The following is a 112,271-nucleotide window of genomic DNA, read 5'->3' as shown; positions in this document are numbered from 1 at the left end:
TTTATCCAATAACACTGAATAGATATTAAAGAACATTCAGCTTTGAGAGGCACTGGGAGGGGAGAAGGCAAGTAAAAGCAGTTTGTGGCTTCAAATCCAAGACCAGAGACTTGAGCACAAAATGCAGGCTAATACCTGGGTGCAGCACTGAGGGAGAATATCACTGTTGAAGATACCGTCTTTCAGGTGGGATGTTAAAATTGACACCCCATTTTCCCTCTCAGGTGCAAGTAATACATCCTATGGCATTACTTCAAGGAAGAGCAGAGGAGATTTCTCTGGTGTCTTGACCTACTGTCCAAGTGTCCTGCTGCAGAGGGAACAGACTGATAGCATCATACAACTGGAAATTCTAGGCTGATTTTTGAAAAGACCAAGATTTAGGAGTTGCAGTTCATGCTAATTATCTCTAACCTTCATGTGTTCATAACCAATTATTTAAAATAATCGACAAACTTTAAGATTTATTATCCCTCAACCAACACCATTCTAAAACATTATCTGGTCTGTTATCATCTCACTGTTTTGCTGTGCATAAATTGGCTAGTGCATTTCCTACATAACAACAGTGACTATACTTCAAAATTATTTAATTTCCTCAAGAACAGTTTGAGTTTCCTGAGATTATGAGAGGAATGATATGAAGGCAAGTTTTAATCACATCAATTGCCAAGAACAACAGAAATCCTTGTGATCACTTTATAAGAATTGTGCTTTTTTGATGACTTCCTCTGAAAATGAGATCGGGGATCAGTGTTTCAGATCCACATACCTCACAAGCTGATTTCACCTACTTCAATATTTCTGTTTGGAATATCAAAGCCTCAAACTTTATACTGACAGGAACAAACTTGGGATCCAACTTGAGGTCAGGTGCAGTGTAGCTAGCTAGTAGCAGGATTGCCCTTCCAAAGCCTTTGGAGACGGATAAAGAGAGACAAATCACCACAACAGCAAGGAATGACCACACACCAAACATACAATGATATTAACATAGATACAGAAAGAGAACATTTTGTGCCTTGAGCCTGGTCTGTCGTTCAAGGAGGTCTCAACAAATCTAAAGAAAAAGTGAGGACTGCAGATGCTGGAGATCAGAGCTGAAAATGTGTTGCTGGAAAAGTGCAGCAGGTCAGGCAGCATCCAAGGAACAGGAGAATCGACGTTTCGGGCATGAACCCTTCTTCAGCCCTTCCTGAAGAAGGGCTCATGCCCGAAACGTCGATTCTCCTGCTCCTTGGATGCTGCCTGACCTGCTGCACTTTTCCAGCAACACATTTTCAGCTCAACGAATCTAAGTCCAGATTCCACATACTCTCATATCTATTGTAATTTGTGGAAAACAGTTCCAGACTTCCACTACCCTTTGCACGTAGAAATCTTCCCAAACATGAAATGGGCTTTGCTGTGTTTGAAGATTCTAACGGAAGACCTTATGATCGGACTTATAATTTTAACATTGCACTTCCAATGCAATCACCCTTCCACGTACATTCTGTCTCTAAATAATAAGTCAAGAATAAAATATGAAACAAAATCCATTTGAGTCTTTGGACTATCATGGCAATTGCCAGTAACTAAATTATATCTTAAACCTTACAGTGAAACTTCAATGATTTTAATCTCCATGTCTATGATCTAATGAACATAGTGCCCATTTTAGCGATCCTTTAAAGCATACATAACAACCAAATGTAAGTGTGAGTGGTCGGGAGAAAACATGTATTTTGCAAATATAGGTTGATGACATGAAGAAACAGATATATTTTCATTATGGATTCTTCTATACAAATCAGCAAAGGAATGTTCCAGAAAATAACTGTGGACATGCAAAGGAGTAAGACCTCAATCAGATCTAGCTCAGTGACATTCATTACATTGCATTATATTAATGACAAAATAGTGTTTTAAAACAACTGATTCTATTGGCAAGAAGAGTTAGTAACCAGATTATACAGATTTAAGATAATTGGCAAAAGATCGATGGAGGAGATGAGAAATTTATTTCATGTGGTAAGCTGTCCTGGTCTGGAATGCGCTGACTGAAATGACGGCGGCAGAGGATTCTATCACTTTTTTTTAAAGAGAATTAAACAAATACCTGACGAGGATAACTTCACAAGACAACAGTGAATGATAGATTAGTATCTTCAAATGATGCAATGGTTTTAGTTTTCCCTTTATGATTAAGATGCAAAGGAAGATTTTGCATTTATGTAGCACCCTTCAGAATGGGTTTCACAGTCACTTTCATGTAATGTCAGAACCTGGCAGCCAACTTGGATGCAGCAAGTCCGCACAAACAGGAACATGGCAATGAGCAAAGATGATTGCTTTCTTGTGAAGTCAATCAAAGAATAAATATTAGTCAGGACACAGGGATAACTCCTCTTTGCTCTTCTTTGAAATAATGTCATGAAATGGTATTTACGCACCCAAGCAAACCAATGGGGCCTGTTTATCATATCATCCAAAGCTAGGACCTCTGACAGAGCAGTATTCTCTCAGTCTACTGTTGAACTTGATTTCGTACTCATGCCCTGGAGAGGGACTTGAACTTGAGATGTTATGACTCTGAGGCAAGAGTCGTGGATGACATTTGATTCCACAACTCACAGATGAAAGGACAACAAGATATGACAGTTTCCTGCCCGGGAGGCAGCTTCAAAATCGTACCATCACAGAATACTTCGACTTGAGTTGTAAAAGCACGTGCTTAAAGAGGAAGAGAAGACTGACAAAAACTAGCTGTTGAACATGCTGTCTCGTGTCAGGGAGACAAATGCTTGTCCAGTCCTGCTGGAGTTGATTCAAAGTTCTTGTGGCCCCTTGTTTAATATTTTAGGGTAATAGTCAGTCTGAGGCTACTTCAGGAATAAACATTTTGACTGTATGACTGGAGTTTTCATTTCAATTGATACAGTAAAATGAAACTGTAATAACAATGTAATGTCACTAAGGGTACTGAACACAGCCAGGAAACTTATTTAGTGTGATAGCAACAACTGCTAAATGACACCAAATCAAAATATTTGCAGATCACATTCAGTTCCAAATGGTAAAGTTAAGTTTGTGATTGATTTCAACAGGCATGTCCATCCTAACCTGCCCTGCCTTCCTGTACCATCAGCAAAGAGAATTGATTCTTTGTTACCCACTTGGACGTTTGTTGAACATCACAGCACACCCATTTCTCATTCAACTTCTTTATAACTAGTAAAGGGGTCCTGGAGAGCTGGCAGCCATTTAATGTCAAGGGGTCGGCTCACTACAGTTGTTTCATGAGCCTTGGGCTAGCGAGGGAGGAGTTAAGTTCAAACACAATTTCTGCTCCCGATCACTGTTCAGGGATCCTTCTTTGGAAATGGATAATATACATGGCTGTGCTATACTCCAAGCTCAGAGAGACTATCATGATGGAGGAACAGCAGAGGACCAAAGTCAACCACTCGAATGGAACCCAATAAAATAAACATGTCTAAGGGGTGAAAGAAAACAACTGGAAGAAATGAAGGAGCAGGAAAAGTAAGCTTTACACTCAACAGTCTCTTATATCTGAATTTTAGATCAAGATTACACTGAAGGCACTCCATTCCTTACCTGACACTTGCCACATATTCTGTCTGACATTAACACCAGTCCAAACAGAACAAAAGACTGACTGCCTTGCAATGTTTTGTTGCTGAAAGTTCAAAAATTCTATCACCAATGATATGATATATTCTACAATAATTTGTCAGGTTCTTAGCAGGCAATCCTTTAGATTAATAACCCAGCTCCTGAGAAAAGAAGTTGACACCCCCTCTAAAATAATCTCCAGTGCCTTGATTGGCGACGCAAAGGCATAGTTCACCCTTCCTGTTAAAAAAAAAGGTGTCAGTATACTTGCAAAAATATCAATTGCGGTATCAGGAAAAATTGTCAAAATAAAAAGAAAATCAAAATTCACTGCGATATGCTTTCACCCTTCCTGTTAAAAAAAGTGTCAGTATACTTGCAAAAATATCAATTGCGGTATCAGGAAAACTTGTCAAAATAAAAAAAATCAAAATTCACTACGATATGCTGTGTCTTTTACATGTCATTCTAAGAACAGAGTCAAAGAAAACAAAAATTAAACTTTGCCCTTAATCTTACATATTCTGACGAAGCTCACTTAAAGGGCTCTTTCTGACATTGTCATTGGTACAGAACTGTTGTGGTTTTCCAGCTGTAATTTTTTCATCCAAGTCTGAACTTTTCTTTCTCTGTGGAAGATTTTTGCAGCCCAAAGTCAGGGGTGTAATGTTGGCCCATGGAAGAGCTTTGAAAGATGGTCTGCTGATAGTCACATATCACTAGCCTCAACCATAACTTCCTTGGCCTCAGCTCCACAGCCCAAGGGAAACCTGGTTCTGTGGAAGATGTCCGGAATGGCAGAATTACAAAATGGAGAGAGGGTGGATGAGTTACAGCAATCTTTTCCACCAGAAGCTGACTGACTCCATTTTAAATGAAAAGAGAAAATATTGGAGAAACTCAGCAGGTCCAGCAACATCTGTGGAAAGAGGAACAGAATTAATGTTTCAATCCAACGTGTGAGTATTAACGAAGATCTGAGCTATTCCGTGGAAACGTGAACTCTGTTCCACGCACTCTGTTTCACCTTCTACAGATGTTGCCAGACCTGGGAGTTCCTTCAGCATTTCTGCATTTATTTAAAATTTCCAGCATCTGCAGTATTTTGCTTCAATGTGATTCTAATTTTAAACCGCAGACAACAAAACTACCAATCCAAAGGTCATGGAATCCATTTTAGTTTACTCCTTTTTTGTATTAGGACTGTTTTCTTTCATTTTCAGGATATGGGGGTTTCTGGCAAAGCTAGATTTATTGCTCATTCCTCAGCTACCTTTGAGAAGACGAAAGTGAGCCACCCATTTTGGAACGGCCGGATTGAGGGGGACATTCACAGTGCTGACAACACAGAATGCTAAGAAGAGATTGATAGATTGATTGCTAAGAAGAGATTGATTGTAAACCATAGAAATGAATAAGGATATATTATGATCAGAGCAGAGAGATGAATGTGAGGGGGAGCAGTGGCTGCAAGTCAGGTTACATTTATTACAACAACACTATGACTAATTCAAACCTTGGCAACAAAATGGCATGAATTGGATTGGCATGTTTCAACTTTTTGCAAAGATCTGTCAAAGGCAAGTTCCCATTAAGAAAGCTGGTAAGTTCAGTTTGGAGTGTTGGTCTAAAGACAAAATTCTTCAGGTTTCATTTTCTGACTCCTTGCTCTCTGGTCCACCACAAGCTCCTTGTCAGTATATAAACTGCTGTACCTTAGCACTTGCTCAGATTTTAATACATTCTCTTCTTAAATCAGTGATCAACAAAATGGGCGAATTTAGCAGCTGATCTGCTGGAGATGAGAAGTTTACGATTCCTTAAGCATGTTAATCCGAGCACAGATTTTGAGTGCTGGGCCAAGTTTGATGTTCATGGCACTCATTAGGTGGTCCTCCTTCAGCAAGAGCAGAGCCTGGCCATCAATCTCCTGGGATCGAAATTCATCGGCAATATCCTTGCAACCTGCATGTGAAAACCACACAAAAATGGTCAGAGATACATCCAAACAGATTTTCATTTTTAATTAGTATAACAGATACAGGCACACAGTACACCACACAGCCAATCGAATCTACTCCATCATTCAAGTAGGCCATTATTGACCTGGTAATCCTCAACTCCACTTTCCTGCCTATTCTCACAACCCTCGATTCGCGTACTGATTAGAGATCTATCTCAAACCTGCACACAGCTAACAACCCAAGCTTTACGGCGCTTTGCAGTAAAGAATTCTTCAAGGTTATTAATCTCTATCTTAAATAAGCAAACCCTGACTCTGTGAATTTGTCCTAGACTCTCCCACAATAAGCAACAAGTGCTCAGGAAACTGGATATTATCAAAGGAATATAGAAAATATTAAAAGAAACCAGGGTACTCTTTGTGGACTAGCAAAGGGGAGATCTGATGAACATGTTCGAAATTATGAGGGTAAACAGACAAGGAAAAACTTCCCAATGACAGGAAGGTCAGCAACCAGAGAACATAGATTTCGGTAATTGGCAAAAGAACTAAAATGGATGCAGGAAGATTCTTTTATTCCTGCAATGAGTTGTGGTGTTCTGGAATGCTCCACTTGAAAGGACAGCAAAAGCTAATTCAATAAAAAGTTTCAAAAAGGAACTGGACTATTATTTGACAAGCAAAAATTACAGGACCACAGGAAAAATGTAGGCAAGGAATGGAAATAATTGAATAATTAAAAGCCTGCAGGGACACAATGGGCTGAATGGCCTCCTGCTGCCCTCTATAAATAATGGAAAGACAAGCTAAATCAGAAAGTAGTGGCCAGATGAAACTAGGTTTAGACTGCATGGAGAGGTAAGGAAGCCTATACTTTGGAACTAGTCAGAAAAAGCTGCATCACAGGAGGAATCCATGACAAATGCATTATAAATAAACAAAACCTCAGTGAAGTAATTTTTTAAAAGCTTTCTCTTTGGCATAATCCCTCAATCATACTCAAATTAGGACTGCAATACTGTAGCCCAATTTCTGATTTAAACAACCTACAAGTAATAATTCTGCGAGTTGAGAAGGAAATCTGACCACCTAACACCCACATGCTCCACACCCAATGCGTCTCCCAAGCCACCTCCCAAACAAGCTGACAATTAGATAAGTACAGGGACCATGGCGAACAGGGCACACACCTGGTAGAGAGTGTATGAACTCCCATACATGATCAACTGTCCACATCGTTGGGTCAACATGTAGTGTTTCACTGCAGTCTGACACCTCTCTCATCCTCTGTTCTCGCATTTCCCGTTCACGTTCCCGCTCATTCTGCCGGCGGCGTGTCGTCATGGCAACAGCAACCGTTTCTTCAGGAAGTGATGGGTTGGAGGTCGTTGTAGCCTCTTCTACAGGAGTGAAGCTAACAGGCATCTAGGAGGAGTTAATGATTTTATCACTTGCAGTACTTTAGATCTGTGCTACTAAATGATCATTGAAGTTAGTCATTGGGTTTCCTATGGGTACCTGTCCTGTATTCATTATACTGATGTAGGGCAAATCACCAAACCCCAGAAATAAAGTATAGTACCAAGTCCTCATCAGATGGAAAACAGACCATAAAAGATGGAGGAAGACCCAGGGAATGGTTCTCTAACACTTCAGCTAGGGAGCAGAATGCTGCCATCACAAGACATTTTGATTAATAAACTTTGCGCTAACTGTCTGATACATTAACCTCTGATACCAGTGAATTAGTCTCAACTATCACATGTTGTATACCTCTTTCATTTTGGCTGACGCACCATATATAAACTGCTGCTTCATAATAAACTTCATAAATGATCTTAAAACTACTTATGAACAGTCACTGCCTATCTTAGCTGCCTGTGACTCCCAAACACCAATTGTGACACTCTGCTTTAACATTCTATCTAAAGTTGGTACATAACTGATTTTTCTAATAATTTTGCACATCAATTAGCTACTGTTTTTAAATGAAATTTAACTAACCAGATCATTCATCAAGTTATAATCGCACCATTTTCTCTTAGTTTAGCTTGTCTGCATTCTTTGATCATTTTAGCAATTCAAATTGTGCCCCTTATTTTTGCAGATCAAGCGAGCACTGTACATATCTAAATCTTTTCCAATGTCTCTCGGCACCTCAATCAGTCTTATAATCAAAACTGGCTATAATACATCCGATCCCACATTTGCTGGATATTGACATTATCTCTGTGGACAGGCACTTCTTAGATTTTCTTCAACATCTCATCATTCTATTTGTTTGGCAAAATCTGTTGGACATAATTCTTGGCCAATTAGCACACAGAAACTTTAACCTTCCTGAAACAGTACATTCTTCACTGTGCAATCAGTCGACAATCTAGCCTAACATTCAAATTCAGGATCAACTGATTAGGAGCCAAACACTACACCATCTAACATTGCCCCACTGTTGAGGAAATGATCACCCACCTCAGCTAAAGTCCGGAAAGAAAACCATATGATTAACCTTCAAACAAATTGGCTGGATTTGGGATTAAACAAAATGAATAAGCAATCAATTAAAAGATGCTATTTTCCACCCATTCCTCAAGAGACTCTTCACATTCTTCTATCAATACCATTCAGCTGGATGGAACTTTCAAAGACATTGAAGCTACTGCTAAGAAGAGGACACAAAATTGATTAATAGATTGATTTATTTTGTAAACAAAAATAGATATAAGTTTTGTTGACCATTCTAAAATGGGTAATGGTCAATTTTAGCAGGAACTTGAAAATAACTCAATTATTTCCTAATTTTTAAGAGAGAATTTGCTCAGCAGAACACACCCCAACTGGGGTGATCATTATATCCATCCATGGTAAGGTTCACACAACATTATGGCACCATTACCACACATCAGGACACTTTGACTTCAGCTTGTCCAGTTTGGATTCCCACTTTTATTGGATTCAGGACACTAGAGATAAAATTGAATTAACCTGAAAATGTAATGATCATGTCATGCATCTACACATCTTGCATTCATGTCTCTTATACCTGTCTCATAAAGTGATCAGCTGATGCTCCTTCAACAGTGTTTGGTCTCCTTCCTCGTCGATTAAACCCATGGGATTCTGTTTTCTTTGTCCAACGTGTGCTCTTGTCTGATTTAAAAAGCCCCATTCGTTTACTGCAGCCAACATTGTACCTTAGAAATCAGAGGGTAAACATTGTTGAGGAACTTTTTAATTGAGGAGGTCAACGCACTCCCTTAAGGGGATGTGAGAGCAAAGACATTCACCAAGGTTCCTTAAGCAGCACTCTCTAAACCCACAAGCACTACGATTCAGAAGGACAAGGGAAGTAGATACATGGGAACACTATCATCTGCAATTCCCCTCAAAGACGAGTACCATCCTGACTTGGAAACATATTGGCATTGCTTCAGTGTTGCTCAGTCAAAACTTAGAACTAGTTCCCCAACAGCTTTGTGGGTTTACAAACACCAAAAGGCTGAAGCAGTTGAAGAATGCAGTTCAATATCATTTTCTCAAGGGCAACTAGTGAAGGACAATTAATGTTGGCTCAGTCAGTGATACACACTTCCCATGAAGAGATTTTTTAAAACATCTCTGATGGTGTACACAAATCTTTGCAAGTGTCAGGACATGTTGACAAAAATGTTAATAAAATGCTTATGGTATCCACAGTTTTACAAACAAAGGCAATGAGTACAAAAGAAAAGGAAGATGCCAAGGATTGTAGAGGTTGCAGAGGAGATAACTAGAAAGGTATCAGAGATATAGGACTGCAGTGGCATAGAGAGATTACAGAAGCTGGGGATACCAGAAGAGTATTTTCTTTCCATTCATTTTTTTGGCCAACAAATTTGGAATGTCAGGGATCAGGGGTCTTGGCACCTGGTTGGAGAGTTAGCAACAGCTCCAAGTCACCTCTGATGGGGTTGCTCCATAGTAAGTGCTGACTAGAGTCATCGAGTCAGAGATGTACAGCATGGAAACAGACCCCTCAGTCTAACCTGTCCATGCCGACCAGATATCCCAACCCAATCTAGTCCCACCTGTTAGCACCCGGCCCATATCCCTCCAAATCCTTCCTATTCATATACTCATCCAACTGCCTCTTAAATGTTGCAATTATACCAGCCTCCACCACTTCCTCTGTCAGCTCACTCCATACACGTATCACCCTCTGTGTGAAAAAGTTGTCCCTTAGGTCTCTTTTATATCTTTCCCCCTCTCACCCTAAACCTATGTCCTCTAGTTCTGGACTCCCTGACCTCAGGGAAAAGACTTTGTCTATTTATTCTATCCAAGCCCCTCATAATTTTGTAAACCACTATAAGGTCACCCCTCAGCCTCCGACACTCCAAGGAAAACAGCCCCAGCCTGTTCAGCCTCTCCCTGTAGCTCAAATCGTCCAATTCTGGTAACATCCTTGTAAATCTTTTCTGAACCCTTTCAAGTTTCACAATATCTTTTCAATAGGAGGGAGACCAGAATTGCACGCAATATTCCAACAGTGGCCTAACCAATGTCCTGTGCGGCCGCAACATGACCTTCCATCTCCTGCACTCAATACTCTGACCAATAAAAGAAAGCACACCAAACGCCTTCTTCACTATCCTACGTACCTGCGACTCCACTTTCAAGGAGCTATGAACCTGCACGCCAAGGTCTCTTTGTTCAGCAACACTCTCTAGGACGTTACCATTAAGTCCTGCTAAGATTTGTTTTTCCAAAATGCAGCACCTTGCATTTATCTGAGTTAAACTCTATGTGCCACTTCTCAGGCCATTGGCCCATCTGGTCAAGATCGTGTTGTAATCTGAGGTAACCTTCTTCGCTGTCCACTACACCGCCAATTTTGGTGTCATCTGCAAATGTACTCACTGTACCTCTTATGCTCACATCTAAATCATTTATGTAAACGACAAAAAGTAGAGGTAGCAGCACCGATCCTTGTGGCACTCCACTGGTCACAGGCCTCCAGTCTGAAAAACAACCCTCCACAGCCACCAATGTTCTTCTACCTTTGAGCCAGTTCCATACCAAATGGCTAGTTCTCCCTGTATTCCATGAGATCTAATCTTGCCAACCAGTCTCCCATGGGGAATCTTGTCGAACGCCTTACTGAAGTCCATATGGATCACATCTACCGCTCTGCCCTTATCAATCCTCTTTGTTACTTCTTCAAAAAACTCAATCAAGTTTGTGAGACATGATTTCCCACGCACTGCTATGTTGACTATCCCTAATCAGTCCTTGCCTTTCCAAATACATGTACATCCAGTCCCTCAGGATTTCCTCCAACAACTTGCCCAACACCGATGTCAAGCTCAGTGGTCTATAGTTCACTGGCTTGTCCTTACCACCCTTGTTAAACACTGGCACCACGTTAGCCAGCCACCAATCTTCCAGCACCTCACCTGTGACTATCAATGATACAAATATCTCAGCAAGATGCCCAGCAATCACTTCTCTAGCTTCCCACAGAGTTTTAGGTTACACCTGATCAGGTCCTGGGGATTTACCCACCTTTATGCGTTTCAAGACATCCAGCACTTCCTCCTCTGTAATATGGACATTTTGCAAGGTGTCTTAAGCAGTCACTGTTGGGCATTTCTCAGGCTCAAAGAAAACGGGAGAGAAATCTTACTTTCCTGCCCCAAGAACTGCCAGTCATTCAGAGGCTCTCCATTCTCCACCTGTGCCATTGAGAATGGTGGCAGCTGTCTGCAATATACCCGCCAAAGGTACAGGATCAATGAAAGTCATGAGGTCAAAGCTGACTGGAGGCAGCATAAGAGTCACGTGGTGAGATCTGCAGGAGAAGGTGGGAGAGGGAAAAAGGATAAGAAGCCAGGGTATGGGGGTGGCTTTCAATGGGACCTCTCCCTCTCCAAATACCAGGTCCCTCAGACAGGCACTGAATGCCTTCAACCAATGGACTCCCTTGTCAGATGTCCTCAGGCAAATTGGACGACATTCCCTTTTCAGCTCCTGCATGACAAGTACTCTGCCCACTGCTGTAAACTGCTCCCTCCCCCCTCACAATTAGCATACCAACCAGAAAACTGCCCTTGAGCTTCTTGCCCAGACGTAATCCGGCAAGTGTGAAATTTTGGCATGGTGTCCATCCACCCTCCCCTCGCCAATTAAATGGCCCCAACCATCTCCAAACTCAACAATGGAGTGACATTAAGTTCCACCCTGAACTCTGTTTCTCTCTCCATGGATGCTACCTGACCTGCCGAATTCCTCCACATTTTCTGTTTTGATTTAAGAAGGCATTAAGTCGAAAAATTAGGTCTTCAAAGAAGTAAACATAGAGGGTTGCTTTATTGAGGGAATTTGGGGACTTAAGACCCCTATACAGCTGAAGAAATGGCCATCAATGGTGGGGCAAAAAGTGTAGGGGATTAACAAGAGGCAAGACTGAAGGAGCTGAGCAATCTTAGGGGACTGTACAAACAACATTCATCTGCGATATAACTGGTTCTGTACATTTTCCTTAAATAACATACTCTTGCTTCTTATCATTATTAAGTATTTCACGCTCGTTTTTAACAGGGCTTCTTTTTCTAAAGACATTCATATTTTCAAGGAACTCAGTAGTTTGCCACAGACTTGTATCATTTGAATACAATGCTTACATCAATGTTTGAGCCCTTTTGATATGATACATTGCTCCAAGTCTGGGGTTAACAATCATCCCAGACATTTTATTGAAAATACAACCCTCAAAGTCAGCAGCTTGCAAAGACTCAGAAATTCCAAGGCCTATCTTTTACACATATTTCAGATCATAATGTTCAGTTTTGTTCAGTTTGTAATGGTCCTTATGCAGAACAATCCAGTTTGACTTGGCAGAGAATTAATAATGTACACACAAGAACTGTTCTCACTGCTTGACTGTACACTCTGAGCTCAGTTGCCAAATGGAAAGAACGCCATCATCATTTACTTTGAACCCTATCGATTTTCTCCCCAGAGAGCTTCAAACGAAATATTTGGAAAATTTTCAAGGTTTTGTACACATGAGAAGGCTTGGCAGATTTGCCAATCTGATACAGATCACTTTCATCACATCTTCTGGCAATATTTTGGATGACGAACTATTAAACCTGACAGTTCTGGGTCAGCTTGGAGATGTCATGCACAACTTTGGAAACAGTATATCATGCCTGGGAGCAATCAGCAATGCCAAATGAGGAACTATTTTCCTTTGTCCTAGGCAATAAGCTATTTAAGTAACTAGTGAAAGTTTGTTTAATTCCTGCAGTCAGCCTCACAGTTAGATTCTTGCAATATTAAAAGTTGGAATGATACAGAGGCCATTTAGCATGAAAAATAGCAACATCGAGAATGCTCTATTGCTGTACATTCTAGAAAGGAACACAGCTCTTCTAGTACTACACCAAGTCAGAATGACTATACAGTGACTAAGCATATCATCACTTTCAAAACAAAAAGCATTTTTGATAAGTCATGCAATGACATTTTGCTGAGTAACCATTTGTTCTTTATTGCCAAAGTAATGAAGCATAAAGGGAGATAAATGTTCCAACTGTGCAGGGCATAAGTGTGACAGCCTCTGGAGTACTGCACACAGATTTGGTCCTCTTGAAGAACAATGTAATTACACTGGCAGCATTTCAGGAGGTTCACTAGATTAATTCTAGAGATGAAAGGCTCGTCTTGTTTGGGGAGATTGAACAGTATAGGCGTATCATCACTAGAGATGGAAAGAATGACAGGAGATCTAATTAAGATATATGAAATGCTTAAAGTGATTGATAAAGGTGAAGTAGATCTGATGCTCCCCCTTATTAGGCAAGCCAGAATGAGAGGTCTAGTCTATGACTAAGGAGCTGCAGACTAAAACAGAGATGAGGAGGAAATTCTTCTTTGAAAAGATTGTGAATCTGAGGAATTCACTACCGCAGGGTGCAGTGGATGTGAGGATCCTGAATAAATTTAAGGAAATAGACAGTTTTTTAATTAATTAGCGAGTTGAAGGGTTATAGACAGCAAACAGGAAAGTGGAATTGAAGCCAAGATGAGATCAGCTATGATCACAGTAAATGGCTGAACTGGCTCGAGGAACTGAATTGCTCCTGCTTCTTACATAGTTATCTGAAAATCTTCTTTTAACTTCTGGCAAATGAAGCCTCGATACCTGTGGAAATTTGATGAATCAGTCATACAATCTTCTTATTCAATGACATCACTGTTGGGAGCCAGTGCCATATGAACACAGTCCTATTGAACTTATCTGTCATTTTGATAAAGGCAGAGTCCTCATTTGGTCGAGCCTAGGTCAGCCGTGCCTGAGTTTAGTAGTACTCTTGCCACTCTGTCAGCAGGTTGTGAGTACAAGTCTCAGTCCAGAGATTTGAGAACATAATCTAGGCTAACACTTCCCAGTGCAGAGAACGTTGCACCATCAGAGATGACCATTTTCAAATGAGATATTAAACAGAGCTAGTCTTAAAAAATTTCGTAACAAGAAAAATTCTCCTAGGTCCTGACCAATATTTGTCCATCAACCAATGTCATCAAAATAAATTATCCAGTTATTATCATATATCATATAACTGTGGTAGCTTGCTGGGCAAAATTGTCTGTTGTGTTTCCTATTGGCAAGTCAGAGGTTCCATTTGATAGTTATCCAGGAGTTTTTATAAATTATATAATTTCCTGGGTAACTATTAAACTTAACAGAGTTGAAAGCCTCCAGACAGTTCAGAAGTACTCAGTTGACTGCAAAGTGCTTTTGGGCATCCTAATGTAATGAAGGGTGCTTTATAAATGCACACCTTTCTCCAATAGTGCAACTTCACTTCATTGGTATCTCTAGGTTTCTGAGTAACTGTTCTCTCCGTTGAGAATGCTGGTGAGTCATTGGCCCAGACATTCTGATGGTCAGGTAGTCAGGGCACCATGCACTGGTGTCATGCTTAGAGACCATGTGGAAACCCTACTGTAGTTGACTCCATGATCATTGTTCAGGAAATTTAGAAGTCTGACAGGCAAATTCCCTAGGCCTCAAACCCGCTGAAAAAGCCCTTAAAATCAGAAACATTGGAGGCTTTCAACTTCATTAAACTTAATAGTTACCCAGGAAATTGTTTAGGTTTATAAAAACTCCAGGGTAACTATTAATGGAACCCCTGACTTGCTACTGACACCCCTCAATCCCATTAAACCCCTGAAAACTCTCCCCCAATCTGACTTTGTTGGACTCAACACGTAAACTTGCCATCCCAGCCTGATAACATCACCATTCTCACCTCACCAGGTACAACACCACCTCCCCAACCTTGATGTCACCCTGCACCACCCCATACTTAACACACCATACACACCCCACAATCCCAGGTGTCCCTTGACTGGACCCCTCCCCACCTTGCTGGATTTGACATGGCCCAACACACCTCCGCACTGAACAAATATCCAACCCTCAGTCACCTAAATTGACTGCCATCCTGACAATCCAAACCCCCGATACTACCCCATAACCACCTGAAACACCCATTCACTTAGCTGGCACCTTACCTACCTGGTATCCTATGCACCGCACTCAGTTGGCACTTCACCCACCTGGCATTCCAACCCCCTCACTTACCTTACATACTTACCTTTTCACAGTAGCTAGTGTGAAAAGTGGCCGACTGAGTTGTTGGACTTTGAAGTCCTAGAACACAGTGTGCTGACTGCTGTTAAAGGGCAGTGTCACTTATATGAATATCATATTTACTGCTGGGTTCATAGATTCCTGGACAGGCTTGTAACAGGAGAATCCTATCCAAGAATCTCCAAAGCAAAGCTATCTAAAAGTAAGAGGGTAAATTTTAGAACAATAGGGGCCAGAAATATAGTCTCCAACCCTGTTGGCAATATCCAGGCCACTATTGTGCTGGTTTTTGTTATTATAGTTTTTGTACAACATTTTTCAATTAATCCAGGATTGTTTTTCTTGGATCAGAGAAGGTTAAATGTAGATTTAATAGAACATGGATAGTCCTCACAAAATTGTGATTATATCTCTGAAAATCATGACTTTAAGTGAAACGACTTTATTTGATTGAAGGGTTCTCAAAGGAATTAATGTTGAAGGTGGAGTTAGGCTCTGTTGAGCATTTTCATGTTCAGAGAAAACAGAGTCCAAGTTGAAATACTGCACCATACAAGGGCAGCACAGTGCATTCCCAGCTGAAATAACTTGCAAAATAAAATAAATCACTGACTATAACAGAAAAATTGTATAAATAAAACTTAAATAAAGCTCACCAGTCTCTGTAAAGTGGCTGCTGTGTCAAACCCACAGCAATCTTAAAGTTCAATTTTGTCAGTGTCGCTCTTTCTCACTTTGTCTGGCTCATGTTTAACGTAAATGAACATCAAAAGAAAATTGATTCCCTTGACAGGAGAAACAGTAACCAGAGTCCACTGATTTAAGACGATAGGTAAAAGATGCAGCGGGAAGATGAGGACAATTCTTTATGTAATGAAATTGAAGGGAGATTGGAAGCAGTTTCAGCAACAGTTTCCAAAAGAAAATTTGTTATATGTTTTAAAAGGGGAAAAAAGATTCAGAGCTATGGAGTAAAAGCAGAATCTGGTACTCATTGGATAGTTCTTACGAAGAGCTTGCACAGGCAAAATGGATCGAATGCCAGGTTTCTATGGTGCATGCTTACACGAAGTCATCATTTCAGAACTTAACAATGATTCATATCAAGTTGCAGCTGTACAACCTTACAGCTTACAAATAATCTACAGAAGTATATTTATAAAGGTAAGTACATGTTTGAGAATCAGATAGATTTATTTGTAAAAATATAGGGTTGAGACTGCATTTGTTATTTGTGGAGGGTGTTGATGTTGAGTTTGCATTGAGACCAGATGAGGGGGATGTGGTCAGATTTGAGGTTTGGTTGAGACTTGGGATATGGTTGGCTTGGGCTTGAGGATGGGTTTGAGGACGAGGCCGGCGTTGAAGGTTGGGAGGTTCACACAGTGCCAAGCCGAGTACACCAGATAACAATCTGTGCTGTATTGCTGCACTGAATCATAGAATCTCTACTGTGTGGAAACAGGCCCTTGGACAAAAGTTTTATGAAAATGAAGGTGTCTCTGACTTTATGAAAATGGTGCCAGAAATTTGATTCTAAAAGTTTCACCTTTGAACTTGGCATCCACCATTTTCACCAGGAGGACAATGGAAGCTGCTGGAGTCATTTGGACAGGTAGGACACCATTCATAGACATAACAGACCCTTTTGATTAGAGCCAAGAACTCATTCGAGAGAAGTAAACTACCTTTTCCAATTACTAAAGTAAATGTGAGTGTGCATAAAAAGTGAAACTTCCAAATGATCAAGACCAAGTTCCTTAATTCCTTTTTTTTAAAAACCTGCCTACTGCCACTGCTTACAACTGTCTATTGATATAAGCCTGCTGGTTACCATTATAGGATTAACCCTGCACGGCTGATTTCACAATCCAGCATCACGGGGCTTGTATAGTCATGTATAGGTTTGATTGACCCGACCATGAAGTGAGTGAGTGAGTGTGTGTGTGTCTGTAAAGAATTAATACTTGATGGGATTTGAAAGTAATGACAGGGTGTTTATTAATGATTTTTTAAAAATGTCTGCAATGGGCACATTCAACTTCACTTCATTTCCTTTCAGAAGTACTCTTAAGTCTGCCCATTGCTAGTAATAGGTGTGTTCTCATGGATGGTGCAACAGGAATCTGAGTTAAAAAGGCCTGTTGAATGGATAGGTAGGCGCAGGAAACTATAGTGGTTATAAAAGGCCATGGTGGTGGATTGAGAAGCATAAGCTGACATCAAAGCTGGTACAAGGTAGCAAGAGTTGGTATGGATAGAGCAAGAGCAAGAGCACTGTATGGGGAAAGGTGTGAGAGATGAGGACTGGAGGATTGTTTCCGGTTTAATTTCTTTTACAGCTCGGATAAAGTCCTTTCACAAAACCCATTTTTATACCCGCAGTCTCTGCAGCTGACTCACTCAACGCCCATTAACAGCATCAGTACACAGAATAAAATTTCCAAGATCAGTGGTACTTACTACCTGTTGGGATCGTGAGAATTTTCACAATTTCGTGCTTCTAACACGAAAGTGAAAATTAGGCCCTCCAGGTCAGTGCAATCGCAATCACAGCACCAAATGCATCAGATGTGAAAAATATTTATTCTGCGAAGAGCCAATAATGGCAAAACTGGCTGATCTCCAGTACACTCAAGTATGCTGGAATGTAATCCTTTCTTGACAGCTGGCAATAAATTGTGACTGTGAACACTCAAAAGTGGATTATCTCCTAGTTTTGCCATTACCGCCAACCTTGCAAAACTCCGAGAATGCTGTATTGCCTCAACTCTGACTCTCATGCCTTATTTTCCCCATACATTGGCTGGCTGTGCCTTCAGCTGCCTCGGACTTAAGTTCTAGAACTGCCTTCCTGAAACTCTCCACCACTCTATCTCTTGCTCCTATTTGAGCATGCTCCTTAAAATCTACCTCTATGATCAAATTTTTGATCACCTGTCCCAATAGGTCTTGGTTTCAAATTTTGAACAAAGATCTCATGTGAAGAACCTTAGAATATTTTGGCATTTACATAATATTTTGAAAATACAAGTTGTAATTGATGTTATAACATCTGCTTAAGAGAACCCAATGTATTTTGTAACAATGCAAAGCAGCAGACACCACAAGCCTCCCACCAACCACACTCCTCCCCACCCCCTTCCCCACCACAATTCTACGTGTCAGATGCAGTTACTCAATTTATACTGCTGACTCACTTTACTGTTTTTAATCTAGCAGTCAAGAATTATTTACTAGTTAAATTCAGTTAAGAATGCTGGCTCAAGGTCAGAAGATGAGGAAGTCAGATTTATTTTGGACAGAAACTATTCCATCTGGTTCCCATCCTAGCCAAACCACCTTGTCACAAGGGAATAAAAACAGCCAGTAGATTAACCACACAGAAGACATTCAAGTAGAATTGATCACACAAGGAGAGAAGTGACAAAGTCCATACCAGTAATGAGTACTGAAGGCCGTTCTCAGTCATTACATCAACTCTATCGTAATTACAGCCAGGTAATTATAACACAACCAGAGACTGCCTAATGTTTTGATGTGACAGTCCTCTCACAGCTCATTTTAAATAGATTAACAGCTACGTTAATGCATCATGAGAGGCAGTGAGGTCGTGGTTATGTCACTGGGCTAGCAAACCAGAACTCCAGGTTAATGGGGGAGGTAGATTTTAATTCTACCAAGGCAGATGGTGAAATGTGAATTCAATTATAATCTGGAAAGGGATCTGGTGACCATTTAGCTCCTGCTGATTGTCCAAAAACCCATCTAGTTCACTAATGATCTGTGGGGTTGGAAATCTGTTGTCCTTACTTGGTCTGGCCTAAGTATGACAGCAATATAGTTGACCCTTCAATTCCCTCCTAACTAGTAATGCCCACATTCCACAAGTGAATATAAAAAAAAATCCCAGTTATGAATTCTATGTTGAGCACATGGACTGCAGTGATTCAAGAAGCCAGCTCACCATCGCCTTCTTAAGACAAACTAAGGATGGTCAATAAATAAAAACTAAAAGAAGTGTAGATACTGGAAATCAGAAACAAAAACAGAAATTTCTAAAATTTCTCACTCAAATCCCACTCAGCGGATCTGACAGCATCTGTGGAGTGAAATTTGAAATAATGTTTCAAGTCCAGTGATCCTATCTCAGAACTGTGTTCTGGAAAAGATCACTGGACACAAAACATTAACTCTGATTTCTCTCCATAGACGCTGATGGGCAATAAACACTGGCTAGCCAGCAATGCCCACATCCCGCGAATGAAAACAATTCCTGTGAATGAATTAAAAAAGGATGTTGCCTGAACATGTTAAGCAGTTAATGTTGCAAAAAGTACTCAGCTTCCCATTCTAATTACTTTTAAACAAGTAGAGGACATGTGTGGATATATTTTGTGAAAAAGGCTACATATAAAAATATATGTTTACAGTATAAAGCCAAATTAATTGTTTAATCTGCAAAAAACGAAGCCTTTTCAGCAGAATAATGAGCATAGAAAGATGCCAAACATAGAAATATGAGTTTCCTACCTTTTAGCGCATGACATAGAACAGAAACGCTTTGATCTTCTGAATTTGTGAGCATAATCCATTTTCCCACAGAACTCACACTTCAGCATGTCTGGATCACTGCCCTCCATCCCTTCTGAAATTATAATGGAAATGAAAGAATGGAAATGAAAGGAAATGAAAATTAAAATGGAAAAGGAAATTACTGTGAGGTAACTCATAACCAAAAACAGACTGTTCTGTTCAAACTGGCTATTTATTGATCTTGTTCTCCTTCAGGTCCATCTCCCCACTTCTACCTCAACATGTATGCCAGTGGAATAACACAAAGGGGACTCCAACCATGCCATGACATGTAACAACAGAACACTGGCCTATGTCCATGATTTTGTGTCCGGCACATTTCTGATAACAACAGTTCTTGTCAGGTGAGGAAAGACAAAATCCAAAAGAGATTAATTACTCTCTGGACATAATGTACAAATGTTGATAACAATGAGTTTTTCTGACAAATTACTGGGGGCCCTCTTTGGTTCAATCTTATCATCCCACTTTAGTCATAATTTCCTCATTTTTAGATTAGCTCAAGGTCAAGGTTAACTTTTTAAGATGAAGAGAGTTGACTGTCAAAGAACTGATGCAAACCAGTTAAGATGGAATAGAGGTTGGGATGGGACCCATTTCCCACCCCAATCTCCCCAAATACAATTTGATATGGGTGTCTCTTTTGAGTAACTTCTCCCTGTATTGAAAATAATTCTGTGAATTTGAATTGGACATAACAATGCCACTTGCTCTAAGCTGGCCAGCTCTCCATTACGTATGCGGATTGGGCCCTGAAGTTGCCATGCATAAAGATTGTAAAGCAAGGACTAAAAATGGATTTCACAGAACAAGGTAGCAAGCATACCAAGTCATTTGGTCTATCAATCTTGTTCCAGCTCTTTAAAGCTGCTTTTTAAAAGTACAAATGATTTGCTATTTCTTCTTGGTGCTGCATTTTTTTTCCCTTTTCAAATATTTATCCAATTCTCTTTTACAAGTTACAACTGAATCTGCACACACAATCCTTTTTAAGTCAGCTCATTCCAGACCACACCTAGTTTGCGAAAGAGTAAATTATCCCCATCATCTCTCTGGTTCTTGTTCAATTACCTAAAATCTTTTAATCTCTGGTTACGTATTTGGAAACATTTCATTACTTAAAATAAACCCTTCATAACATTGAACAACTCAAATGAATCTCTCTTTCATCTCAATGCTCTGAGAAGAATAATCTGGACTTCTCTCTCATTCTTCATTCTCAAATGGCATTAGAATAAATGGAAACTTGATAACTAATGTGGACACGATGTGCTGAAGGGCCTCTGTCCATGTTGCAAAACATACTGACTCTCATTCTTTCTCAAAGTCTAGAAAATTTCCTTTGCACCCTCTCCAAGGACTTGACATCTTCCCTGAAGTACGCTGGCTACAACTGGACACAACACTCCAGTCAAAACCTGACACTAGTGTTATAAAACGATCCCTCAACCTTTCCAGGAAATATTGGATGCTGTTGAGTATCTACAATGAAGTCCCATGCTGCTCCTGGCTTTTTATGTCACAGTAACAGTTTAACTATCATAGATTTCTAACCAATCATGAGAAAAAAGACATGTTGGGAAACTGAAAGCTGACCCATTGTGGACCCTTAAAGCTATTAAAGGGTCAGAGAGTGAGGAAATAGAATCTTTGTTTCCATTCGTGGGGGAAAAGAAAACTAGAGACCATAAATATAAGATGGTCATTAATGAATACAATAAGGAATCCAGGTGAACATAAGAAATAGCATGCAGGAGTAGACCATTCATATCTTTTGAGTTGATTTACTATAGTCACGTGTATCTCAGTACAATGAAAAGCTTTACTTATGAGCAGTACAAGCAGAACATAGTAAGCCAGGACACACTGATCACAGAGTGCTTAGACAGAGTGAGGCATACAGGTTACACTGCACAGGAGGTGCATGAGGCAGGATCAACATTAACAAGATCAACATTACATGAAATTAGAGAATCCATTTATCAGTCTAGTAATGGCAGGGATGAACCTATTGGTACATGTACTCAAGCTTCTGCCGGAAGAGGTTGTGGGAGAGCACTACCGGGGTTGGAGGAGTCTTTCCGTGGCAGCGGGAAGTGTGACTGGAATAAATGGATGGGAGGTTTTCATTATGGTCTGGGCTGTGCACATGACCTTCTGTAGTTTCTTACAGTCCTGGGCAGGGCAGTTGCCATACTAGGTCATTATGCACCCAGGTAGTAAGCTTTCTATGTGCATTTACAAAAGTTGGTCAGGGTCCCTATGGACTTAAGCTGCTCAAGGAAGACAGGGTATTCTTTGCCAGTCTGTAGATCAGATTGATCTTTAACTCCATTTTCCCATCTTCTCCTCTTCAATCCCTGTGAGACTAAAAATTTATTTCAACTCAACATCTTCAATGATTATATATAAAAAAAACTTCTTTACCTAGAGACTGGAGGGATGTCAAACGTGTTGCTGCTGGGAAGAGTTGAGGCAGATAGTTTAAATGTATTTAAGGGGAAGCGAGATAGATAATGAAGGCAAATGGAATAAGAGATCATCTTGTTGGAATCCAAAGAGAGGATGTGAAGAGGAACATGACTGTGGATCAGCTAGGATGAAGGAGGGTCAATGAACTTGAAATGTTAACTCTGCTTTCTCTGCACAGATGCTGCCAGACCTGCTGAGTTCCTCCAGCAATTTTGGTTTATAATTTAGGTGGAGTGAGTGGTTTATTTCTGTGCTGAAAAATTCACTGTAGTTCTATATAGAGTCATAGAGTTCTACAGCATGGAGGCAGACCCTTCGGCCCAACTGGCCCATGCTGACCAAATGTCTATCCACGCTGACCCCACATAGCCTAAACCTTTCCCATCCATGTATTTATCTAAATGTCTTTTAAATGTTGTTAATGTATGTGACTCCGTGCCGACAACCCTCTGTGTAAAAAAACTGTCCCTCAGGTTCCCTTTATTGCTTCCCCTCTAACCTTAAAGTGATGCCCTTTAGTCCTTGATTCCCCAAACCTGGGAAAAAGACTGAGTGCATTCACTCTTTCCATGCTGCTTATACACTTCTATACGATGCCCCCTCAGTCTCCTATGCTCTAAAGAAAACAGTCCTAGCTTGTCCAACCTGTTCCTATAATTGAGACTCTTGTGATCTGACAACATTCTTGTAAACTTCTTTTGCACTTGTTCCAGTTTAATAACATCCTTCCTATAGCACGGATACCAAAACTGATCAATATATTCCAAGTGTGACCTCACCAATGTTCTGTACAACTGCACTATAACTTCTGAACTTCTATACTCCATGCCCTGAGTATAGAGGTTCAATGTGCCAAAAGCGTGCTTCACTGCCCTGTCAACCTGTGACTCCATTTTTAGAGAACTGTGCACCTGAACTCCAAGATCCCTCTATTCCGCAACACTCCTTAAGACCCTACTATTCACCAAAAAACTTCTAACTTGATTTGACTTTCCAAAATGCAAGCCCTCACACTTATCTATATTAAACTCCATTTGCCATTAGACATCCCACCTAATATCAATATCTACTTTTAAAGTTCTTTAAATGTGACAGAAAATTGAGCAGGATGCATAGAGGTCAGCAAGTTTCATTATCAAGCAATTCGTGTCTTTGGCTTTATCCCCCACATCCTACCAAAATGTTTTACAAACCTTCACCAGTAAGGTCATCCAAATCGCTGTCCAGAGACCCTTCCAGCTGTTTGCCTGAGTTGCTCTGGAGCTCACCTACTGACTGGACAGAGGTGGGGGATGTGGCTGGCCCTTCACAGTGCACCTTCTGTTTGACTGGCTGCTCAGTCAACAGCGAGGAGCGGCTCACCTATCAAAAGGAGGACATTCAAGTCAATTTAACACAGTCACCTCAGCAAAACTGAAACAACATGAAACATTGGCTACTAGATGTGTTAATGAGGTGACCCTTTGTTCTTTTACTTATTAAGTCTGAGGTTCCCTCTCTCACTAGCACCTGAAGGAGGAGCAAGGCTTCAAAAGCTTGCACTTTCAAACATACCTGTTGGACTATAATCTGGTGTCATATAATTTTTGCGGTTATATAGACTGTGCTCAACCCCCTTAAGAGTAGAAGATTCGGGTTAGTAATGGAAATCTGAAACACTCTGTTTTAAAATACACCGAGGCTGAGGGAAGGGGTTGTCAAAGTAAATATCAAAACAGAAACTGATGGAGTTATTATCCACAAGGATGATGTGAGTTTCAAGATCAAGGCAAGCTAATGGAACCAAACAATATAATGACGGCCTGACTGAATGATGGAAGACGCTTGAAAGATCGAATGACTCAGTCTTGTTCCAAAGTGGGAGAAACTAGAATATCAGCCCAGTTTATAGATGATAATAATGGCTTCTTGTCAACTAGCTTAGAACTAATTATTTTTTAAAAATTAGCAGTGACTCAGTACCATGATGTCACTAAAATAAGGAATCATGGAATTTTTCAATACTAATGGAGGCCATTCAACTCTTCTATTTGATGAAGGGCTTATGCCCGAAACGTCGAATTTCCTGTTCCTTGGATGCTGCCTGACCTGCTGCGCTTTAACCAGCAACACATTTTCAGCTCTGATCTCCAGCATCTGCAGACCTCACTTTTTACTCTTCTATTTGAGGCTAGATTTTTGGAAGAGCAATCCATTCACCCTGTTTCTTTCCCATTGCTCTGCAAGCTTTCCTTTCTAATTTAACCTAATGTATGCTTCTAATCTCACCCTATCCAAATACTGAAGGTAAAATTGCCATAGTCTTGTGAGATTATTAGAGACAGACAACTGGTGGTGATTTAACGTTAGGGTCACTACTCCTCAGGCAAAGGGAAAGTTTAAGCAAGGGGCAGCTGAGAAATATCTATTCAGTAAACAGGTTGATAACATGTAGAGTAATTCAGCAATACACGGTTAATCATGAATTAATTTTATCTTTGCTGGGACTGGGGATATTTTCCTTGTGTGGGGAAGTCCAAAACTAGAGGGCATACTTTTAAGGTGAGAGGGGAAAGATTTCAAAAGAACCTGTGGAATAGCTTTTTCATGCAGAAGGTAAGGAACAACCTGCCGGAGGAAGTGGCAGAGACAGGTACAATTACAATGTTTAAAAGGCATCTGGATGGGTATGTGAATCAGAAGGGTTTATAGGGATATAGGCCAAATGCTGGCAAGTGGAACTAGGTCATTTGGGCTGTCTGGTCGGCATGGACGAGTTAGACCAAAGGGTTTGTTTCCATGACTATGACTCTCTGGTTATTTACAGGTGTCCACACATTTTATGTTTTCAGACTTTGAACGATCTATAAAGCTCATAGTATTAATTCAGTGAGACATTACTGTATGTCAATCATTTGTCTTAATTACGATGAGATTAGAATGATAAAATTCTGCTTGGATTGTCACTATGATCAGGGAACAAGTGTTGTAGAAAATAAGGTTATTCAGTCAACAGTAACTAATTGTTGTGACATTGCATTATGTTGAAACCAAAAGAAATTGATGGTTTGCCTTAGCCAAGTTTTCTAACCCTACTATCACATCGCTATTTGCAGGGTCAAGAAGAAAAACTAAGTGTACAATTTGTTCTGTTCTTTAATCATATCATATAAACAATAAATAATAGATGAAAATGGATGTAATTCACCATTTACATAGGCAAGCAGTTTTGCATCATTAGGTTTTGTGACACTAGTCAATACCTTTCATGCCTGGTCCCAGATTCACTCTACACCAATTGCCTACTGGTAATGGTGTTAGGCACCATGAAAGACGCATTATTAGTCAGACTGAATTTACAACAAAACCTGTATTTGCATGACATCTTTCATAAGGTTATGAAGTCTCAAGGTACTTCACAATTGTTGAAGTACAAGATATGTAGTGCAATGGATATATAACTGTGCTGAGTTTTAAATATTCCCAAGTTTTGTTCTTAATCACTTGTATGTTTTAAGTATGACCTCCCATTATAAAGTAGTTGGCAGAAAAACTGGTTGCAGACATTTAGTTCTTGCATAGATCTTGGCTAAGTCAATCTATGAAAAGTCCATTATCCCATTCACGAGAACGTTCAGTCCCCATCTACATGTACCCCACCTACTCCACCTCTCAACCTAGAAGGAACATTCTGAAGCATGCTCACTTCTTCATAAGAACAATGGAACTGATGCTGAGACGCTACCCAGAGACGGAATAAGTGTCTGTGACCAGGAGGAAAATTAATATAGACAAGCTCATTATTTAAAGCAGGTAACAATTTTAAGTCAAGTAATAAAAGGGAGAAATCAATCTAGCAAAAATCAACAACATTGTTTTGGAGGTGTCATATGTATTTTTATTTTCAAATTAGAAAATACACAAACTGTTCATTTTGGTTCTTTGCCACATCACTAGGAATATGTACAGACTATTTTATTCACTTCATGTTATGCATTGGGGCCAAATATCTTGGGTTGAGAATGCATTGATATCCATACATTATATTTATTGAAATGAGAAAATCCACTTCAAAATAATTTGACTTCCTATAGTAGTTTCCAGGAACACATTTATTGTTGAAAACTCCCTGTGTTACAGTGTTGGTAAATCAGTGGCTTGGAGAAATAACTTGAAACCAAATTTCACCATGTTAGGTTGAGAGTTTTAAACTAAGTTGAAGCAACAACAACAGAAATTGCTGGAAAAACTCTGCAAGTGGCAGCATCTGTGGAGAGAAAGCAATTAATCTTTTAGAACTGATGATAGCTGGGAGAAGGTTGGTGAGCTGAAGATGTGTTTGGGATTCTAAATGACAGATGGAAACAGAGCTCAGAGGGAGAGAACAGCAGTTGGGTAGACAAAGGAATGGGTAATGGTCAGTCTAGGAGAATCAAAGACTGCTATTGGGGACCATTAGTGGTTAACAGTGGGTTGGGCGTAGTTAGCAGCTCATGTGATGACAAGGCCTAGTGTGTAGAGCTAGGAGAAGGTTCTCAGGTCCAAAAATTATTTAACTCGATTTTGAGTCTTGAAGGCTGCAGGGTCCCCAAGTGGAAAATGAGATGCTGTTCTTCCAGCTTGCACTAAACTTTACTGCAGCAATCCCGAGAGAGAGAGGAGACATGGGGGTGAATTGAAGTGCCAGGCAAAAGGAAGCTCAGTGTCATTTTTGTTGACAGAATGTGGGTGTCCTGTAAAGTGGCTGCCCAGTCTGTGGTTTGTCCCCAATGTACAGCAAATCACGTTGTCAGCAGCAAATGCAACTGACAGAATTGAGAGAAGTGCAGGTAAATCGCTGCTTTACGTGGAAAGTGTGTCTGGGCTCTTGGATAGTGAGGAGGGAGGAAATAAATTTATGTTATACTTTCTGTGATTGCAAGGGAAGGTGGCATGGGGCTGTGGGTGGCGTTGGGCAAGGAGGAGGAGTGGAACAAGGTGTCCCAGAGGGAATGGTTCCTGTGGGAGGGGAGGAGAATATGTGTCTGCGGTGGCATCTCACTAGAGGTGGCAGAAATGGCAACTAATGATCCTCCAGATGTGGATCCTAGTGGGATGGTACGTGAGGATCACGGAACTCTATTACTGCCGAGGGAGGGAAGAGAAGGTGTGAAGGCTGAAATGCAAGAGGGGTCGGACACAGTTGAGGATCCTGTCAACCACAGTGTGGTGAATCCTTGGCTGAGGAAGAAAGCGGACATTTCAGAAGTCCCTTTGTAGAAGCTGGCATAATCAGAATAGATATAGCAGAGACAGAGTAACCGGGAGAACAGAATGGAATCTTTACATGAAACAGGGTGTTAGGATGTATAATCAAGGTAATTGTGGGAGTCAACAGGTTTGCAGTGGATATTGGTGGCTAACCTATCCCCAAAAATGGGAAGAGATTTCGGGGAAAGGAAGGGAAGATTTAGAAATGGACCAGATGAAGGTGAGTCAAGAGTGTGATGCTGGAAAAGCACAGCAGGTCAGGCAGCATCCAAGGAACAGGAGAATCAACTTTTCGGGCATAAGCCCTTCATCAGGAATAATGGTTTATGGGCCGGGGCGCTGAGAGATAAATTGGATGGGGGTAGGGCTAAGGGGAAGTTAACTGAGAATGCAATATGTAGATGAAGGTGAGGGAGAAGGTGATAGGTCAGAGAAGGGAATGGAGCGGATAGATGGGAAAGGTGATGGGCAGGTCAGGAGGGTGTCGGAGGCTTGAGACTGGGATAATGTAGGGTGAGGAGAAATGAGGAAACTGTTGAAATTCACATTGATCCCATGTGATTGCAGGGGCCCAAGGTGGTCTATGAGGCGTTCTTCCTCCAAGTGTTGGGTGGTAACGGTTTGGTGATGGAGGAGGCCCAGGACCTGCATATTCTTCACGGAATGGGAGGGGGAGTTGAAGTGTTCAGCCACGGGGTGGTGAGGTTGGTTGGTGTGGATGTCCCAGAGATGTTCTCTGAAATGATCCACAAATAGGCATCCTGTCTCCCCGCTGTCGAGGAAACCACATCGAGTGCAATGATTGCAGTTGATGACATTGGTGGAGGTACAGGTAAATTTCTGTCGGATGTGGAAAAGATCCTTTCAGGCCTTGGACAGAGGTGAAGGGGGTGTTGTGGGCGCAGATTTGCACTTCCTGCAGTGATGGGGAAGATGCCAGGAGTGGAGTGTGGGGAGGGGCGGGTGGACCTGACGAGGGAGTCACGGAAGGAATGGTCTCTCCGGAATGCTGATAGGGGTGGGGAGGGAAATATACCTCTGGCGGTGAGGTCCGTTTGTAGGTGGCGGAAGATGATGCGATGTATGCGAGGTTGGTGGGGTGCAATGGGAGGACCAGGCAGTTCCGTCCTTGTTGCATTGGGAGGGGTGGGGTTCAAGGGCAGTGGTGTGTGAAGTGGAGGAGATATGCTGGAGGGTGTTGCAACCAAATGGGAAGAGAAATTACAATCTTGGAAGAAGGACGCCATCCGGATTTTTTCAGGTGGAATTGGTCATCCTAGCAACAGATGCAGTGGAGGCGGAGGAATTGGGAATAAGGGATGGCGTTTTTACAGGAGGTGGGGGGAGGAGGTATAGTCTGGTTAGCTGTGGGAATCAGTAGTAGGTGTCCGTGGTCAGTCAGTCGCCAAAGATGGAGATGGAGAGGTCCAGAAGGGGAGGTAGGTGTCTGAGATGTCTAGGCGAATTTGAGCTCGGGGTGAAAGGTGTTGGTGAAGTTGATGTACTGTTCAACCTCATTGTGGGAGCATGAGGTTGTACAAAGACAAAGAACAAAGAAGATTTACAGCCCAGGAACAGGCCCTTCGGCCCTCCAAGCCAGAGCTGATCCAAATGTACTGTCTAAACCTGTCGGTCAATTCCTAAGCATTTGTATCCCTCTGCTCCCCACCTATCCATGCATCTGTCCAGACGCATCTTAAATGAATTTATCGTGCCTGCCTCTAACACCTCTGCTGGCAACACGTTTCAAATGCCCACCACCCTCTGTGTGAAGTACTTGCTGCGTGTATCCCCTTTAAACTTTCCACCTCTCACCTTGAAAGCAGGACCTCCCATTATTGAATCCTTCACCCTGGGAAAAAGCTTGTCTCTATCCACCCTGTCTATACCTTTCATGATTTTGTAAACCTCAATCAGATTTCCCCCCCTCAATCTCCTTTTCTCTAGTGAAAATAAACCTAACTCAACCTCTCTTCATAGCTAGCACCTTCCATACCAGGCAACATCCTCGTAAACCTTCTCTGCACCCTCTCCAAAGCGTCCACATCCTTTTGGTAATGTGGCGCCCAGAACTGTACATAGTATTCTAAACGCAGCCGAACCAATGTTTTGTACAATTTTAACATGATTTGCCAGCTCTTATACTCAATTCCCCGACCAATGAAGGCAAGCATACTGTATGCCTTCTTGACCACTCTATCCATCTGTGCAGCAACCTTCAGGGTACAATGGACTTGCACTCCCAGACCTCTCTGCCCATCAACTTTTCCCAAGGCTCTACCATTCATTGTTGTGCTGATACAGTCATCGATATAGTGGAGGTAAAATTAGGAACAACTGTGGAAGGTGGACTGTTCCAAATTCCCAACAAAGAGGCAGGCATAGTTGAGTCCCATGTGGGTGTCCATGGCTACCCCTTTGGTTGGAGGAAGTGGGAGGATTGGAAGGAGAAGTTGCTAAAGGTGAGGACCAGTTCAGACAGGCGGATGAGGATGTCGGTGGAAGGGTACTGGTTGGGACAGCGTGCGAGAAAGAAACAGAGGGCTTGGAGGCCTTCGTTGTGGCGGATGGATGCGGATAGGGACTGGATGTCCATGGTAAAGATGAGGCACTGGGGGCCTGGGAAACAAAAATCTTCGAGGAGGTGAAGGGTGTGGGTGGTGGGGAGTTCTTGGGCTAAGGGGGAAAGGACAGTGTCAAGGTAGGCAGAGATGAGTTCAGTAGGACAGGAGCAGGCTGAGACAAAGTCAGCCTTGTGAATCTTCGGTAGGAGGTAGAATCAAGTAGTGCTGGGTTAACAGACAAAGGGTGGAGGCTCTGGATGGAGATCCCCAGAGGTGATGAGGTTGTGGATGGTCTTGGAAATGATGGTTTGGTGATGGGAGGGGAGGTCATGATCAAGGAACAACAGGAGAAGGTGTTTGCGAGTTGGCGCCAGGCCTAAGGTTAAATCACCATCGGTTGTCTGTCTCTAATGAGAGAACACGCTATGGTCTCGTAAGACTATGGCGACTTTACCTTCAATATCTGGATAGGGTGAGATTAGAAGCATACATTAGGATAAATTAGGAAGGAAAGATTGCAGGGCAATGGGAAAGAAACAGGACGAATGGATTGCTCTTCCAAAGACCTAGCCTTGTATTAAAGAGCTAAATGGCCTCTGTTGATTCTCCTGCTCCTTGGATGCTGCCTGACATGCTGTGCTTTTCCAGCACCACACTCTCGACTCTGAGCTCCAGCATCTGCAGTCCTCACTTTCTCCCAGATGAAGGTGAGAGCAGGAAGCAAAATTGATAAACCTTTCCAATTCTATATGAAAAAGCAAAGTAGCACTGACGATATCATTGATATACCAGAGAAAGAGTTGCGGTGGGGTCCAGAATAGGACTGGAACAAGGAATGTTCCACATACCCCACAAAGAAACATGCATAACTGAGGCCCATGCAGGTACCAACGGCCAAACCTTTGACCTGAAGGAAGTGTAAGGAGTTAAATGCAAAGTTATTAGAAGTGAGGACAAGCTTGACCAGGCAGAGGAGGTGGATTGTAGATGGGAACAGTTCATGCCTTTTTCCAGGAACGATTGGAGATCCCTGAAACCATCCTGATGGGGAACGAACGTATGAAGGGAATGCATATCCATGGTGAGAAGGAAGCATCTGGAGCCCATAAACTGTAAATTCTGAAACTGATGTAAAATGGATGTAGGTGAGAAGGGACTGGACAAGGAGAGAAAAAAACATCGAGTCAAGGTAGGGAGAGATGAGTTCCATGGGGCAGGAGCAGACAGAAACAATTAATCTGCCTGGACAGTCCCATTCGTGGTTTTTGGTAAGCAGGTTGTGTGGGATTGAGTGACTATGAGATCGGAGGAAGATCCTCAGATGAAATGAGATTAGTGATTGTTGTGGACAAAACAGCCTTGTGTTCAGTGGTGGAGTCATGGTCCGGGAGAGATAGCAGGAGTGTCTGAGGAGCTGGCACTCAGCCTCCACAATGTAGTGGTCTCTGGCCAATACAAGAAATCAGACTTTGTGGACTTTCTGGGGTGCCCCAGTCCCATCACAGTCAGACAATTATTTTCATTACCTGGACTAGCCATATCAATTTTGCATTCAGACTTCCCAGATGTTGTCTGCTCCGGTACAGTTGTCAAAGAAGTCAACACTGGCCTTATTCTTCCTTCCAATCAACCACATCACACACCACCCCCACCGAAAACGGTAGAGGTTGTAACGTTCTCCAAGACTTTAGTGCTTTGTATTAATGACCTGATTAAGACACTCATGAATCTCAGCTCCGAAGCTCAGTCTGTGTGATGGTCAGAGAGCTTTTGCTGTGTACTTGTCACCACCTTCTCCCACTGCTTCCCTTGAGCTTGAACCTGGCAAGTTAACAAGCAGCCCACCTCGCCCAGCTGAAATGATGTCCCTCAGGCCTGTGCAGGATCATTGTTATCGTGTGAAAGCCTATTATTTTCATTGTGCCCATTTGAAGACAGAAGCCCACATCTCCATAAAGCATGGGCCCTGGTGATTTGCCTCCCCCTCCCCGCTCAGGCCTCATGTTCAGGGGCCTAGGCCCCAAGCTCTGGAATTTCCTCGCTCAATTTCCCTGTCTGTTCACCTCTCTCTAAAGGCACATCCTAAAATCTCTCCTCTCTTTCACCAAGGTGTTCTAGAATCACCTTACACAACTTGGTCTCAAATTTTGTTTGATGATGCTCCTGTGAAGCATGTTGCGGCATTTTGCTAACCTTTAGTCAACACATGATGTTGGAAAAGCACAGCAGGCAGGCAGCATCTGAGGAGCATGAGAATTAGGACTTATGCTTGAAACATCTATTCTCCTGCCCCTCGGATGCTGCCTGACCTGCTGTGCTTTTCCAGCACCACACTCCCGACTCTGATTTCCGGCATCTGCAGTCCTCACTTTCTCCTCCTCAATACAAGATGCACATGATTGCTGTTGCAGGCTCAATCCCCGAGCATAAATCAACACCTTTATGAAGTAAGCGGGGGTGGGAAGGGGGTGTTGGGAGGGGAAAATAGCTAGGGATATTACTAATGATGCACAACAAAACAAGGACTACTCACAGGGAATGGCTCCAGTCCCTCCTGAATAACAAACCCTTCGATGACGTGAGTGAGGATCTGCGGTTTCACAATAGCCTGTGGTGGCTTGTTGTCCATCCCAGGAAGGTTGCTGGAAGAGACTGCGCCATTGGTTTTCAGTTTTGCAGGTGGGACAATAAGAGATGAGGAACTGGAGAATCTCAAGGTGTCTGCAGAGGACCTGATAACAGAAGCACTTGCTGAGGTCACATTGGGGGGCACTGCTCGTTCTGTAAGACAAAGAAATTTTGATGATATAACAAAGTACAATCTCTTTTTAGAAGAAGGGAAACAAATTACATCCATTTGTGTCACTTCTTCCAGAACTTCAGGATATTGCAAAGCTTTACACAGCCAATGACATATTTTTGAAATGTAGAGCACAGCAAAATCTTGCAAAAATGTAATAATGACCAATCTGATTCTAGTGATGTTCACTGAAGGTGATATCTGAATAAACTCTCTTACTTTTCAAATCTTTCCTTAGATTTCCACTTAGCTGCGAGGGCAGATAGGTCTCAGTTTAACATCTGATCTGAGAGACACAACTCCAATACCACAATACGCCTGCATTACTGCATGGGACTGTCAGCTTGGGTGTTCAGGCCTCCAAAGTGGGACATGAACTCAGGACCTACTGACTCAAACGCAAAAGTGTTACTAACCTAAGCCACCTCCAACATTAAGTAAATACAAGAAGAATTATAATGCTTTATTTTGAGCAGAGCAGTTCTCTGTGGTGCATTATCCATAATTGACAGCATTGTCCATTAGCTCTTCCAGAGGCAACATATAAAAATGCATCATCTGGCATTACCTCATTGCCTCCTGTGGGACCAAGCTGTGCGCAATCTGGCTACCCTGTTTCCTACCTCATTGGCTGTACTGCAAAAAAAATTCATGTTTTACTGATGGTAAAGTACTTTGAGACGTTTCATTTAAAAAAAAAATCATGAAATGTAGGCATTGTTGGTGAAGGCAGTATTTAAGACTGATCCCTAATTGTCTTGGAGAAGGTAGTGGTGTGAGCTGCTACAGTGGGAACTGGAAAGACATCCACTGTGACAATAGGAAGGGAAATCCATGTTTCTAATCCAGTGACAGTGAAGGAACAGAGGAAAAGTTCTAAGTCAGGTTTATATATAGCTTTGAGGGGAGCTTGCAGGTGGTGGTGTTCCTATGTATCTACTGCCTTTGTCCCACTGCATGTGAAGAAGACATGGTTTAAGAGGGTTCTGTTTGAAGAAGCTTAATGAGTTACTGCAGTGCATATTGTATTTGGCTCAGACTACGGTTTTTGTGTGATCGTGATAGAGGCAGTGAATGCTGAAGATGGTGAATAGGGTTCTAATCAAATGGATGGCTTTGTCCTGGATGTTGGTGAGCTTCTTAAGTACATTTGAAATTGAATTCGTTCAACGAAGTGGTAAATATTCCATTTCATCTCTTAATTGTGGGTTGTAAATAGCAGAGAGGCTTTGGGGAGTCAGGAAGTGAGTTATTTGTTGCAGAAATCCCAGTGCCATGAAGTAACTTAACTCAGGACACAGATGGAACACAAGCTTTCAGTACGCCAGCCAAAATGTTGTTAAGACCAACAGCCTTTGCTATATCCAGCTCTTTCAACCTTTTCTTGATGTAATGAGGTGTAAATCAAATTGGCTGAAGACCTATGATACTAGGGATCTGAGAAGGCGCGCAAGTCAATCATCCGCTTGGCATTTTTGATTGCTGATGGCTGATGCTTAAGCCTTGCTTTATGAAAAGCTCGACATAAAGATGAGTCATTCCTTCAAGAGTAACAGTTTTCCACTCCCATACATCAACCAGTTAGTGTTAACTCGAATAAAGATTAGAATCAAGATTTTGCCAATGCATTTCATGTGGGTTTTTAAAGTCAATGGTCATAGTAAACTCCCATTTCATGTGTTGCTGCTATGTTTGAGGGAAATTTACCAGTCACTTGTTAGCTTTCTTTTTTAAACCACACTTATTTCTGCCTTCTTAATACCTGACCTTGGCAAATGTCCACAGCTGACAGAGCTTCTCCTTGTGCTGTAGAGATACAGGATTCAGACTCAGAGGGAGGTGGTGAAATTGGTCTGTGTGCAGCATAGCATTCTTCCTGGTCCTCCCTCATCTCCTGGTCTTCCACAGGGTAGACCTGAAAAGACACAATGACAAGGAATTAGAATGCACCATACAACATTGAAGGTTGACCATAAACTTCAGTAAAAATAGAACCAACGTGTTGACCCTAATTCATCCACTTCATCTCCATGCCATCTCCAACACACGCATACACACAAATTCATAACAAAGAGAGCACATGATCCAGATTTCCCAGAAACCGAAAAAATGATGCTTGGCTTGCATGACCTGGACTATGAAGACTGATACAAGATCAATATGCTTGAGGGATGGCATGATGAATTTCCATAGTAAACCATACAGCGTGCTTATTTTACAATAATACTTTATATTATAGTTCATATTAATTCTGTTGAGTGATCACTAAATCTCTTGGGAACTATTTTTGGTTCAACATTAGCAAAGGGAATCAATTTGAATTCAGTGCTCAGAGCACTCCCTCAGTGAAATTCCTGAATGTAGTGGCACCTCAGAAGTATGAAGGGCTTCATAAACTGCCTGAACTTGGCAAAATGCCTGGTCTTCACATTCTCAGCTGCAGATAGTACAAATAGTGTCATCATATTTCAATGCCTAGGAATCTAAATCAATTGTGAAGAACCTCATGAAGGGAAATGGACAGGTATTTCTTTCCATTATACTCTCAGACAATACTGAAGGACAATTTTTGGTTAGCATATGTCTGAACACCACAAGCAAGGGGTCAAGGCTCTGTGATATGACCCAATTCTGGCACCAACACTGGGGCAAGGAACTGTTGAGAAGGAACTACCTAAACATAAACTACATTCAGTTTGTTTGCTGAGGGTCTCACTCACTGAAAACACTCTGCAAGTGTCGCTCCTCAATGAACCATCTTAACTATCAAGGGACGGTACAGTAGCTCAGTGGTTAGCACTGCTGCCTCACAGCACCAGGGTCCCAAGTTTGATTCAAACCTTGTGTGACTGTCTGCGTGGAGTTTGCACATCCTCCCAGTGTGGGTTTCCTCCGGGTGCTCTGGTTTGCTCCCACAATCCAAAGATGTGCAGGTTAGGTGAACTGTCCATGGTAAATTGCCATAATGTTAGGTGCATTAGTCAGGGGTAAATGTAGGGGAACAGGTCTGGGTGAGTTGCTCTTTGGAGGGTCGGTGTGGACTTGTTGGGCCGAAGGGCCTGTTTCCACACTGTAGGGAATCTAATCTAAAACCTTGATATTTTTGCATGCAATTCTGACAGTATGAGTATTAGTGTTGACCTTGAATTTGTTCATCACTAACACTTGGCATCTTTCACTTTGCATTTCATCAATACAACAATATAATTTTTAAGGAAGTACACATGTACAATATTCCTTGTATATACATAGTGGGTATGAATTGTTCAGAGGAATGGAAAATGCTTCTGTAACGTTTCACAATATTTTATGATCTAAAGATTATTGCTCATTCTTTTTTAAATCGTAGAGTGTGAACATTGCTGACTATGCCAGCATTTATTGCCTATTCCGAATTGCCCTTGAGTTGGATTGAGCTGTCTTCTTGAAATGCTGCAGTCCATTTGGTGGAGGTAAACTAACAATGGGCGGCACGGTGGCACAGTGGTTAGCACTGCTGCCTCACAGCACCAGAGACCCGGGTTCAATTCCCGACTCAGGCGACTGACTGTGTGGAGTTTGCACGTTCTCCCCATGTCTGCGTGGGTTTCCTCCGGGTGCTCCGGTTTCCTCCCACAGTCACAAAGGTGTGCGGGTCAGGTGAATTGGCCATGCTAAATTGCCCGTAGTGTTAGGTAAGGGGTAAATGTAAGGGTATGGGTGAGTTGTGCTTCGGCGGGTCGGTGTGGACTTGTTGGGCCGAAGGGCCTGTTTCCACACTGTAAGTCTAATCTAATGCTGCTTGGGAGGGAGTCTCGAGATTTTGGCCACCAACAATGGAGGAATGATGATATTGTTCCAAGTCAAGATTGTGAGTGGTTTGGATGGAAATTTGCAAGTGATTGTGTCCCCATGTAACTGCTGCCTTTGGACTTTTGGTAGTAAAGACCATGAATTTGATGAATGGTGTTAATGGAACCTTTGTGAGTTCATTGTAATGCATCTTGTAAATGATACACACTGCTGCCTCTATGTTTCAGTGAAGGAGGGGCTGATATCTTTTTTAAGATGATAAACAGATTGCCCTCAAATGGCCTGCTTTATCCTGGATGGTATCAAGACGGTGCATCCAGGCAACTGTAGAGATTTACATTACATTCCTGACTTGTATCTTGTAGATAGTGAATTGGCTTTTGGTCTGTCAAGAGCTGAGTTACTCTCCTCAGAATTTCCATCATCTGACCTACTCTTAGGGCCACGGTATGGATAGTCCCATTACATTTCTGGTCAACGCCAACCTTGGGTTGCCAGTAGTGGAGAATTTCAATTATGGTAATACCACAGAATTTCAAGGAGAGATGGTTATATTCTTGCATGTTGGAGATTGCCATTGCCTGGCACTTGAGCAGCACAAATGTTACTTGGCAGTTAACAGCCAAACCTGAATGTTGTCCAGACCTTACTGCAGATTGATACAGGCTGCTTCAGTAGTTGAAAAGTCACCAGTAGTGTTGAACACTGATGATTGTACAATGAACATTCCCACTTCTGACCTTTTGTTGGAGGGAAAGTCATTATCAAGCAACTGAAGATGATTGGAACTACAACTGAGGAACTCCTGCAGTCATGTCCTGGCACTGTGACTGACCTCCAACAACCACAGCTGTTGTTCTTTGTGCTTGGTATGACTTCAACCAATGATGAACAATTCAATTCACATTCAGCCAAAATGTAGTTCTGTGGAACAATACTTCAAGGCCGCCTATCAGAAAGGTTAGAATTGGTGCTTTGTGTGTACCACTATGTTGTTGAAAGCAAATCTGAATAGACACATACTGGGCTGAAATTCAGGTTTATCCAAACAAATGTGAAACTACTGATTCAGAGAATGGATAGGGACTCCCATTAGAAACATGACAGCTCTGAATCAAGATCACAGACTGTGTGGAGTTTGCACGTTCTCCCAGTGTCTGCGTGGGTTTCCTCCGGGTGCTCCGGTTTCCTCCCACAGTCCAAAGATGTACGGCTCAGGTGAATTGGCCATGCTAAATTGCCCGTAGTGTTAGGTAAGGGGTAAATGTAGGGGTATGGGTGGGTTGTGCTTCGGCGGGTCGATGTGGACTTGTTGGGCCGAAGGGCCTGTTTCCACACTGTAAGTAATCTAATCTAATCTAATCTGATATGCACATGAGGGGTTACGGTTAATTTGGAAGGGATCTCGATTGAGATTTTGAAGAATGAAAGTGTCTTTTTTTAAGGTGTTCTTCTTGGTTGGTAAACAGTTTCCATTCCTGCTCACTGGCCAAAGGATGGTCAGATTAGATGCTCTCAAACCTCTGCCATCAATCCACCATTGGTTGCTATGAACGATTTTCATCACCATCCAATTTCTCCCCTTCATGGCTTACATTCAGAATCTTCTGCAATAGTATAGCTGAGATCACAATCTTGCAACACTGGAATTTGGCCATTGCTTACCATGTTCAAGTCCTCTGTGGGTTCAATTACCTGAACTGCAAAAAGCACCCATCAAAGACAGAAATTGCCTTGGGTATGTTATAATACTTTTCCTCTATTCCACTAGTGACCATAAATCCCACTAGCAAACCGCTTATGGGTAAATTATCGCCATCACGTGAGACATAAAATAACTTGTGTTAGATAGGTGAACAAAGACTAATTAAGGTTGAAAGTGAACATTATTTATTGCAATTCATGGACCCATTTATCTCTAAACAATAATTTAATTTTGATGATTGTTGGTTTCTGCAGGGGTAGGGAAAAATGTGCTAGAAGATGTAATCATGACGGTAGAGTGAATAATTCACTGTAAATTATGCTAGGTCCTGTGTGATGCAAACTGATTAACCAGAGATTTTATTTTATTAATTTATGGAATGTGGGCATTGTTGCAAAGCTCAGCGTTTTTTGCCCATCCTTTTTTCTTGGGTAAGTGGTGGTGAGCTGCCATCTTGAAATCCATGTGACGTAGTTACATCTGTTACAGGAAGGCAGTTCCAATATTTTGAACCAGCGACAGTGAAGGAAGTGTGATATAGTTCCAAGTCAGGTTGGCATGTAGCTTGCAGGGAATGTTGCAGGTTTTGCTGTATTCATGTATCTAATGCTCTTGCCCTTCTTGATAGAAAAGGTCAAGGATCTGGAAGATGATATCTAAAGAGTTATTGTGGATCTTATAGATGTTACGCATTGCTACCATTGTGCATCAGTAATGGAGACAGTAAGTGTTGAAGGTGGTTAAAACACTGTTTTTGCATTCAGTGGGTATACTCCAAACCTTACAAAGAACTGGACTTCCTGTGCACCAAACAAAGCAGAACCCCAAACATAAATCATTCTGAAATTCTCACTCAAATCCCAGTGTTTACTGCCATTCAAACACGACTGCCAAAGAATAACTGTGGGATCACAAAGCAATTGACTGGATTGGACAATAAATTTCCTTAAAAGAATGTGAAATGCACAGAATCAGAATAAAGCAGGTTAATACAACAACACACAAATGGTGGTTAATTCTCATAAAACTATTTTTCATGCAAATTATAAAAGATTCAATGAATCCCTACCAGTGGCGCATCCACTGGAGCTGAAGGCTGGACTTGCAGGTTAACAGCAATAGTCTGGGGTGGGGGAAGAGCCTGGAAGGGCATTTGAATCAGAGCCTGGGCAGCAGGGAGTTGTTCCCTTGAATGTAGAACAGTCTGTGGTAGTACTTGAGTAGAGGAAACAATGTCTGATGGTACCGTTAGGTTCTGCACTGATTGCAAGGGCAGTCGCTGGAGGTGGCCTGGGGCTGTTGATGGGACCTCTTGTGAAGGTGATACCAGTGTTGAATGTTGCTGCTGGGATGGTGCAGGTAAGTGCATAGTCACTGGGCTTGATTGTCGCAATGGCCCAATCTGAGCCACCGGTGAGCGATGAGCAGGCAGTAAGTGCGCTGGCTGTGGCTGTTGGTTTGGTGGCACATGACTTGAGGTTTGCTGCTGGCTGGAGCCCAATGGTAGATGCGTGTGAACCAGGCTGTGAGACTGCGTCTGTATTAGTGCCTGTGGCTGGATGATGATCGTTGATGCTGATGGGCTAGGCGGCGACTGAGAAGGTACTGGAGAGACCACAACTGTCTGCTGCTGGCTTTGAGGATGAGAGTGAGCTGAAGGTTGGCTCAGTGGTTGGCTATGGGCCTGGGTTGATATACAGTGTGGCGATTGAGAAGAGGCCTGGATTAGCGATTGACTGTGGGGTTGGACTGGCAGGCAATGCTGAGACTGTGGAGGGTCAGAACCCTGGGCCTGAAGCGCTAGAGGCTGCAGTTGCTGTCTGTGTTGGATCTGCTGCTGGATGATAAGTTGATGGTGTGCTTTCGGCGTTCCTTGGTGAAGTGGAATCTGCTGCTGTTTAATCAGCTGGTGTGCTTGAATTGGTGTGTAGGGTGCTAGACAGGACAAACAACAGAGATAACAGACAAAAGTGAGCTATCTTGGTTTTTACTCTGAAGGAAGTATCAAGAAAAAAAAACACATCAATTGTTAAACATCGATATTATAATGCATTACAATTAACTTTCCTATTTCAATGGACTTTTAAAAAAATTATATAATGAAGGAAATATCTTGAAGAATTCACCAACTCTTCCAGTAAAAGAAAGGCAAACTGCATTGTTTCAATCACTATTAAGTCAAGGGACTGAATGCCAATACCTGTTTCTAAATCATTATTTGATCTATTTTTCAATTCATCTTCTGTTACCATTTGATGAAGTTGCCATTTTGTACAACAAGAAGCTATGTCTGATCAACTTTTCTTATGGCTTCACAAGATATCTCTGCAACAGGTAAAACTGCCTTACATCCTTCGGAGTTTAGGAGAATGCAAGGTGATCTCTTTAAAACATGGGGGTTGTGAACACTCCATTACGTAGTTAAGCCAGAGATCAACAGATTTTGAATGCTAAGGGAACCAAGGAACATGAAGACAGGGTGACAAATTGAAACTAAGATAAAAGATTACTTCATAAACTATCTGAATATAGGAGCAGATTTGAGGGATCGTATCTTTCATGGGATGTAGACATTGCAGGCAAGGCCAGCATTTATTGCCGGTTTCTAATTGTGCCTGAAATGTGTAGCTTGCTTGGCCACTTCAGAGGAGAAAGTGAGGTCTGCAGATGCTGGAGATCAGAGGTGAAAATGTGTTGCTGGAAAAGCGCAGCAGGTCAGGCAGCATCCAAGGAACAGGAAATTTGACGTTTCGGGCAAGAATTAACCATATTACTCTGGATCTGGAGTTACATGAAGACCAGACCAAGTAAGGATCACAGATTGCTGTCCCCAAGGTTTTTGCAACCATCAACAATAGTTTCACGGTCACCATGAAATATGGGGTGGCATGTGGCTCAGTGGTTAGCACTGCCATCTCACAGCGCCACGCACCCAGGTTCGACTCCACCTTTGTGCAAAACCCGGCACAGACAATGTCTGCCTGGGTTTCCTCCCACAGTCCAACGATGTGCAGGTCAGGTGGAATGGCCATGCTAAATTGCCCATAATGACTAGGGATGTGCAGGCTAGGTGGATTACAGGGAACTGCAGGGTTACAGGGAGAGGATGGTGGGTGAATCTGAGTGGGATGCTCTTCGAAGGGTCGGTGTGGACTTGATGAGCTGAATTCTGGATCAGTGGTGCTGGAAGAGCACAGCAGTTCAGGCAGCATCCAACGAGCAGCGAAATTGACATTTCGGGCAAAAGCCCTTCATCGGATGAGCTGAATGGCATACTTCCACACTGTAGGGATTCTGTGAATGAGCCTGGCTTTTAATTGCAGACTTATTAACTTAATTCAAATTCCCCCAGCTGACAGGGTGGGATTTGAATCCATGTCCCCTGTGCATGATTGTGCGCATGAGTATAACCTACTGCAGCTTCCATTTCTTACGCTCTTATGGAGCTATGGTGCATCCTCCTTTTGGCACATTAATTAAAACAGGCTTCTTGTAAATGGATAAACAATTTTTTGAACATTGGCTGCAAAGAGTATGACTCAAATCCAGAGCAATTACAAAGTGGAACTCAGCAAAATTCCAACTCCAAAATAAAAGAATTGTGGAGTCTGTAAATCAGAAACAAAACAAAGATTGCTGGAAAAGCTCAACAGGTTTGGCAGCATTTGCGGAGAGAAATCAGAGTTAACATGTCAGATCGAGTGACCCTTCTTCAGAATGGGTCACTCAACCTGAAATGTTAACTGATTTCTCTCCACAGATGCTGCCAGACCTGCTGAGCTTTTCCAGAAATTTCTGCTTTTGTTTCAAACTCCAAGATGTTGTAGTTAATTAAAATTCCTCCCTCCATCTCACTACTAGCTCTATTGCTGTCACTCACCAGGAGCTATTAATTGCTGTGTGTTTGCTGGCATCTGTAACCGGGTCACCGTGGACACCCGGGTCTCAGGGCTGACTGACGTCAGGCTCTCTCCTTTCTTGGTGCTTTCAGGGGCTGAGTCGTGTTGGTTGGTTTTAGGGCCAGCTCCTTGCCCTGCCTGCTTTGTGTGGCTCATCGGGAGTTGCTGTGTTTGACAGGTACCTTTTAATGGAACACTCTGAGGGGATGACGCAGGTAAGGCACCTGACTGCTGGCTCCGAACGGCCAGATTCTGAACCTACAACCAAAAACATGAAAAAGGCAAGGTCAAATTACTGGTCAGCAATGAAACAATCGTGAATCAGTCAGCTAGATGGTTAATAATGGAACTGTGCAAATGGAAAGATACTTTTGTATTACCTGCATGAGGGGCTTGACAGAATAAATGAGGATACATTATTTTCACTGGCAGGAGGGTGGATAACCAGTGGTCCCAGATTTAAGATAATTGCTAAAATAATTGGTAAATGCCATCTGTGACAACTGACTTTTCTTTCTTGGTTAAAGACAGATGTAGGCTGCTAAACAGCTAGTTTGGGTCTGATCTTTAAGACTTTAATCATCTTACCCACCTGACCCTCACACACTATTTTAAGACCATAAGAAATAGAAACAAAAGTAGTCTGTTCAGCTCCTTGAGTAAAAAGTGAGGTCTGCAGATGCTGGAGATCAGAGCTGAAAATGTGTTGCTGGTTAAAGCACAGCAGGTTAGGCAGCATCCAAGGAACAGGAAATTCGATGTTTCGGGCCAGAGCCCTTCATTTGTTCAGCTCCTTGAGCCTACTCTGTTATTCAACAGAATCATAGCTCATCCAACATGCCTCACCTCCACTTTCCTGCTCTTTCCCGATAACCTTTGATTCCCCCACTGATCAAGAATCTATCCATTTTAGCCTTAAACACACACAAGAACTCTGCCCACAACCATCCATAGCAAGGAGTCCACAGACTTACAACTGTCAGAGAGAAGAAATTCCTCGTTATCTCCATCTTAAATTGGTGGCCCTTTATTCTGAGACAATGCCCTGCGATCCTCGACTCTCCCCTGAGGGGAAACATCCTCTCAGCATTTACCCTGTCAAGTCCTTTAAGGATCCTATATGTCTCATTGAGATCATCTCTCATTCTTCTAAACTCCAGTGAGTAGAGCTCCAGGCAAAAGTGAGGACAGCAGATGCTGGAGATTAGAGTCGATTGTATGGTGCTGGAAAAGCACAGCGGGTCAGGCAGCATTGAAGGAGCAGGAGAATCAACATTTCAGGCAAAAGCCCTTCATCAGGAATGAGGAGGAGGTAGAGCTCCAACCTGTTCAAATTTCCTCCATCCAACCCATTCAGCCTGTATCTGCTCTCTGTTATAATTATCCAATTAGCCCTACTTCTGTGGTCTTTCTGCATGTTCCTTCATATTTTGACCCTTGTGTGTTTAGTCTTTTGAAAATTGCTATTTAATCTGCTATTGTCACCATTCTTCCACACAATGCAATCCAGGCTGTAGCTCACTGCATCAAAACAATGTTGTGTCATGTTGCCACTGGATCTCTGACAATCACCTATAATCTGTGTACTCTGGTTACTGCATTTCTGCAAGCAGGAACAATTTCACTTTCGTTACTCTACTGAGATCATTCAAAGTTTTGAACACCAGTTCCAAACCTTCTCTGCTCTAAGGAGAACACCAGTTTCTCCACTTAACCACACGAGGTCCTCATTTCTTCGTGAGATGGCAGCATAGTAGTAACTGCACTGGATTAGTAATCCAGAACTCCAAGCTAATCTTCTAAACACATGGGTTCAAATCCTACAATGCAGATTGCAAAATCTAAATTCAATACAAATCTAGAATTAAAAAGCAAGTAACCACTGTCGATTCTCATAAAAACCCTATGATTCACTCATGTCCTTTAAGAAAGGCAATCTGCCTGTCCTTACCTGGTCTGGCTTACATGTGACAACAAACCCATGGAAATGTGGTTGACTCTTAATTGCCCTCTGGATGAAAAATGAAGTGATGCCCACATCCCATGACTGAATCTTAGTACCATTTCTCGACACCCACTTTTAAGTCTTTGAAATGCCCTTAAGGAGAGCTACCCAAAACAGAACACAAAAACAGTAGGCTAAGGCCTTACCAACGTCATTTAAAGGCTTAGTATAAGCTCTCATTTGCTCTATTAATAAAGCCAACTACACATCAGCTCCTACACATTGCAATGGGTCCAGTAACTTCAAAGATCTACACTTGTACACTGTTTAGATTTCTTGATTCCTGCACTCCTTTTTAAACCATATTGTTTATTTAGTCTCCAAACCCCACACAGCTCACTTCTACCTTCTTCCCTAAATCCTCAAACAGGACTGCCCAGACAGACCCATTGTTTCTGCCTGCTCCTGCCCCACAGACCTCTTCCTACCGCAACTCGGTGATTCCTCTTGACAGTTTACGTCAGAATTTCCAGTTTGCCACATCCCCTACACCATGGGCACGTAATCATGTTAGACTTCCATCCCCCATTAGGACGACCTCAGGGTTCTCTGCTGCTTCCTGAAAAAAAAATGCCTGCTCCATCCCAAACCACTACCACCCACCTCTGCCTGGCCAAACTTGTTCCCACCCTGAACAATTTCTCTTTGAACTCCTCTCACTTTCTTCAGGTCAGAGTGTGGCAATGGATCCCAGTTATGCCTGTCTCTTTGTGGGATATGTGGAACATTCCTCGTCCCAGTCCTAATCCAGCCTCTAACCGCGACTCTCTCTCTCCTGGCTATATCAATGATATCATCAGTGCTGCTTCCGTCTCTTGTCTGGAATTGGGAAAGTTTATCACTCCCACTTCTAATTTCCATCCCACTCTCACCATTACCTGGTCCATCTCTGACTCCTCCCTTTCCTTCCTCTGTTTCCATTTCTGGGGATAGGCTGGCCACCAATATCCACTAGGCGAAAGTAAATACTGCAGATATTGGAGATTGGAGTCAAGGGTGTGGTGCTGGGAAAGCACAGTGGGTCAGGCAGCATCCGAGGAGCAGGAAAATCAATGTCTCAGACAAAAGCCCTGATGAAGGGCTTTTACCCAAAATGTCGATTTCCCTGCTCCTCGAATGCTGCCTGAACCTGCTGTGCGTTCCCAACAATACACTCTTGACACCAAGACCGCCTCATCTTCCGCCTAGGAATTCTCCAACCACAAGGGATGAATGCAGAATTCTCGAGCTTCCTCATTTCCCCTCCCCCCACCTTATCTCAGTCCTAACCCTCGGACTCAGCACCGCCTTCTTGACCTGCAATCTTCTTCCCGACCTCTCCGCCCCCACTCCCTCTCCGGCCTATCACCCTCACCTTAAACTCCTTCCACCTATCGCATTCCCAACGCCCCTCCCCCAAGTCACTCCTCCCTACCTTTTATCTTAGCCTGCTTGGCACACCTTACTCATTCCTGAAGAAGGGCTTATGCCTGAAACGTCGATTCTCCTGCTCCTTGGATGCTGCCTGACCTGCTGCGCTTTTCCAGCAACACATTTTTCAGCTCTGATATCCAGCATCTGCAGTCCTCACTTTCTCATTAACAGCTACTCATTTTCCTAGGCTCACCATTCTCCACTCCTTTGTCTAACTGTTTTTCTTTCTCTTTGGGTTCTATCCCCACCTATCATTTATTCTTTACCCGTTCACCTCACCTATCCTCTACATTAAAAAAACAACTGTTTTTCTTGCTACCATCAATTCTGAAGAAGGGTCCCTGGACCAGAAACATGAACTCTGATTCCTCTGCACAGATGCTGCCACATCTGCTGAGTATGCTAGCAATTTCTGTTTTGTTTCTGATACCCAGCATCCGCAGTTCTTTCGGGTTTTTTTGTTTATTTAGCACTTTGTCTCCTCTTTCTTCCCAGCAAAATGTATTGCTTCATACTTCTCTGTCTTAATTTCAATCTAACATGTGACTGCCCATTTCAGCAATCTGTTTACCCAGGACCTCCAAGTATTTGTCACTGTCTGTCTCTTTGTTAACTACATTTCCTTGTTTTGTTAACATCATCGAAATGCCCAAGTTTAAGGTAATGTGTATGCCTGAAAAGGGAAATGTTGCAGAGCTTTGGAAATCAAACATTCTGGGGAGCTTACCAATGCTCAGAAACTGTACTGGACTAGCTATATAACAGCAGGTCAGAGGCTAAGAATCATGTAGCGACTAACTCGCCTCCTGACTCCCCATAGCCTCTCCACATCTACAAGTCTGGAGTGTGATGGAATACTCCCCACTTACCTGGATGAGTGAAGCTTCAACAATACTCAAGGAGCTTGACACCACTGAAGTCGAAGCAGCCTGCTTGATTGACACCACATCCAGAAACATTCATTTCCTTTGCCACCAGTGCTCAGGAGTAACAATGTATACCACTTATAAGATGCAATGCAGAAATTCACAAAAGCACCTCAACCAGTACCTTCTAAAACCACAACCACCATCATCTGGAAGGACAAGGGCAGTACATGAATGGAAACACTACTCACCTGTAAGTTCCCTTCCAAACCACTTCCCGTCCTGACTTAGAAACATATTGCTATTCCTTTAGTGTTGCTGGGCCAGAATCCTGGAACTCCTTCCAAAACAGCATTGTGAGCATACCAACAACAAATTGATTGCAGTAGTTCAAGAAAGTGGCTCACTATCACCTTCTGAAAGTTAACTAGGGATGGGCTGGCCCAGCCAGTGACACCACATCCCATGAATGAATAACAACCAAAAAAGCAGAGGACAGTGGGTCTAATTGGAATAGCTCTTTCAAACATCAAGCACAATGATCTGAATAGCCTTGTGCTGTTCATGAATTTCTATGGTTATTAAAGTTGCTCACTAAATCTACAAAATATGCTTTACGGAATTTAGGGTGTGCAGAATGTTAGGAATAAGCCAGCAGAGAAGTATTTTGTTATTTCATCTGTCACAAGAGTTCTAGTGATGTCTCAGTCCAGTGAAGTAACAGATCTCCTGCTCTCAGAACTGACAGACATCCAGAACTCTGTGCAGTTTACATTTCCCCTCAATCCACCTCTACCCAGTCATTCCACAGTGAATACAAAGATGGGGCAGGGGAAAATGCTACACCATTCTGGAAACAAAGCAAACTAAGTTTCACTGCAAGGATTACACATCCCAGGGGGCAGCTGTGGCTTTTGCAACACAGTAATAAATGGTTTAATGGCCAAATTTGGCAATGAAGAAATGGCCGTTGTCATTCCAAATTGGGCTGGTATGTGGCTTGGAAGGGAATTTGCCAGTAGTGATCTTCCAATGCATATGCTGCTCTTTTCTTTCTGGATTGTAAATGTCATAGGTTTTGAAAGTGCTGTCTGTGGACCCTTGAAGTGCAGCTTGAAGGTGGTACACAGTGCTGCCTTTGTGTATCAGGGATGAAAGGAGTGAATTTTGAAGGTAGTGGAAGGGGTGTCTATTAATGGGCTAATTTGTTTTGGAAGAAATCAACTTTTCTAAGGAGAACCTTACTACATTCATATTATGGAAGTAATTTGCAAGCAGAGTTTTTCATTTAAATAGGTCAAAGTTACTCCTGAAGTTATAGGTCCATGTTTAAAAGATAACGAAATCCTAACATGAGTCATGACATGTCTACAATGTATGTTGCAAACAAGGTTTTGCTGTGTTTCTCTGGTTCACTGGGTTTGGGAATATCAGTCTGTTATAACTCACCTGTGTGGATGTAGACACTGAGGAAGAGGAAGAGGAGGCAACAGGAATATCTGGCTGCACAGTAGCTACAGTAGCAGTGGGAGTGAAAATCAGCTGTAGAGACATAGAGAAGGTCAGGAAACAGCAGGTACAAAGATGTGAAATTCTAGAACATCCCCACTAGCCAACCACTCAGTAATCTTTTCTCCTGTAATATAAATTGCTGATCCTGTTTTAAATTTGGCATTCTTTGTATTTGTCCTGATGAGTGCAAATTGAAAAACACTGGCAACATGTATCTTTATTTTCAGCAATGCTCGAAGTGTATGTTTGAGTTTAGCTAGAGGTTAGCCTACAAAAGGTAAGCTGGAACATGAGAGAAAATTAAGCAAATCCATGAAATGGCAATAAAATAGCTTCTCAGATAGTTTTAAAGTTGTGAAAAGATAGAGGCGATTTTGCATAGTACAGCAAATATCTTCAACTAAGCCTAGATTTTTTTAAAATCAAGGACATAATATTAATGACAACAGCTTGCATTTATCTAGCTCCTTTACCAGAATAAAACATACCAAGGATCTTCACAGATGCATTACCAAACAAAATCTGACACTGAGACACTGAGGAAATATTCAGATAGATAACACAAAAAGATTTTCTTTATTTGTTCAAGGGAAGTGGACATCACTGGCTGGGCCAGTATTTATTACCATCCCTTACTACCCTTGAACTGAGTGCATTTCAGAGGGAAGCTGTGGATCTGGATTCATATTTAGGCCAGACCAGGTAAAGATGACCGATTTCCTTCCCTAAAGAGCATTAATGAACCAGATAGGGTTTTGGGACAATATTAGGGAAGGACACAGAGGTTTAGATAAGAAATTCCAGAGCTTTAGGGATAAGACAGCTGAAGCATAACCACGATAGATAAAATGATGAAAATCTGACATAGATGTAGTAAAGAACTGCCAAAATGCTTTATAACATGGGCTCATTGATAGATGAGGTGTTCTACTCCCTGCAATTTTTCTATTGTGGGAGGTTTACACTACCAGTCCTGTGCTGTATTACTTACCATTTGGGCCCTGAGGTACATCTGCGCCTGGCTTGCTGTGAGAGTGGGGGTGGTGTTGCCGAGAAGCATGGCTTGCTGGGTGATTCCGCTGCCTGAAGTGCTAGTGGTCTGAGCACGACTGATCAGCTGAGTAGCCGAAGGAGATGCTGAGAGGTTAATCTGCACAACAGGACCCAAATGTCTATTAACAACTGGATGCAGTGATCACACAGAACTGAAACGAAACATTATTCATACAGTTTCTGAAACTAACTTGTTTCAAGGATAATTAAGTTATCTAACAATAAGATCATCTGATTAGAGAGGGCAAACTACTTGACAGAGTGCTGTTGTCTTCATAGTACAATAACCATGCCGTAAAAGATTTCTAAGAATGATATTAAAAATAAGCAAAGTATAGAAAAATGAGAGACATACAGATGGATAGAGCATTTCACAATAACAGGTCTCAATACACTTTATGCTAGTGAAATATTTTTGAATTACAGTCACTATTCTAATGGAGAAAACACAGCAGTCACTTTGCACACAGCAAACAACACTTTGCACACAACAAAGTATTAATGATCAGATCATAATTTTTGGTAATGTTGACAGAGGTATCTTTATCGACCAAGAACAGGGGGCTGGTTCTCTTGCTCTTCTTCGAAACAGTTCAACTTGATATTTTAGATGCAAAAATAAAGGCAGCTGGAGCCTTCTTTTGACACAGAACTTGAAAGACAAGACTTCCAATAGTGCAGCACATCCTCAGTACCTCACTGAAAAATCAGTATGGATTTTTGTGTTCAAGCCCTGGAGTGGAACTTGAACTTAGGACTTTGGAACTCAGGGGGCAAGTGTGCTACCAACCAAGCCATGATTGGCAGAATCAGATAAACAACATTTAAAAAAAAAATTGATCAGACTGGGAGTCTCTGTGCTAGAGATGAGAGATAGCTATTAGCACATCTGCAAAGTTACAGCAGGGTCGAAAGAAAAAAGACATTTCCATTGGCGAGGGAGACCAGACCCTAAATATAAACAGTCATTAAGAAGTTCACTAAGCAATTCAGGACAAACTTGCTTACTGAAAGAGTGATTGAAATGTGGAACACACTACTGTGGGGAACATTTTTTTAAAAATTCACTTGCACATTGAGGCGAGTGGCATCGAATTAATTAAGGTGAAGCCACATGAGAAAGTAATGAATAAAAGAGTACACTGATTATGGTTTGACAAGGACCGGTGTTTGCTACTCTGTTTGAAAGTAAGTGCTAATCTCAGTGGATGAGTTAACTGGGGTATCGGGTGGCACAGTGGTTAGCACTGCTGCCTCACAGCGCCTGAGACCCGGGTTCAATTCCCGACTCAGGCGACTCCACTGTGTGGAGTTTGCACGTTCTCCCCGGTTTCCTCCCACAGTCCAAAGATGTCCGGGTCAGGTGAATTGCCCGAAGTGTTAGGTAAGGGGTAAATGTAGGGATATGGGTGGGTTGCGCTTCGGCGGGTTGGTGTGGACTTGTTGGCCCGAAGGGCCTGTTTCCACACTGTAAGTAATCCAATCTAATCTAATTAGGAGCAGATGTGAGTCATTCCATCTCTCAAGTCTGCCCTGTCAATCTACATATGGTAGATAAGCTATCTCAATGCCATCTTCACACTATCTGCATATCAGCTGGTGTCATTAGTAACAAGAAATCTATCAATTTCTGATTTGAAATTACGTACTGACTGAGCTTCTACAGTGCTCCGAGGTAGATATGGCAAATACACTAAATAAAGACATTCCTTCTCTTTTCAGTCTGAAATGGCTTATCTTTTATTTGAGGGCTATGCCTCTTGGTTCTAGATCCACAGTGGGGAAACATTCTTTCATCATCTACAGCATTTACCTCTTCTATGATTCGATGAGATCATCTCTCGAATGTCTAAATCCCAGAGAATACAGGCACTCTCATCTAAATTTCTCCTCCTGGGACAGTCTCACCACCCCAGGACCCAGACCAATTACCCACTACTGCAGGGACCAGAAATGCTTACAATATTCCAGTGCAGTCTCACAGATGTCCTTCATATTTGAAGCAAGACTTCTTTGCTGCTGTACTCTTTTATAATAAAGACCAATCATTCCATTTGGCAGCATCTGTGAAGAGAGGAGCCATTAATGTTTTGAATCTGATATGACTCTTCAAAAAGTTTTGAAAAAGTCAAATGAGTCTCAAAACATTCACTCTGTTTCTTTCTCCACAGATGCTGTTTCTCCAAGACTTTCCATTTTTATTTCAGACTTTTAGCAGTTACTGCAATTTGGTTTTACTAACATCCCACTTTCCTTCTGAACTGAACGTCACAACCGCTTGTCAGTTTTCAGGGACTTTTGAACAAGGACATCCTAGGTCCCTTTGGACATCAACAGTTTCCAATCTCTCAATATTTAAGAATTTTTCTGCATCTTAGTTCCTCTTACCAAATTATATTCCACATTATATCCCATCTGTCATGTTGTTGCTTCTCAACCTGTCTAGATGTTCGTGAAGTCTCTTTCCTTCCTCTGATTTCTTACATTTCTACCAAGTTTTGTATCATTTGTAAATTTGGAAATATTACAATTGACCGCTCATGTTCAAGCCAGTGTGACAAGATTGTGAATAGATGGATCTAGATACTGATCACAACCTCTCAACCTCAGAATGATCCATTTATTCTTACTCTTTGCTTTCAGCCTATCAACTAATCCTTAATCAATGCTGGTTTATTATCCCCAATTCCATGCAGTTTAATTTTCTTTACCGACTTAGTGTGCTATTATATCAAATTTCTTCTGTAAATTCAAATATGCCACATCCACTGGCTTCCCCTTATCAACTCTGCTAGTAACATCCTCAAAAATCTACTTTCATTTGTCATAATTTCCCCTTCATAAATCTTTGTTCTTTCCAATCAAACCTTTAGTTTCTGAATATCTACTAATCACATCTATATTATCCCTACTCCTGATGGCAGACTAACAGGTCAGTAGATCCCAGTTTCACCTCTTCCTCCTTTCTTAAATATAGATTATCTGAACAAAATACTGAAGTTGCTGTGCCATCTGCATCAACAAGTAGGCATGGAGGAGATATCAGGGATATTAGGAATACAGTATTTTTGACACAAAGAAACAATATGGTTTTAACATATTGGATGCTGCCTGACCTGCTGCGCTTTTCCAGCAACACATTTTCAGCTCTGATCTCCAGCTTCTGCAGTCCTCACTTTCTCCTAATATGGTTTTAACTCCTAGTACTGGCTTCAGAGAGATTTTGTTTGATTTGATTATTGTCACATGTACCTAAGTACAGGGAAATGTTTTGTTTTACATGTAGTACAGGCAGATCATAAGATACAAAGACCATAAAGTGATTGAACAGAACAAGGAATACAAAGCTGTGGCTGCAAAGGGAGTGCCCAAAAAGCAAGGTCAGCATTAGATTTGAAATTTGAGATGTGCAAAGTCACAGATATAGTCAAGCTGGAAGCAGAGTGTTGCAAGTCATTATCATCCACATCAATAAAGTCCATAGGAGAATATGTGGATACGAAAGTGACAGAGGAGACAAAAACAGAACCATGGAGCCATGAAGGTTAAGTTTTAGATATGGAAGCAGAATCCATTGCCAGGAATGCTGTGGCAACAATTGATTATTTAAGAGCTGATGTAAGCAAGAATAAACTTCTGCGCTGGACAATGAAAGTGCTGTGCTGAAGTAGTATTACTGACCTTGTCAAACTTTGCAGATAGGTCAGGAAAGGAAAGCAGGGTTATTTCAGTTCCAAAGTACATGATTTGTGATATTTAATTAGTACGACAGGGTAGAACCTGATCAGTGCTAAGGTTGGATCTTTGGGGAACTGGAGCTGTGACTGCAAAAGCTGGAGAATAAGCAATTTCTGGGAATGCACTGATAGCCTTTGGAGAAGTGTAAAATCATGAAAGTACATTGCCACTACAACTACACAGTGTGGTCAGACCAGGAGTGGCATTGGAGAGATGTCAAGTGTGACACAAGGGGATAAATTAACACAATTGCAGTAACAGAAGTTGTTGACTTTTTCCAGGATTGTCTTTGGACTATACGTAAAGAGGGAACCAAACTAAAAGAATTGAAAACAGGGAAGTGAGAATACTTCATTATTACAGACCGCATCAACTTGCTGCACCTGGAAAAGTGCAAACCTTCAAGGAGAGATGAACATTTTCAGCTGGAGCATAACTCATAATTTTATACATCTAAGATAAATAACTTGATATAAATTATATACTTATTTATAAGGTGTATGCTGTATAACAATACTGAAGGTCAGAGTATTCTAATGGATGCATTTTGACAGAATTGAAGAAAGATTTACAGATTTTATTGTCCCACATTAGTCATAGGTTTTTCAGCTCTCCCAGCTTTAGTGCCTGGGTGCATCGATTGTAATGCAAAAGGAAAGACAATTATGAAGAAGAGACTGGATTGGCCATAACTATCATTATTGTGATCCCGGCAAGAAAATCACAAACCCAATTCTGTGTGAGTCTGCAAGTGCAGATTTGCACTCAGATAGCTACTTTCACAACTACCTTGCAATTAATGATATACTCATGAAGTGTTGTAATATAGGGAAACAAGTCCACTGCTGGAAAAAGGAACTGGGTGGAATGCTTTAATCAAAGGAATTGGCTCACTAGTCTGAGAATTCCAAGTTAAACAGCATCGATATAAACTGAGGCAAACAAAAGTTTGAATGCAATGGCTCTGACAGAGTCTGCATATCTTCACCAGATCTCTACTGGCCACATACGTGCTCTAATGTGAAAGGATGAAATACTTGGCTTGGGTCGGGGTGGTGCAGAGAGAGCAGCATGGTGGCAATGTCTTTGCACCAGTAATCTGAGGCTCAAACCAATGCTCGGAGAACACAGGTTTAAATCCCACCATAGCAGGTGAAGGAATATAAAACTAGTGTCAGTAATAGTGACCAAGAAATCACCATCAATTATCATTAAAAAAAAACCCACCAGGTTCACTCATGCCCATTAGAGAAGGAATATCTGCCATCCTGACACGTAATTCCAGATCCATAGCAATGTCATTGATTCACAGCTGCTCTCTGAAATGGCCTAGCAAGCCACTAAATTAAAGAGAAATTAAGGATGAGGAACAAACGCTGGCCTTGCCAGCAATGCACATCTCCCATTAAACAATTTTTAAAAACTCACTAAACAGTAAGTGCGAGGCCATGCATTTTGGGAGGACAGGGAAGGAAGGACATGAGGAATGCTGGAACCTAGGAAATACAGAGGAATCTTGGTATGCATATCCACAGATCTGATGTGGAGGTGCCAGTGTCAGACTTGTGTGGACAAAGTTAAAAATCACACAACACCAGGTTATAGTCCAATAGGTTTATTTGGAAATACTAGCTTTTGGTGCACTGCTCCTTCATCAGGTAGCTGTGGAGAGGGATCATAAGACACAGAATTTGTAGCAAAACATTACAGTGTCATGCAACTGAAAAGATATTTTGAACAAACATAGATTGCCTTAAGTATTTCATCTTTTAGAATGGGCTGCAGGTTTCAGTTCATTGATATGTACCTGGTGATGTGTGATTTTCAACTTTATCCATAGATCCTTGAAGGCAGCAGTACAGACAGATAAGCTGGCAAGTGGGATGCTTCCCTTTATTAGTTAAGACATTGAATACAAGAGCAAGGACATTCTGCTGGAGCTGAATATAACATTAGTTAGGCACAACTACTGTATGTAACTTTTGTTGCCACATTAGAAAAGAATGTGATTACATTAGAGAGGGTGCAGAGAAGACTCACCAGGATTTTGCCATGCTGGAGTTATTTGACTGGGGTTATTTTCCTCGGAACAGCAAAGTGTAAGGAGGTATCTGACTGAGATGTACAAAGTTATGAGATAGGGTAAATTGTGAGAAGCTTTTCCTGTTAGTAGAAGAGTCAATAATATGGGGTACAGTTTTAAGGGAAGGAACAAGAGGTTCACTGGGGATTTGAGAAAAGGTATTTTTACCCAGTACCTGAAACTCACTGCCTGAAAGGGTGGTAGGGGGAGGAACTATTCATTTAAGATGAGCACTTGAAACAATGCTAAAGACCAAGTGGTGGAACATAATTGGATACTTAGATGCTTGACGATCAGCACAAACACATTGGACTGAAGGGCCTTTTATTTGTGCTGTAAAAACTCTGTGACTCTACGAATGAGAATGTCATCTCAGCTGGGTTAAGAATAATGTGATTGGAGGGAAACCATGATGTGGAGGAGCTGGTGTTGGCCAGGGGTGGACAAAGTTAAAAATCACACAATACCAGGTTATAGTCCAACAGTTTATTTGGAAGCACTAGCTTTTGGAGCGTTACTCCTTCACAGCTACTTGATGAATGAGCAGCACTCCGAAAGCTAGGGCTTCCAAATAAATCTGTTGGGCTATAACCTGGTGTTGCATGATTTTTAACATTGAAGGGATAGATAAATCAAAGCCAATTATCGTGCGTCAGTCTCATGCTCTTCCTAAGTTGCAGAGCACTACCATTCTTTGCTATGGATATACCATATGTTGTCACAACCCCTAATGAACTGAAAGGGGATAGAGGTAAATCCATTTAAAGAATAGAATCATTGCATTAAAATTGTGTCTCGTGTAACAAGAGAAATAAAACAATATACTTTAAGAAATCAATGTGAACCACTGGAAATTCAGAAAGGGGAAGTTTATTTTTGCAAGGACTGAAACAGTTTGGGAAAACACTTGCTTGCAATGGTTCAAAATAAAAGCTGCTCTGTTAAAGAGCAGCAGACTGACTGAGTCCTTCTACATCTGAGCCAGACCCAGAAAACATGCCATACCACGCTAGTGAAGAGGCAATCTCACAATGTGACACATTCAGTGGGAAACTGAGTTTTCCAGGAAGTAGTGACAATGATGCTTGCAATTTTCCCTCCGATCATTTTAACTGTTGGATAGACTGTGGGCTGCCCATCTGCATTTTTTTCTCAATTAGTTCCCACTGGCAGCACAGGATCCTGAAGCAGCCTCTTTTTAGAGCACTTAGCCATTGAGTACATAAAACAGGTAACAAAATCTCTGGTTAAAAACCACAGCCACAGATGGTTGGTTCATAAGGTGGATCCAAAACATTTGGTAAGACATACATTCAAATTAGCACTATGATATCAAAAGGTTACTGTGACTCACTGAGGTCTGTGACACACTTGATTGTTGGCTGATGCTCCCTGTAGGTGAAGAAGACTGACGCCCACCTGCCTGAAAATAGAATATGAAGAATAATCAGTTACCTGGACAATGCATGAAAAGAGCCCAGTTGCCAACGAAGGGGATTGGTTACCCTGTTTCTGAAACCTTGTTACTCATAAATCATGCCTTTCACAAAATCACAGATTTGTTACAGTGCAGTAGGAGGCCTTTGGCCCAATGGTCTGCATTAGCTTTCTGAGCATTTTGACAAATTGTAAAGCTTCTGCCTTTTATGTGTAACCATGCACAAAGTTTCTATTTCAATTCCTTACAGAATGCCTCAATTGTATTTGCCCCAACCACACATCAAGGCAATATGTCCCAAACACAAACCACTCGCCGCGTTTTTCGAAAGTTACAGTTACAGAAAGGCTAGTTACAGAAGAGGTTTATGGAGGGGGTTTTGAAAGCTCAGTGATTTGACGAAGGTACCTTGTAGACAATAGATGCAGTTGCAGAATGAGCATGTCACAAAGAATGGAGCACATTGGGACAGGACAGAGTGTTCACAACGGCCCTTCAGCCCATCAAGTCTGTACCAATCAAAAACAAGCACCTAACTATTCAAATCCCATTTTCCAGCACTTGGCCCTTCAATGTCTTGACATTGCAAGTACACATATAAATACTTGTTAAATGTTATGAGGGTTTATGCCTCTACCATTTTTATAGGCAGAGAGTTTCAGATTCCCTCTACCCTCTGGGTTAAAAAAAATTCCACACGTTCCCTCTTTACCTCCTGCTCCTTACCTTCAATCTATGCCCTCCTCCCCACATTGCACAGTGGTCATTTCATCAAGGGGAAAAGTTCCTTCCTGTCTATCCTATCCATGCCCCTCAATGTTGTACATCACAATAATGTCTCCCTTCATTCTCCTCTGCTCCAAGAAACTAGCCTTTCAGGCTGATGGTTTTTCTATCCATCATAGGAACCTCACAGCATCCTTGGGTAAGACAAAGGGTGGAGGGGTTTGCTTTTTAATCAACAACTTGTGGTGCATGGACATTGCAATCCTGGGCAGCTACTGCTCCCCAAACCTTGAACTCTTCATCACCAAATATCACCTCTTCCATTTATCGCGGGAATTTACCGCTGCTATATTAACTGCTTTGTACATACCACCACAAGAAAAGCTTGAGGAAGCTCTGGATGTGCTGTACTCCCCCACTAACGCCCTGGAAACGGAACACCCTGAGGCCCTGTTTATTGTGACTGGCGACTTCAATCAAGTCAATCTAAGGAAGGTGTTGCCCAAGTACTACCAAATATTACCTGCCCCACCAGGAGCCCGAACATTTTAGACTACTGCTACAACACTGTGAAGGATGAGAGTGGTGCTGGAAAAGCACAGCAATTCAGGCAGCATCCGAGGAGCAGTAAAATCGACGTTTCAGGCAAAAACCCTTAATCAGGAATACAGGCAGAGAGCCTGAGGGGTGGAGAGATAAATTAAAGGAGGGTGGGGAATGGGGAGCTACTTTCTCCCCACCCTCACCCTCCTCTCATTTATCTCTACACCCTTCAGGGTCTCTGCCTGTATTCCTGATGAAGGGCTTTTGCCCAAAATGTTGATTTTACTGCTCCTCGGATGCTGCCTGAATTGCTGTGCTTTCCCAGCACCAATCTAATCTAGACTCTGGTTTCCAGCATCTGCAGTCATTGTTTTTACCAACACTGTGAAGGATGCCTACTGCTCCAGACCCCTACCTCCAACCACAATGCCGTGTTTCTGCTCCCAGCTTACAGGTAAAAGCTCAAGTAAGAGACTCCCTCACGGAAACAGGTCCAGTGCTGGTCGGAGGAGACAGAGGATCAACTCTGGTGCTGTCTGGAATCGGCTGATTGGGCCGTGTTCAAACTGTCCGCAGGTACCTTGAACGAATACACCACCACCGTCACGGACTTGATCAGCAAGTGTGTGGAGGACTGCATACTGAAGAAGTCAATCTGGGTGTTCCGCATCAGGAAACCCTGGATGAATCAGGATATACAGAGCCTACTAAAAAACAGGCATAAGGCCTTCAGATCAGGAGACCCACTCAAATATAAGGAATCCAAGTATGACCTTCGCAGAGCCATTAGGACAGCCAAGGACCAACACCAATCCAAACTAGAGACCCAGACACCTGGCGACTATGACAAGGACTGAATGACATCACATGTTCTAAAAAGAGACAGTGCAAGATAGCAGACGATGACATATCCCTCCCAGATTGTCTCAACGCCTTCTATGCTCACTATGAATTTCGGCGGAGAGGTAACACCTATTCCGACAAGTCCTGACGAACCTATCCCAACAGTCACTGCATCAGAGGTCAGATCAGTTTTCCTTCATGTGAATCCAAGGAAAGCAATGGGACCAGATGGAACACCAGACCGTGCACTCAGAGCATGTAGAGATCAATTGGCAGAGGCTTCTTGGACATCTTCAACCTCTCCCTGCAGCAGGCCACTGTCCCTGCTTGTTTCAAGAGGGCCAACATCATCCTTGTGCCTAAGGAGGCTCATGCAGCATGTTTCAATGACTATCGCCCAGTGGCCCTAACTTCGATCATCATGAAGTAATTTGAAAGGCTGGTCATGGCATTAATCAAACCCACTACTCTTGACCCACTCCAATTTGCCTATCGGACCAACAGATCCACGTCAGATGCCATATCACTTGCCCTTCACTCCTCCCTAGAACATCCTAAGACCAAGAACAGCTACAGAAGAATCCTACTCATTGACTATAGTTCAGCCTTCAACACTATTATCCCCTTGAGACTGATTACTAAACTTAGTGATCTTGGACCAAGCCCCACTCTCTGCAACTGGATCCTCAGTTTCCTGGCCTGAAGTGAAGATTGGGGACAATATTTCATCCTCGCTAACACTCAATACTGGAGCCCCCCCAGAGGTGCGTACTCAGGCCCTTACTGTACTCACTGTATACCCATGACTATGTTGCCAAACACCAGACTAATGCCATTTACAAGTTCGCTCATGACACCACCACAGTCGGTCTAATCTGAGCTGGTGACAAAACAGACTACCGACAGGAGGTGGAAGACCTGGAAAAATGTTGCACTAAGAACAACCTAGCTCTCAATGCCAGCAAAACCAAGGAATTCATTACAGAGGAATCTCGATTATCCAAATACCAATTATCCGAAAATCGGATTATCCGAAGGAGATTTCGCGGTCCTGAGGGAAACAATATATCAAAGATGCTTTTCCAACACTGATCGCGTCTTTTGTTTACAATGATTAAACAAGCACGGTCTCCAAATGACTAACCTCCTGCTCTCTCGCTCTCCCCACACTTTCCCTGGAGTTCTATACGGGGATGTACCCTAAACCCTCCCTTCCCCAGATAATCTCTCTAACATTGTTCTGTATAGGACAAACGTAGAACCTGTCAAAAAGTTGCAGTAAAGAGTTTTGTGTGTGGCTGTGGCTGCGCGTGGGTGTGTGTGCTATTTGGAGACTTACCCCACAAAGGCGACTGCAGCTTGTTGTTGGTGTCCAGTCCAGCTGCCCTGGAGAGGGGGCTGGTTGTGCGGTGGGTGGTGGTGGTGGGGGGGGAGGTTGCACGGGGTTGGGAGTGGGGGAGAGGGGTTGGGGGTGATGGTCCACAGGGTTGGGGGGATGGGTGTTGCACGGGGTTGGGTGTTATGGGTGTGCGGCAGTATTGCATGGGGTTGGGGTGGGGGCGGTGTTGGCCAGGGTTGGGGGCGGGACCTCGCGCGCTGTGATGCTGCCTTACCTTTAAAAACTACAAGCCCCAGAGGAAAGGCATTTAATCGATTAACCAAATAATTGATTATCCAAACGAAATAGTGCCTGCCCATCTCATTCGGATAATTGAGCTTCCCCTGTATTGACTTTCAGCGGAATGTTATTCATGCCCCCCCACACATTAACAGAACAAAGGTGAAACGAGGAGAGGGTCAAGCTCCTAGGAGTGGTCATCCACGACAAACTTTCTTGGACTCTTCATGTGGACACACTGGTTACAAAGGCACAACAACGTCTCTTCTTCCTCAGGCAGCTGAGGAAATTTGGCATGATGGTGAATGCCCTTGCCAACATTTATAGGTGTGCCATCGAGAGCATTCTGTCTGGGTGTATCACTACCTGGTACGGCAACTGTACCATTCAAGATAGGAGACGGTTACAGAGAGTGATGAACTTGGCCCAATCACAAAGGCCAACTTACCATCTATAGGATCCATCTATCAGGCCCGCTATCAAGGAAAGGCAGCCAGCATTCTTAAAGATCGATCTCAGCCTGGCTACGCTTTTCTACAACCTCTGCTAAAGGGGAGAAGGTACAGAAGCCTGAACACATGCACCAGCCGGTTTCGCAACACTTTCTACCCTATTGTAGTTAGAATACTGAATGGATTCACAAACTCTTTGTTTTTGTCGCTGTTTGCCTATTATTTACTATCTATGCAACTTAACTATATGATCTGCCTGTATTGCTCGCAAGACTAAGCTTTTCACTGTGCCTCGATACACATGACAATATATTCAATTCAATTCAATTGAAAATCAATCCCAGTCTGCCCAATCTCTCTTCATAACTAAATCTTTCCAGCCCAGGCAAAGTCCTGGTTAGTAACCTCTGCACCCCTTCCTATGATGTGAATTCCAGAACTGCACACAATAATTTAGCCCTAACCAGCATTTTATGTAATTCCAGCATAACATCCCTGCTCTTGAAAGAATAAAGGCAAATATTCCCTATGCCTTTTTAACCATTATATCTACCTGCTCTGTTCCCTTAAGGGACCAGTGGACATGTAAACCAAGGTCCTTCTGATTGGCAGGGTATCCCAGGGTTCCATTTACTTTGTAATCCCTTTACTTGTTTCTCCTACCCACACTTACCCAGATTGAATTTGATTTGCCACTGATCAACCCATCCAGCCAGCCATCTATATTCTCCTGTAATGTAAGGCTATCTTCTCACTATTTACCACAGTAAAACATTTTGTTTCATTTGTGAAACATAATGCTCAGCCCTTCTACATTTAAATCTAAATTATCTATGCATAGCACAAACTAATCACTGCAGGACCCTACTGAACACAGTCCTCCAGTCACAAAACAACTCTTGACCATCACCCACTGCTTCTTACAACTCAGTCAATTCTCTATCTAATTTGCCAAATTTCATGGACCCCTATGTCTCTTACCTTCATTACCAGTCTCTCATGGGGGACCTTAACAAAGGCCTTGCTGAGGTCCAAGCAGACTACATCAAATGCAACGCCCTCATCTATACACCTGGTCCCCTTTCTGAAAAATTCAATCAAGTTGGTCAGACATGACCTTTCCTTAACAAAGCCGTGCTCACTGTTCTTACTTAATCCCTGCATCACCAAGTGCAGATTAATTCTGACATTCAGAGTTGCTTCCAATAGGTTCTCCATTTCTGAAATAAGACTGACTGGCCTTAAGTTTCCTGGTTTACCCTTCCTCCCTTCTTGAATAACAGTACCACATTGGCTGTCTTCCAGTCCTCTGGCACTTCTACTGTGGATAGAGAGGAACTGAAAATTATAACCAGGGCCTTGCTATTGAGACGAGGAGGCGATGGTCTAGTGGTATTATTACTAGACTATTAACCCAGAAACTCAAGTCATGTTCTGGAGACCCAGGTTCAAATCTAGAATTAGAATGCAATAATAAACAAATCTGGAATTAAGACTTTAATGATGACCATAAAACCATTGTCAACTGTTGGGGAAAAAATCTGACTCATTTCTTCCCTTGTCCCACTCAGCAGCTTAGGATCCATTTCATCCAGTCCTGGAGATTTATCAAATTTTAACCCTGCCAGATCACTAAAACCTCTATGCTAATTTATTTAATTAAATCAAATCCATCTGCCTGATTTCTACAGCCACATTACCCCTCTCACTGGTGAAGACTGACACAAAATATTTATTTAGAACCCGATCTACATTATTAATTGAGAGACCAAGATAATATTATGCAAACCATGGCAGTGGAAGTTGAATTCAGTTAAAAAAAAAAATGTGATTTAAGAGTTTAATGATAACCATAAAAAACTGTTTCAACTGTTATAAAAACCCAACTGGATCACTCACATCTTTACCTGGTCAGTCCAACATGTGACCTAAGATTGGGATGAGCAATAAGCACTGGCCTTGCCAGCGATACCCACATCCTGCCAATTGACATCAAACATCTTCCAGCTCCACATACAAATTATCACTCACAAAATAACTTAGTGTTTTCTTACATTTTACCTGCCATTATCCTTTCATGCCCCCTTTTGGCTGTCTTAATTTCCTTTTTAAGTTCTCCCTTGCACAATCTATAATCGTCTTAGGCTTCTGCTGTTTTGAGCCCTCAGTATCTGCCATTAGCTTTTCTTTTTCTTTTTATCCAATCCCTATATTCCTCGGTTTCCAGGGTTTGCTGGATCTGTTGGTCCTACCCTTTATTTTTATTGAACATGTTAGCCTGTACTCTTACTATCTCCTTTTTGAATATGTCCCATTGATCGGACCCATTGTTCCTGCCTCTGAACCAGAACACTGGGTTCAAGTCTTACCTGCTCCCAGGTGCGTTAGAACATATCTGAACAGGTTGATTAAAAAAACGTACATCTCTCCTGTTGATTTTCATCAGTTATCAAATCTGAATTAATGTCATAATTTTACACCATCACTAAAAGTCAAAATGTCCCCCATTATTTTAGAATTTACATTGTTGCTAAACAGATCAACTCAAGCAATTACGTAAACCTTGCTAGAGGAACTGGTAACATAAATTTGAATGAATAAGGCAATTTCAGTGAAATGTTGGTGTAAGATGTAAAGTTCTGATTTGGTTCACTGTCAAAGACTTCAGACCATATCTGCACAGAAGTTATATTCCAGAATTCCCAAGAGGGTTCTAACAGATCAGAAAATGCTATTGTGATACCCCTGTGTAAGAAGAGATGGAGACAGAAAGCAGGAAATGATTGAGTTAGCCTGACATCTGTTATTAGGCAAATACCAAAGTCTATTAAGGAAAAAATAGCAGGCCATTTCGAAAAGCTTAGTGTACTCAAACAGAGTCAGCATGGTTTGGAGGAAGGGAAATGATAATGTTACATATTTGCTGGAGCTCTTTGAGGATATAACAAGCAAAGTTGATAAACTCTGACAACCAGTATATTTGGCCTATTTGAATTTTCAGAAGGTATTTAATAAGGTAACAGTTAAAAGTTTATGTCAAAAGGTATCACGAGAGCTCAGAGCAGAGTGGGTAATATAGTAGAATGGATTCAGGATTGGTTGACACATAGAAGGCAGAGTCGGGATTAATGGGGATTTATAAGGTTGGAAAGACATAATTAGTGGTATGGCATAAAGATCCTCGTATCTGCGTGGGTTTCCTCCGGGTGCTCTGGTTTCCTCCCACAATCCAAAGATATGCAGGTCAGGTGAACTGGTCCTGCTAAATTGCACATAATGTAAGGTTCATTAGTCAGGGATAAATATTGGGGTGGGGAATGGCTCTGGGTGGGTTACTCTTCGGTATGGACTTGTTGGGCCAAATGGCCTGTTTCCATACTGTAGGAAATCTAACCTAATCAGTCCTAGGACCTCAGTTATTTACTGTCTATGTTAATGACTTGGAGAGGCAACAGAGATTTGCTGATGATATAAAAATTAGTGGGAAGGTATGCTGTGATAAGGACTTAAGGAATCTGCAAGTGGATATAATTTAAGTTGAGTGAGTGGGCAAAGACGTAGCAGATAGAATTTAATGTAGGAAAATGTGAGGTTATGTACTTTGGTAGGAATAATCATAAGGCAGACTATTATTTAAATTGGAGAGACACTTAATGATGAGCAGTGGAAATCTGGGTGCTGTTGTGTAAGAGACTCAAAACGTTAGCAGAGACATGTAGCAAGCCAATAAGAAGACAAACACAATTTTGCCCTTTGTTGCCAGGGACTGGAGTTTACAAACAGAGAATTCTTGTTCCAATTGTACAAGGTGTTATCAGGCCACATCTGGAGTACTGTTCAGGGATTGGACCCCTGCCCACTTTGAAATGGATATACTGGCATTGAAAATGGTTAAAAAGAGATTTACTAGCTGTTTCCTGGAATGAAGGGGTTGACTTATCAAAAATAGCTAAACAGATTTGACCTTTGTTGATTAGAGCTTGAAAAAAGTTAAGGGTAATTTTGTTAAAACATAGTAAATTCTGAGGTGGGGGTAGCTGACATTACAGATGTTGAGGAGCTGTTTCCACTTGTGAAGGAATCTCAAATTCAGGGGGAAAATTACAGAATAAGATGACATTTATTCAAAACTGAGATGGAAATGAAATTCTTCACCAAGAGGGTAATGCATGTCTAGAGTTCTCTAGCCCAGTGTGCTGTGCAGGCTAGATCACTGTAAGTATTTTAAAAAAGAGGTCAATAGTTTTTTTTGAAATATCAGGGAGTTGACACCTATGCTGAGCTGGCATTAGAGAGGAATTGAGGCCTGTAGCAGATTAGTCATGATCTTGTTGAATTATAGGGCAGGCTTGAGGGCTGAATAGCTCACTTCTGCTCATATTTCTTATGTTCTTATTTTTGTTCTTCCCCACCAATGGAATTTTTCCCAGGTTTTAGATTAGATTAGATTACTTACAGTGTGGAAACAGGCCCTTCGGCCCAACAAGTCCACACCAACCCGCCGAAGCGCAACCCACCCATACCCCTACATTTACCCCTTACCTAACACTAAGGGCAATTTAGCATGGCCAATTCACCTGACCCGCACATTTTTGGATTGTGGGAGGAAACTGGAGCTCCCGGAGGAAACCCATGCAGACATGGGGAGAACATGCAAACTCCACACAGACAGTCTCCTGAGGCTGGAATTGAACCCGGGTCTCTGGCGCTGTGAGGCAGCCGTGCCGTCCCCTGACCTTTGAACTTGACAACTCACCTGTTGGACAGCTGCTAGGCTCTGCAGTTGTGTGCTGCTCAGGTGTTGTTGCTGGAGGGCTGCAGTCTGCAGCATTAAATGCTGCTGCTGTGCCGCATACATCTGCTGCAGATACTGGGCTGCAGTACTAGGCTGGCGGTGCAGAGCTTGCTGGATTACCTGCAGTGTACAAGATACAGGAAACCTCATCAGACTTCAATACATGCATTCATTACAACAGTAATAAATGCTGGCCTAGCCAGCGAAGGCCACATTCCATGAACTAACAAAAATATGCGCAGAATGTGGTTCTTCATCTCTTTCCCAACATCTGCAGGACTATCAACAGGATGCATTTCGACACCTCATTAAGATGACCTTCAAGATGACCTTCAAAACTATAACCTCAACCAGCTGATACACAAGGACACCAATACTTGCTCTCCCAGCCACTCACCGTCCTTGGAACTACATTGGTATTCCTGGGTCAAAATAAATGCTGGTCTAACTAGCAACACCTACAAATCCATGAATAGAGAAAAAAAATGACACAACACTCTGACACTATAAGATGTAACAGCAGAAGTAGACAACTCAGTCCACCAAATCTGCCCCATCATTCATGAGATCATAGCTGATCCAACAATCCTCAACCCCACTTTTGCCGTTTCCCTATAACCCTTGATTCCCTTACTGATTAAAAAGTTTGAGTCAGGTTTGATAAAGATAAGAAGGAATTTCTTCACTTCGAAGGTAGTGAATCTGTGGGATTCTTTATTGCAGGGCTTTTGGGGATGGGTTATTAAATATGTTCAAAACTGACCTAATTCTGGGATTATGCCTTCTGGTCTGAGACTCTCCCACAACAGGAAACACCTTCTCTGTATCTACCCTGTCAAGTACCCTTAGGATCCTCTATATTTCAATAACGATGCCTCATTTTCTTCTATATTCCAATGGGTTCAGATTCAACCTACACCTCTCATCAAGAAAACATCTTCATACCTAGAATCAACTTGCCAAACCTTCTCTGGACTGCCTCCAAAACATCTTTCCTTAGCTAAGGGAACCAAAACTTTTCGCTGTTTGAGGTGTGGTCCAACTAATGCCTTGTATAATTTTAGCAAGACTTTCCCACTTTTCCAAACTATTCACTTTGGAACAAAAGCTAACATTCCATTGGCCTACTCTGTTACCTGCTGAGCTGATATGGTAGATTTTCATGGTTTATGCGCTCCTATATCCCTCTGTGCTGCAATTTTCTGCATTCAAGTTATACCCAAATCTTGTATTCTTCCTGCTAAAATGCATAACCTCACATTTTCCCACATGAGATTCCATCTGCCACATTTTTTGTCCAGTCGCTTAGCCTGTCCATATCCCTCTCCCACTTTCCTGCAGCATAAGGTAAAGCACAACCAGAGACAACTAGAACTAACCAGAAATGGATTTGCAGGCATGGATGGTCAAATGCACACAGCAGAGATAGTGCTGGCCATTATGAAAAGAGCATTGCTTAAACTGTGACAAGTAATGGAGAGGAAACAAGAAAAGATTACGGTATCCCCTAATTAATTCTCCTTCTCACCTCCCATATCTCACAATCTCTTTTGATTTACAAGCTGTAGATGGTGTATTACTTTCTCCCTGTCTTTGCCACAACATAACTCGTGTTTTTTTCTCATTTCAGACACCCAAGAATGGCAATTTGCCAGTGGAAGAGTAGAAAGATCATGCTGTTGAAGATTTACTGTCGAACTGCCAAAATTTGGCAGATGGAGTATAATGTGATAAAATGTGAACCTGGCCATTTTGGCAGGAACATTCAAAAATCAGTATACTATTTAAATGGAAAGAAATTGCAGAACTCTGAAATGCAGAAGGATTTGGCTGCCCAGGTATATGAATCTAAGTGGTTAGCATGCAGCTACAGCTAGTGATGAGGAAAGCAAATGCTATATTGTTGTTTATTAGAAGAGGAATGGAATATAAAAATAGAAATTTTGCTACATTTGTACAGGGCAATGATGAGACCACATTTGGAGTGCTGTGTACAACTTTGATCTCGTTACTCAATTAAAGGTTATTATTGCATGAGAAGCAGCTTACAGAAAGTTTACTTGACTGATTCCTGGAATGAGGAAGTTGTAAAGTAACATTGTGCAGATTAGGCTTATATCGACTGAGCTTTAGAAGAATGACAGGTGATTTAATTGTAACATATAAGATTCTGATAAAGACTTGACAAGGTGTTAGGAGGATGTTTCATTTTAAGAAAGGAACTAGAATTAGATAGTACAATTTAAAAATGAAGCATCTCCCATTTAAGACACAGATAATGTTATGAATACTGAATAAGTCAGACTCCAGTGTGAGGCCTGGCTTGATAGATGGAAAGAAAAAGTAGAACTTAAGGTCTCTTACTGTGGAGGTCAGTCACTGAACATATTCACAAAAGACTGCAAATGCACTTTTAACAAAATAATATAAAAATCTATTAAATAAATGCATAAACTATATTATTCAAGAACGATTTTAAACAAACTCATTGTAACTTTCAGAAGAAGTTCAGTGCTCTTACTCCAATAACATTACAGACTCTCTAATCTTCGTGACGGATTACCTGTATCTCCAAGTTAAAGCTTCCTGCTCAGTTTGTGCAGCTGTAATTGGTTTCCTTCCCAGCAAGTCCTGCACTTTCATTCAATGTTTTTGTCTTCAAACAACATTTCTTCCACAGATCTTTAAACGATCTTCTAATTCAGTTCATTATTACTGCCACACATGTTCTTTAGACTAATGTTTTCAACAATCTTCCTGCATGTTTTCCTCCCTGACATGTCCATGGCATGCTGCTTCTCGAGATTTCTTCCAAGCAACCTCTGACATCTCCCCTTCTGTCCTGATTGTTGTGGAGACTGTAAAACTGACAGGACTTTTGTTTTAATAGACCGTTCCTCTCTGAATGAACCTAGTTCTAGGTCTCTCTTTCTCTGGGTTGGAGACGTCAAGTCAGTATACACCTTAGCAATTATCTCCTTGTCAAGTTTGCTTATAATCTTCTTAAAATCATATAGTTTCTTAGATACATTGATCAAAACAATAAGAAAAAAAAGATCAAACCAAAATTTAACATTACTCCACCGTAGAACCTAAGTTTCTAAATAATAACATATCATAAGCCTTCATCACACCTCTCTGCAGGAAACTAATTGAAAAGCTATCTTTCAGAGGCATTTTAATTTTCTATTAGAATTTCCTGTCATTGCTGTTTCAATTCTACCTATAGAGATTTAATTTTGAATTTATGTATAATTGCTGTAGTCAATACAACTTTCAAGTGGCCAAAGGGATATTCTTCTGCCCATTCAAGTTACTTTCATTTCTTTAACACACTCATGAAAACAATTTCTACAGTGTTGAAATTTGGAACAAAAATCTGAAAATTGACTTATGCCAATACACCTCAAAATTTCCTGTTTTGCCTTAGTAACAAGGAAATCCTAAGATAGTCTTTATTTTTGCTTCTCTAGATTTTGCTTGACCTTGTCCAACAATGCATTATTAAATGACCCAAATAAATTATCTTTGCTTTGGCAACTTACCTTGTAGCCAAGGTTATGATCAAATTTGTAACCATCCACCAATTTATTCCCAGGTTGTCTAAACATACCCAAATCATCAATGTAAAAAACACATGCGCCTAATCCTTCAATGACCTTGTCAGTTAAGTATCAAAAGGTTGGGTGTGCGTGTCATTCTGAACAGCATAAAGTCCATCCAGGGAGACAAAAGCCCATTTGTTTTTGGCCACATTGGTCATTTGAAGTTGTCAATATCTCGTGTAAGTTATTTCTTATAATAAATTATGCTTATCCAATCTTATCAATACAGTCCTCCAATGACAGAAACAAACAATAATCTGTATTTGTTACCACACTGACTTTGCAATAGTCTATACACAACTATTGTGATCCATTTGGTTTTAGCATTGTTACAATAGGTGAACTCCAGCTAATGTGACTTAGTTAGATAATATGTCCATAATGAACTTGATTTATTCACTCACTTTGGCTGACATCTCTGGGTTTAGTCTGCAAAGGTATTGTTTTATGGCTAACACATCCCCCACATTAACATCATTTAAACTTAAGTCAATTTATGACTCACAATAGCTTTTATAAGTCACTTCAATTTGATTTCTAAAGGGGTGACTTTAGAATTTCTAGTTGCTAATTCATTCTTGAATCAGTAAGATATTTCTGCTTCATTTCTACTTCATTCCCTGCTTCCTGAGCCACTGGAAATACTCTTCAGTTCTGATTATGCTACCTGTCAGAGTACCACCTAACATTTTGGCCAACTCACATGGCTTGGACATTTGACATAAATATTGGAAGTATAGCATCTGAGATTTGGTTTATAAATTCTCCTATTATTAATTCAAAGGATTCTCAAGCCTCACGCCCCAACGTCCATTCGAAAAGACTGAATCCTGTGGACTTATTTGGAGTACCTAATAGCAACAGTAACAAGGGAATTCCTTTACTCCCAATGTTAGAACATTATTGCCGATAGATTTAATGATCATGGTCTTGACGATTTAATGCCAACTTTCTAATGCACCTCAAGGTGGTGTATTAATCAACCTAATTTTTCCACTATAATTTTTCATTAATTTTCTGCAAAGGCACTGCCTCAGGAAATTGTGCTAAAATGTCAATACTTGTTACTAATCCCAACCACTAACTTTAGGTCAGGGCTCTAGAGAATCTAACAAGACCCCACCAAACTGTTCTTCAAAAGCTGATATCAGAATTAAAAGGTACAGGTTTCTCCATTACACAATATTGGCAAAATTTTACGACAGAAAACCAAAGTGATCTGTTACTGGAATTTCATGAGCTATTTGTAAAAATCTGTTATGACATATAGATGCAAATGCCACCTGATGGGCTACTGTCCATTCCTCACAGGTCGGTGTGCCAAATAGATAGAATATTGTTAAAATTGAGAAATTGCAGAAAAGATTTAAAAGGGTATTTACGGCACTGGAGGGTTTGACTTATAGGGAGAGGCTGAATAGGCTGGTTTTCGAGTGTTGATGCTGAGAAGGTTATTACAGGTTTATAAAATCATGATGGGCATGGATAGAGTGAATAGCCAAGATCTTCTTCCAAGAGTCCAAAACTAGAGGGCATCAGTTTAGTCTAAAACTAGAGGGCATAGGGATAAGGATTTTGGGGGAAAAATTTAAAAAGGATTTGAGGGATAATTTTCTCTTGCAGAGGGTGGTGTGAGAATGGAACAGGCTATCAGAGGAAGTAATGACTCTGATGAAATATATGACGAGGAAAGGGTTAGAGAGATATGGCCAAATGTTGGCAAATGGGACTAGGTCATATCTGGTCGGCGTGGACGTGTTGGGCCGAAGGGTCTGTTTCTATGTTGTATGATTCTATGATTCTCTCAAATTAAGATTTATCTGTTGCATTTCTGTTAAAGTGAATGAGCTAAATATGTCAGCCTCATTCTCTTTACTTTCTTCCTTTCTATTTATATATACGAAAATCATGTCAGATTACTGAATTTCAATATCATCTCTCATTTGCATAGACTTCTCCACTTCCCAATTCAATGGGTCTGAGTTCTACTCACAACAAGTAAAGAAAAGGTTTGCTCGCTGAGCTGGAAGGTTCGCGAAGACAAACTTTCCAGCTCAGTGAGCAAACCTACATCCAGAACCTCGACCTGAGCTACAAATCTTCTCAAACTCACTAACAGTAAAGAAAAATCCACAATGGTTCTGTTGTAATATCTCAATTTCTTTTACTTCCACTGATTGTTTCAACACCCTTGGTGAGGTCAGTAATTTGAACCTGCCAGATCTGTCTCCAAAATAAAATCAATGCCTTCCGTATGGATTTGTTGCACTACAATTGCAATGTCTCCATTTGCAAAGTCATTCTTTAATCCAACTTTACACAATGGTACAGGTTTATAACTTCCATTCGTCCCATCAGCAACTGACTTGCCCTAGTGTCTCACAAAATCTTTCATGATTTGACTTGTTGATTAGAATGAAGGAATACCTCTCCTTTGAAATAAAATATCTAGCATTTCCAGGAGTCTGATTCACTTTAGAAATAATTTTCTCGATTGCCAGAGCCACCTCCCCTTTCCTTTGTAGATTCTGAAGTTAGACACTCCCCCTGTCCCATAACTACAGCTTTGATGCCCATCCTGATGCATCTTTTTCTGAGGATTCCTTACACAATAAGTCTTCCACTTCATTTCCAGCAACTAAAATTTGCTGTGAACGTCTTATTATATTGAAAGTGTATTATATTCTTTATAGCACTTTTACATTGAGCTTTTCATTGTTTATTATTTCAGCTCCTTTCTATTTGTTTCCTAAAATTTTCAAACCCAGACTTATTATTCCTCCAACTTGTTTGCTTCCCAAATAACAATTTTTCCATATGTTCAAGATATTATATAGGTATCTGCAAATATCAAAGAACATGGAGGAGTTCAGTGTCATTTGGACGCAAAGTTTTGCACACAGCTTTGGCTCTTCCTTCTAAGTATAGTGACTTAACAGCAAATCTGAGGCATCAATCGTAATGCAGCATCAAATGACCAATGTTTCAGCTGCCAAGCAGCCCAAATAGCAGCCATGCATTATCTGGATGCTGTTGTGAAAATTCAGATGGCTGCCATCAAAGCTCTCGATTCCAGTTCTCAAACAATGCTCTCCAGCCTAATCTGTCCTCCACACTCCTTGATATTGACTGCAGAGTCTCAGAGCAGTTCATCACCCTATTATCTAATAAGCAAAGGTGAATGGGAAATTGGGAATGGGAAGGTGAATTAGTTCTTCATCTATAAAACTAGCAGAAGGGCCAGGCAAAGAAGAACAACATCTTTAGTTAATAGAGTCACAGTGTCATACAGCACAGCAACAGACCCTTCAGCCCAATGTATCCATGCTAACTAGACATCCCAATCTAATCTAGTCCCATTTGCCAGTATTTGGCCTATATCCCTCTAAAACCATCCTATTCATATACCCTTCCAGATGCCCTTTAAATGTTAAAATTGTGCTTGCCTCCACCACTTCCTCTAGCAGTTCGCTCCAGACATGCTCCACCCTCTGCATGAAAACGTTACCCTTTAGGTCCCTTCTAAATCTTTTCCCTCTCAACTTAAATCTATGTCCTCTAGTTTTAGACAGTTCCACTCGAAGAAAAAGACCTTGGCTATTCACCATATCCATGCCCCTCTTGATTTTATAAGCTGCTATAAAGTCACCCCACAGTCTCAGACGCTCCAGGAAAAAATACCCCAGCCTATTCAGCCTCTTTCTGTAACTCAAACCCTCCACTACCAGCAACCCTCTCAAGTTTAACAACTTCCTTCCTATAGAAGGGCGGCCAGAATTGTATGCAGTATTTTAAAAGTGGCTTCACCAATGTCCTCTACAGCTGCAACAGAACATCCCAACTCCTATATTTAATGTTCTGACCAATGAAGGCAAGGTGCCAAATGCCTTCTTCACCACCTGCCTACCTGTGACTCCACTTTCAAGTAACTATGCGCCTGCATCATGAGGTCCCTTTGTTTGGCATCACTTCCCAGGGAGAAAGTGAGGACTGCAGATGCTGGAGAGTCAGTCGAAAAGTATGGCACTGGAAAAGCACAGCAGGTCAGACAGCATCCGAGGAGCAGGAGAATCGATGTTTTGGGCATAAGTCCTTCATCTGCCCAGACCCCACACTTTTCAACACTCCCCAAGGCCCTATGTTTATTTAATCTAATGTTGCACAAGTGAAGGTGTGTTTGGAATGTCACAGAAACATTCAACTGTCTCCATTTTTAAAGCTATTATGACAGTCTTGATGTAGATCTTTTAATATTTGCTAATGCAAAGAAATGTTTGCAAAAATCTTTTAAATGACAAGGCCAAGGGATATTCAAAGGCTACCAAATTACCATCAATATGCCACCTGTCTCACCAGAGGGCTGAACATCCTTGACCATTACCACACAACCAAAGATGCCGAACGGCCCATACCCCGCCACACTTTTGAAACTCAGACTACAATGCTGTGTTCTTCTTCCTAGCTTACAAGCAGAAGTTGAAACATGAGGACCCAGTACAGAAAGCAGTACAGTGCTGGTCTGAGGCAGAGGAATAGCCAAGGTCTTTTCATCTGGGTGAGGGAGTCCAGATCTAGGGGGCATCGGTTTAAAGTGAGAGGGCAAAGATTTAAAAGGGACCTAAGGGGCAACTTTTTCACAGAGAGTGTGGTGCATGTATGAAATGAGCTGACAGAGGAAGTGTTGGAGGCTAGGACAATTACAATATTTAAAAGACATCTAGATGGGTATATGGGCCAAATGCTGGCAAATGGGACTAGATTAATTCAGGATATCTGATCACAATGGATGAGTTGAACTGAAGGGTTTGTTTCCATGCTGTACATTTCTATGACTATGAGTATGACTCTAAGTCTTGCCCTGGTTTGACTTTCCAAAATGCAACACCTCACATCTCTCGAAATGAAACTCCATCTGCCACTCCATAGCCCATTGACCCATCTGATCCAAGTCCAGTTGTATTGAGATAATTTTCTTTAGTGTCCCCTATACTACTTATTTTGGTGTCATCTGCAAACTTGCTAACCATGCCTCCTATGTTCATATTCAAATTATTTAAATAAATGGGGAAAAACAGTGAACCCAGCATCAATCTTTGTGGCACATCACTGGCCAGGCCTCCAGTTCCAAACGTAACTTTTCACCATCACCTTTTGTCTCCTACCTTCAAGCCAATTTTATATCCAATTGGCTAGCTTCCTCTGGATCCCATGTGATCTAACCTTTACTAACCAGTCTACCATGTGGGTATGAATGAAAATTCCTTTTCAACCTTTAGTGGAAATCAAGTAAAACTGCAAGAGACCATTATGTCTGGAACCACTATTCTATAAATTTACCGAAATATTAAAATGTTCTGCATTTGATATATTACCTGACCGGCTCTCTTTGAGTACCTACAATGAATCAACACTCTCACACATACTGGCAATTTGTTCCAAGGTGGGAGTTACAGCGTGTACTCATTCAAAGAAAGAGTGTTTGATGGCATAGTTTTGGGGGAGTGCAGATAAACAAACTAAGAGTGCATTTCCTGTTCCTCATTTCACGATGCCTAGGATCATTCCCATGGGAACTACTAAGTTGGCTGTTTGCCTTCCTGATGTGCTATTGGGACTACGAAGCCTTGCCAAACTGGTTCTGTTGTTAGAGGTGGCCACAGAGAGGAGGCTATCAACATTTGGAGTGCAAAAATTACAGATACTAGACCAAGGGTGGAGTTAGCGGAGTGCGTGATTGCTGGCTCTCTTCTACATTTCCTGCAGTAAGCAAGGTACCTAGCTAAGTTTGTTTCTAAATCTGTCCCTGTGTCCTGCATGACACAGACACATTGTCCTAAACCTAATTAGATTAGATTATTTACAGTGTGGAAACAGGCCCTTCGGCCGAACAAGTCCACACCGACCCGCCGAAGCGCAACCCACCCAGACCCATTCGCTGCATTTAATGTAGGCCTGAACAGCATTGCTTTTAAGCACCCTTTTTCTGAACTTGCCTGCCACTATTTCTTGTTTCTGTATCAAATCATTTGTCAACCTTACCCATCGCAATTACATTTCATCACAAGACCCAGGCACAGAAAGCCACCTCTCCAAGGCAAGGAAGAACATATGGTCTGAACACTTCACATATGATGAACCACATTGAAGTGTGTACTAAGGTTCCACAGCAGCTCATAAAGTGCCAGATAAGTGGCATTTTAAATTACTTACAGTGTGGAAACAGGCCCTTCGGCCCAAAATGTCCACACTGACCCACCAAAGCGCAACCCACCCGTACCCCTACATTTACCCCTTCACCTAACACTACGGGCAATTTAGCATGGTCAATTCACCTGACCTGCACATCTTTGGACTGTGGGAGGAAACTGGAGTACCCGGGGGAAACCCACGCAGACATGGGGAGAATGTGCAGACTCCATACAGTCAGTCACCTGAGGCGGGAATTGAACTGGCACTGTGAGGCAGCAGTGCTAACCACTGTGCCACCGTGCCGCCCAAGGTTGACTCTCTTGCTGGTGGCATGTATCTAGGAAGGAGCACACTGATCTTATGGGCAAACAGGAACAGGCAATAAATCCAGGCCTTGTCAGATTTGACCATTTCCTGTGAATGAATAAAGTAATATTTTTAACAAACGCTGATGATGCTAGTGGTGGCTGACAGCCAGACTGTGCAAACAAGGTACAAAATAAACACCAATGTTTGTGGCAAAGATGACCGTCTACAATCACATAGAGCTGCATATCAATTCGACCCTGAGAATGATGCAAATGCTCTTGTATAGAAGATAGCAACAGCAATTGTACTACTGGAGTAATAAGCAAAAAAAACACACACCATTTTTAAGATGATGAAACAAATAGATACTGATCTTTCAATATTCCAGCCGCTATCAAAAAACTTGCAAATCACCTTCATTTTATTATTATTTTGGTTCAATTCTCATCACCCCCTCAAAGGCAAATTTCACAAACAATAAACTTCCACCTCGGAGGGTTTGCAAATACCCTAAGGTTCTTGTAGTTGTTGCCTGCTTGATCTCAGAAAAAAAATGGTTTGTTATTGAATATCAAACAGAAACCTACGTCGTTAGCAGCAGCAACCCTGTGCCATAGAGACTCGTCTCATCACAGCCGTGATGGAAACAAGCAGAGCAATGCTTTTCAAAGCTAACCAATCGCACAGCCGTCAGCTGCTTGTCATATTATGTTTATGCACATTTTACTTTCAAGAAACATAAATTTCTACTTCAGAAGAAAGTGAGATAAATTTATGACTGCTGCCTGAAAATGTATTTTCTACCCCAATTCATTAAAACAACTCAGACAAGGCACAGCAATACTTTGGCATGAAGCAAAATGCCATGGTGAAGTTTAAGGGCATATCTGAAGTTTTGCTCCTGCATCAGTAATGTTCACATCTGAAATAGAAAGAAATAGGGAAATAAAAACTAGCATTGTCCTTTGTGGGAATAGCACACAGCATTCTTCTACACTGGAATACCAATGCAATTTTATCCTATGCTGGAATATCAAACTGGCATTCTCCAATTCTAAAAAGAGATTTTAATTCATAATCCCAGTTAGCATCGCCACATTTTGATAATATAGCACCACTCATTTGACTTTTCCATTCAATAAATAGCAGGAATTTGCAACAAAAGTCCACAGTAAGCTTTAATAATAGGATGAATAATTCTTGCTTATTCTCATATCCATATCTTGGCAGATAGCTTGGGCTTTGGTGGTTTGCTCTGTGTTACATATCACATGGCGCAACTCAGGAGCCACACTATAGCATTCAAGTCACTGTCATGCATGCTGTAGCTGAAGGATTCACCGGCCTTTATTTTCCCCTTGACCTAATCCAATACCTCCAAACCATCAGCCAGCACATGTCATAGCCACTGGAATTATTTCCCAGTTGCCTTTGTCAATGCCACCTCCATATCTCTTGTAGGTGTCCTTGTAGTGGAGGTACACATGTCCAGCAAGTCTAATCCAGTAGCCAGTTCATCACACAAGGCTTTTGGGCTGACAGAGCCTAGGACAGGGCATAAATCTTAGCCCAAGACTCTACAGGGCTCGATGTGCTCAGGTTAGGGTTCTGGGAGATAGCAATACTGTAGCTGCTGATTTCTGTCCATTTCTATCATCTGATTAACATGACCAAGTGAATGCAGGCATCTCTGGCTTACAATGAGTGTATGTTGTTGGAATTCACAAACTCTTGGATCTTTAAATTGGTGACTTTGTCCACCCAACAGATGCTGAGACAGTGTAGGTGAGCATTGTGCAGTCTTTTCTTCTACTTAGCCTATATTGTCCACGTCTCAACACGTGTAAGCCAATGTCACGGAGTTAAAAATCACACAACACCAGGTTATAGTCCAACAGGTTATTTGCAAGTACTAACTTTCAGACCACTGCTCCTTCATCAGGCAACTAGTGAGGCAGGATCATAAGACACAGAATTTATAGCAAAAAGATCATTGTTTCATACAACTGATACGATATATTGAACAAAGCTAGATTCAAAATATCGTATCAGTTGCATGAGACTAGTCTGTTCAAGTTCACCTGCAGCCTCTCTGCTTCCAAATGCTACCTGCCTCTCAACATATCTTCATGTCATCTGGAAACTTTGCAACAATGGCCTCAGTTCCTTAATCCACATCATTGTTTTGCAAAACGAATAGCTGTGGTCCCAACATTGACCATATGGAACTCCACTAGTCACTGGCTGCCATCCTGAAAAAGAATCCTTTATCCCTCCTCTCTGCCCTCTGCCAGTCAGTCAATTCTCTATCCATGCCACTATCTTGCCCCTAAGAAAATGGGCTCTTATCTAACCTAGCAGATATCTTGTGCAGTTACAAAAGACTGTTGATGATAGGATAAAATCCTGTTTGATCCAACTGCAAATGTCAAAAGATTCTGATGTTATCAGATAATAGTTGATGTGACTCATCTAGTGGTCATGGACATGGTGCTTGGAATCTTTGGCGAGCAGCCAATTTTCTCCAGCAGCTGACATAGAATGCTGTGCTCACATAGTCAAATATCTCCATGCAACTGATGAAGACACTACACTTAAATCATCTCTTTTTCTGTTTCAAAACTAAGAAGGTTGTTCCGCTGTAGAAACTGGATTTTGAGATAAAGGCATTAATCCCGGATTTGCATTCTGACAAATACACATGTGAACACTGGCAAAATACTTTTCTCATGATGTTTAGCAGGGAATGATGCTTCGATTGTTATTGCAATCATTGCAGTTACCTTTTTCTTGTACAGAGTAACAATCTTTGTATCCCACACTTCCTAGAGCACTGCCCCACTCCTCCAGCAGAGACAAAGAAGCTTATACAGATACAAACATACAAAACAGGAGTCTCCTTCCTATCCGAAAGATGTTGCAAAACTTGAAGGGGTTCAGAGGAGATTTACAAGGATGTTGCCAAGGTTGGAGGATTTGAGCTATGGGTGGAGGCTGAACAGGCTGAGGCTGTTTTCCCTAAAGCGTCGGAGGCTGAGGGGTGGCCTTATGGAGGTTTACAAAATTATGAGGGACATGGATAGGATAAATAGACAAAGTCTTTTCCCTGGGGTGGGAGAGTCCAGAACTGGAGGTCATAGCTTTAGGGTGAGAGGGGAAAAGATATAAAAGAGACCTAAGGGACAACTTTTTCACGCAGAGGGTGGTATGTATATGGAAAGAGCTGCCAGAGGAAGTGGTGAGGCTAGTACAATTGCAACATTTAAAAGGCATTTGGATGGGTATATGAATAGGAAGGGTTTGGAGGGATATTGGGCCAGGTGCTGGCAGGTGGGACTAGATTGGGTTGGGATATCTGATTGGCCTGGATGGGTTGGACCAAAGGATCTGTTTCAGTGCTGTACATCTCTATGACTATGACTCTATAAGTAGACTAGTTAGCTCCTTGAGCCTGCTTCATCATTCAAAATTATCATGATTGTTCCCATCTACGCTTATAACCCTGGATCCACCTCTGTTTTAAAAATATTGAATTGTGCAGTTAAACTGTACACTTTATACATTGCTATTTTTATTCTTCCTACCGAATTGAATAACTCACATTTTCCTACATTATACTCCATCGGTCAAATTGTTGTCTACTCACCCAACCTATCTCCAGGCATTTGCAGCTTCCTTATGCCTTGTTCACAACACACCTTCTTACCCATCTTGGTGTTGTGTGCAAATTGAGTTACCAAGCCTGTGCTTCCTCATCTAAGTCATCACAGGCCCCATCACAGATCCCGGCATGATGCCATTACTCACATCCTGCTAATCAGTGAAAGACCCATTTATACATACTCTTAGTTTTTTTGCTTGCAAGCTTATCCATGCTAATATGATACTCCTTACACTATAAGCTTTTATTTTCCACAATACCCTTTGATGTGGTACCTCATCGAATACCTTCTGGAAATTCAAGTATAATACATTTACAGAATCCCTTTTTATCCAGTGTATTACTCCTTCAAAGAATTACAATAAATTAGCAAAACATTAATGAAATGATATTGACTTTCCCGATTAGTTATGGTAGCATTCAATGAGCCCTTCATTCAAACTACCACTGCAAATCTGTGAAGGAGTGTTAGTTTCCTGTGCTTGATGAATTCAGGCAGCACATAATCAGCACCCAGAGCTTGACCTGTGGCAGATGAGTCAATAATTTCACTGAACTCCTCTGAGGGTTGGACATCCAGCTCTTCCACAACAGGCAGGTTTTCTATGGTATCCACAACTTCCCCAGAGATTGTGTTCTTTTGGAGACCAACTCTAGTCAATGTTCCACCCATGTCTCCAGTTAATTACTGCGAATGCTAATGACCTTTGCTTTCAATGCTGTTCTTTTCTTTATTGATAGACCTGTTGCCTTTTTGTTCCCAATCATAGCACTCTCTGTGCCTAAGGACATCTGGTATTCTGGCCGAGTTGTAACCAGTAGTTACTGGCACAGGGCCCAGCAGTCTGTTGGACGTTACGCTGAGCATCTCATAGTGCACTTAGAGTCTTCTCTTCTTGATCTCTCTTGTAACTAATGAATGTGGATCATTCGGCTCAAATGGCAAGTCACATTATAGTGATGTTAGCCCCAAAATAATTAGTGCTTTCTGCTCTTGCTTCCCAAATGTTGAAAATGGGCACTGTAGATGGTTTCTTCAAGTTTGATTTGTGTTTCTTCTGCACTTTGAATGGGAATGCTGGATAGTCTGTTTATTCAAGGCAAGGACGTTAATTGAAGAACAGCTCACATTGATTCGCTGAAACATTTCTGCTTTGAATGAAAAGTCTTGTCCTTGAGCAGAAAGGGCAGGGAACTCGATTGCAGTATGTAATATGGCAGCTGCATGTATTGAAAGGACGTTAACAGAATCTCTCTGGCAAAGCTTACCCCCTGCAAGAGTTTCCTCTGAACCCTTCCAATACCACATGAGTATGTAACATTATTCTTTCAGTGAGTGACTCTCAGCCAAGCCTGCCCCTGAAAGGTAAGGGATGCTAATGCTTTTTTAAAAAATTCATTTATGGGATGTGATCATGGCTGGCTGGGCAAAGGCTTATTGCTCATCCTCAGTTGCCCTTGAGAAGGTAAATCATGAGCTAGCTTCCTGAACTCCTGCAATCTATTTGTTGTACATAGTCCCACAATCTCAGGATCTTGACCCATAGACACTGAAGCAATGGTGATGAATTTTGAGAATGGTGAGTGGTTTGGAGGGGAAGTTGCAGGTGGTGGTGTTTCCATCAGCCCTTCCAGGTGGCAGTGGTTATGGGTTTGGAAAGTCCAGCCAATGCCAGTGTTTAATCATGGATGTCTCTAGGAAATTGTGATGACCTCCAGCTCTTTCAGGACAATGTTTCAGCACAGATACGTATATTAGAAACGTTTATTTTGAGGCTTCTTTTAAGACAGAAAGATTGAACTAGAGGTGCAAAGTGGGCAGTTAAGACCACTTGAGTAAATAACTTGGGAGGCCTGGGGATTTTTTTTTAATGCATCTGAATGGGAGTGGCAAACTCTCAGATTTCAGGCTTTTGATTTTCTGGGTTTCGGTTCTTCAGTAGCATCAGAAGCTGCTGGGATCTCAACAGAGAAACTTCAGTAGAGATCTCCTGGCCACTACTCTCTCTGAATTTTCTAGATTTGTTTTTGTTCCTGGATTGAAGAACTGCATGTTAGAATCTGTGTCTGAATTTGCCTTTTTGCCAAAGGTAAATGGGATGTTACTATATTGGAACAGTTAATTAGTATAATTATTGCATCTATTATTCAGTTAAGTTTTCCAAGTGCGTTTGTTACTCCAATTTTTTCTTTCTTTTGTTTGTATTTTAACTATAGTGTTTATATAAATTGTGTTCTTCTTTAACGTTGAATAGTTTGAACAGTCTCATTGTATCTGGAACATGGCGCTTCACATTTGCCTTTAAAATTAGAAAATGTGAGGGTCTGAACTATCTTCTTAAAATATTTTAAGGGGGTTGTATCTGGTCTGTAACAAAATCTTGTGGCACAATTTGTTCTGAATCTGTTACATAAAGCTCAAGGTAGCAGCAAAGCTTGTAGTCTCGGCCCATGTTCATTTATTTTTCATAGGATATAACTGAGGTTAAGCAGCCATGCACTATGATCCATGTCCACCTTTGCAGTGAAATCCACCAGTAAAAGTGGTCTTGTCTTAGGAATTCTGTTGACAGTAGTGTTAAGCTCCTCAAAGAACTGAACCTCCAGCTCTGTCAGGACAATGTTTCAGCACAGATACGTATGTTCGAAACGTTAAAGTAAGTTAATGTAGAATTGTGAACAACTTGCAGATTTTAGAATTAAAGGTTTGTGTACTTCGAGTGTTGTGAAACTTTTGAATTTTCTAATCTAGGCAGTTATGGAGTAAATTTAAGGCTAGGATAGGGAAGATAGCTGGCTTCTTAGGGAATGGAAACATATTAAGACTATACAGGCAAGTGGAGTGAAGCCGATGATGCTGAATGTTGGAGCAGGCTCAATGGCCAAACCCTTCTCCCATTTCCCATGTTTATGTGTACGTTTGCTGCTACCTAAACATGACAGTCACAGAGTCACTTACAGAATACCGAAAGGATATTTGATCCATTGGGCATGTGCTTGCTCCATGTGGTGTAATCCAATCAGCCACACTCTTTCTCTCAGTCTCATGGACATGCAAGCTTATTTCCCTCAAATGCTCATGAAATTCCTTTTGATATCATTCATCCTCTCCATTTTCACCACCCTCATGAGATCCAAGTCATTGCCACTTGTTTTGTAAATAAGTTGTTCTTCATATACCACCTGCAGCCTTTGCCCAAAATCTTAAATCTGTATCGTCTACGACGACAAGAGTTTTTCTCCTGTCCACTTTATCTAAGCCTGTCATAATCTTATATCCATCTATCAAAGTTCTCTTCAATCTCTTTCGCTCCATGAGAACAGCTTGGGTCTTTTCAATCCCACCCTGAAACAAACATCTCTCCAGCCTATGAACCATTCTGGTAAATCCTCTCTTCAACCTCTCAAGGACTACCACAAATTTCCAGGTGGTGACTAGACCTAGACATAATACTTTAGTTGGACCCTCGCCAGAGCTTTGAAAAGGTTCAGCACAATTCTTCTGTTTTTTCACTCAGCACCTCTACTTACGAAGACCAAGATACTATCTGCTTCACTCACTACTCTCAATGTACCACCTTCAAAGATCAACAATGATATAACTCATTGTATTACATCAATCATGGAGCTTTACCAAATCAAAGATTTATTTGGTCAGTCATTCATAATCATTTGCATCCTTACAGGATCCGATATGTACGCTGTGCAATTATTTAAAAAGTTAAAAATCACTCAACACTGGGGAACACTTCAGCAGTCAGGGCATTTGGCCACGGACCTTCGTGTGACTATCCTCCAAGGTGGACATTGGGACAGGCAACAACGAGTAGAGGCTGATAGCCAAGTTCTGTACCCATGAAGATGGCATCAACTGGGAACTTGGGTTCATGTCCCACTGCACTATACACTCTCTTTCACTCACACACACGTGCACTTTTACATATGCACGCAGATCTTCTCTCATATACAAGCTCTCTCTCATACGCACACACATACACCCTACCCCCACTCACACCCATGCACGCACACTTTCACAGGCTTATACTCCATCACACTTGCACACAAATTTTACAAAGTTTGCGTACACGCAAATACACACTCTGTCACATGCACACACTTACTCTGTCTGTCTGTCTGTATCTCTCTCCTGCATGCGCACACACATATAAGTTTATTGGGTGAATTTCTACTTGCAGAATTACATTTGCAGATACATTCTAGTTTGCTCAAAAAATGCAGAACCTGCAGGCAGTCAATCCATGTAATATTTTGTAAATTCCACTTTGGAAATAGTCTGACTCAAGACTGGGATACAGGCAGATTCTAACCTAATACATTTAATGCATCATCTGAGCTGAGATGTCACCTTTTGTTCTAAAACCTTAAGTTATCCTGAGAATGTGACTTAAAAGAAGTTCTGGGATTTACATATTAAAGAACCAAAACCAGCAAATCCATTCTAAAAGATGAAAGACTTAACAGTCTAGGTTTGTTCAACATCTCATTTCAGCTGCACGACACTGCAATCTTTTGCTCTAAATTCTGTGTCTTGTGGTCCTACTTCACAATCTCCTGATGAAGAAGCAGCGCTTCGAAAACTAGTGCTTCCAAATAAACCTGTTGTTGTGTGATTTTTAACTTTGTCCACCTCAGTCCAACATTGGCTCCTCCAAATCGTAATTATTGAAATTTAGGCCTAAAATGACCTGTTCCAGTCATTAATGTTGACCTTCAACCCTGTTCTCAACTAGAAAAAAGTAATGCACTTCACGGGCATTTAAGGGTTAAAAGACTAGGAACAGGAGGAAGCCATTCAACTTGAACCTGTTCTGCCTTTCCATTAGATTACGTGTCTTAGCTCTGGTCACTGAGAATAAAACGTATCTCTCAATAACCTGTTGAACTCAATACCTTCTTTCCTTCAAACTAGAGAGAAAAAAAAGATTCTGAATTTTCAGACATTTAAATGTAGGTCTTCACTTGAAGATCAACTAATTGTATCCATGGGAAATAACTGAAAACAGCTCTCATCAAAAGCAAACAAAAATCTCAAGATGATACATGTTCTCTCTCAAAGTAATGTTTAGTTATAATCACAATATTACTAACCACAGCATTAACAACGAATTTTCCTTAAACCATCCCCAACCTAATTTGAAAAGGACTGATGAATGTGGCAAATTTGGAACCTTTATTATTTCTGGACCTAAAACTTGCTCTATACTTCTGGAAAGACTGCAAGTATTAAAAAGTACACCCACACACACTGTATATACATTCCCACTGGTACAGATTGGTTTATAACTTAGTGGACGTGGAAATAAATTCGCTAATACAGAAACTGGACTCAAATAACAAACTCCAGGGGAAGATGGAAACTTGTAACTTAAAATGTTTATAAAGCAACTGATACCAAGGGAGCCTGTCACACCATTCCTCCAAGCTCAGAAATTACTGGCATTAAACAAATGAAGGGTCTGCCCTGGTTATGGTTATTTCTAACTATATCCCATTATCCAGTTGTCAACTGTGGTTATGTAAATTGTATGCCCTTTAGATCAGAAGGATGAGGCTCCCGTACAGTGACTGAACAAGGAATCCAGGCTAATGTCCCCAATGCAAAGCTGAGGGTGGGCTGAGTGTCAGGAGTGCCTTTTAGACAAGACTTTATAACCAAGAGCTTGTATGTCTTTTCAGCTGATTTAGAAATACATCTCTCATGGGATGTGGGCATATTTATTACCCATTTCTGGACACCTTTGAGAAGGTGGTGGTGAACTGCCCTCTTAAACCACTCTAATCCATTTGTTGTAGGCACATCTATGATGGCGTTAGAGAGGGAGTTCAGGATTTTGACCCAGTGACACAATATATTTCCATCTGGATGGTGACGGATGTAAAACGGCTGGGTGGGATTAGTTTAAAGAAAACAAGAGGAATTCTTCCCAGTGCTATGGGCGACATTCATCTTTCAAACATCATCAGTAATACCAGATTATCTGTCTAATTATCTTAATGCAGTTTATGGGAGCTTGCTGTGTTCCCTGTTTCATGTCAGTGACCATATTTCAAAGGTCTTAAAACACTCTGGGACATCCTGAGATCATGAAATGCACTACAGAAATGCAAGCTCTTTCACTCTTTGTCCAGATTATGCAGCTAACGAAACTTGGAAATGTATAACTGGAAGAATACAAGTCAAAAACAGATGTTACTACTTCATTGCATGGCAGAAGGTTTTTGTTGAAGGGAGATGGTGGTTGCTGTGTAACTGGGCATATAATTATATGGATATGCTTCTAATCAACTCAGCATACAAAAAATATAATCCATGCAGTGTATATTTAGTCCACATATGCAACATAAATTCTATATAAAGCTTTGCCTCTCCTGTGACCTCCATCTCAGATGTAATCTCACTGTGCACAAATTAGGATGTTTGCAGTAGAATCATTTAGACCAAACAATATCACAGCTACATACTTGAACAGCTTGTCTGTCAGAGCTGCTGTAGACAGATATTTGTGGTGCCTGTGTCCTGGGCGACGTGCTGACTGTTGTCGTAGTGGTTGATGTTGTTGTACTTTGGTCATTTTCCATGGCTGGTCACTGCACAGCTTCAGACAATCAGCACATTAGTTACAAATTTCAGAGATGCGAGGCTTCAAAGCTGAAAGATAGCAAAATGGGGACAATTTACGTACATTCCTCACCATCTTCACTGACAAGGGGGTATTGTGGACATCCAGCTACGTCTAAATGGTGATAACCAGCTGCCCTTTCCACTGAAATCACTCTCAAAGAACAATATGTGATCAAAAACCCTATCTTTTTCAGGCAATTCAACCTTGCCACCTGTACCTTCCATGAAAATAAAAATCAGACATTGTAAAATGGGTTGCTGATTTGTTTCATGCATTTGACATTGTCACACAATATTTAGATAGCTGTTCATCAAATCAGAATGATTATGATCTTATGACCAGACATATTTCTCTCATACTGATCATGTTCATTGCTCTGTAAATTTCCTATACCAAGTGAGTTTTCCGTATACTTAACCAATACTAGAGCGTACAATGGTTCATTGTCATTGAAACATAAAATATTTTAAGAAGGCTTGATAGGGCAGATGCTGAGAGACTGTTTCTCCCTCAGTTGCACTCTAGATTAGAGATTTCGGAAGTCTAGATTTTCTAGAAGTCGGGGCTCTTCCACTTAAGGACTGAGAATGAGAAGATATTTCTTTAGTCAGAGTGTTGTGAAACTTTTGAATTTCCTTTCAGTGGGCTGCAGATGCTATTACTGTGTATATTCAAGACTGAGATTGATGGGCTTTGGGATCCTAAAAGAATCAGGGATAATGAGGTCTGACATGAAAACGAATTGAATTGCCATGATCCTACTGCATGACAAAGCACATTTGAGCAGCCTACTCCCATGCCTAGCTCTTATGTTTTGTCAATCCAGTATATTTCAGAAGACCAGCTGAAGTATTGCGAGGTTGGAGCGAAGTCAGGAACAGCTTAGAACTTGGAACTATTCCCTGGTTTTTGGAATGGACCCAGACAGTGATAATTAAGTGCAGCAAACAAAACAGTGATGATTTACTGGAGTTCATTATCACACTGTGAAAAGCTGTGCGCCAGAACATTTTTACAAGCTGACACACAGAACCTCTTTACCACTGCCAATGAGTTTCTGGATCCATATCATTTGTATGACAAATGTGGTATATAGAAACTACCTGATCGGTAGACTTCGAAAACAAGTTTAACAATTCATCATTAACTTCTCCATTACAGTGAAAATAAACAATAAGAAAATTATCTGGGAATTAACACGTTGGAACAATCTGCAGATACCATCCTCCATATCCCTGGTTCTAATCTCAGCAATCAAAAGATTTAACTGTAGATGTAAAGGAATTACAGAATGAAAGCAACATAAAAGGGGCCCATCATAACAGTACCATCACCTTCGTGATGCTACCCAATTAGCCCATTCCCCTGTTCTTTCACATTTATTCCTTCAAGTATTTATCCAATTCACTTTGAAATAATTATTGAGTTCCTACTACCATCCTCACAGGCTCCTAGGGCAGTGACCTAGGCCCAACCATTATCAACTGTTTCATCAATGACCTTTCCTCTACCATATAGTAAGAAGACCAGTCACAAGTCCACAGATGCTGAAGCAGTCCGTATGTGTACACAGAATGACCAGGACTGGTAGGTGATAAGTAACATTTGTGCCATGCAAATGCCAGGCAATGACCATTTTCCTACAATAAAGAATCTGGTTAGCACTGATTCGATGCTGAACCTCGAGGAACAAGAACAGCGGATAGATGGAACATAATTACCTGCAAGTTCTCCTCCAAGCCACTCAATATCCTTATTTGGAACCACGTACCATCCCTTCACTGTCAGGAGGTTGAAATACTCTCTAACAGCATCATGGGTGTACCTACCCAAACAAGCTGCAGTGATTCAAAGGCTGTTCACCAGCATTTTTCAATTAGGATGGGCATTGAGTGCTGGCCTAGATGGTGATGCCCACACTATGTGAAATACTACAAAAAAGATAGTCTATTTTAAAACACAGCACTCACTGCATTTTTTTTTCCCTTCAATTAGTCTCTCAGAGTCATAGAGATATACAGCATGGAAACAGACCCTTCGGTCCAACCCTCTCATGCTTTTGCCAATTATTTAGATCTCTTTTCTGTTTACCAAATCTTTTCAGTTTCTCTAAATTTACTTGTGTGCAACTTTTCAAATGACTTTGTCTCCTTCTGTACAATATTCACCGAGTCTTCTCTGTTCTTGAGAGAACAAGCCTAGCCCCTCCAGTCTCCAATTCATCCTTTGGGATTCATACTGGTGAGATGATTGACGATTTATGGCTGATTTGAAATTTGTATAGTCTGTGTGCTCAACTCTCCTATTGTTGGCTTGAATTATGTTTTGCTGGATGCGGGGATGTGGCTATGGATAATGATTTTGCATTATTTTCAATAATTTTGCATTGATTTCAATATAACAACTGGCATATTGCACACTTAACATAGCAGAACTATCACAAGGTGTTACCATTAAGCCACCATCACCACCACCACGGGTGACCAAAAGCTTTAAGGAGGGGAGAGTACTATGGAGAGGTTTGGGAAAGGAATTCCAAAATTCAGGCCTTAGACAGCTTAAGGTACAGCCACTGGTCACACTTTTGGAAATCAGGAACTGAAGACAGAGAAGGGTCTCATAGAGAGTTATAGTGATAATGGCAAAACCAGCAATCCAAATTAGTGCACTGGACATTAATTTAGATTCTGGTGTCTGATCTTTCTCTGGACATGCCTGAGGGAATTCCAGGCATGAGAAAGTACCACATCTGTGCGTCTCTTGAATCCTTTTCGAAAGCTGGCCAGGGTTTTACTGCTCATCTGATCTCAGTTGGAGCCTGCACACAGACAGCAGTGCCAAATCCATGTGACAAAATCCCTTAAATCTGTTTATTTACTCATAAAAATATATAGCTACGATGCCCACCATGCTCAGGTGCGATAACTTTTGCCTCTGGTTAAACTACTCTTTCTGAATTACATTAGTATTCTGTAACTGTTCCTATTTCCACCTGCCCAGGAAGACAAATGGAAACAACAATCAAGATATTGTACTTTTTGTCACAGCATCAACATCCTTAGAAAATACTATCAGATGGCAGGTGGAGAATGTCTGCTTTGAAAATAGCATTCATCCCCCACTAGGGTGGCAGGTGTACTACCAATTTTGATGGTATTACACAGGAACTTTCAAAAGTTGATTGGGGAGATTAAGGGATGCCTGGGATCAAATGAAGGAGGAGTATAGGGGGAATAAGAGTACACTTCAGAGGGAAATCAGGAGGGCAAAAAGCTTTAGCAGATGGAGTAAAGTAGAATCCAAAGAGATTATACCAGTATATTTAGAGCAAAAGACTAACTTTGGAGAGAATAGGACCCCTCAAAGACCCTACAGGATCACCTATGTGTGAAGTCACTGGAGATGGGCGAGATTCTAAACAAATATTTCTCTTCAATATTTATTGCGGAGAAAGCTACAGAAGCCTGGGAATTCGGGAAAATAAACAGTGATGCCTTGAAGAGTCCACATTTAGAAGAGTTACTGGAGGTCTTAAAATCCATAAAGGCAGATATATCACTGAGACCCGATCGCTGGAACATTATGGGAAGCTGGGAAGAAATTGTGGGGCCCCTGGAAGAGATATTTATATCATTGACAGCCACGGGTGAGATGCTGGAAAACTGGAAGGTGACTAATGTTGTGGCGTCATTTAAGAAAGGTTGCAAGGAAAAGTCAGGGAACTAGAGACCTGTGATCCTCACGTCGGTACTGGGTATTTTGTTGGGATTATGAGAAAGTGGATACACATTCATTTGGAAAGGCAAGGACTGATTAGGGGTAGTCAGCATAGTTTTGTTCATGGGAAATCATGTCTCAGCAAGTTGATTGAGATGTTTGGAGAGTGGCGAAAATGATAGATGAAGGGAGGGCATTAGATGTTGGCTAGATGGACCCCAATACACATCATATAACACCGGATATAATCCAAAGGAGTTGTGGGGATGTACACGCTCTCGGGGCACCGCCTCTCTCTCTCACACACACATAAAAGTCTATGGGGTGAATTTGCATTTGCAGATACATTAATCTATAGACAGTCAGTCAATGTGACATTTTATAAATTCCTACATTGGAAATAAAACCAGTCTGACTCCAGGTTAGGAAACAGACAGATTGTAACCTCACACCTTTGGTGCATTGTTTGAACTGAGATGTCACCTTTCTTTATCCACTGATAAAACCTTAAGTTATCTCACTGCTGTGACTTGAAGAAATTGTAGGATTTACATATTAATCAATCGAAATCTGCATCCCCATTCTAAGTGATGAAAGACTTAACAGCCATCTAGATTTGTCTAATACATTGCATCAGTTTTTTTAGATTAGGTTAGATTCCCTACAGTGTGGAAACAGGCCCTTCAGCCCAAACAGTCCACACCAAACCTCCGAAGAGTAACCCACCCAGACCCATTTCCCTCTGACTAATGCACCTAACACTATGGGCAATTTAGCATGGCCAATTGACCTGCACATCTTTTAGGCTGTGGGAGGAAACCGGAGCACCCGGAGGAAGCCCAGACAGATATGGGGAGAATGTGCAAACTCCATACAGACAGTCCCCCGAGGCTGGAATCGAACCTGGGACCCTGGTGCTGTGAGGTAGCAGTGCTAACCACTGAGCACTGTGCTGCCCAGTTTTATGACACTTTGATCTTTTACTTATAAAATCTGTGTCCTATCTACCTGCCCCACTAGCTACCTGACAAAGGAGCAGCACTCTAAAAGCTTGTACTTTCAAATAAACCTGAAGGACTATAACCTTGTGTTGTATGATTTTTAAATGTGTCCAGCCCAGTCCAACACAGGCACCTCCACATCACATATGGACTTCGACAAGGTTCCACATGGTAGAATGGTTAGTAAAGTTAGATCATATGGGATCTAGGGAGAGCTAGCCAGTTGGATGCAAAATTGGCTTCACGGCACGAGACACAGGGTGATGGTGGAGGATTGTTGTTCAGACTGGAGGCCTGAGATGTGCGGTGTGCCACAAGGAATGGTGCTGGGTCCATTGTTGTTCATCATTTATATAAATGATCTGGATTAGAATATAGAAGGAATGGTTAGAAAATTTTTAGATGAAATCAAAATTGTGGTATAGTGAAGAAAGCTATTTAAGAGTACAATAGGAGCATGATCAACTGGGCCAGAGGCAAAGAAATGGCAGGTGGAGTTCATTACAAATAAATGCAAGATGTTGCATTTTGATTAGACAAACCAGAGCAGGATTTACACCGTTAATGGTAGGGCCCAAGAGAGTGTTGTCAAAAAGAGAGACCTATAGGTTCAGATACATAGTCCCTTGAAAATGGGAGACAGGGTGGGGAAGAAGCCATTTGGGCACGCTTGCGTTCATCAGTTAGAGTACTGACTACAGGAATTGGGACATCATGTTACAGCTGTACAAGACATTGGTAAGGCCATTTGGAGTGACAAGGATGTTCCAAGGATGGGCGATTTGAGTTATAAGGAAAAGCTGGATTGATTGTGACTTCTTTCCCTGGAGGATAGAAGGTGACCTTATAGAGATTTTATAAAATCATGAGGGGTATAGATAAGATGAATAGTCAAGGTATTTTCCCCAGGGTAGGGAGGCCAAAACAAGAGGACATAGGTTTAAGGTGAGAGAGGAAAGATTTGAAAAAACCCTGAGATGCAACTTTTCCATATAAAGGGTGGTGCATATATTGAACAAACTGCCAAAGGAAGTTGTAGAGATGGATACATTACAACATCTAAAAGATATTTGGACAGGTACATAAGAAAGGTACATATGGGCCAAACACAGAAAAATGAGATTAGTTTGGATGACAAGGACGAGTTGTGCTGATGGGGCTGTTACCCATCTGTATAACAAACTCTTTCTCTATAGAACTATGACTGATACTGCCTGCCACACAACTTGGCTGTCTTTGATACAGCCAAGAGTGCACAGGTACACAGCTGTGAAGGGCAAGTTTGAGGAAAACACTGCAAATTGTTCCTCTGCACATAGGATTAACGCCTGGAAAGGAATTAACAGAAAGGGTGGCTAATGGCAGGAATTTCACCTAAGTGACAGCTTGGTGCTACCTTGGAAAGCAGAGATGTACCTATTCCAGAAAGTTACTCAAAATCTCTGTGTCTAGAGGTGGGATTGAAGTCAACAACAATTTTACAGTTTGGGGGGGGAAAAAGAAGAGGGCAACCAGCATTGCTTCATCATTTTGCCTATTTCCTAATCATTCAAAATTAAATGGCTGAGCAACGTCTTGGAAGCTTAAATGGGGGCAGGTCAAACAAATAAAAAGTTTTGACTTGTAAAAAATGCAAAATCTATTTCTGCTTTTCATTTATTTCTCAGTTTTCAAACTATCCTGTGCATGGAAGGTATTCTGGCTATTGGGCACACTGTTTTGAGGATAGAGAATCATGAGGTAATTATGGGCACTGGGTCTACTGTCCAAACTGAACCTAGGTAATGATCGATTATTACTAGTGTTAAGTGGTCTCGGCCAGTTTTGGTGACAGGAGAGGTCTTGGGTCAAGAAGAGAAGAAATAAATCACTCAGGATTCTACCTTGTCATATTTCTTCTCACATTAGATTCCTGTCAACTGGAACCCACTTGGCAGCTGTCACACCTCTTGAAGATTGTGAGCTTGAGATCTCCCCAGGGATTTCAGTACAAAATCTAAATAAGTGCACCAATGCTGAGGGAGTGCTCTCCTGTTACAGATGCTGTCTTTTGAATCGAAGATCTGTCATCTTATGTGACAGTAAAAGCTCCTACTAAACTGTTTTGAAGAACAGCTGGAACATTCTTCTCAGTTCTTCCTAAGCGTACTTAAATGCAACCAACACAATAAAACAGATTTTCTGGTCATTGTGGGAATTTCTATAATTTACAAAAAGTAAGAAATTAACCAATCAAGTTCCTTAATTTGTGGAATAGATGCGATTTGTATTATTTTAAAGTATTAGACAAAAGAAATTAGGAAACAGCAGATAATCTTTTTACACTGTTAGTTGTTCTTGATACATAAGGTTAATGGAGAAAGTGAGGACTGCAGATGCTGGAGATCAGAGCTGAAAATGTGTTGCTGGAAAAGCGCAGCAGGTCAGGCAGCATCCAAGGAGCAGGAGAGTCGATGTTTCAGGCATGAGCCCTTCTTCAGGTTAATGTTCATGTAACATATGTTCCATCCTGGATGTAAGGTTGCACACTGAGTTGGAAGGTTCATTTTCAGAGGTTTTGTCACTATACTAGGTAACATCATCAGTGTGCCTCCAGTGACGCTTTTTGGTGGTATGACCCTCTTTTTATTTACATGTTTAGGTTTCCTTGGGTTGGTGATGTCATTCCCTGTGGTGATGCCATTTCTCGTGGTGATATCATTTCCTGTTCTTTTCCTCAGGGGGTGGTAAATGGAATCCAAGTCAATGTGTTTGTTGATAGAGTTCCTGTTGGAGTGCCATGCTTCTAGGAATTCTTGCACATGTCTCTGTTTGACTTGCCCTAGAGTAGATGTGTTGTCCCAGTCAAAGTGGTGTCCTTCCTCACAAAGACATGACACTCTCTCACTATTATCTTTACATACGGATGAGGAAGGACACCACTTCAACTGGGACAACACATCCATCCGAGGACAAGCCAAACAGAGACATGCACGACAATTCCTAGAAGCATGACACTCCAACCAGAACTCTATCAGCAAACACACTGTTTGGATCCCATTTACCCTCCCCTGAGGAAAAGAACTGGAAATTACATCACCACCAGAAATGACATCATCAACCGAAGGAAACTTAAATACATAAATTAAAAGCAGGCCATACCACCAGTGCTTCACTAGGGGCTCACTGAAGATGTTACCTGGTATAGTGATGAAATGTCAGAAGACGAACCTTCCAGTTCAGCGAGCAAACGTACATCCAGAATCTCAACCTGAGCTACAAATCTTCTCAAAACTAGCTGATATATTCCATCCATTATTCTAATTTCACTCAGTCTGTGGTAGGAGATAAGGAGATCTATTCTAGCTTTCCAAGGAAGTAGAGGTATCTGTATCAGTTTTCTTATGTATTCGTAAATATATCTGACCAAATGTAGATGTATTGTTGCTGCAATACATTAAACCTCTGTTAAAAAACACTTCTTTTGTACATACTCTACAGTTGTGTATCCTCTTTCATTGATTGCTAAATAGGCTCAACTAATAGCAAATGACCTTTATCCAATACAGCAGACTGTTAGAGATGGGAAAACACCAAGATACCAAAAGTGGTTAGCTGAAAAAATACTACAGGTTTAGAGCAGTGCATTGTAACAGAAATAATAGTTTCTGGAATTCAGATTGTTAGACTCAGTGCTATATACCTGCTGGTTCCTTTTAATCAGGAAACTAGAGTAATTCTAGATGATTATCCATTGAAGGTGAACTGATATCGCCCACTTTTGCAATGGGTATTGCTAAGCTTTCTGGTGAAGCTCTGGAGCTTAAAGAAGCCTCAGTTCCTGACTTCCCCCCCAGACTTTGGGGAAAACAAAAGAGTAAGGTGGTACAAATAGGAGATAGGGTAGTCAGGGTGCTGGGTACTGTTCTCTGCAGCTGTAACCACAAGTTTGTGTTGCCTTCCTGATGCCATAGGTAATGCATCTCACCGCTGATGAGGAATTTAGAAGGGGGTGTTCCATGTGGAAACCAGTGACATGAATAAAACCAGATGAGCTGCTCAGAGAATTTGAAGCATCTCAATTTAAATGCAAAACAAAGATAGTCATCTCTAGACTGTAATCTACATCATGCGTCAATTGGTATGGGGCAAGCAGATTTGAGAATTAAGTGTATATCTGAAAGTGTGTAATGGCAAAAGGGATTTTGATTCATGGGGATCTGGCATCATTTCTCAGGGAAGAGCTGTTCTGCTGGGATTGGTTGCATTTAAATTAGGCCAGACCAGTGACCAACAGTATAATTAGAGCTGTAGGTAAAGTGGAGCAAGGGCTTGTGTGAAGGGAGATTTAGAAATGGTCAATCATTGGCATATTATAGCATTGTGGTAATGCCAAGAGAAGGGCAGAGATTTTAACAAAAAAAAAGCATGCTAATGAAGAAGATCATTGCAGGGAACAGAAATAATAAAAATGAACTTAAAAGAAATTCGTCTTTATCTATAGACGAAGCATCTGTAATAAGTTGGGTGGCTCATTCCCCTGGATCCTCTCATTCTCTCTTCCCCCATTCTTTTCAATATCCTTATTTTAGCACTGGCAACTGATGCTGTGTCCAATCACCTGTCTAAAATCTCTGAGCCAATGACCATGGGCAGTCATTCATAATATCAGGATGACCTTTATCCCTGTGACCACCTCTATTTGAAGGTTAAATTTTATTCCTTCCAAGAACAATGACTTCTTATATTTCAAAACATTACATTCACAAAAGAGTAATATGGTGCCTGATAAATATTTTGTTTACCTTTGCAGAAGGCTACTTACGACTAACAGTTCAATGAGTCTCATGCTACACAGGAAATACTAAATATACAATACTAAAATAACTCAGTTTCAAAGGGAACCCAAATTCCTAACATTTGTGAAAAGTAAACCATTTTTGACCAATTTATTGGCGTTCTTTGAAAAAATAACGTGCTTTACATAAAGGGGAACTGGTAGAAGGCAATCTGGTAAGGTGCCACATTAAAAGTTATTATAGAAAACAAATCTCATAATGTAAGTAGGAGGTGACATATTAGCATGGACAGAAAAGTTGCTAACTAACAGGTAGCAGAGAGCAGCTACAAATTGGTAATTTTCCCATTAGCAAGATGTAACAAGTGATGTGCTCGAAGGATCAGTGCTTGGGCCTCAACATTTTACTTCAGTGAAAAGACCAAAGATATGGGATGGAATTTTAGATGGGTAAAGAATAATAAAAGAAAAAGAGTCACCAGTATGAATCTAATGTTTAAGCATTATTTAAGAAAAAATGAGGAAACATACTGGAGACTTAAATACCAGCTAAAGGCCTTAGTTTTATTTAAAAGACCTGTTGTGAAACTTGAAAGGGTTCAGTGAAGATTTACAAGCATGTTGGAGGGTTTGAACTGTGGGGAGAGGCTGAATAGACTTCTGCTAATTTCCCTGGAGTGTCAGAGGCTAAGAAGTAGCCTTATAGAGGTTTTTAATGTCATGCGGGGCATAGATAGGGTGAGCAAGTTTTGAGAATATTTGTAGCTCGCGTTGAGGTTCTGGATGTAGGTTTGCTTACTGAGTTGGAAGGTTCATTTCCAGACATTTTGTCACCATACTAGTTAACATCTTCAGTGAGCCTCCGGATGATAGTTTGCAAGAACTGTAACAAACACTACACTGGACAACCAGGCAGAAAACTAGCCACCAGGATACATGAACTTCAACTAACCATAAAACAATATGACCCTCTCTCACCAGTATCCTTACACACAGATAAGGAAGGACACCACTATGACTGGGACAACACATCTATGCTAGGACAAGCCAAACGGAGACATGCATGAGAAATCCTAGAAACATAGTATTCCAACCAGAACTCTATCAACAAATGCATTGACCTGGACCCCATTTACCACCCTCTGAGAAAAAAAACAGGAAATGACATCACCATTGGAAATGACCACCACAGGAAATGACATCACCAACCCAAGGAAATCCAAACATATAAATAGAAATCAGGAAACAGCAGCAGTGCTTTGTCTGGAGGCTCACTGAAGATGCTACCTAGTATGGTGATGAAACAGCTGAAAATGAACCTTCCAGCTCAGTGAGCAAACCTACATCCATAGATAGGGTGAAAGTCTTTTCCTTAGGGTGGGGAGTCTAAAACTAGAGGGCATAGGTTTAAGGTGAAAGAAGAAAAGGACCTAAGGGCAACATTTTAACACAGAGGGTGGTGCATATATGAAATGAGCTGCCAGAGGAAGTGGTAGAGGTTGGTAAAATGACAACAGTTGAAAGCCATCTGGATCGGTATACGAATAGGAACAGTTTAGATGGATATGGGTCAAGTGTCGGCAAATAGAACTAGATTAATTTAAGATACCTGATCAGCATGGACAAGTTGGACCAAAGGGTCCACTTCTATGCTGTACCACTCTACGTCTAAAAATATTCACTGATCCTACCAATCAGCTGCTTTTCCTGCACTTACTATAGTTTGTGACATAACTCCACAGGTTGTGACACAGGTTGATTCACAAGTTTTAACATCTCCCATTTACTTCTTACACTGGACAGTTTATCATTTGTAGTTAATGTTATTTTAAAGTGTCATTGTCCCCCTTTGCACCAAATTTCCAACACCATAGTCAATAACCCACTCAGTTTTTTTTATCTCACTCTGTTGCAGTTGTGTTCACACTGACCTTTGCAAAGGCACATTCCAGAAGGAGATGTGCGACAGTCTCTAGCCCTCACCACCTCCCCCTCCCCTCCCCCCCCAACCCTCAAAGCTGCTTTGAGGGCAGAAAATGGTGGTTCAGACTGACCAGGTGTACATGAAGGATCTCGCGGGTAGTGCCCTTCTTACCACCAGCCAAGCAATGTTTTGGTGCTTGTTGCAAAGTTCTGGTGGTGAGGCATTCTGCCAAATGACTTTGACAGTCTGTTCAGTGAACCATGTGAGAGGAACTATTCTCTCCTTTACTCACAGAGTCTCAAGGAAGCTGACTATCTCTGATGGACTTGTGAACAAAGTGTTTTTCTTTGCAAATTTCTCCACAATGGACAGGTGATATGGAATGGTCCAATTACTTCCACGTCAAGGAGGCCAATCCCATCCTTCAAAATACCAAAGACAGTTGAATCTCAGTACTGAGGGATGCACTAAAGCTTGAGGCAGCTGCTACCAAGGTGCAGTGGGGAAAGACTATAGCCTGAGGTTTTCCTGCTGAAGTTAAGTGGAGTTCCACTCAGTTATTGGACACTCCTAGTGACTCATGCATGGAAACATAATCTTGTATGTGGAAGAGATGTTTTTGGTTTGTTTAGATAGAGTCAAACTTCAATGTTTGTTTCCTTGATATGCTACTTTACAAACCAAGCTGCATTTGTAACCATGTATACAAAAAATATTTTTTATAAATAAAGTATATTTTTGAAATGAAAAAAGAAGTTTGTTCATAGTGACCTCAGTTATCGAATCCTTCCCTTGCCTCAAACATATGTTAATAGTATCTTGCATAAGAAAGAAATGCCTTGGGATTCTAGGATTCGAGAGGATCAAGTTCCATATTGTTTGTTCTCAATATGTGAAAACTGTTCAGAATCAGACTGCTATAGTGACTATTTTTATGAATAGAGTGTATTTTTGAAATAAAAAATGTATGTTCCTGTACTAGCTTCTCAGGAGTTTTAAAGAATGAGAGGCAATCTCATTGAAACATATATAATTCTGAAGGACTTGATAAGGTACACACTGAGCTTATTTCTACTGGTCAGAGAGTCGAAAACATGGGGGCACAGTCTAAGGATAATGAGTCAATCATTTAGAACTGAGATGAGGAGAAATTATTGCACTTAAACAGTTGTGAATCTATGGAATTCTCTACCACAGAGGGTTGGTGGATGCTGCTTTGTTGAATGCATTCAAGGCTAAGATAGACAAATGTCTGATCTCTCACGAAATTAGGGGATACGTGGGGCAGTCAAGAAGGTGAAATCAAAGCTCAAGATCAACACTAACAGCAGAACAGGCTCAATGGGCTACCTGGTCTACCCCTGCTCTTAGTTGTTGTGCTTTTGTGTTCTTGTGCATTATGATGTTTTAGCACTTAGATTTGGCGCATGTCCAGTAGTAGGAAAACACTTTTCATCTGCACTGACGACTTTATGACTGTAAAATGTCTCAGTTAATAGAGAACTTTTCTCCTTGCAGCCACCTTTTTATTGTGGGGACATGCAATACCAAAATTGTACACAGGATCCCTTAGCAAAATTATTATTTTTAAACATCCCAACATTCAAGAGTTAATCAAAATGCCCCTTCAGCTAATATTTGCAGATTTATAGTGATCGTATCTGATTTAATCCCACAAACAGGTTTGGACTTGATTTCCTAAAGATTTGACAGCAAACTAATTAACATTGAAAAAAAGTGCTTCGTTGATGTTCTCAATATTGGATTTTGCTATCTAATTGTGCAAAGTTAAGATTATTTTTCTTTTCACTTTCTCCCATCATGTGTCTTATTACTTGCAGGCACCACTCCCTCTATGAACAAACCATTCAACTGTGAAACCTAACACCAAGATGCCTACTTTCAGTTGTACTTCTTTCCAATATGCTTTCACCACCTCCACATCAATCCCACTGAGATTGGGAATTTAGCTCACCGAGAATCTCAAATGCAATATATACTGATACATCAGTGATGTAAAACTCAGTTTTTCCCATTCATGTTCAGCTTGAGAAAAATCTATACACACTGCCAGTAACTAAATAGCATTGTGCTTTAGTACACTCACAACTTAGAATGTCAACCAGAGCAAAAATGACCCTTGGATTGCTCTCAACTGGCAAGCTGCCAATCAACAATACAATCCCAAGGAAAGCTGAAAGCATTAAGTAAACAACTGGCAACACAAAGAATGGTAGCGCAGGTTCTATCAAATTTCATTGATCTACCACCAAAGCGATCATTTTTGAAGTGGTTACACTGAATCTCATGTATAGAATCTTATTGTTGGGTAAACCTGGGAATATGCGCTTCCAAGTTTTTATGTATTTTTTGACACTTAATTTGGTGCATTATCCAATAGTCACTTCGCATATCTGCATATTATATAAAAAAATCCAACAAGAATTTGTACTGTAGAAGCTTTGCCTTCCAATGTCATACTTTCTGGTCATGCCCTAGTGTCAACATTTGTTGTCCAAGATACAATCCATTCATTAACCAGTGATTTTTAAAAAATATTATTTAGTAATTTATCACTTTTATTTGTGGGGCCTTATGTACAATTTTTGTATCGCATGTCCCCATAATAAAAAGGTGGTTACAGGGAGAAAAGTTCTATATTAACTGAGACAATTTACAGTCAAACTCCTCAGTGTAAATGAGAAGATTTTTCCTACTACTGTAAATCACAGCAACACAAATGTCAACATTTCTCTATCAATTTTTTCATCCCAATTGTCACAATGTATTTGGAGCCTCAAGAAGCTAGGTGGCTCTGTCAAAGTTTTGGAAGCTTACTCACAGCTTGTGACTCTCTTTTCATCGTGACTGACCATGACCACTGCAATGGGCATTTGGCTCGTGCCACTAATACAAAATAACTGCATTTATACAGGACAAATAGTAGAGCAGTAATGACATAAATGATGTGTTTTTCCATATTCACCCAGGGTTAAATATTGATGAGAACACTGGGGAAATCTAACTTGCTTTTAAAGTTCAAATATTACCATAATTATGTTTGTTTTAAATTAATTCCATGATTACTCCATCGCCATGATCTTATCTGAAGTAGTGCCTTAGATTTGCTATTATTTTACTATAGCTTTTTTTATCATTACTGCTTAATCCACGAACCCTATCCAGACTTCAACATCTCTCCTGTGTCTCAACTATCAGCAACAGACATAAACAGGTTGATTTTGAAAAAGGCCCTTCTACAACCTCAGGATATCTCCAGAAGACCATAATCTAAAGAAGCATACTTAGGCCATTCCACCCATTGGTTCTGTTCTGTCATTTCATCTTGCTGATACATTTATCAACACCATTATCCTGCATTCTCTCCAAAATGCTTGATCCTCTTAAAAAATCAAGTACCTGTCAACTACTCTCTTAAATGCACTCAACTTTGCTGCAGAAGGATGTAAAGGCTAAGAATTCTAGAGTCACCAACCTCTGGCTGAAAAAAATTCTCATCTCAGTTCTAAAGGATCATTGCTTCATTCTGAAGCTATGCCCTCAGGCCTTCATCTCTCTGACGAGCAGAAACATCTTCTCCATGAGCACTCCAACCAGGCCTCTCAGTATTCTGCGTGTTTCAGTAACATCCTTCCTCCTCCTTCTAAACTCCATCAAATACAAACCAATGAAATGCCAACATATCCTTCCTTAGATACAGAGCCAAAGCTGCTCATAATATTCCAAATGCAGCCTGACCACAGCTTTATACAGCCTCACCAGTACATCTCTGCTCGTGTATTCTAGTGCTCTCGAAATGAAGGCTAACATTGCATTTACCTTCCAAACCGCGAACTGAACCTGCATGTTAACCTTAAGAGAATCCTGAACTAGGATTCCTAAGTCATTTTGTGTTTCAGATTTCCAAAGCCTTTCCTCAATTAGAAAATACTCTCAGTCTCTACACTTCCGACCAAAGTGCATAACTTTCCCACATTGTATTTCATCTGCCACTTCGTTGCTCACTCTCCCAGTCTGTCCAAGTCCTTCTGCAGTCTCCCTGATTCCTCAGTATGACTTGTCCTATTTATGTCATCTGCAAACTTAGTAATAATGCCCTCAGCCCCTTCGTTCAGATTGTAAACAACTAACCTGAATAGCTGTGGTCTCAACACTGACTTCTGCAGAACTCCACTAGTCACTGGCTGAAATCCTGAAAAAGATACCTTTATCCCCACTCTCTTCCTTCTGCAATTCATCTAATCCTCTATCCAGGCCAGTACCTTGCCACTAACATCATGAGCTCTCATCGTATTTCGCAGCCTCTTGTGTTAAAAGAGGCTTTGTTAAAAGTCTTCTCGAACTCGAAACAGATCATAGCCATGGGCTCTCCTTTGCTTAACCTGTTCGTTACCTCCTCTAAGAGTTCTGGCAGATTTGTCAGACATGACTTCCCCTTGACAAAGCCATGCTGACTCAACCCTTTTCTACCATGCACTTCCAAGTACGGCACAATCTCATTCTTAGTAATGGACTAAATTTTTACCAATAACTGAGGTCCGGCAAAACAGCCTATAATTTCATAATTTTTGCCTCCCTCTCTGACACTTGAAATATTGACACCAATACCTTTGCAATCTCCTTCAGACCTCTGGTCTGGACATTTGGTCCAGGCGACTTATCTACCTTCAGACCTTTCAGTTGCCCAAGCATCTTCTCCTTGGTGTTGCCCACTGCACTCACATCTGCCCCCTGACTCTTCTGAACTTCTGAGCTGCCGGTGTCTTCTACTGTGAAAACTGACGCAAAGTACCTCAGTTCCTCTGCCATTTCTTAAGACTATTGGAAAAGGAGGCTAGAGAATTAATAATGGGGAACAATGTCCATTTTATTACTCCCTTACCTTCTGGATATTTAAAAAAAGCTAATATAAAAGAAGATTTTATTATTTGGTAGCCTATTCTCATATTTCATCTTCTCTCCATTATTGCTTTTATAATTATCCCCCACTGGTTTTTAAAGGCTTCCCAAACCCCTGGCTTTTTTCTTTGCTTTTATGCTATCCCTGATTTTCCTTCTCAGCCATGGGTCGCCTCCCCTTAATAGGTTTCCTCTTCATTGGGATAAATTTCTACATGCCTCCCGAATTACCCTAAGAAATCCCTGTCATTGCGGCTCCACTGTCTTCCTTGCTACACTCCCCTTCTAATTAACTCTGGCCTGCTCCTCCCTCATGCCTTTGTAGTCAATTTTTCTCAATTGTAGTACCATTACATCTTGAGTCCAGCTTCTCCCTCTCAAACTGCAGGGTAAATTCTATCATGTTATGGTCACTGCCCCCTAGAGGTTCTGTCACCATAAGTTCCCTAATCAGAACTGCTTCATTACATGTCACTAAATCCAGAATTGCCTGCTCCCTATTGGGTTCTACCACAAGCTGCTCCAAAATTAACCGCCTGGTAGACATTCGGTGGCACAGTGGTTAGCACTGCTGCTTCACAGCACCAGAGATCCGGGTTCGATTCTCGCCTCAGGCGACTGTGTGGAGTTTGTACATTCTCCTGTGTCTGTGTGGGTTTCCTCCCACAGTCCAAAAATGTTCAGGTTAGGTGAATTGGCTATGCTAAATTACCTGTAGTGTTACATGTCGGGGAATGGGTCTGGGTGGGTTGCGCTTCGGCGAGTTGGGTGTGGACTTGTTGGACTGAAGGGCCTGTTTCCACACTGTAAGTAATCTGATCTTTTACTTAAGATCTATTACCAACCTGGTTTTCCCAGTCCACCCGCATATTGAAGTCTCCTATGACTATTATAAGTGCCCTTCTTACATGTCTTTTCTATCTCTTGATTTATATTTTTTCCCACATCCTGGCTACTGCATAGTGCCCTGTACACAACTCCCAGTGTCTCTTATTTTGTGGTTCCTCAAACCTAGATTCTACCCCTTCCAACTCTATATCACTTGCTATCGATTTAATTTCATTTCTTACTAAAAGGGCAACCCCGCCCTTCTGCCCATCCTTTCGATAGAAAATGTATCTTTGGATATTTAGGTTTCAGGCTTGATCTTCTTGCAGCCCATATCTCTGTGATGCCTGCGGTAGCCACAACATCGTATCTACTATTTTAAATTTGTACTACAAGCTCGTTTACCTTGTTTTATATATTGTGTGCATTTAAGTACAAGACCCTCCTCAGTCCTGCATTGACTGTCCCCCCCATTATAGTTGCTCTGCCTAAAGTTAAGATTCCTGACCCTTTCCATACTCGGTCTTTTTATTTGTTCTGGAAACATTAGTAACTTCTGCTGAGCCACCACCTCCCCCTGCCTCCCCCCCCCCCCACCTCCCCACAATTCAACATTTTCCATGAAACTCACTGACCCTTGAACCTCCCACCCTCCCTCCACACCCCCCCCCACCCTATTGTTTACTTTACAGCCCTATCCACAACCATAGAGTCATTAATTCACAGCGATGTGCAGCACTGAAGCAGACCTTTTTGTCCAATCTGTCCACGCCAATCAGATATCATATCTAATCTAGCCTCATTTGCCAGCATTTGGCCCATATCCCTCTAAACACTTCCTATTCATATACACAACCAGATATCTTTTAAATGTTGTAACTGTACCAGCTTCCACCATATCTTCTGGCAGTTCATTCCATACACTCACAACCCTTAGTGTGAAAAAGTTGACCCTTAGGTTCTTTTTAAATCTGTCCCTTCTCACCATCATCCTATGCCCTCTCGTTTTGGACAACCCTACTCTGGGGAAAAAACTTTGACTACTTACCCTATCCATTATCCTTGTGATTTTATAAACTTCTAGAAAGTCATCCCTCAGCCTCCAGCAGTCCAGGGAAAAATGCACTAGCCTTTTCAGACTCTCCCCAATAGTTATGTGCTTCACCAGAACTCGTGATCCTAGCATGAATCAGGTGAAGCCTGTCCCATCAGATAAGCTCCCTCCCTCCGCAGTACTGTTGGCCATGACCCATATATTTGTACCCACCTCTCCTGCACCAATTTTTAAGTCACATTTACCTCTTTAATATTGATGTCCCTGTGCTAACTTGCTCATGGTTCAGGTGGTAAACTGGAGAATATCACCTTTTGGGTTCTACTTTTTAATTTAGCACCTGACTGCTCACATTCCCTCAGCAGAACCTCTTTCTCCTTTCTACCTATAGTGTTGATACCTACATGGACCATGACAACTGAATCTTTCCCCCCAACTCCAGTTTCCTCTGCAGTCCACAGGAGACATCCTAAACCTGGGCAGACAACACAGCCTTCTGGACTCTTGATCCTGGCAACAGAGAACAGTGTCTATTCCCCAGGCTATACCATCCCCGATTACAACTGAGCTTTCTTTCCTCCCACCTCTTTAATGCCTTCCTGTTGGTCCATTTCTTCATCCTCTCTACAATCCTTTAAGGTAATTTCAAACCTGTTAGACAAGCTCAGTGGCTTGTCAGGACTACTTCAGCACTACCTCCTGGATGCTTCTTCCTGCTTCACTTACAGTCACACCCTCCTTCATAAGGTATAGGAGCAGAATTAGGCCACTTGGTCCATCGAGTCTGTCCTGCCATTTGATCATGGCTGTTATGCTCCACACCCCCAGTTTCCTGCCTTCTTTCCATAAACCTTCAACTCATTACCTATTAAAAGTCTGTCGAACTCCTCCTTAAATTTACTCCCTGTCCCAGCATCCACCACACATTGGGCTAGCGAAGTCCACAGATTCACAACCCTCTGGGAGAAGTAGTTTCTCTGCAATTCTGTTTTACATTTCCTATCCCTTATCCTAAGACTATGAACTCTCATCCTAGAATGCCTCACAAGAGGAAGCATCCACACCATGTCTATTTTATCCATACATTTTATCATCTTGAATATCTCAATTTGATCTCCCCTCACTCTTTTAAATTCCAGAGTATAGGCCTAAACCACTCAATCTCTCTTCATTTGACAAACCCCTCATCTCTGGGATCAAACTTGTGAACCTCCTCTGAACTACCTCCAAAAACACATTTTTCCTCAAATAAGAGGACCAAAACTGTGCACAATACTCCAGTGCAGTCTCACCAATTCCTTGTCTAGTTTCAACAATACTTCCTTACCTTTATATTCCATTCCTTTAGCTATAAAAGCTAAATTCCTTTCACTTTGTTATCTACTGTACCTGCATGCTAGTTTTCTGTAACTCATGAACAAGGACACCCAGATCCCTCTGCATGGGAGCACTCTAAAGTCTCTTCCGCATTTAGAGAATAAGTCACCTTCCCATTTTTCTGACCAAAATGAAGACTCACACTTATCCACGTTAAGCTTCATCTGCCACATTTTGGCCCATTCTTCTAACTCATTTATATCCATTTGTAAGTTTTTTATTCCCTGTCCATAACTGTCGACTGAATTCAAAGGAGTTAATCAGTTTTTTTAAAACTAAGAACTAAGTAATTTGATTTTAAAAATATTTGTACTGGTCATTTCGTTTATAGCCTGTAAATATTTCCCCTATCTACCTTCAATCTGAAAGTAACCTAGTCAAAGTAATAGCTATCACTAATGAACTTATGGCTTATCTGTGATGTCACTGTTTTTTTGGGCCCCGATCCTTGTCTTTATCCTGTTAAAAAAACATTGAAACTATAAGCCAAAAATGCATCTCTTGCCCTCTGCATCAACTTGCAACTTTGCCACCAAATTCCCCATTGCCACCAAATTCTCCAGTTAGAGACAAAAAAACTGCAGATCCTCGAAATCAAAGTAGACAAGCTGAAGGCTGGAAGAACACGGCAAGCCAGGCAACATCAGGAGGTGGAGAGTACTGAAGAAGCGTTATACCCAAAATGTTGACTTTTCCAACTCCTGATGCTACCCAGATTGCTGTGTTCTTCCAGTCTCTTGTTTGTCTTCTAACAAATTGCCCAAACCGTACACTCACATGGACTGTGTCTCACCCTGGATGTGATCTCTCCTTCCAGACAGTGTGAAGCTTACAAATAATATTTCAATAATAATTAACACTAATTAAAGCCCTATTCAGGATGCAGGCCATTGTGCACTGATACAAAAGCAATTATGTTGGGATGGCATTGCCTTATGGTATAACAGGTAGACAATTACTCCAAGAGATCCAGTTAATGTTCTGGAAACATGGTTTGAATTTTCATCATAGCCAATGAGAAATTTGAATTCAATGAAAAACCTAGAATTGAACTTCCATAAAATCACTGTCAACTATCAGGAAAACACTTAATGATTAGGTTAGATTCCCTACACTGTGAAAACAGTCCCTTCGGCCCAACAAGTCCACATTGACCCTCCAAAGTGTAACCCACCCAGACCCATTTTCCTCTGACTAATGCACCTAACACTATGGGCAATTTAATATGGTCAATTGACCTGACCTGCACATCTTTGGACTGTGGGAGGAAGCCAGAGCACCTGGAGGAAACCCACGCAGACAGGGGGAGAATGTGCAAACTCCACACAGACATTCGTGCAAGGCTGGAATAAAACCTGGGACCCTGATCCTGTGAGTCAGCAGTGCTAACCACTGAGCCACTGTGCCACTCTGCCCTTACTTGGCACGGCCTACACTTGACTCCAGGCTCAGAGCAATGTGGTTAACTCCTAACAACCTTCTGGACAATTAGGATGCTCAGGAGAAAGTGAGGACTGCAGATGCTGGAGATCAGAGTAGAGAGTGTGGTGCTGGAAAAATACAGCAGGTCAGGCAGCAATCGAGCAGCAGGAGAATCGACACTTCGGGTATAAGCCCTTCATCAGGAATGAGGCTTGTGGGCTGGGGACTGAGAGATAAATGGGAGGGGGTGGGAGTAAGGTAGTTGAGAAAGCAACAGGTAGATAAAGGTGAAGGAGAAGGTGATATGGTGGAAAGGAGGGTGCAGCGGATAGATGGGAAAGGTGTTGAACAGTAGTGTGGTGCCAAGTTGGTGGCATGGGACTGGGAATAATATGGCGGGATGGGAAATGAGGAAACTGTTGAAATATACATTGATCCCATGTGGTTGCAGGGTCCCAAAGCAGAATATGAGGCGTTCTTCCTCTAGACGTTGGGTGGTAACAGTTTGGCGATGGAGAAGGCCCAGAACCAGCATGTCCTTGATGGAGCAGGAGGAAGAGAAGTAGTTTTCAGCTACGGGGTGATGGAGTTGGTTGTTGCGGGTATCCCAGAGATGTCCTCTGAAACAATCTGTAAATAGGCATCAATTCTCCCTGATGTAGAGGAGACCACATCGCGTGCAACGGATACAGTAGATGACATTGGTGGAGGTACAGGTAAATTTCTGTTGGACGTGGAATGATCCTTTAAGGCCTTGGACGGAGGTGAAGGGCGTGATGTGGGAGCAGGTTTTGCACTTCCTGTGGTGGCAGGGGAAAGTGCCGGGAATGGGGTCTGGGCTGGTGGGGAGTAAGGGGTGGACCTGACGAGGAAGTTGGGAAGGAAATAGTCTCTCTGGAACGCTGATAGGTGTGGGAAGGGAAATATGTCTCTGTTGGTCGGGTCATTTTGTAGGTGACGGAAGTGGCAGAGGATGATTCAATGTATATGGAGGTTGGTGGCATAGAAGGTGAGGACCAGGGGTGGAGTGGGAGGTTGGTTCTGTCCTTGTTGCGTTGGGAGGGGTGGAGGAGATACACTGGAGGGCATCACCGACCATGTGGGAAGGGAATTGCAATCTTGGAAGGAAGACGCCTTCTGGGAATTTCTAAGGTGGAACTGCTCATCCTGGGAACAGATAGGGTGCAGGGGGAGGAATTGGGAATAAAGGATAGTGTTTTTATAGGAGGTAGGGTGGGAGGAGGTAGAGTCTCGTTAGCTGTGGGAGTCAGTAGGCTTGTAGTAGGTTTCCGTGGTTAGTCAGTCGCCGGATATGGACTTGGAGAGGTCAAGGAAAGGGAGAGAGGTATCTGAGATGGTCCAGAAGAATTTGAGGTCAGAGTGAAAGGTGCTCAGCCAACATCACCCACACTCATGCGAACAAATTTTAAAATGTACTTCAAAGTGTTGTTTTTGTATAAGTGTGATATTATGAAAGTATAATCTCACTATTAATTTTAGATTGATTGTGTTCAATTGTATGCAGGTGGCAAGCATTAATTGGAATTTCAATGGAGTACAAAGGGACAAACCCTCTAGTGGTACAATGATAATGTCCCTACCAATGGACTGGGAGGCTCTGGTTCAATTCCCCCCTGCTCCAGAAGTAGGTAACAACATCTCTGAACAGATTGATTAGAAAAATAGTTTTTTTTTTAAAATTACAAAGGATCGTGTCCTCAGGGGCTGAGTGCATTAACTAAACCCATATCAACATCTAAATTTAATTTTAATTTAGATGTTTGAATTTCACTACAGCAACCCTGTAAGGGTTTATTACCCTTCAACTTGATTTCATTTATATTAAGGGTTAAAATGGTGGCGCTGGAAAAGCACAGCATGTCAGGTAGCATCCGAAGGGCAGGAGAGTCGACATTTTGGGCATAAACCCTTCATCATCTCCAGCATCTGCAGTCCTCACTTTTTCTTAATTTATATTAAATAACAGAGTAAAGCGATGTGTATCAAATTAAGAAGTGCTTTTAACATAAACAAATATAAGTATTGGATTTCGCCTTTATTCAGCCAATCCTTCACCATATGGTTTTCGGAGCATAACAACAACAACATGAGTGAATTTCTTTAACTTGTCACCTGACATTTTTACTGTATAAGCTGTGTAATTAGTAGCCTCTGGATTAGAAGATTTTGCATTCAATAGTACCAGTCCAGAAACTTTGGGCTCATTATCTGGACTAAGACTTCAGCACAATACTGAAGAATTGTTACACCATCATGGGTGTCTTTCAAATGAAATTTAAATTGAAATCACATTTTACTCTTCAAATGTACACAAAAGATGCCATGAAAATGAATTATCCCAGCCAGTTCTGTTCCCTCAACAAACACCATTAAAAAAAAACAGAATATTTGGTCATCCATTAACTTTAGGTTTCTGGGACCTTCCTATACACTAATTTGGTGCCTTGTCACTGATTTTTAAAAATGTTGGGTCAATATTAGAAACTGCCTTACAAGAGTTAGGGAGCTATTCCCAGTGTCACAGTCACTGTTTATCCCCCAAGATCATTAAACTGGATCATCTGGTCATTGTTAGTTTACTGTTTTTGGGAGCTCAAGAATAAGCTACACCTCTAGTAAAACTCTTGCAGCACAGCCACAGGGCTGGCACCTACCCTGTAATAGGGAAAATTGTCCAGATGTGTCTTGTCTCCAAAAAATAAAGACAAATCCAACACAGACAATTACCACCTTGAAGTCTGCTTTCAATCAATAGCAACTGATGGAAGAGACCATCAAAAATGCTATCACACAGCACTTGCTTTGCCAAAACCTGATCATTGAGACTCACAGAAGTGCTTAGCAATAGCCAGTTCCAATAAGAGAGAATCAAACCCTTGACACTCAATGGCATCGCCATTACTGAAACTTCCATAACTTTCTAGGATTACCACTACTACAAACTTAACTGCACCAGCCATATAAATAGTGTGGCTAAAACAGCAAATCAGAAGCTAGGATCTTCATGGAAAGAACTCACCTCCTGTCTCCTCAGTGCCTGTCCACTATCTAAAAAAGAATAGTCAAGAGAGTGTGATGGCATACTCTCCACTTGCTAGAACAATTGCAATACCTACTACACTCAAGAAACTCTACCCCATCCAGAATAAAGCAGCCCTGCTTGATCAATATCCCATCCACCAATTGCAACATTCATTTCCTGATTCATTGACACTAGTAGCAGCAGCAGAGTGTCATCTACAACAGGCCTGAGTTACTTTTTTTTTGAAAAAGCTATTCTGACAAATTTTCCAGCCGTACAATCTCTAAAGTTCTCTTAAGCAGACCATAGGACTGCTGTCTCATTAATGAGAGATGACTATTGGTTGTTTAACCTCACACATCTGGTGAGAGGAGAGATTGACAGGGAAAGTCCTTTATGCTAAACTCAGCCATGTGAAAATTGAACTAAGTTGTTGGCATTATTCTGCATTTTCCAGCCATCATCCAGCCAACTGAGCTAACTGACTTCCCCCAACTACAATCCCTCCCTTCTCCAGGACAACAAGGGCAGTAGATGCATGGGAACACTACCACCTGCAAGTTTCCTTCCAAGCCACACAGCATTCTGACTTGGAACTATGATGCCATCCCTTCAATATTATCTGTTAAAATCTGGAATTCCTTTCCAACTATAGGCTTCCCTCTCCATTCCAACCATGGACTACAACAGTTTAAGAAAGTAGCTTACTACTACTTTCTCAACGACAATGACACTGTGGGCAATAAATTCTGGCCAAAGCAGCAGCGCCCGTATTCTGTGAGTAATGTCTAAAAGGCTGCTTATAAATGCAAAACCATTTTATTTGTTTAGGGAAAAACAGAAGTTAATTGTTAAATACCATAACTGGAACAATAATTAGTGATACAATGAAAACATGCACAATAAAGTATAATTAATGATCGAAAAAAAACTGAAATTGCTAGAAAATCTCAGCAGGTGTGCCAGCATCTGTGGAGAGAAATCAGTCAACATTTTGGGTCCTGTGGCCCTTCCTCAGAATGTTTTCTTTATGATTGGAAGATGTGTAATATCATAACTTATTTTTTCAAAAAAGAAATTCTTGTTAGAATTCTTCCCTCAAACCAACATTTTTGCTGATGGCTCATCAGAAAGTTCCGCCCCTTTAATAGAATGAACAGAGCCCTGGGACTACAACATCCAGAAAACATTGCAGGCTGTGCGCAAGCTCAGTAATCCCTGTCTATTGTAAATACGTCACGTCTCGCATATATTCAGTAATGGCATTTCGCTTAACAGCACAAAAAAAATTGTAAAAACTGAAAGCTTTTGAGCAGATAGGTGGAGTGAGATGCTATGCATTTGAATAATACTCCATTCATTGTAGCAGTTATCCTTTTCCGAACATGTAGATTACTACAGGAACAGTGCTAAACAAAGCTGTCCTCACAGTTCATACAGGCAGTGTGCAAAATGAAAGAACCATTAACAATATTCAATTAAAATGTATTTCTATATTGCATAGTGAAATACCCAGTGAATTATAACTCCAGTCTGCAGCTTCCCCTAAATGCAGCCGGACTGTAGATTGCAACAAACGACTGTAAAACTTGTCAAGATATATCAATATTTCCGACGTTTGAATTTTAACATTTTATTTCGACTGATTAATGCTTCTCGATTGGGTTTTTAGACGGTGGCAACCCTGATACGATCACAGCCACAAACACAGTCTAGCATTTCTGGAACCCGCAATCTAAATATTCAGAACAATTTGAGTGCATGTCATTTTCAGATCGAATTCGAGCACAACTTACTTAAAATTCCTTGCGAAACAGACACCATGAAAATACTGCAATTATAAGCAAAAATTGCTGTTAGCGTAATTAGTCAATGCAATTATTACTCGGACTGTATTAATTGGTACGTGAAGCGTAGCGGTTGGGGGGGGGGAGGGGGTGACATCTCTGCAGTGAGGTGAAGATGATTTTTATGCATCATATTTTGCGGGAATGGTGCATGGACTTACCTGCATTGCACCGGTGTCACGGAGCTTGCATCTCTTTCTCTCGCCTATTTAGTACAGGTTCTAATACAGGGTCAGAAACACAGTCACGTAATGCACTGCGCAGAGTCTGGTGCAAGCAAAGAAGGGAGGGCGAAAGACACATCCAAACGAAACTTGATTTTTTTTTCTTTTTATATGAAAAGTAACGCACAGCACCACACAGAGCACAGGAGGGAGTAGAACAGGTCGAGTGGTGTAAAAGCTAGATAGATGTTAGAGCTTACCAGATTTATGATTAAAAAAAAGTTTTTCAATTTCTTTCCGTAAATTGAACGAGTCACTTTCCAACCACTATCACACGGTGCCATCCCATAAAATTAGGCAGACAGAATAAATTGCATTCTTACGAACCACCTCTCCCCCCCCACACACACACACACACGA

At 41.4% G+C, this 112,271-nt stretch overlaps 1 protein-coding gene across 2 annotated transcripts; it reads right to left on the bottom strand.

The window, feature by feature from the left end:
- Positions 1-4,969: 4,969 nt before the first annotated feature.
- Positions 4,970-111,903, bottom strand: LOC132821458 (polyhomeotic-like protein 3). 2 transcript variants are annotated; one of them, XM_060834047.1, is made up of 14 exons: positions 111,849-111,903; positions 85,617-85,803; positions 65,331-65,489; positions 56,309-56,377; positions 49,072-49,230; positions 42,266-42,542; positions 39,455-40,320; positions 34,656-34,803; positions 32,622-32,869; positions 23,489-23,657; positions 19,761-19,875; positions 8,625-8,775; positions 6,772-7,006; positions 4,970-5,583 (listed from the first exon to the last, which is right to left on the bottom strand). In XM_060834047.1, exons 2-14 carry the CDS (start codon positions 85,731-85,733, stop codon positions 5,429-5,431), a joined length of 2,868 nt encoding a protein of 955 aa, XP_060690030.1. In that variant the 5' UTR covers positions 85,734-85,803; positions 111,849-111,903; the 3' UTR covers positions 4,970-5,428. The 2 variants fall into 2 exon arrangements, with proteins under 2 accessions (XP_060690030.1, XP_060690029.1); XM_060834046.1 differs by lacking the exon at positions 65,331-65,489.
- Positions 111,904-112,271: the final 368 nt, after the last annotated feature.

The sequence above is a fragment of the Hemiscyllium ocellatum genome, chromosome 13 (genome assembly GCF_020745735.1).
Source record: "Hemiscyllium ocellatum isolate sHemOce1 chromosome 13, sHemOce1.pat.X.cur, whole genome shotgun sequence".
NCBI classification, from domain to species: Eukaryota; Metazoa; Chordata; class Chondrichthyes; order Orectolobiformes; family Hemiscylliidae; genus Hemiscyllium; species Hemiscyllium ocellatum.
This window is presented reverse-complemented; position numbering and strand designations above follow the sequence as displayed.

Bases quoted from the DNA above. Each gene is read 5' to 3' on its own strand.
- LOC132821458 (XM_060834047.1), bottom strand. From the start codon at position 85,733: ATGGAAAATGACCAAAGTACAACAACATCAACCACTACGACAACAGTC. The intron at 65,490-85,616 runs GTATGTAGCTGT...TGTACACTGCAG, and splicing joins CTGACAGACAAGCTGTTCAA to GTAATCCAGCAAGCTCTGCA. The intron at 8,776-19,760 runs GTAGGAAACTCA...CTGATTTCTAAG, and splicing joins TCTATGTCATGCGCTAAAAG to GTACAATGTTGGCTGCAGTA.